At 39.0% G+C, this 144,179-nt stretch overlaps 1 protein-coding gene across 1 annotated transcript; it reads right to left on the bottom strand.

Moving 5' to 3' along the window:
- Window positions 1-40,059: 40,059 nt before the first annotated feature.
- LOC307177017 (uncharacterized protein) lies at window positions 40,060-128,756 on the bottom strand (the record flags this gene model as incomplete). The annotated part of the gene is made up of 7 exons (XM_079903701.1): window positions 40,060-42,812; window positions 49,631-49,730; window positions 51,376-51,511; window positions 118,256-118,346; window positions 124,929-125,243; window positions 125,341-125,530; window positions 128,652-128,756. The coding sequence occupies 7 exons, from the start codon at window positions 128,754-128,756 to the stop codon at window positions 42,610-42,612; spliced, it is 1,140 nt and encodes a 379-aa protein (XP_079759827.1). The 3' UTR covers window positions 40,060-42,609.
- Between the last annotated feature and the right edge of the window lie 15,423 nt (window positions 128,757-144,179).

Below are 144,179 nucleotides of genomic sequence, written 5' to 3'. Positions count from 1 at the left end.
CAATTCACATTCCCACCAACAGTGCAAGAGGGTTCCCTTTTCTCCACACCCTCTCCAGCATTTATGTTTGTAGATATTTTGACAATGGCCATTCTGACCAGGGTGGGGTGATACCTCACTGTAGTTTTGACTTGCATTTCTCTGATGATTAGTGATGTTGAGCATCCTTTCATGTGTTTGTTGGCAATCTGTATAACTTCTTTGGAGAAATGTTTGTTTAGGTCTTCTGCCCATTTTTGGATTCAGTTGTTTTTTTGATATTCAGCTACATGAGTTGCTTGTATATTTTGGAGATTAATCCTTTGTCAGTTGCTTCATTGGCATATATTTTCTCCCATTCTGAGGGTTGTCTTTTCATCTTGTTTATGGTTTCCTTTGCTGTTCAAAAGTTTGAAGTTTCATTAGGTCCCATTTGTTTAGTTTTGTTTTTATTTCCATTTCTCTAGGAGGTGGGTCAAAAAGGATCTTGCTGTGATTTATGTCATATAGTGTTCTTCCTATGTTTTCCTTTAAGAGTTTTATAGTGCCTGGCCTTACATTTATGTCTTTAATCCATTTAGAGTTTATTTTTGTGTATGGTGTTTGGGAGTGTTCTAATTTCATTCTTTTACATGTAGCTGTCCAGTTTTCCCAGCACCACTTATTGAAGAGGCTCTCTTTTCTCCATTGCATATTCTTGCCTCCTTTATCAAAGATAAGGTGATCATAGGTGCGTGGGTTTGTCTCAGGGCTTTCTATCTTGTTCCATTGATCTATATTTCTGTTTTTGTGCCAGTACCATACTGTCTTCATTACTGCAGCTTTGTAGTATAGTCTGAAGTCAGGAAGCCTGATTCCTCCAGCTCCATTTATCTTTCTCAAGATTGCTTTTGCTATTCGGGGTCTTTTGTGTTTCCATACAAATTGTGAATTTTTTGTTCTAGTTCTGTGAAGAATGCCACTGGTAGTTTCATAGGGATTGCATTGAATCTGTAGATTGCTTTGGATAGTATAGTCATTTTCACAATGTTGATTCTTCCAATCCAAGAACATGGTATATCTCTCCATCTGTTTGTATCATCTTTCTTTCATCAGTGTCTTATAGTTTTCTGCATACAGGTCCTTTGTCTCCTTAGGTAGCTTTATTCCTAGGTATTTTATTCTTTTTGTTGCAGTGGTAAATGGGAGTGTTTCCTTAATTTATCTCTCGATTTTTCATCATTAGTGTATAGGAATGCAAGAGATTTCTGTGCATTTATTTTATATCCTACTACTCTACCAAATTCATTGATTAGCTCTAGTAGTTTTCTGGTAGCATCTTTAGGATTCTCTGTGCATAGTATCATGTCATCTGCAAACAGTGACAGTTTTACTTCTTTTCCAATTTGGATTCCTTTTATTTCTTTTTTTTTCTCTGATTGCTGTGGCTAAAACTTCTAAAACTATGTTGAATAATAGTGGTGAGAGTGGGCAACCTTGTCTTGTTCCTGATCTTAGTGGAAATGGTTTCAGTTTTTCACCATTGAGAATGATGTTGGCTGTGGGTTTTTCATATTTGGCCTTTATTATTTTGAGGTAGGTTCCCTCTATGCCCACTTTATGGAGATTTTTTTTTTTTTTTTTTTTTTTTTTGCTGTACGTGGGCCTCTCACTGCTGTGGCCTCTCCCGTTGCAGAGCACAGCCTCTGGACAGGCAGGCTCAGCGGCCATGGCTCACGGGCCCAGCCGCTCTGTGGCATGTGGGATCTTCCCGGACCGGGGCACGAACCCGTGTCCCCTGCATCGGCAGGCAGACTCCCAATCACTGCGCCACCAGGAAAGCCCTATGGAGATTTTTTATCATAAATAGGTGTTGAATTTTGTCAAAACCTTTGTCTGCATCTACTGAGATGATCATGTGGTTTTTATCACTCAATTTAGTAACATGGTTTATCACATTGATTGATTTGCGTATATTGAAGAATCCTTGAATTCCTGGGATAAATCCCATGGGATCATGGTGTATGATACTTTTAATATGCCGTTGGATTCTGTTTGCTAGTATTTTGTTGAAGATTTTTGCATCTATGTTCATCAGTGATATTGGCCTGTAGTTTTCTTTTTTTGTAACATCCTTGTCTGGTTTTGGTATCAGGGTGATGGTGGCCTCATAGAATCAGTTTGGGAGTGTTATTCCCTCTGCTATATTTTGGAAGAGTTTGAGAAGGATAGGTGTTAACTCTTCTCTAATTATTTGGTAGAATTCATCTCTGCAGCCATCTGGTACTGAGATTTTGCTTGTTGGAAGATTTTAAATCACAGTTTCAATTTCAGTGCTTGTGATTTGTCTGTTTATATTTTCTATTTCTTCCTGGTTCAGTCTCAGAAGGTTGTGCTTTTTTTAAGAATTTGTCCACTTCTTCCAGGTTGTCCATTTTATTGGTGTATCGTTGCTTGTAGTAATCTCTCATGATCCTTTGTATTTCTGCAGTGTCATTTGTTACTTCTTCTTTTTCATTTCTAATTCTATTGATTTGGGTCCTCTTCCTTTTTCCTTGATGAGTCTGGCTAATGGTTTATCAATTTGTTTATCTTCTCAAACAACAAGCTTTTAGTTTTATTGATCTTTGCTATTGTTTCCTTCATTTCTTTTTCATTTATTTCTGATCTGATCTCTATGATTTCTTTCTTTCTGCTAACTTTGGGACTTTTTGTGTGTGTTCTTCTTTCTCTAATTGCTTTACATGTAAGGTTAGGTTGTTTACTTGAGATTTTTCTTGTTTCCTGAGGTAGGACTCTATTGCTATAAACTTTCCTCTTAGAACTGCTTTTGCTGCATCCCATAGGTTTTGGGTCATCGTGTTTTCATTGTCATTTGTTTCTAGGTATATTTTGATTTCCTCTTTGATATCTTCAGTGATCCCTTGGTTATTTAGTAGCGTATTGTTTAGCCTCCATGTGCTTGTATTTTTTACAGTTTTTCTACTGTAATTGATATATTGTCTTATAGGGTTGTGGTAGGAAAAACTACTTGATATGATTTCAATTCTCTTAAATTTAGCAACATTTGAGTTGTCACTCATGATATGGTCTATTCTGGAGAATGTTCCATGAGCACTTGAGAAGAAAGTGTGTTCTGTTGTTTTGGGATGGAATGTCCAATAAATATCAACTAAGTCTATCTTGTCTAATGTGTCCTTTAAAGCTTGTGTTTCCTTATTTATTTTCATTTTGGATGACCTGTTCATTGGTGAAAGTGGGGTGTTAAAGTCCCCAACTATTTTTGTGTTACTGTCAATTTCCTGTTTTATGGCTGTTAGTATGTGCCTTATGTATTGGATTGATCCCTTGATCATTATGTAGTGTCCTTCTTTGTCTCTTGTAATAGTCTTTATTTTAAAGTCTATTTTGTGTGATATGAGAATTGCTACTCCAGCTTTCTTTTGAATTCCATTTGCATGGAATATCTTTTTCCATCCCCTCACTTTCAGTCTGTATGTTTCCCTAGGTCTGAGGTGGGTCTCTTGTAGATAGCATATGTACAGGCCTTGTTTTTGTAACCCTTCAGCCAGTATACGTCTTTAGGTTGGAGCATGTAATCCATTTATTTGTTATTGTCAATATGTATGTTCCTATTACCCTTTTCTTAATTGTTTTGTTTTTGTTTTTGTGGGTCTTTACTTTTTCTAGTGTTTCCTGCCTAGAGAAGTTCCTTTAGCATTTGTTGTAAAGCTGGTTTGGTGTTGCTGAATTCTATTAACTTTTGCTTATCTGTAAAGATTTTTATTTCTCCATAGAATCTGAATGAGATCCTTGCTGCATAGAGTAATCTTGGTTGTAGGTTTTCCCCTTTCATCAATTTAAATATGTCCTGCCACTTCCTCCTGGTTTGCAGAGTTTGTGCTGAAAAATTTGTTGTTTCTGTTGAAAAATTTCTTTCTTTCTGCTGAAAATTTGTTGCTTTTCCCTTGCTGCTTTTAATATTTTTTCTTTGTATTTAAGTTTTGATAGTTTGATTAATATATGTCTTGCTGTGTTTCTCTTTGGTTTTATCCTGTATGGTACTCTCTGCTTCCTCGATTTAATTGACTATTTCCTTTCCCATGCTAGGGAAGTTTCGACTATAATTTCTTCAAAGTGTTTCTCAGACCCTTTCCTTTTCTCTCTTCTTCTTCTGGGACCCATATAATTCGGTCTGTTTAATGTTGTCCCAGAGGTCTCTGAGACTGTCCTCAATTCTTTTCATTCTTTTTTCTTTATCCTGCTCTGTGGCAGTTATTTCCACCATTTTATCTTCCAGCTCACTTTTCCATCTTCTGCCTCGGTTATTCTGTTATTGATTCCTTCTAGAGTATTTGTAATTTCAGTAACTGTGTTGATCATCAGTGTTTGTTTGCTCTTTAGTTCTTCTAGGTCCTCATTATATGTTTCTTGTATTTTCTCCCTTCTGTTTCCTGGATTTTGGATCACCTTTACTATCATTACTCTGAATTCTTTTCAGGTAGGTTGCCTATTTCATCTTCATTTATTTGGTCTTGTAGGTTTTTACCTTGCTCCTTCAACAACATATTTTTTTGTTCTGTTTTTTGGGGGGGCTGCTTTTGTATTCCTGTCTTACAGGTTGTTTGTCATGAGTCATCCAACACTGGAGTTTGTAGGCACTTGGATAGAGCTGGGTCTTGGTGCTGAGATGAGGACTTCCGGGAGGCCTCACTCCGATTGATATTCCCTGGGCTCTGGGGTTCTCTGGAAGCTTCATGGAACAGTCAAAAAAAAAAAAAAAAGGAAGAAAGAAAATAAGGAGCAGTACAATATCAAAGAATAAAAAACAAAATAAAATTAGAAAGATAAAAAATCTATTAGGATAAATAAAACTATAATTGAAACAACTGCAACAAGGTAAAATAAATACACAACAGAAAAAAGAAAAAAAAATTGGGGGGGGGAACAAGCCAAAAGGAAAAATCACTAACAAAATATAAAGAATAAAATAAAATTAGAAAAATAAAAGATTTATTATGAAAAATAAAAATATAAAAGAATCAACAATAATGAATCAACAAGGTAAAACATAATCCTAATCTGACAGAGCAAAAAGAAATAGAAGAAAATAAAAGAAAAACAGCCTTGGCTATGTGGGTGGAGTTTGGGGGGGGAACTTAGGCTGGGGCGGTGTTTAGGGTGGGTGGGTGACTTTTGAGTGTGGGGCGGGACCTACATGGGGCGATGTCCAAGTGTGGGACGGGGCCTAGGTGCGTGGGTGGGGGGTGACTTTCAAGTGCGGGGTGGGGCCTCTGCTTAGGACCTGAGCAGAAGGGGAGAGGCAGCACGTGGAAAGGAGGGCCTCTGGACTGTGGGCTTCCAGAGTTTGGAGATAGGACCCTGCGTGAGGGTGTGTGGGTGGGGTTCAGGCCAAGCTCATTGGAGGGGGTCTCTGAGTGTAGAGGTATGGCCCTGGGTGGGGATGTTGGGCGGGGCTTGGGCTCTGTGCTGCAGGAGGGAGGCTCCGAATGCAGAGGATTAGGCCTGGGAGCCCAACAGGCTTCCTGGTGCTTAAGTGTACAGGGAAAGCACCAGCCGTGTTCCCTTCCCTTCCTTCGTGCCCCTCCCCCATGGTCTCCCCCAGGGTCTCCCCCATCGCTGCTGGACCCCTATCTGTGAGTGGGTCTCGCTGGGTGTAGGAACTCCTCCCCTCCACCAGCCGCCCCGCAGGGGTGCCAGTCCCAGAGGTCTGGCCTTTACTTTTGATCACCCTTCCCTCCCTCCCACTCCCTCAGGACATGAGTGGCTGGAGGGGCCCAGGTGGTGGGCAGGGGAAACCTGGCCATGCTCCCTTTTGATCTTCTTCCCTCCCAGTGGTCCTCCAATTTCCCCCTTCTGGCATGGGATCCCTTCCCCTCCCCCAGCCACCCCTCAGGGGGGCCAGTCCTGACTCGCCTCCACTTCTCCTCCTCCCTCACTCCCCCCATGCCCCACATCCTACCCAGTCACTGGGGGTTCCTCCCATCCCCTTAGGTGTCCGTGGCCCCCACCATTGCCTGGTAGGTACCCTAGTTGTGAGGAGATGCAAATTTTGTGTCCTCCAAGTACACCATCTTGACTCCACCCTTCTCTCATATCTACTTGATCAATCTGTCCTGCATGAGAAAAAATCACAACTCCATAAAAATCAAAGTAACAGAAGAAGAAATTTATTAATATTGAATTAGAGTAAAATGGTTGAAACACCAGCTCCAGTTCCAGGGGTCAGGGATCACCAAGGCACGTGATGCTCTGGTGTTGAGGCCACGTGTGCATTTACTAGACAACCAACAGCTTTCAAGATCTTTCCGCACCGTTCATCCCTAAGTCTACCAACCAATTCCACTGCCCTTCGTGGGGCAAAAACTGTCTCTTCACATATTACATTTTTTTTTTTTTTTTTTTTTGCGGTACGCGGGCCTCTCACCGTTGCGGCCTCTCCCGTTGCGGAGCACAGGCTCTGGACGCGCAGGCTCAGCGGCCATGGCTCACGGGCCCAGCCACTCCGCGGCATGTGGTATCCTCCCAGACCGGGGCACGAACCCATGTCCCCTGCACCGACAGGTGGACTCTCAACCAATGCGCCACCAGGGAAGCCCACACATTACATTTTAAGGCACAAATTATTCATTATAAACTGGAAGCCACTTTAAGAAATCTATCAAAAGATAGATTTTATGGTTGAAAATATGTCTGTGAATTTATATTAGGTCTCCAAAGTAATCAAAAAGAAAGAGGATGTCAAGTGAGTTCTCAAAGAAACAATTTTTCTTGTCATTCAAATTTTCAAAATTCATGTGTGTGTTCTTCTGAGCCAGTAAAATAAGTAAAATGAATTCTCCTGTTCCATTTATGAAGTCTCTTCCTCAAATTTTGACATAATGAATTAATTTAATTCATCCTCAAGGCAATTTCAAGGTTTTCACTGTAAATTCCTTAAAGCAGAACTCAAATTTCATGGATTTCTATAAAACAAGGACTTTTTTTGGATCAAAATACTCCTAGAGCTATATACTAGTACAAAGCATTACACATTATTTGTTTATATACACTTTCTATACAGTGTCACTAAAGAACTTTGAAATCATGGTTTCCATATTTCCCATTTTATTTAATTTTTCCACACAGTTTCACTGTTTGTTTTTTCCCTGAGTGTGAATTTTACATAAATTTTATTGAAAAATTATTTTAAAAGGAATTTAGAAAGAATTCATTCATGCACTTCCCACTCCCAACTGTACAAAGAAAAAATTTTTCTCTTGATTTGATTCTAAGAAATGGCATGATAATCTTAAACTTTTCCTTTCAAATCCAGTCCTTGTGCAAATTCAAGCTCAATATATTTACAACATGAAGCAAGATACGAACTAACTTCACATTTTCAAAACAGATAATCTTTTCTGCATGGTTTTTTTCTCTGTAAGGATTTAGAGTTAGTACCCATGATCATTAAAAAATATATATATATTTGTGTGTATATATATATACAAATTTTGTATATATATACAAAAAATATATATATTTGTATGTTGTGTATATATATATATATATATATATATATGAAACTCAGCATTCTTATTCAAAAAAGTGTTCATACAAAAACCTGCCACTCAACTAGATGATAGTTTTGTAAGTCGCTTCTTTCTTTTTTTGACAACCTATTTATCCTACTATTTAAAATCCTTGAAGGAAGGCTTGCCATAAATGATAGTGTATTTCAAAGGTCATGTAACTTGTAATTTGTCATTCTTCATTTTGCAGGAAATGGTTCATGATGTAAACAACACATGAGCAATATATTAACATGTTTTGCTGTCTTTCGGCGTGAATAGATTTTTCTCTTAATTTTGATGACAGTCAAGGCAAACTATACATTGTTCTGGTCAACTATGGGTTGTAAAGAAGAAGATATGTATTAAATTGTATATGTTGTTATGCTTTGGTATCTCTAATTGCTGTGCCTTGTTTGTTTGGTAGAGGTAGACTCTAAACTTCTAGAAAGAAACATACTTTTGATTATTCATTCATTCATTCATTCTTTGAAATACTCATCAATTCTGTCAAAGTGCTTATATTAAATGCCTAATAAATTCAAGAAAGAAATGATTTAGGTAACAGATGATGAAAACTGTGGAATAGTTGCTACTTTTGTGAAACTCATGGAAAAGCAAGAGAAGCAAACAAGCAATCATGTGAATGTGAGTTTTTTTTTGTATGTGTGCTGTCAGGATGGCCTGCTTGCCAGACACTCCTCTATTACCCTGTTTGTGCTGCTGACAGAGGAGGATTCCCATGCCCATTATATATTTCTCACCTTAGTGCCTCATATGAAGTAGAGAGGGCAGATCCTTCTTTGCGGGCTATGGTCAGACATGTGACTCAAGCTTAACCAAATGCACATTCACCCTTTCTATGTGGCTTTTCAAAGTGGGACATTTGGCTCAAGAATTGGGAGAGTTTTGTTTTGTTGTGTCATTACTATCATGACAGCAGTAATTGCCCTGGTAGCTCTAGCATGGCACCTGTGATCTTGGCAGAGGGACTGCTGGTGACATCTTGAATAGTATAAAGCTGTTGCATGTCCTTACCCTTAATTTCTGCTTTCCAGCATCCATGGACATGTGCCTTGTTATAATTTCAGTATTGCTGTCTCTCATTGATTCTATGAGGCTTTAATTTATATCTACTCCTAATGTATCTCCCTCTCCCACCTGCCAAAACACAAACAAACAAACACACACAGCTAGGGTCAGAAAGAACAGCTCAAATGCCCTTCACAGCTTAAAATAAAACTTATTGAACAATAGTTTATGTCCCCAAAGAGTGAAATTAAGATAAAAAGAACAGAATTTCTGTCCATGTGGGTACAGCATAACAGTCAAATGCACTTTGATTTCATATTTTTTTGACCTATTTTGTCTTTCATTAAAACATGTAAAACACTCAGAGTAGGGCTTGGTGAGTAGTAATCATATGTCAGTATGAGCTATTTTATTATACAAAGGGGTGGAGCATAGAGGTTAAGAGCCCAGGTTATGATTCTACACTGACTTTATTCATAAACTAGCTCTTCCATTTACACATCTGTGTGACCTTGGGCAAGTTACTTGGAAAGGTTACTTAACATCTCTGTGCCTGAGTTTCTTCATAGGTGAAATAAGGCTCATAATAGTATCATTCAAGACTGAGATTGATAATCCCAGCAATATTTATAGAAAAGTCTTGTCATATATTAAGCTCTCATGGAGTGTTATCTGTTTCTAGCTTCATCTAATTTCATGTCCATTTTCACAATAAATCCACTGAAATTTAATAATTATGTTTTTTATATATATATATATATATATATATATATACTCTCTTCTTAATAATGAAAGGATTTATAGCTTTTCATGTTCTCTTTGAGTAAAGGTTTAGTATATTTTATATACTTTGTTATGTTTGGTTCTGTAAGTACTTAATTTCTAAATAGGCATTGTAATTTTGCTTTCTTTCAGAGTAATTAGAGCTATTTAAATGAGTTCTATAATTTCTTACTTGTTATTGTGTTATTAAGCTTATTAATTTCTCAAGTTATTGCACTGAGGCCAGAAACTGTGGGTTTTTTCTATTTTTAATAACTGATTAAAGTTTATTGCTTTGAGAACATAAATTTTGAACGTTTTTCAGATATTTGGGAGCTCTTTGCATGTCTATTTAGTCTAATTTTAAATTTCAGTATAAACCTATTAATTCAGACTTGTACTTATACTCTTCAAAATCGATATCATTTTTAAAGTTTTCTATGGACTTGCTTAAAATCATTTTGAGAGATGAGTCAAAGATTTCCACTTACATTATAAGACCAATATTAATCATCTTCTCATTATTCTAAAAGTGTTTGCTATTCATATTATTATATATTCTTTGTGGATCATGAATTTGTCCATTTTAATATTGATATTGCCCATCCTCTTTTTTTTTTGGTTATTGTTGGTATTTATTTGTTTGCTTTTATCAAGTAAAGAAGGGTCTCTTCACTATTTGCCAGTCAAAATCTCTTCAGAACAGACAAGCTGTACTGGAAAGGAATAAAACCCAGGGTCATAGGCTTATTCCAAGTTTCAGAGAATAGTCATGTTCTCTCCAAGTATTCTTTTCTTTAATTGAAGTATATTTGATTTACAATATTGTGTTAGTTTCAGGTGTACAGCAAAGTGATTCGGTTATACATTTGTATGAATAAATTAATATATATTCTTTTTTCTCAGTTCTTTTCCATTATAGGTTATTATATAATACTGAATATATTTCCCTATGCTAGACAGTAAATCCTTGTTGTTTATCTATTTTATATATGGTCTCTCCAAGTATTCATTTAAGCACATGCCTGGCAGCCATGCCCAGTCAGTCTCTCCTTGACCCAGATAGGAGTTTTCCAGATTGACATCACCAACAGGTTTGACTTTATTTATGGCTATGCATACTCAGTGAAAAATGAAAATGCAGTGCTGCTTATTCAAAAATTCTTCAGAATTTCAAGATGGCAACAATAGAGCATTAAACCAAGTGTGTAGTCCTTCTGTCTGGGTCTGAGTGGATGCACTAGGTGCATGCCCATAAATCTGGCTCTTCTTGTACCTTCTTTTTCAATGGTAATGTTTCCATCTCCTACTTCAGCCACTTTGGGAGAAACATGGGGGAAAAAACGGGAATTAATTTTTTTCTTGCAATCACTGATTTTCAATTTTAACATAGAATGGAATAAAATCCATGGAGCTAAAGACACAGTTGAAGTTCAACAGTCATAATAAACCACTAAGGTGTTATATACTTCTGATTTTATAGTGTATACAGGATTATTTTTTGTAACGCATCTCCAGATTAAGGAATTTAAATAATTTAATAGTCAAAATTATGTTTGGGATTTAAAGAATATATTTAAGAATGCATAAAATTTGCCTTTTATCCTTATCTGTAATTTTATTCTATTTTTACTCTCAATATTAACTTACAAGGTTTTTTCTTAGTTATATAATTTTTTACATTTTAGTAATGTGATATTCCTTATTGTTATTCATTTGAGTTTTATTCCAAAAACTCTGTTGTATTGATGACAATGATGGTGATTGATGATGGGGGGATAAAATGTACTTTATCCATGAATTATTTGTCTTAAGATTATCTATATGTAAACATCAATGACTCTAAGAGTTAGTTATGAAGTTCATAAATTAATCATTTACCGTTTACTCATTATGTTATTTTTGTTGATATAATTCTATTGATAAATGAATCTGTTGCAATTTCAAAGCTAGAAAAAATGTATTGCCACTTCTTCTCAATGTAAGTGTATTACTTAATTTTTAAATCCAAATGCATCATAATTCAAAGTTAATTGCAGAGACTTTTTGTTAAATTATCCCAACTTATCTTGCTCTTTGTATTTATAAGCTCTTTAATATTGCATGTATTCAAGATATCAAAGTAGCCTTAAAAACTTATTACAAATGATAGCTTTTTTACTTAGATTAATCTGCTACTATGATACAAAGGGTGTTTTATTAAATATTCATTTTCTTCTATCAGCACTGATACTAGTAATTTAAGTTTGGCTATAGAGTAATCAATTAAAGTAAAGCATGCTGTGTGAACACTAAACCTAACACATTAATTTAGTCTATTTTGACTACTCCTGCTGTCTTGCAAATCATTCCTATGGTTACAACACATTTATCAAAGTTTCTAATAGAAAAACATTCCATGATGGCAAGACCTATACTAAATAAATATAAGATTTATGGATAATAAAAATATTTAGATTTAATTTCGTAAATTAAGTGACATTTTCCTAATATCACAGAACACATACAATAAAAATGAGCTAAATACACTAAAATTTTGTTTAAATTATTGTGGAAAAATGACTGTGTAAGGTTAATCATAGAAGGTGTACAAATGATTATACAAGAAGAGCATAAAATTTAATTAACTCTGTGATAAATTAAGGATAGTGAACAGGCAAGTGACATCTTAGAGCTGGCATATAAGTGAAATTGTGTCCAAGTGTAACCTTGGTTGGAGCTTTTCATATTCCTAGTAAGCAGGTGTCATTATTTCAACAGAATAAAAGGACAAGAAACTTTACAATGTTGTCTGAACTTTGGAATCACTATTGCAAATCCTTAAAATGATAGCATAAATGTGACTTTGATAAATGTACTTGTAGGGAATTTAACTTTACCCTAAAGAGGTCTGGCCTTTGCCTTTGCTCTCAGGGAGATATATCCTTTGGAAGGTCATGCCTGACAGGAGCATCTTTGTATAGGGGTCTGACCACACCAGATTAAGGTAGGGGTTGACCAGGATAGAAAGACCAACAATGTGATACAGAGTAGGGCTTTGGGTCATACAATATCACTTGAAATGGAGACTGAGATCAACCAGGGGGCAAGTGGAACCCCAGTAGCGACTGAATACTGAAGCTGAATACTGGGGTGAGCTTCCCTGGTTCATAGTGCTGAAACCTTAGGGTACTGTCGCACAAGGATACCAGGAAAGCAACACCTCCTGATTCCACAGAGAGTCAATCAAGTCCAGGAAGCACAGAGAGTCCAATAGGATACTATCAGAGAAACACGCCAAGACACATATTAATCAAACTATCAAAAATTAAATACAAAGAAAATATATTAAAAGCAGGAAGGGAAAAGCAACAAATAAATACAAGGGAATCCCCAAAAGGTTAACAGCTGATCTTTCAGCAGAAACTCTGCAGGCCAGATGGGAATGGTATGACATTTAAAGTGATGAAAGGGAAAAACATACAACGAAGATTACTCTACCCAGCAAGGATCTCATTCAGATTTGATAGAGAAATTAAAACCTTTACAGACAACCAAAAGTTAAGAGAATTCAGCAACAACAAACCAGCTTTACAAAAAATGCGAAAGGAACTTCTCTAGGCAAGAAACACAAGAGAAGGAAAATACCTACAGTAACAAACCCCAAACAATTAAGAAACTGGTAATAGGAACATACATATCGATAACTACCTTAAATGTAAATGGTTTAGATGCTCCAACCAAAAGACTTAGACTGGCTGAATGTATACAAAAACAGGACCCATATATGCTGTCTACAAGAGACCCACTTCAGACTGAGGGACACATACAGACTGAAAGTGAGGGGATGGAAAAAGATATTCCATGCAAATGGAAATCAAAAGAAAGCTGGAGTAGCAATTCTCATATCAGACAAAATAGACTTTAAAATAAAGACTATTACAAGAGAGAAAGAAGGACACTACAAATGAGCAAGGGATGAATCTAACAGGAAGATATAAAAATTGTAAATATTTATGCACCCAACATAGGAGCACCTCAATACATAAGGCAAATGCAAACAGCCATAAAAGGGAAAATCGACAGTAACACAATAATAGTAGGGCACTTTAACACCCCACTTTTACAAATGGACAGATGATCCAAAATGAAAATAAATAATGAAGGAAACACAAGCCTTAAATGATACATTAGACAAGATGGACTTAATTGATATTTATAGGACATTCCATCCAGAAACCACAGAATACACTTTCTTCTCAAATGCTCATGGAACATTCTCCAGGATAGATTATATCTTGGGTCACAAATCAAGCATTTGTAAATTTAAGAAAATTGAAATCATATCAAGTATCTTTTCTAACCACAATGCTATGAGACTAGTATCAATTACAGGAAAAAAATCTATAAAAAATACAAACACATGGAGGCTAAACAATACACTACTAAATAACCAATAGATCACTGAAGAAATCAAAGAGGAAATCAAAAAATACCTAGAAACAAATGACAATGAAAACACGATGACCCAAAAACTATGGGATGTAGCAAAAGCAGCTCTAAGAGGGAAGTATATAGCGATACAATCCTACCACAAGAAAGAAGAAACATCTCAAATAAGAAACCTAACCTTACACCTAAAGAAATTAGACAAAGAACCAAAAAAACCCCAAAGTTAGCAGAAGGAAACAAATCATAAAGATCAAATCAGAAATAAATGAAAAAAAAATGAAGGAAACAATAGCAAAGATCAATAAAACAAAAAACTTGTTCTTTGTGAAGATAAAATTGATAAACAATAGCCAGACTCATGAAGAAAAAAAGGGAAAAGATTCAAAATATAGAATTAGAAATGAAAAAGGAGAAGTAACAACTGACACTGCAGAAATATAAAGGATCATGAGAGATTACTAGAAGCTACTCTATGCCAATAAAATGGACAACCTGGAAGAAATGGACAAATTCTTAGAAAAGCACAACCTTCCGAGACTGAACCAGGAAGAAATAGAAAATATAAACAGACCAATCACAAATACTGAAATTGAAACTGTGATTAAAAATCTTCCAACAAACAAAAGCCCAAGACCAGATGGCTTCAGAGGCGAATTCTATCAAACATTTAGAGAAGAATTGACACATGTCTTTCTCAAACTCTTCCAAAATATAGCAGAAGGAGGAACACTCCTAAACTCATTCTATGAGGCCACCATCACCCTGATACTAAAACCAGACAAAGATTTCACAAAAAAAGAAAACTACAGGCCGATACCACTAAGAAATTTAGATGCAAAAATCCTAAACAAAATACTAGCAATCAGAATCCAACAGCATATTAAAAGGATCATACAGCATGATCGAGTGGGGTGCAAGGATTCTTCAATATATGCAAATCAATCAACGTGATAAATCATATTAACAAAATGAAGGAGAAAAACCGTAGGATCATCTCAATAGATGCAGAAAAGCCTTTGACAAAATTCAACACCCATTTATGAAAAAAACCCTCCAGAAAGTAGGCATAGAGGGAACTTACCTCAACATAATAAAGGCCATATATGAAAAACCCACAGCCAACATCATTCTCAATGGTGAAAAACTGAAATCATTTCCACTAAGATCAGGAAAAAGACAAGGAAAAAGCCCACTCTCACCACTATTATTCAACATAGTTTTGGAAGTTTTAACCAGAGCAATCTAAGAAGAAAAAGAACTAAAAGGAATCCAAATTGGAAAAGAAGCAGTAAAACTGTCACTGTTTGCAGATGACATGACACTATACACAGAGAATCCTAAAGATGCTACCAGAAAACTACTAGAGCTAATCAATGAATTTGGTAAAGTAGCAGGATACAAAATTAATGCTCAGAAATCTCTTGCATTCCTATACACTAATGATATAAAATCTGAAAGTGAAATGAAGGAAACACTCCCATTTACCATTGCAACAAAAAGAATAAAATACCTAGGAAAAAACCTACCTAAGGAAACAAAAGAATTGTATGCAGAAAACTATAAGACACTGATGAAAGAAATTAAAGATGATACAAACTGTTGGAGAGATAAACCATGTTCTTAGATTGGAAGAATCAACATTGCGAAAACGACTCTACTACCGAAAGCAATCTACAGATTCAATGCAATCCCTATCAAACTACCAATGGTATTTTTCACAGAACTAGAACAAAAAATTTCACAATTTATATGGAAACACAAAAGACCCCAAATAGCCAAAGCAACCTTGAGAAAGAAAAATGGAGCTGGAGGAATCAGGCTCCCTTCTTCAGACTACACTCAAAGTTACAGTAGTCAAGACAGTATGGTACTGGCACAAAAACAGAAATCAAGATCAATGGAACAGGATAGAAAGCCCAGAGGTGACCCACGCACATATGGTCACCTTATTTCTGATAAAGGAGGCAAGGATATACAATGGAGAAAAGACAGCCTCTTCAATAAGTAGTGCTGGGAAAACTGGACAGCTACATGTAAAAGAATGAAATTAGAAAACTACCTTAACCCATACACAAAAATAAACTCAAAATGGATTAAAGACCTAAATGTAAGGCCAGACACTATAAAACCCTTAGAGGTAAACATAGGGAGAACAGGCTATGACATAAATCACAGCAAGATCCTTTTAGACCCACCTCCTAGAGTAATGGAAATAAAAAGAAAAATAAACAAATGGGATCTAATGAAACTTAAAATATTTTGCACAGCAAAAGAAACCATAAAGAAGATGAAAAGACAACCCTGAGAATGGGAGAAAATATGTGCAATTGAAGCAACTGACAAAGGAGTAATCTCCAAAATTTACAAGCAGCTCAATACCAATTAAACAAACAACCCAACCCCAAAATGGGCAGAAAGACCTAAAGAGACATTTCTCCAAAGAAAATATACAGATTTCCAATAAACATATGAAAGGATGCTCAACATCACTAATCATTAGAGAAATGCAAATCAAAACTACAATGAGGTATCACTTCACACTGGTCAGAATGGCCATCATCAAAAAATCTACAAACAACAAATGCTGGAGAGGGTGTGGAGAAAAGGGAACCCTCTTGCACTGTTGGTGGGAATGTAAATTGATACAGCCACTATGGGGAACAATATGGAGTTTCCTTAAAAAAGTAAAACTGGAACTACCATACGACCCAGCAATCCCACTACTGGGCATATACCCTGAGAAAACCATAATTCAGAAAGAGTCATGTACCACAATGTTCACTGCATCTCTATTTACAATAGCCAGGACATGGAAGCAACCTAAGTTGTCCATCGACAGATGAATGGATAAAGAAGATGTGGCACATATATACAATGGAATATTACTCAGCCATAAAAAGAAACAAAATTGAGTTATTTGTAGTGAGGTGGATGGACCTAGAGACTGTCATACAGAGTGAAGTAAGTCAGAAAGAGAAAAACAAATACCATATGCTAACACATTTATATGGAATCTAAAAAAAAATATGGTTCTGAAGAACTTAGGGGCAGGACAGGAATAAAGACGCAAACATAGATAATGGACTTGAGGACATGGGGAGGGGGAAAGGGTAAGCTGGGACGAAGTGAGAGTGGCATGGACATATATACACCACCAAATATAAAATAGATAGCTAGTGGGGAAAGCAGCTGCATAGCACAGGGACATCAGCTCGGTGCTTTGTGTCCACCTAGAGGGCTGGGATAGGGAGGGTGGGAAGGAGACTCAAGGAGGAGGAGATATGGGGATAAATGTATATGTATAGCTGATTCACTTTGTTATAAAGGAGAAACTAACACACCTTTGTAAGCAATTATACTCCAATAAAGATGTTAAAAAGAAAAAAACAAACAAACAAAAAAAAGAAACATTCTCACAGATACACCCAGAGTAATGTTTGACCAAATATCTGGCCACCCTGTGGCCCAGTCAAGTTGAGGCATAAAATAAACCATCACACCTTCCATAAAACTCATTTCTTTGAAAAACAATTAGCAGAACAGGAATGTTTTTGAAACCCATATACACTGGCAGAAATATATAATAAAAATTTATTCTAGTGACAAGACCAGTGATATTCTCAGGATGGAAGCTATTCAAAATAGTTAACTTGTTACCAGGTAGATAGTGAATCTCAAGAAATTATGTAATTTTGGAGCTTGGTTTTGGTCTCTTTTTCTTACAGGTTGGACATTTGGCAGTAGCAGTAGCTAGATTAGCCTTAGTTAGTGGGAATCCATGCTGTTGGTCTCTCTCTCTGCCATCATGACCACTCCATCCTCTAAACAGTGTCTCATGAAGGCCTTCATAGTACTATTTGAAGAGATTAACATGCTATCCTGAAAACAATGGATTCATGTGCTGCGCTCTGCAATGTTTAGATAGTCCGAGATCCCTTTGGACTACATTATAGCAGAGGAAAAGGAATTACAGCTCAACAGCAAAATTTGCAAGTGTTTATTACACATTTGAAGTGAGCAAAAACTCTCTCTGATCCTCTTTTCTTACTGAAATAGAAAAGAATGCATATGCCAAAACAATGTCCACATACCAGAACCTGAGGCTCTATCTGTTCTAACAAATTTACCACATCCATCATGGCAACTTCAATCAGGGCAACTACTGGGTTGAGCTTGCAGCGGTCTACAGTCACCTTCCAGGATTCATCTGGTTTTTGCAAGATCATTGCTAGGTAACTAAACTGGGGATGTGATAAGGACCACCATCCTTGCTTCTGTTAGAAACTCATAGCTGATATAAATCTCCTAAACTCTATATAATACAATTTTTATTTATATATTTTTACTTACTTTCTCATGACAGGAACAGTTTCAGAGGCTTCCATGTGGCTTTCCCTATTTTGGTAGTTATCTACAACCAAGGACCCAATCTGGAAGTTGTACTAACTTCCAAGTATGTTAATACCAATTAAACATTCAGGGTCCAGGGAAATGACCATCAGGTGGTCTATGTAAGTGATTTATTACCTGTCTCCCATATGCCCCCATACATATAGGAAGGCCACAATAATGTTTCAAAGTATTCATAGTTCAATATCACAGAAACCCCATAACCTATACCAACAGTGCTAAAAATATGAGTAATCCCCATCTCGCAATTTATAGTCAAGTGAGTAAATGGCCATAATTTTCTTGAGGAAAAATGCAGCAAATCATTGCTTTGTATACATGCTATGGTATTGCAATTGTTCCACTTGGAACCACTGGTTAGTGGGCTCTGATTCTGAACAATGGTCCCCAGCCTGAAACCTATGCAAGGAATCATGACATATTTATTAGAGTGGCTATCCTCAGACGCCAAATCACCAAACCTTGATTTCTTCTGCTGGTTCAAGCTGAGTATTGACTTTGTCAGACACCAATCTATTTTGCCCCTAGGGAGGTCATATTCTATTAACCATCCTTGTAAGTTCCTGTGTATCTGGTTCCCAGGGCTATTACTCCAACTTGCTAGTGATCACAACATATGTGGTTAAGTGCCACCTGGTTACTGACGGTTAACTGCTGCCACCTAGACTCTACTCTTTTTTTTTTTTTTTTTTGCGGTACGCGGGCCTCTCACTGTTGTGGCCTCTCCCGTTGCGGAGCACAGGCTCCGGACGCGCAGGCTCAGCGGCCATGGCTCACGGGCCCAGCCGCTCCGCGGAATGTGGGATCTTCCCGCACCGGGGCACGAACCCGTGTCCCCTGCATCGGCAGGCGGACTCTCAACCACCGCGCCACCAGGGAAGCCCTAGACTCTACTATTTTAAAGTCCACTCATGGACATTGTTTTCAGCTAGATAAATTCTGTAACAGTATTTTCTATCTCCAGCCCTAAAATGAAAAGTAGAGACACTACTGAATTTATTTATTTTTTTCCTGTACACGGGCCTCTCACTGTTGTGGCCTCTCCCGTTGCGGAGCACAGGATCTGGACGCACAGGCCCAGCGGCCATGGCTCACGGCCCCAGCTGCTCCTCGGCAAGTGGGATCCTCCCGGATCGGGGCACGAACCCGCGTCCCCTGCATCGGCAGGCGGACTCTCAACCACTGTGCCACCAGGGAAGCCCCTGAACTTTTTAATGATGCTGCTTCCTGTCTCACCAGGCCATTCATATGGCCTTGATAAATTTTGTGTCCTTGGGCCTTCCCAAGGAACATAACCATCATGCTTATCTTCTGACTGTACATATTACATCCATTCTAGCATGTCTACTTCTTCGAACTTTTTAATTTCTTTATCCATCACCTGACATTGCAGTTCATGCATTTCAGTTTTGCTCAGCTTGGCCACTGTGTGTACCATGCCATGTACTGGGAGCCACCTTATTAGTTTGTTCAATCTCCTGAGGTTCTTTCCAGGACACTAAATCCTTTATCTCCAAAGAATATTCTCAGGTAAATAAATTCTTCCCTTTCCAATTCTATGTTCTAGTCCCTTTGATAAAGAATCTTCTAATACAGTGCCACTCATACATCCCAGATGGCTACTGATACATGTCAGATAGATTTGCAGCATCTTTAAATTACAGTACTTTGTTTATGAAGCCAAGTGCATCCTCAGTTGCTTGATATTGTGACTTAAAACCTAGGTATAAGCCAAGTGGCCAGGAGGGAAAGTGAGGGCAGATCTTGAGTGGTATATCTGCTGCCTTTCAGGATTATTGAGATGACTGCTCTTAGCAAAAAGGAATGGAACACTTCTGCAGGCTTAGAAGGTTCAGAAGAGTCAGAGGAATCAAAAGAATCAAAATCTTCAGAAGCAATCATCCGCATGTCCAGATTCTGTGTGTTAAAGCTTCAGATTTTCCCAATGGGGGCAATGCCCTTGGTATAACAAATCTGCCAAGTTTAACCTCCTTTGAAGTTAGTCGCACAGACTAATAAATCTCAGGCCTCATGTTTGGCTTTCTCTGCATTCCTGCTGCAAAACGAGGGCTTCTTTGCCTCTACCAAGGAGTCCCTTTGGCTTTCACATCTCATTTTTAATTCATTCTTATTTTCTTTATCATTCTATTATCATTCTGTAGAGAAATTATAGCCCATAAGAGTGTGACAGAGAGGGGACTGGAATTATAGAAATTGAGGAAGGTATTAATGGTCTCCTTGCTCCTGGATGAATTCATGTCCATGTTCATAAGAGTGCACTCTCACTTGTGAATCCCATCATATCACTTCCTTTCCCAAATCTCTTCAGGATAAACCATATATATATATATATATAACAAGACTGTATTATCTATTCCCCACCAAAATAGTAAACTCATTTCCTGTTGCTCCCTTTTGTGGCATTTTAAATTCTCAAAAAATATGTAAATATAGAGAAGATCAATAATTATCAACATATGTCCAATCGTGTTTTGGCTCTGCCCAAAACACGATTACTTTAAGGTTACTTTAGGATTACTTCAGAGTTACTTTAACCCCTGAATAGTATAGATGAAAATCCTAAGCATAACATTTCATTGGGGAAAAAATAGCATAAGGACTAAAAAAATACAAAATACGACAAAAGCTTTTCCAGCTATCCACCCACAAATTTAACAATAAACCCTTAATATTAAAAAATCTAGTCAGTGTATATATCGGCATGATGTATAATTTATTTCCAAAGTTGTTTTATTGAAATCAGAATCCCAACATGGCTCAGAATATTGATAGCTTGATTATTCTCTTGTCTTTAAATCTATAGGTTGTCCCTCTCTCTTTTTTCCATGACGTTTATTCTTCCTTGTGGGTGGTCATTTGCCTTGTAGAGTTAACAAAATTTTGCATTTTTCTGTGTGTATTCCTGTTTTATTTTTAACATATTTCTCCGATTTTCATGTTTTTCTTTTTTAACAAATTAGTGATTGGGAACTACAGTTTTGATTCAGATTTGATTGGTAAGAGTTCTTCATAGTTGATGTGCTACACTTCTTATTTCTTCACATTAGGGAGCACATAATATCTGGTTGTCTCAAGTTTTATGTTCTTAAAATTAATCACTAGGTTCATTCACTTAAAATCCCCCTCGATGTGTTATGATTCTTAAACACTAATACATTTAGATGTACTGTTTTCTCTATGGTTTTGAGTGCCCACAGCATACTTTACTTATATAGCATTATAAGAATTATTTTAAAGAAATAAAGCAATTAACAAGGATTAATGTGCAAGAATGCTTTTATAGAATGTTTGGGGATAGAAACACATTTAATATCAAGTAATAAAGGCACAGATAAATTATGTGGTACTTGCATAAGATGGAATGTTTTGTAGGTATTAGCATGCTTTCAAAAAATATTTAATAACATGGAAAATGTTCTTCATGTAATGCTACATCAAAAAGTGCTGAAGACACAGATTGTTCCTTAAGAAAATACAAAAGCTTATCAAATGTAATTTCAAGAGCAAAGAAATAATATGTAATTTTAACTTCCTAGTGTTTCTGAGCGTCTGTAAATATACTAAATTTTAATTTAGGATAATGGATAATAAGAACCAATATTACTAAATATCAACAAACTGATTTGTAATTATACATGGCTGAATAAAGTTGTTTCTTTTGCCCTTTACTCAGTAATTTGGTGCCAACAACAAAAGTAAAAATTAATGAAAAATATTTTAAGTGCATCTTCAGTAAGAATAAAAAATATTTTTTTACCTCTCAAAAGAAGATTTTGTTAGCATAAGGAAATATGACCAAACTGAGGAAGAACCGTGAGATCGTAAGATTAACAATACAGATCTCAATAACACAAAACAAAGTTCTAAAATTAGGTGACCATCCTTGTGTTTCCTGAATTAAAGTCTGGGAAAAGGAGCAGGTTTCTTCAGGAGAATTAATGACTGCTAAGAAAACACATCGAAACCAAATTGTATGGATAAGGTTTTCTCGTATAGAATTGCTGGCATAGCAACCAAGTGAGGACAACTTGAAATCCCCATAAGAATGACAAATAAATTATGAAGAATCCAGAATATGTGCTATGAAGGTATTTTGAAAAAGTTATAAATCTATAAACAGACATGAAAAAGTCTCTAAATCTTACCATCAAATAGAAAGCAAAATCCAAAACAATACAGAATATTAGTCCAATGTTTATATTTCCATCAATTTGAACAGTTTACATTTAACAAATTTCATGAATTAAACATATAGACAAAACATTCATATTATTTTTATTTTAAATTTTGTTTTGTTGAACACTGGTTTGAGCATTTCATTGTATTTATCACATTTTTTACATTTGCTTTCCTGAATTTCTTCTTCCTGGCATTTATTCAATATAATATTTACCTTTATTTTTTAATGAAATCTCTTGCCCCTATATTGATTATTTTGCATTGCAGAAGTTATTTCTCTATTTTGAGATTTGTTTAAACTTTTTGAAGCTTTTGGTGTTTAACCAAATCATTATGTCTGCTTTTACAGCTCAGAGTTTATTATCTCCTGTATTATTTCAGTAATTTTATGCTCTATATATTTAAGTCCTTATTCCATCTGAATTTTATTTTGATTTGTATTTTAAAATCTATATAAGGAGACCAACCATCTGCTAACTAAAATGTACATATGTATTTTGCATTATCATATCATGATATTTGTGCCCTACAGAAATCTCTGGATAAAGCATACTACTGTAGTTGAGGGGACGGGCAGGGGGACAGCGTGTCCTTAAAGAGAATAACTTACCATCAAGAGAAGAGTAGGTCCTTTGAGAGAAAACAGAAACCTAACAGAAAATGTTAACTTGCTGGACAAGAGAAAACACATTTCAAGTTTCTCCTTAACCACTATTCTACCGAATGCCAAGCACTTGAGTGTATTCACTTTTGACAGTAGGGGATAGAGTGTATTAAATAATTTTGATACTCACTAGCTGATCCCATGAAGATGGGCTGCTGCTTCGGCTGCTTTGGAAAACCATAAATATCTATTTAAAACTCAGTTTGTGAACATCTGTGGTTAAGTTAATCAAATATTTTATCAACGTTTCTTCATGCATTCTCAGTTCCACGAGGTGAAAACGTGCTTCATTTCCCCCCCCCCCCAGTCCACCATTCACCAGAGGAAAGTTCTCCTTCGTTTGCAGCATTATGTTTTTATCAGATCAAATATTGGGCAATTATCAGCTTCATCTTGACTTGTGTCTTCAGAAATGTTGAAAGGAATCTGAAACTAGTAACTGATAAATAACTATGTCACTTTCTGGATTAAAAAAAATCTTGTAATTTGTAAAAGTGACTGTTTCATGAAGTTACAATTTTCTGTAGATTGGATTTTATTTTCCACCTTCTTTCACTTAACTCTTTTCTCATCACACCTAGTTTCTATTATTTTCTTCTGAATTCTGAGAAAAATTGAGTATGTATGTATGCCGAGTATGTATTTCATTGCATTGATTTTCTAAGGAATATAACTTGCTGCTTACTGCTATCACAATGATTTTAAATTTGATAATTCTGTTTTTAATCAGGAATAATAATTTCTTTATAATCTCTAGAATAATAAAGAGGCAATGATAGCTTTGAATCAGGTCAAAAATGGAGTGGTGGCTAGACTCTGGGTTTCTGGGGTTCTAGGTATGTCCCAACCACATCTGGGGCTTCCCATGTCTAGAGGTGCCTCAAGCAAGGAGGGCTTAGCTCACACTTGGAAGGCCCCTATTTACTTTGTCATGTTCCCCAGGGTGGGAGTCAGCTTGCTGAACGCCTTCCTGTTTGCACCAGAGAAAACATAAGAACCCAAGTTTTTGTCTATCCCCATCTCTGCGTCAGGTCCAAGCCCTTTTCCTAGAGATATGGTAACCATTCTTTATTCTATAACCCTCATTTGAAGCCACTTCTGACCTGCAATGAAGATGAATAAAGAAAACCTGGACCATTGTTCTACATCATGGACCACAGCTCAGATTTGGACTATTCTTGCACATGGACCAGTAAAATGTATAGGACCTTAAGCCCATGTTCGTTATTTGTATCAAATGATGACCAGTAGACTGATTTTGCATCACTTTTCTTGTAGCAGGAGATGAATTAAATAAATAACTTAGGTAAAAAAAGAAAAGGAGAGAAAAAAAGGTAAAGTTAAGAGGAAGACCATGTATCACTCCCTCTTTTCTTGTTGCCCTAGATTCCATCCTTCCAAGCAAGGAATCATAACATTTATATATATATATATATACACATACACACACACACACACACACACACACACATATATATAACATATACATGCACATATATATACACACGTTATTTATGTTTTGTGCAAATAAACTTTCTGCACACTACATAAAATACAAAAATCGATCAGTTACAATTAAAGTTCCCACTACTCAGCACTGTGCAAAGAGAAAATTGGAAATATCAGTTCGAGATTAGTTCTCACTTTGATGCAATGGTCTCAGCAGAGGTGGATCTAGAGGAAGTGTAAGGTGGCAGGTCTTCTATGATGAATGGCTTATTAGAGGAGAGTATGAATTGGTAATAAAAAACATGGGATTTCAGTTCACAATACTGATATAATTTGTGAGGTGAAAATAGCTAAGAATTTTTCAAAAATAATGACAGACACCAAACCATAGATCAAGGACTCAGAGGAGTCCAAGTGGGATAAATAATAAAAAAAACTTTCACCTGGCATGTTGTGTTCAAACTACAGAAAATCAAAGAAAAAATCTGGAAACACACACACAGAAAAACAACACCTTACCTATGAAGAAAGAAGTATAAGATTTATAGCAGACTTCTTGTCATCAACAATGCAAGCAAAAAGAGAGTGGAGAGAAATATTTAAAATGTTGAAATAAAGGAATCACCAAGCTAGAATTCTGTATTAAGGAAAATTGTTCCTCAAAAATGAAGGAGAAATAAACACTTTCTCAAATGAACAAAAATGAGGAATTTTTCACCAGTAGATCTGCCTTTCAAAAAATGTTTAAAGAAGTTTAATTTTTTTAAAGTTTAGAGAAAGAAAATGATGCAGGTTAGAAACTGAGATCTATGTAAAGAAATGAAGGGCATTAGAGAGGGAACACATAAAGGTAAAATAAACCCTTTTACTTTTCTTTTTCTTACTTGATTTAATATAAGTGTTCAAACTAACAACAGCAACAATATATTGGATGAGTATAGCTTATTGATAAGTGAAATGAGTGACATCAATGTTAGAAGGGATGAATACGAAATATTTTAAGGTACCTACACACTCATAAAATAATATAGACCTATTTAGAAGTGGACTTGTAAATACATGTTGTAAATACATGTTGCCATCCTTAGGGCAACCACTAAAATCATTTTTTAAAAAGAAGTATAACTGATTTGTTAAGAAATGAGAGAAAACAGAATCATATAAAATGCCTAATTAAACCAGATAAGGCAGAAAAGGGTAGAATATTAAAAAATAAGAAGTGCAATGAATAGAGAACAGTACAGAAAGGGGAGAGATTAATCCAACTACACTCATAATCACTTTAAATGTGAATGGATTAAATGCAACTATAAAAATTAAAAACAGAAAATGACAGAAGGGATAAAAAAAACAACTGACTATATGTTGTCTGCAAGAAACCCACTTTAAAAAGAAAGACATAGATTATAAGTAAAGTGATGAAGAAAACTATACCACACTAACACTAATGAAGGGAAAGCTGGAGTAGCTATATTAATGTCAGGCAAAGCAGACTTCAAACAAGGAAAATTATCAGGGATAGAGAGAGCATTACATAACGAAAAGGGGGTCAATTTTCTAAGAAGACTTAATCCTTAATGTGTATGTGCATAACAGCAAAGTACCAAAATAAGTGAGGCAAAAACAGATAGAATGGCAAGATGAAATAAACAGCTCTATTATTATAGTTGGAGACCTCAACAGACCTCTATCAGTAATTGACAGATTCTGCTTACAGAAAATCAGTGAGCATACAGTTGAACTGAACCACCATCATTATCAACTGTATCTCATTGACATTTATAAAGTACTTATCCAACAGCAGAAGATTACAGTCATCCCTTGGTACCTGAGGGGGATTGGTCCCAGGAGCCCCTGCATATACCAAAATCTGCTGATGCTCAAGTCCCTCATATAAAATGTAGTAGTAAAATGAATGGAAATTTCAATCCAAGTTGATTGAATCCACAGACGCGAAACCCAAGAATTTGAAGGGCTAATTAAAACCACAATAAATACATTAAACGTAAGATTTAATTTAGCTAAATAGACAATTATTATTTATTTATGACATACCCAATTTAACAGGACATAGAAAGTCTGAAGTATGAGTGACAAAGAATCTAAGGGGAGAATACTGATCAAAAAGAAATGGATTTAGTTATAATAATATTAGAAAAAGAAGTCAAAAATACTATCAGGGATTAAAAGATATTTACTATGATAAAATGTATGAATCATTAAGACCTAGTAACTCCAGCTTCTCAAGCTTCTATAAATATAGCAACTCAGTCTTCACAAGGGAAAATTGAAAATCCACAAACTGGGAAATGTTCTCACACTTCTTTCACTTAATGCTATGTCAAAAAATATTTATAGATATAGATAGGTAGATGACAGATAGATGAATGAATGGATGTGTGTGTGTGTGTGCACATGCATATGTGTATCTTATAAGAGTCTTGAATCAGCAACTGAATTATTGAATCTGACACTGACCTGGGGTAACATTCAGACACTTCAAAAACATCTAGATAAGTGGTCTGAGGTATCAATACCATCTATTAAACAGAAATGATACCCTCTCAAGTTGTTAGCATGAGAGATATGGAGGTCAGGTGATAAGCTGAGTTCTGACCCAAGCCCAACTCACAGTGTGCTCACTGGTTCATAATGAAATTTGTGGATATTTATCCCGTTCCTGATATATAAGTGGAAAAAACACAGTTAGTGATAGAACACCCCTTGTCTTGCTTTTCAAATTTGTGTAGGAAAGCCAAATGAAACTGAACTGAACTTGTCTCCCATTCCAACAAGCTTGAAATCAACAGCAATACTGCATTTCTGGAATTATTGAAGAGATGTGTATTACTGTCAAAGATATGACAAATGTAGTAGTTGTGATTCCTAGATATCCCCATTTAATTTGCTTACATGGCTTTAGCACAACAGTGATGGATCATGGCACATAAACATGGACTCTTGTATATTTAACAGGTGGTAGCCTGATTTTGAATTGAAACTGCTATGTCTACATATGATACCCTGACTAAAAAAGCTTATCATAGACATTACCATTGGAGATTTAGGTGTGCATCTATTGGTTTGGAAAATAATAAATAAGTAAATTTTCAATCTCCATTAAGTGTGTGTGTGTCTATGTGTGTGTGTTTATATGGTAAGGACCAAGGACGATAGTTCCACCTTCACGGTTTTATATAAGTATTATATCAACTCTCTTGCTTTCTACATAATACTGTATATAGGGCATTTATGATCTCAATAATCCATAGAAGATACCAGTAATTTGCTATATTGATTACATCAGAGTGCTCATTTAACCCCTTTGGGCCCCCACGGGAGTGGAGGAAGACTGGACAGAGAGGGAGAAGGGGCCATTGAAGGTACAGTATTTACTATGGGATTTAACTCCTCAAAGGCCTCCCAGTAGCTTCAGATCTGCTCAAGAATCCTTCATGTCCTGCTGGTTTGCAGCGAGTGGCTCACAGCTTCAAGGCCTCCTCTGCCAGATGGAGAACTATTTCAAACATCCTGCCTCTATTTTGTACTGTAGCAATGCAGACAGGAGACCTGACCCCATTTTCAGGTTCTAAAGAGAAATTCTAAGTACCTGAAAGACTGAGGAACATGGTGGCTTTTATTTAAGATGTGGAGATAGAGAGCACATACCTGGACTTGGGCCTGCAGCAGCACCAAATTGCACCAAGAGTTCCCTTTATTTTCTCTCGCATCTCTGTTTCTCCTTTTCTCTCTGCTGGATTAGCCACGGGGACTCCAAGTTCTTCATTGTGTGGTCCTGGTACCCAGATTCTCCTGGGAATTATAAAGCTATTCACCTTCTACATCGAGCACTTCTTATTTTTTCCCCAGCAACATAAGTCATCCTTAAGAGGGGTCAGGGTGCTAGCTCTTAAATATATTTTAGTCATCCCTTTGTACATTAAATTCTCTTTCTTGGAGACTGCTCCTGACATGGTGTTCACCGTGCTCTCAGCTGGCCTCCTGAAGTTCTGCCCTGCCTTCCCCACCAGGTACAGTTCAGGAGCTGCCTACCTCAGGGTGATAGGTTATCTTCTAGTTGCTTTATTCCTTTCCGTTTTACATTTAGAGAGTATAATTGGAATACATAAACTTCTCTGTGACCACAGCTTTATTTGCAACCCACAGGTTTTGTTATGGCATATTTTCATTATCATTCAATTAATAAAATTCTAATTCCCATTGCGACTTTATCTTTGACCTACATAATGATCAGAAGTATGTTTTTAATATCCAACTATTTGGTAAAATATTGGTTATACAGGTTTAAATTTCTTGCTTATTCAGAGCCTTGTTTTATAACCAGAATATAGTCAATTTTATAAATGTGCCATGTGCACCTAAAAATTTCTGCATAATATATATATTCCATCATTGTCGGTGCAGTGTTTTATGTAAATTTAGGCCAAAGTTTTTAATGATGGTATTCAGATCTTCTATAATCTGCTGATTTGTTGTTGTGGTTCTATGTTACTGATCTAGGTAATTTAGATTTTTCTACTTCTACTTAGATTTTTGGAATTTCCCTTCATATATTGCATTGAAGTTTAGACTTATAATATATTCCTTGTAAAGTAACAGTGGGTTTTATTATCCTGCCTTATCGCCAGTGATACTTTTTGCTTTCAAATCTATGTTAACATTAAAAAATCTTCTGCAATTTTACTTATTGTTGTTATGACATAATTTCTGAATCCTTTCATTTTCAATCTGACTCTTGTCTCTTGTAGGTGGCATAGAATTAGGTTTTTGGTTTGTTTCAATAATCCTTGTCCTTTAATTTCAGTATTTACAGTTAATGTATTTTCTTATAGACCGTTTACTCCTTGCTTACTATTTGTCCCACCTTGTTATGTTCCTTTAGCTCTTCTTTCTTCCTTTGAGATTTCTTCAAATTCCATTTTCCCTTGTATTAGCTTGTTATTTTTACATAAGTAGCAGTTACACATGTACCATGACTTATTAGCTCTTTTACTTCTTCTCAAGCAATGCTGAGATCTTAAATTTCTTTTACTACTTTTTCCTCTTCCTTTTGTTGTAATGCATTCTAATGTTTGATATATTTTATTATTACTCTTTTTTGCTGTTAGATTTTATTTAGGTTTATCCACTTATTTATCCTTTCTGTTATACATAATTCTTTATAAAGTCCTTATTTTCATCTGTGATAATCTTCCTTCTGCCTGCAGGTCTCCCTTTAGAATTTAATTCAGTCAGTTCTGATGAGAACATATTTTCTAAATTTTGTTTGTCTGCAAATTTCCTTATTTCATCTTTCCTTCCAAACAACATTTTCTCTGCCTCTAGAATTCCCAATGCGCAGTTCTTTTCTTTAGCACTTAAAAATGTTATTCCATTATTTTCTAGTATCCAGTCAGTTTCGCTGAGAAGTAAGCTGTAATCTCAATCCTACTGTTCCTTTGAGAGTAATCTCTCTCTTTTTCCTCGGGCTGCTTTTAAGATGTCATGTTTTTCTTTGCTGTTCATGAATTGTACTGTGGTGATCTTAGGTGTGGTTTTCTTTGTTCTTGTTGCTTTTTTTTAGTGCTTATTGAATTTAAGGCTCCATATATTCTTTTTAGTTTTAGAGAACTCTCAGCTGTTAATATTGTTTTCATCCCAATCTCTCTCTCCTTTTTTCTTTGGACTCCAGTTTACACATATGATAAAAATGTTTATTGTGGCCCATATGTCTCAAATGCGCTTTTGTGTACTTTTTATTCTTTTCGTTTCCCATGCTTTAGTCTTAATATTGTTACTACTCTATCTTCCAGTTCACTTACCTCTGTTTACCTGTGTCCAATCCACTACTGAGTTTTAAATTTCGTATAATTTTAAATTCTATCAGTTCAACTTCAATCAGTTTATAGTTTCTAGTTGTCAAGTTAAATTCTTCACCTTGTCATCTATTTTCTTGAACTTGATAATATTTACCAAAATATGTATGAACTTGAACGTTTAGGTCATCTATGATTCTGATTCTTTTTTGTTTTTTATTCTAATTCTCCTTTTCTTGGTAGTCTTGGTGGTTCTTCAGTGAATGCCAGACTTGGGATATGACAAGTTGTAGAGAATCTGAATGACATTACAGTTGTCCTTTGAACAACCTGGGTTTGAACTGCACAGATCCACTTATGCATGGATTTTTTTTCAATAAGTCATACAGTACGACACGATCTGTGGTTGGTTGAATCCTCAGATTCAGAACCACAGATAAGAAGGGCCGACCATAAAGTTATATGGGGATTTTTGACTGCACAGGGAGTCAGCGTCTCTAACCCCTACATTGTTCCAGGGTCAACTGTATTTTCTTGAGGAGAGAATTTCCTATTCTTAGGTAGGGAGCAGAGGGGAAGATCACCTCAGTCACTGGACCAACTTCATACTCATTTTCCTTCTTTATGAGGTTCAATGTAGATGTTGCATTAACCTTCCTAACACATAGACACACAGACACACACAGACACACACACACACACACACACACACACATATGTAGAGACTTCCAATGTCCTAATTCATATCATTAGTTTTCCATTGGGCCACAAATCTTTCATAGGTTCTGAACCCCAATTTTGTCTCTTCAGCATTATGAGCCAACTAAGTCTTTGCTTTGACTTCAGTTAGCTTTTGTTTGACTTCTTAGCATCTTGTCTTGTCTACCTATTATACATGGAAAATACTGCAAGGAAACACTGTTGCTGAATCCAGCTCCGTTCTCTGAATCTTTACTCTCTCTGTGATTTTGGTCCTTAAAATTCTAGCTGCCTTGTTATTTCTCAATTCCAACTCTGGTTTCCTTAGTCCTATGACACTGTCCTAAGATCTACTGGCTTTTCTACCTCTTAGGAGTCACATTTGGTTTCTCAGACTTTTGCTCTTCATCAGTAGTTTCTAAATGACTGGGCTAGAAACGCATGTGCAGAATATTGTTCTCACTTCAGTGAGTTTCTTTCTCTATTTTACTTTTCTAGGTCATGGCTACCTCAGTAGCTTTCTAACACTCACAGTCAAATGTTTCATATGATTTATCTGGCCTTTCTAGTTCTGGGGTAAACATTTTCATACCTTCCAATCCAATTTAAGTAATGTATTGTTTTTACAGTGCATTAGTGGAAATTAAATGGTAAATTCAGTCAGTCATTTCATACATCAAAAAGGAAAATCAGTCAACACAACTGTCTGACTGAAATGAATGAAGAAAACAATTCAAGGTAAACAACTGTCCCAGTAGACTTGTATAAATACAGTAGTGGTGTCATGTGCAGAATTAATCTTTCCTCACCCTTAACTGCAGAACACTCTGCCAGCCAATTCAGTCACTCAAATGATACTGAATTATAATATTCCAGTTTCATTTACTCTCAGTTACTGGTGACTGCCCTTCCTTCTCCTTCATCTGTCCATCAGTGGAGAATGTCAGAGCAGGAGAATAGTAATATTGGCATATTGTAATGCACTGTCTTGAATTCTACAGCTTCAAAATTCTTAGGCTAACCCAATGATCTTAAAGAGCCTGGTGCAGAAAGGATATGTGAATTAAATCCCAGACCACTGGCTGACCCTTCCAGCACTAACATCCCTTATTCCTGGTTCTAATATATCACAGAATACTCAAGAGGAAAGTTTTGAGTGGTCAGCAGAAATATGGCTCCAAAGCAGGCACATGGAAAAGAAATGTTGTCATCTGTGAACCACTTTAAAGTTGACTTTGTCTTTTACTCATAAACCAGATTCAGTGTGAATTCTGTTCTGCTATATGTTAGAGAATCTGTTGGAGGAGTGTGGGCAATTCTTTTGAATTTTTTACTATCTAACTTTTTGGTTTTTTAACATCTTTATTGGAGTATAATTGCTTTACAGTGCTGTGTTAGTTTCTGCTTATAACAAAGTGAATCAGCTATACATATACATATATCCCCATATCTCTTCCCTCTTGCGTCTCCCCCCCTCCCACCCTCCCTACCCCACCCCTCTAGGTGGTCACAGAGCATGGAGCTGATCTCCCTGTGCTATGTGGCTGCTTCCCACTAGTATCTATTTTACATTTGGTAGTGTATATATGTCCAAGTCACTCTGTCACTTCATCTCAGCTTACCCTTCCCCCTCCCCGTGTCCTCAAGTCCATTCTCTATGTCTGCGTCTTTATTCCTGTCCTGCCCCTAGGTTCTTCAGAATAATTTTTTTTTTTTAGATTCCATATATCTGCGATAGCGTACGGTATTTGTTTTTCTCTTTCTGACTTATTTCACTCTGTATGACAGTCTCTAGGCCCATCCACCTCACTGCAAATAACTCAATTTCATTTCTTTTTATGGCTGAGTAATATTCCATTGTATATATGTGCCACATCTTCTTCATCATTCATCTGTCGATGGACACTTAGGTTGCTTCCATGTCCTGGCGATTGTAAATAGTGCTGCAGTGAACATGGTGGTACATGTCTCTTTTCGAATTATGGTTTTTTTAGGGTATATGCCCAGTAGTGGGATTGCTGGGTCGTATGGTAGTTTTATTTTTAGTTTTTTAGGGAACCTCCATACTGTACTCCATAGTGGCTGTATCAATGTACATTCCCACCAACAGTGCAAGAGGGTTCCCTTTTCTCCACACCCTCTCCAGCACTTATTGTTTGTAGATTTTTTTAATGATGGCCATTCTGACTGGTCACACAAAAAACTTTGGCATGGTGTTCATCATCTAGCTAATCCTAACATGCAGACATTTATGAGAGTAAAGTCAGGTCTTTGCCAGAGTGGGTGGCGTATTTGGGCAACTGGGTCAAATCAAGAAGGGCAAATGTAGGCTGCCAGAGTAAATAAGGAGAGGAAAAACAAAAAGAGCGAGACATATCATTCATCAGTGATTTCCCCCCCAATATTCTTAGCCTCCACCTATCTCCATCTTACTGGTAACACAGGAAATAGACTGAAGAATCAGGTAAAAGGTCTCTACAGAAACTGAGGTAATATAGAAAATAAAAAAATAAAACATAAAATTGTAAATTTTCTTCCTAGGGATAATTGAGATGATACTTCAATAATAACATAAGATCAGGTGAAGTCTAAAGAAATTTTAGAAAACCCGGATAAAGTAAGAAAACATCTCTTCGCCAGCATCCGAATGTTAGAGAGACACCAAAACATGTGGGCCAAGTTCTGGAGAGAAGGGAAACACAGACGCAAGCTTGACATTTGGTGCAGCTTTTCTCCTTGGGGCATTTGCTGATTCAACTCATACAGCCTAGGAGCTGAAAAGCCAAGGAGTTCAAAAGACTCTAACCACAGAAGCCAAACGGCAAGAGCTCAAGCTAAAGGCAACAACTAATGGAATGACAAGCTACACGTATCCTTAGTCTCACAGGGCTGGGGGAATCATTACATTTAAAGCCTAACAAATACAAGGGTAGTTGGGAATAGGGAGAATCTAAACGTTCACATGGTAATCCCAAAGGGCAACACCCGTAGAGGAAGGACAAGACAGAAATAGAGCAACCTTCACACAGAGTGAAAAACGGCTTTGAATGAGCTCAAACTGAGAATGGACTAAGATTTCCAGTCCCTATAGTAACTGTCTGCCATGGGCAAAAGGAAATCTTTTCAAGAGAACGATAACAACATCCTGAATGTGGAGGTATCTTTATAGTTTCCTAAAATAAGTTAAGCCCAATTTTAATATAAAAATAATTGGACATACCAGGAAAAAGACTAAATGATCAAAAGATTAAAAAAAAAAAAGAAAGAAAGAAAGAAGGAAAAAAGAAAATATAAATAGACACAGGAGGACAAAAGTGAGTAGACCTTGGTTAAAAAACAAAACAACTATGATTAAACAAAGAAAATAGACGCACGGCAAATAAGCATATGAAAAGATGCTACACATTCCACGTCATCAGGGAATTTTAAATTAGAACAATAATGAGATACCACTACACACCTATTCAAATGTCTAAAATCCAAATACTGAAATACCAAAGTTGTTGACGATGCAGAATAACTGGAACTCTCATTTGTTGCTAGGAGGATACTTGGCAATTTCTTACAAAACTAAACATACTTTTACCATACAGTGATCTAGTAATCATGCTATTTGGTATTTACCCATAGGAACTGAAAAGTTACATCCACATAAAAACCTGTACGTGGATGTTTATAACAGCTTCTTTCATAATTGCCAAAACTTGAAATCAACCAAGATGTTTTTCAATAGGTGAATGGATAAACGAACTATGGTATATCGGTACAAAGGAATAGCGTTCAGCAATAAAGAGAAAAGGCTATGTAGCCATGAAAAGACATGGAAGAAGCTTAAATGCATATTGCTAAGTGAAAAAAAGCCAATCTGCAAAGGCTACATGCATATTATATGATTGCAGCTATATGAAATTTAGGAAAAGGCAAAAGTGTGGAGACAGTCAAAAGATCAGTGGTTGCCAGAGGTTGTGGGGAGGGAGAAAAGGATGGGTGAAGCCCCGAATTTTAAGGGCAGAGAAACTCCTGTGTATGGTTCTGTAATGGTGGATACAGGCTCTTGCACATTTGTCAAAAATCATATAATGTACAAAACAAAGAGTGAAGTCTAAAGTAAACCATGGACATTAGTTAGTAATAATGTGTCAATATTGGTTCATTAACTATAACAAATGTATTACGCTAATGTAAGATATTAATAATAGGGGAAACGGGGTAGAGAGGTAAGGAGGTATGAGAACTCTGTCCTTTCTGCTTAATTTTTCTGTAAACCAGAAACGGCTCCGAAATAGTCTGTTAATTTAAAAAACAAATCTAGACCTGCATACAAAACTTGCACGTAAATCCAACCACAGCAGCATTATTCATAAGAGCCCCAAAGTGGAAATACCCCAAGTGGCCATTTACTGTGAATGGGTAGATGAAACATAGTAATATCTACACCATGGAATACTATTCAGCCATAAAAAGAAATCAAGTACTGATGCATGCTACAACATGGATGAACCTTGAAAACATGCTAAGTAATTGTATGATTCCATTTGTATGCAATGTCCAGTCTAGACAAATCTGTAGAGACAAAGTATATTAGTGGCTGCCTAGGGTTTGGAGAAATGGGGGAGTGAGTGACCTATAATAGATTCTGTTTCTTTTGGGGGGTGGATGAAAGTTCTAAAATTGATTGTGGTGGTAGATGCATAACACATTAAATTGTACACTTGAAATAATATGGAAAGTAAATTATATCTCAATGAAACTATTATTTAAAATTATGATTAATGTATTAAAAAAAGGACAACATGTACAATTTAAGCAAAAATTGTCTGTGAAATGCAACCAAAAGAAACTTCTAGAATTGAAAATGCTGAAACTAAGCACTCAGAAGATCGGTTGAACAGTACTTTAGTCAAACAAAAGAAAGGATTACAAATGTCAATTAAAAAATAACTACACTAAAATGTGGAGGGAAAATGACGGAAAACAGAAATGAGTACTTAAGACATATAGAGTATATATAAAACACTGTGTCTAGCCAGCCCCAAGTCACACAGCCTAGGGAGGAGACACACAGCCTACCTGAATCATAAGGACTTCTCCAAAGGAAAAATGAGGTTCTGATGCCAGAAGTGGATGGAATGAATTGCAAAGAAAAAGAACAATGGTAAAGTATAATCTAGATATACATCGGTAAATACATAGGTTCCCTGGGGTTGTGATCTGGTACAAACACTAAAAAAAAAAAAGATAAGACTCATAGTAGAGGCTGCTAGATTCTGCTGAGGAAAATGTCCAGGGAGGGAAGAGTTGATTTATTTCATTATTTTTTTAGAGTCCACATATAAGTGACATCATGCACTATTTGTCTTTGTCTTATTTCACTTAGCATAGTGTCCTCCAGTTTTATCCATGTTGACTTAAATGATAGGATTTTCTTCTTTTTTAAGGTTGAATAATATTCCATCGTGTATATATATACCATATTTCCTTTATCCATTAATCTACTATGGACACTTAGGTTGTTTCCATACCTTGGCTCTTGTGAATAATGCTACAATGAACATGGGAGTACAGATATCTCTTCTAATAATGATGATGTTTCCTTTGGATATATACTCAGAAGTGGGAGTGAGGAAGAACTTATGACACAAATCGACCATGTGTAAAAGATGTTGTAGGAATGAAAAAGTCTGAACACCTAGGCAGAGTGTGGAGTATTTGGAAAGGTCATTGTTCAAGGTCATACATAGTTTAAAATTATGACATTTCAGTGAGCCTGTGTGCATGAAGGCTTGCTTATATTTTGGGATTTGAATATAGTGCAAAGAAGTGTTGCTAAATATTCGATCAACATCAAAAACAGGGTGGAAATGTTTTTTCTTTTATTATGAAACTGCAGGAAAGGCAAGCCTAGAATTCTAGGCCCACTAGAATCTTCCCTGATGATAGTGCTAATTTAGGAGAAGAAGAAGGATCCAAGGCCATAGAACAATTTTGAAAGCAAAATAAGACTGCTGAGTCTTCACCCAGTGTATGAGATTAAGTTTTAATGGCATATGATGAAGTGGCCATGACACAGCCGGCAGAGCTCGTTGAGTTGTTGAAAATGGCTCTTGAAGCTACAGGAAATGAACAGTAGACATAGAAAAAGAACAACGTAAATCCCAAAGAGTGGAAGGACAAAATTAATCAAGAGAAAAGTCAAAAATAGAGAAGAAAAGCAGTAAACTTGACAAATAAAACCAAAAGCTTGTTCTTTAGAAAGACCAATAAAATAAGCAATATTTGGCAAATATGATAGTGATGGGACTAGCTATAAAACAGAGTTTTTTTTTTTAATTACAAAAGAATACCATGGTAGCTTTATACCAACACATTTGAAAATCTGGACAAAATGGCTGATTATTGATTAGTTATGTGCAGCCATTATTTACTCCTGTTTTGAGTAGAGAATACAAGTAGCTTTATGAAAATAGAAAATATAATCAAAGATATACACCTTAGAAAGACATCAGTTATTTTCCAATGTATTAAAAAATTAGAAGAGTCCTAATACAAAAATCAGATATGGAAAATTTACCCAAAAGTAACTAGAAGCACATTTCTTTTAAGATCTTAAGTTCTACCTCATATTAGCAAATAGATTCCAGCAACGTATTTTTAAAAAGTCATTATGATCAAGAGGGATTTATCACCATAAAGCAGATTTTTTCCCTAATTGGGATTCGGGCAGATGAGCTATGGGACTTTTCAAATCTCCAAAAATAGTGACAAGAATAGTGACAGAAAAATAGGAGGCTGCAAGCAAAAACATTCAGGAAATGAGGAGAAATGAATGAGATTTAATAGATGATTATGACAGCCAGGATAGTACAGTTTGTTGGCACATACTTCATACAAGCTGAGGCTTTGGTTTTTTTTGTCGTTGTTTTGTTTTTGTTTTTTTAAATTAGGAGAAATGTCTTAGAAGCAGCACTGTGGGGGGGAAGAGAATGACAATCTAGTCTCTAAGCTCTACAACAGAGAGCTGTCCTTCTCTGAGGAGACAGTAAGGAAAGCTGTGTCATCAGGGGAAGTCAGGTTTTTTTTGTTGTTGTTTTGTTTTTTGCGGTACGCGGGCCTCTCACTGTTGTGGCCTCTCCCGTTGCGGAGCACAGGCTCCGGACACGCAGGCTCAGCGGCCATGGCTCACGGGCCCAGCCGCTCCGCGGCATGTGGGATCTTCCCGGACCAGGGCACGAACCCGTGTCCCCTGCATCGGCAGGCGGACTCTCAATCACTGCGCCACCAGGGAAGGCCGGAAATCAGTTTTTTATTCAAGTCAGAAGATAAAGGAAACATTAAAGGAAAATACTGAAGATTGGGAATTTTGGTAATGACAGACTATATATTCTAAAGGATACACAGAAACTATTTGGGGAGTGAAGGATTGGAAAGAGACGGGAGATTAGATCAGATCAAGAGATGTAAGAGGTTATGGGGATAAAAATTAGTATTTAAATATCTTGAATGCTTGGACTTTTGGTAGTTACAGAGTAAAATGGGAATAAAAGCATGATGAGATTAATCCTGCTGGTCTTCTGGGGGAAGGTAAGTGGTGAAAACAGAGATATGGAGACACGCTGACTGCACTGGTTATACACCATACTGGTGGGCTTTCAAAATGCTAAATGGAGGTGGGGTCCTGGCTAGGGAAGGGGAAGTCTATATCGACTTGGACAACAGAATTTGGGGGGGGTGGCGATTTATTAAATCCAAGAGAGTAAAATATATCAAAAAGAGTGGAGGTCGGGAATCAGACAATGTGAAGAAGTTGGGGAGAGAGGAGGAATTGATTGGGGGTGGGTTGTCCCTGAGTCATTACCTGGTGGTGAGCACTCCTTAAAAGACAGAGCTGGGGAGTAGAGGTTTACCTAATGCAGCGCTGGAATTAATTAGTTGAGGTAAAAAATGTTTAGGAACATAGGAGTCTATCACTCACAAGTGTGGAAAAAAATTTCATCTCCCAGTAGAGACACTGCATTTTACACTTGCCATAAGGAAGATGAGTGTTGATGGGGGTCTGTATGATCCTGGGCTGATGATCCATAACACATATAGTCATAAAGATAAATGGGTTCTAAGTGGATCTGGTGATAGATTCTATTCACACTTCTGGTACTTCTTATTAAAATGACAACAAACTCATTTCAGGGATATATGTTCTTTGCAGTTAAAGATGAAAACCAGGCCCCTTAATGAGCCCGTATAGGGTAATACATTGTCTAGTATTAGCATCATGCTATTGCCACTTTTCAGGAAGCACTGTTCGCTAGAGTCTTTTCGTAATTTTACAGATAATCATGAAGTGTAATGTAATCATGGGAAAGCATTTACAGGAAAACTTCATTTATTTGGCATGATTGGGAAATAAATGTTCCTACCTTATTATTTTAGATAACTCAAACATCCCCCTGGAGAATCCAAAATTGAAAGAAAAAAATCTGTTTTCAATGAACTTCTTTTACAATTTGTTGTTTCTTTAAATACGGTAAAAGAACATAATTTAATCCTTTCTTGACTACTTAGACTAAGCAGGCTAGAGTCATTATCTGAAAGCTAGGTAGCCAAGGCCAAGATATTTAACTTCTCCCAACTTTCCTTTTCTCTTCTATAAAGTCAATACCAATTTTATAGGGTCATTATGAGAATTTAATGAGATAATGCAAAGAGAGCTTAGCTCCATTTCTGTCACACAGAACACAATCAAGGGTACCTATGATTATCAGTAGCCTTATCAGATCAGCACCTTAATTAGTAACATCAAAATCTGCCTCCACTCCAATCAAATGATGGCATCAGATCATATGACCCTCGACAAAATGACCCTAGACTACTGAGGTTTTGAATTCCAGTTCCGTGTTTTTCAGTATCTTCACTCTTTGCTGCAGTGTGTGTGCCTATACACAACTGCATTAATTTTTCTCTTCAACCACTGGATTTTCTGTTTCTAATATATTCTGGTATAACAAACTTGATACCTGAATTTACTAGGACTGTGTAGACTAAGTATAAAATTAATTTTGAATGAGAGCCAGAGGGCCTCTGTCATAAGCAAAGTCATGGATATTAGTGTATGAAATTGGTGACATCCACGTTGGTTATTGAGAAACATTTCTTGAATTCATCTCAACTTTTCAAATATTTGTCAGGTATCTGTTATATAAAGTCTAGATCACTGTCATAGCCTTTTATTTCATGATCAAATGCATTAGAGCACTTAATATGTTCAAGATGTGCTGCTGTACTAGGTATTAGGAATGCAAAAGTGATGAGCTAGGCCCTACTTTTAATTAGGGAGGCAGACCAGAATCTTCGCCATTCTAATATCTTAAGATTGGTACGGAGGATCAGGCTTAAGTTATTTTACCTAGACCTGAGTTTTCTAGGGGAAATGATATTTAACTTGGTTAAGTAAGAGTCAGACAAATAAGTGAAGAGAAAGGCAGGGACATTGGAAGTGTAAACGTCCAGAGGTAATAAAGAACTTGGAAAAGTTGATGACCTGAATAAAGCTCACTGTAGACGAAACATAAAATGGAACCGGAGGATAATACTGAGTTGTAACGCTGAGTACGTACATTAAGTAGGGACACGGATATGCAGACTATGTAAACCATGGTAAAGATTTTGGGCTTTTTTCCAAGGATTATGAAGGGCTGTTTAAAGGTTTAATCTGTGAAGTGATACACTCAGGCTTATGCTGAGTATATCATGTTTCAAAGGTCATTTTATGTTAACCACAGATAATGGATGGAGAGTACAAGTCAAGGGATGGGGGACGGTGCGCATGCTGCCCAGTGGTGGGGGTGGGGGGAGACTGCAGTGACCCACACTAGAGCGTGGGCAGTACAAATGATAGGGATTTTCACGAGGGGAAAACGGTAGGACTTGAAGACCAATAGAATAAAGGGAATGAAAGAGAGGTAGGTGTCAAGACTGACTTTGTGTTGCCCAACTTCACAGATGGTGGTACAATTTACTGAACAAAGGAATACCGACAAGGGACCACACTTGAAAAAGAAGGTCGAGAACTGAGACTCAAAACTTGGCAAATTTGAGGTACCTTTGAAGTATATACTTATCCCCTGGGAAGGGACCAAAACGTGCCCATTACTGTGTGTATTCCAACCTCTTACGCTGTTCCATCAGTCAAAAGTCCTGATAGTATGTCCCAGCAAGGCCACTTCTAAATTTTTACCAAGAGGAAATGAAAGTATATCATCCACACAAAGACTTGTAGACAAATATTCCTAACAGATTTAGTTATAAAAGACAAGACTGGAAACAACCCAAATGCCCATCAGGGAGTGCAAAGTTAAACTGTGGTATATATCCTTGTAGTGGAACACTATTCAGCCATAAATAAGTAAGTGAATAAATGGAGTAAGCTATTGATACGTTCAACGACATGAATGAATCTCAAAATCATTATGCTGAGTAAAATAACTCAGACCAAGAAAAAAAAAAGCATAATGCCATTTTTATAAAATTCTAGAAAATGTAAACTAATATATAGTGAGTAAAGCATAGAGAGAAGAAAGAATTGCAAAGCTGCACAAGAAAACACTGGGAATTATAACATATTTGGTATTTTGATTGGGATGATGGGTTTGTGGGTCTACGCATCTATTAAAACTCACAGTATTTAGTATACTTTAAATATGAACAATGTATTGTGTGTAAATTGTACCTCAATAAAGTTATTAAAAAGTCAACCCCCTGATCATCTGCTTCCAACCAGGTGAGCTCTCATTCCCTGTTCTATGTCCCATCATAACAACCTGTTTGATAATTAGCAGCATACCTGTTTGCTCCTTCTCTCCCTGTGGATTTCCAGCTGGGCACCAAAAGAGATTAAGCCCCTTTTGTTCCATGTGTCTCTTACAAACCTAACACAGTGAATGAAAGGATGAAGCATTGGTAGTCTCACTCATGCTGGTAAATATCTGAGAATGAACACCTTTTCCTATCAAATCAGGTCCTACGAGGACAGGGCAATAGGGGATGGATCAATGGTGGATACTAGGAAAGGTGTCTGCTTACGGTGCTCTCATATGCAAGTGAGGGACAGGAGGGTAAACAGGAGAGGGAGTGAGATAGTTAGGAAACAACGCTTTAACTTGAGACACATGTAGAAACCAGTAAAGAAAAATCTACGTGGAGGTGGAACACAATATAAAAACTATCCCATTTAATTTATGCTACCTATGAGACACCAAAGAACAATGCTTACATTTCAGGAATGGTGTTGGAAGTGCAAATCGAGAGGGAGATTTTGTGCATATGTTAGATGCAGCCGTCAGGGAACAGCCATTCTGGAATGAAGCGATGTCACGTCACTTTGGGGTTTCACTGTCATTCAGCTTCACTCTGAGCTCACTGCCCTCGGGAAGCTAGCAGGTTAGACGCTTTAACTGAGAAGGGAAAGCTTTGAGTCCTGGGAGATATTCCTGTAGCTGAGAGTTTAATTTTAACTAAATGGAAACGGCTCATGAAATAAAAGCAAGATTGAGCCTTTATGGAACATTTTAGGATTGTACACGGCGGCAGTCCCAAGATGAAAAACCAGGGTCCAAAGGTCAACTTAAAAAGATGCCTGGGGCTTCCCTGGTGGCGCAGTGGTTGAGAGTCCGCCTGCCGATGCAGGGGACACGGGTTCGTGCCCTGGTCCGGGAAGATCCCACATGCTGCGGAGTGGCTGGGCCCGTGAGCCATGGCCGCTGAGCCTGCACGTCTGGAGCCTGGGCTCTGCAATGGGAGAGGCCACAACAGTGAGAGGCCCGCATACTGCAAAAAAATAAATAAATAAATAAAAAATAAATAAATAAAAATAAAAAGATGCCTGTAGGGTCACTTAAAGCATCTGAAATGACCTACCATGGAAAATAAAATCCTAATGGGCAAATCCTTGTGCTTTATCTATACATACAAATGGAAAGTTAGATAGTTATCTAGCTGTTTTTAGATATTCAGTTTTATGCAAACGATGTTATTCTTAATGGCATTTTTGTAAGGCCCTCATTGCATACCATTTTAATTAAATTTTTATTTATTTAGCCACTGTGTTCACTGCCACGGAGCTGTAAATTATAATTTAAGATATAATTATTTCCTGATTTCAAGGATTAGCCTCTCTCTGCGCTACTTAAATAATATGATAGAAATTCTGTGATTCAACACTCAACTGAAAGATAAGAACAGTGTTTCAAGGGGGTTGGAAGAAGAGAGATCTATGTAAGCAATATGGAACAAGTAACTTTGCAAAGCAGAGATGGGCTTTGAGGCTACTCTTGAAGGATTCTTGAACTGGGGAAGTGATATAAGATAGAGAAGGGCATCCACATAGGAGAACAGGAGGAGTACAAGAGAGATACCACAGAAAGCTCTCAGGTTTCCATCCTTGTTAAAAAAAAAAAAAAATCTTATGGTGTCTGAGTTTGTTCAAAGTCTAAGAAAAATATTAGCATAGGCAGGGCTTCTCTATAATGGTGTAATGATCGAACCTGAAATAGAAACCACCTCAGGACAGAGGGAGGGTCAAAAGGCGTCAATTTCTCATTGTCTCCCATCAACACCCACTGTACTACACATAGTTCATAGATTAAAATCTTTTTTGACTGTGGACCTCAGATTGGACTGCCTGCGAATATGGTGTTCCACAGCACAGGCTAGTTTTATCTGTTTCTGGATTTTAATGCTTATTTTAAACTTCTGTAGTGAGAGATACTCTAGCAGGGTACTAAATATCAAAATGGAATTTGTCTTTACTAATGGCTTTAAAGTTAATCTGGGTTAGGGATTATAAAATTATAGATATTAGTATTTCCCTACTGTGTGATGAAAGCAACCCATGCTATACCATGCATTTAAGAAATGTCACCACACAAATCCCAAGATGGTCTTCCTCCACAATTCCAATGGCCAAATCCTTCAGGAACAGAATGCCATCCTCTTCTGAAATAATAATGTTAGATATAGTACTATTTTTAGAGTTGCTTGAGGATTTGTTTTCTTGGTTTTTTTTTTTTTTTTTGCGTTACGTGGGCCTCTCACTGTCGTGGCCTCTCGCATTGCGGAGCACAGGCTCCGGACGCACAGGCTCAGCGGCCATGGCTCACGGGCCCAGCCGCTCCACGGCATGTGGGATCTTCCCGGACCGGGGCACGAACCCCTGTCCCCTGCATCGGCAGGCGGACTCTCAACCACTGCGCCACCAGGGAAACCCTGTTTTTTTTTTTTTTTTGATGTTAACTATAACAGGCCAAGTAGGAGGCATAACCAATATGAGAGGCAGATCAACTTGCCTAGGGCCACAGATACCGCAAATAAAAGAAAATAATTTTAACACGTATTTAATATTTTACAGGTTCTAGGCAATATTCTATGAACTTTCACAGACGTTAAAATCACCATAACAACTGTGTGAAGAGAATATTATTAGCCCAATTTTATGGATGAGGAGACCAAGGCTCAGTAAGATTAAAAGCAACAGAACACAGATATAAACTCAGGTCATCTGACCCCAATCCCAATATTCTGTGTAATCATCATGATTAAAGTAACATGTATTAGGTACTTGCTCTATGCCATCTTCTCTGCTAAGTGTTTTATATAAATCATCTCATTCCCAGCATAATGTCCCTAGAAAGGAATATCACTGGCTAACATTCACAGATTCAGAAACAGGTTGATCAAGGTCACACAGCTGATAAGTAACCCAGCTAGAACTTGAAATCTGAGTTTAGAACTAACACTCTTTATTAATATATTTTGCTGCCTCTTAAAGGATAGTGCAATCCTAAAAGTGAATTCAGTTACAGGTATTAGGACCTTATTCAGGCAATATCTATGTGATAAAGTGAGGGAGAAAGTCCATTCTCTTGGGGAATCAGACAGCAAGCACACATTGAAATCTCATTAGAAATTAGTTACAGGAAATAATACGTTTAAATGTTTCAGTATATCATCCTCCTCCACAAAAAGGACACTTCCATTTTCGCTTAATATCCTATCCTTAATTAGCAATGACAAGAGCCTCAATTATGGATTGCTTTCTATATGTGCCTAAAGCCATGCTTAGCAATTTATATAAAATATCTCATTTAATCCTCACAACCAGACTATTAAGTCTATGATTTCTTCCTGTGAATCAAGGGAACAGTATACAAAGCTCAAAGAACTCGAACAGGTGCTAACCTACCTAGTTAAGGGAAGCAGAGTAATTCTGGCCCACAAACACCTTGGAAGCTAATCATCTCTGCCTTTCACGTGGAAGCCACAGTTGTGAGATTATTCAGCAGTCACCTGGTGAGATGTAATGCATTTTATCTGATACGACTGTGGGAAATGTGCTATAAAAATAAACCCAGTGTGCCTTGCTTGTTGTGCCGAAGAAACCTCCCTGGACAGTGTGAGTGGATAAAATATTGAAGAAATATTGCTGCCCATGATTAGAGTTAGAGGGATGGAAAAAAATATATATATATTTTTGAAGCATATATTTGAGAAGGGGATAAACAGCCAGAGACTTCCTTACTTTTGTCCAGAGAATGTGAGCAATTCAGCAAAGAGCTCCTAGCCTTCGTCTGTGTAAAACTATTGCTAGACGTTAACTTGCCAGGGCTGCAGGACCCAGCACCTCCTGCATGTATACCCTGTCAATGGAATGTGAGCAAAGGTAATGAATGTCACTTCTGGGATGGAGTGATTAAGAGCAGAGCCTCTACACCCTTTTCTCCTCTGTCTTCCAACTACATTCCAAAGGCTTTGAGGCCCTAGGAAATAGAGTCAGGACACAGAAGAAGCCTGGGCTCCTAATTCACTTCATGGAGAAAAGATCTCAGCAAATAAAAAGTATCATGTTGGATTATGTCCTTAAAAGCACAAACTCTATTAGATAGATTTCCATCTTGGGCAGGTGAATACTCAAATACATAATAAGACTAAATAAAATATTTTTCTCCTGATATTCTGTTCATAAGACTATAATGATACTTGTCCACCTGTACAATAATTATGTGTTAACCTCTATGACTCCCCTCAAGACTGGGAGACCCTCCAAGGTAATGATAATGACTTTTTCACCTTTCCAGCTCAGCACCTAGATCAATACCAGGTATAGTATCCACAGTAACAAATATTTTGTGAATATATGAATGATGTGTAAATAGATGAATACAAGTATGAATAAATGAGTGAAGAGACTGGAGTATACAGAGAATAAAACAATTATTTTCATAACAAGACCACACAAATTACTTTCCATTTGACTTTAGAATGCATTTTGGAACTTATATTTAAATGTGGGTGTGTCCAAATCAATTCAAAATCATTCAAATAATAGAATTAAGTCAAACCATGAGAGGTTAAAAAAAAAGAAAAGAAAAAAGCTTGTCTCTTTTGTTCTTCATCCTCAAATTCTCTCCCTAAACCTTTCTGGCTTAGGCAAAGCACCAACCTAACTTGAATTGTCCTTTTTCATTCAAAGTGTGTTACCTTCCTGCTGAGTGTCTTAAGTAAAAGATAAAGAATAAATATGTTCTCAGCTCCTGTGAGGCTGCAGGTTTAGTCTAGGTAAAGAAAGGGTAAAATAGAGAAGTTTGCCATTTTTTATATGACTTTCAAAGTTCTTCAAGGCTGTTTTAAGTCACATACCTGAATCAGAGGGTACCAAGCAGTCTGCTTAGGTATACAGTTCTGAATCTAATGTTTGTAAGTGGGACATGAGATAATGATCCCCTCAACCCTTGGGGCTGCCTGGTACAGCCTGGGTTACCCAGAACCCTGCAACTATTCACATTCAGCCACAAATAGCCTCTCTAGGGTCTCCCAGGAAGGTTACCCGAGAGAGAGAGAGAGTCAGACAAAAGGTCAAAAGTGGTCTCGGATGGCAGACACAGTGAGAAACACCACACCCATGGGTCCATCAAAGTTCTCTCGCCATTCAACCAGTGGGCATCAGCTTGTGCAACAGCCAGCGGCGAGTATGCCAGTGCTGATGGTGAACAAGAGATTGCTAGGATTGCTACAAGAACTAATGATCCAGAGCAAAGATACAGCAGGTCAGGGGCGGGAGTCCCAGGAGACCTTGTCAGCGTGGGTTTAGGTGGTTACCCGCCCATCTCTGTCTTCATGTAAAGATGATATAACCGCCTAGTGGATGTGAAGGCTCTACCACAGTCTGTGCCTTCTACCATCATTATTGGGACATACCTTACAAAAGCAACCACCAACTTGGAACGAAATCAGTCTCATACACATCATCAGATGATACTGCAATGAGTTTTTGTGTGCCAAAGAAAGAAGAAACTAGATTCTTTGAAAAACACTGGCTTGAAAATTTTTGATCGTAAAAATGATTAAAATTTTCTTGTCTAATGTGACAATCAAAAATAGAGAGATGTTATTAAAACATTGATTAGAATTACAGTCACAACTTCAAGAGTAAGACCTGGTAAACAAAACAAAACAAACAAAAAAACCAAAAAACACTTATGTTTGTGGAAGCAACTACAAGTTTCTCAGTAAAAATCCTGAAAAGCATTACTTGAAAATTATGTAAATTAAGTATTTGATATCTTTCCCAATACTTCATACTTTATTATGGCTTGTTATTTTAAATTTTTATTTACATTAGTTGTTTTACTTTATCATTGTTTAATATAAAGGCTATACAATTTTTACCAAGCTCCATTTAGATCCCCTCTAGTTTATTCTAGTATAGCATACAAGTATCATTTAATAAGTGTGCCATGAAGTGAAAACAGTAAGCAGTAGTACCTACCTATATAAGCAGCATATTAATATTCACAACCAGACAATGTGTTCTAGAGTCGAAGGGGGCAGAACCCAGAAGATACCCTTAGCCTACTGATAAGGTAAATATTCAATTTAAGATGATATATTCCCTAGACCACACAAAAAATAGATACCAGTGTAATAATAAGATTTGAGGTCTGTAATTTTATCTAGCAATGTAGCCCTTAAGGCAGCAATCGCTGGTGTTTCATGAATTAATTGCCTACCCTGGAGCTTTTCAACATAGAATACAAATTAATCCCACACACCTTACTATTATAAAATTTACTTACATTTTTCATGACACATGCAGAATCTAAAGATTTATAAATATGGAGTAGATAATGCTTTCCATTTAAATTTGGCATCAAGCTATCGCTCTGAGCCCAAAATAACAATGCAGACAACGCTGGTTTAAAAAAAATCCCAGATTTACTTAATTTTGGCTGTTTGTTCCTTTGCCTAAGTGTTTGGTTTTTTCTTTTTTTTTTAATCTTACTCTCTAAAGCCAAGCCGAAGTTCTTTCTTCGAAGAATCAGATTTTTTGACTGATGGTGAAGCAGATGGATCACAAAATTAGGAGGTAGGACAACTGGATATTTCTGATTACAACTCTTTTACAGATTTGTTTGCTTGAGTATGGTTTTTTGCTTCTTATTTGAGCTAGAGTTTCCTCATCACTAGAATGAAGGTTTTCATTAAATATTTCTGAGTGTTCTTTTGAGCATCATGTGAATTTGTGATCCTGTCTAACTTGTTGCAGAAAAAATTTAAATGTATATAATCTCAGAAGTATTTATACTAGTTATAAATTCAAACAAAGTAGGGATTTTAAACGCTGAATCATCCTGATTTTATGCCATGCTGCCACTAATAAACAAACAGCAAGTTCCCTGATAGTGATTCTCTATTATGGGATATTGATATATTTTGGGATTTGGAGGTTGGATTGACCTCCCCCTGTTTACAAGACACAACTTTCTGATTTGCCACCTGCTATGTCTCCTATTCATCTTTTTGTAAGACTTTTTAAACATTAAGCAAAACCCTCATGGTACAGAATTTCCCACAAGTGGCCCACATTTGAACAGTAGGATTCAACTGAGACTTGAAGATGGGCCACACGCAGCACACCCTGCTGACATGTTCCTCTACCCACGTCCCTCCTTTTCTCACTGCCTGGTAATTGAAGTGTATTTTTGTCAGTGGTGTCAAAGCCTGTCTCCTAGGCTGTCTTATTATTTTTAAATCCCCGACAAGTCCACCACAGTGATCCAGCAGCTCCTTGCACTTTATAGGTGCTCAAGATCTATTGGCCAAGCCAACACGTCTCTCTCAGTTTCTCTAGACTTGCAGGTCCTTAACTGCAGACCCTAGGGTGACTGGGAGACACAGCAGCTGGCCTGGAAGAAACTGTGCATAAACCACAGATTTTTACTTATGCAGCTTTGTGCGTTAATTCTGGATAAGCACATGATAGAATGTCATATGTGTGAACTTTATTTTTCAGGTGTAGTGATGGTGGGAAAGAGGCTGGTAATAGCTATTGTAGACCACACTGCATTACAAAAAATCTGATAAATCCAAGCAATTCAATTCAAAATGGTCAATTAAGGGGAAAAATGCAGTCATTTAACTTGATAATTCTACATGATACATTAAGTCTCTCACAGACTCCACCACAATGAAAGCGAAAAGAGTTGAACGAAGGTAGAGGAAGATTTTCTTTAAGGTCCACTACTTGATTTCTTTTAGCTCCTAAATATGTGGGAAGCAGTAATGCATGGTGTTCAGGCCATTGTACTCACCTGATCTTGGAGTTGGGCAGTGTAATTTGTGCACTGGCTGAACAGATGGATAACTGATCATAGGCAAATTCTTAACTTTTCTCTTCCTCAGTGTCTTCATCTGTAAAATGGGGATATTATTGGTACTTACTTCTTAAGAGCTTTGTGAGGATTAACTACACTAATCCATGGACAAGAGACACGTTGTCTACATAACAGGTGCCCAATAAGTTACAGTGATTGTGTTGTGTTGTTGATAATGCCCATGACAACAATGATGGCATGTGTCTATTTTTATCATTATAGTGTGATTACACGTCATATATGTTGTATCTCCTTGTTCTGAGATTAACATAGCCTCTTTTAGAAACCACCAAAAGGCTCAACAGTATTGGTGAGAAACATCTGTGAGCAACAAACATTCAGACACAAACATTCAATTAAGACGACCGCTTCCAGAAGCAGTCTCTGAAGCATGTCTGATCTAGAAGGGATGCCCCCATGCACTTCCTGCTGGGAGAGAATCTTCTATTGTTGCCAGTCAGGATCATTCCCTGTTGGTTTAAATTAACCTGAAAGATCCTCAGCAGTTTAGGTATGTTTAGCTCAACATCGCAGATTGTTTATACCTGTGACGCAGGCACGTCAAAAAAAACCACCACTGAGCCACTGGCTTAGGGTTTCCAGCTGAAGCTACAGCAGTTCTTTTCTGTAAGCACAGGAAATCAGCCAAGCTCAGTTTGCTTAAGACATTCAGGTAAACCGTTTGCTTTGTCAGAGCACTCTCTCCCAGGAACGACCAAGATATTCTGTATCATTTACTTCTTTCCCATTTGCCATTCTTTTCATGAGGTGGATTCCCCAATCGTAAACACAAAGAAAGTGTTTAATCAGAAGCAGCCAGAAGTGATTGGTGATAACTGGGATTTAATGGCTCAATCTCAAATCTAGGTTCAGTTGTGTTTCACCAGAGATTTTTCAGATTCTTGCTATGAGAGTTTGGCAGAAGACAATAAAAATCATGATTTCCTCACTTTTTTCTGATGTTTTGCTATGGCACTAAATAATATGTTCAGTATTCCGCTGGATATATATAAAGCACTTTACGTGGTGTGTTCATCATTTGCCTCTGACTAAAATGTCCAAATGACTGAGAACTAATGAAAATCATTATGGATAGGAGCAAAGGATGTGTACCAAGATGTTCACTAAAGCATTGTCTACAATTGTGAAAATGAAAACATATATTATAAACTGTATAACAATAGGCATGAAGTATTTACTACTACATGGACTACTATGAAACCATTAAAATAATGATGTAGAAACAAAAAAATGTGAAAAATGGGTTTTAAAATAAAACAATAACACACTAATATTAGATTATTTAGTTATTATTCTGGGTCCAACCAGAAGAAAAACAAACAGTAATCTGAGCATGGAAAGTGTAATGAAAAAACTATTAATTATGAAAGAGGATTAGAGTAAGGAAGGAATGGCCAGCGACAAGTAAAGAGAATGCCACAACACACAGTTAGCAGAAATAAGGAGAGCCGCTAACCCTCCAGTTGAAAAGAAGACCTCCTCCCTGCCCACAGGACTGAGGTCCAGACCCGGTTGAAAAGAGCATGACTGTGGCTCACTGGATGGTAAAGAAGCTGCTGTGGTGTCTCATGGTGGAACTTTCTGGAAATATGCCCTCTGTAAGTTGCTGGAAATCCACATTCTAGGGTTCCAGTAAAACTATGCACGGGGAGATTTCTCACCTGAGGCGCTACTCCAAAACTGCTTGATAGAAGATGCCGACGGAAGCTGTCGTCCACTGCTCTCTCTGCGCACTGCTGAAGCCGGCTACCGGAGAAGTTGTGAGCCCCGGGAGCAGGGCTGACGACGCCCTCGGAGCTGCAGGAGTGAGTGGGTGCTGAAGACGCCACCAAGAGCCTTCCCAGCAAGCACCGGGGCATCACGAAGCAACACCTTCCTCAGGTGCCATCAATTAGGAAAGCCTAACATCACACGAGCTGGCCAAGGAAAAACTATTTAAAGGACCCATAGCACTTTTCACAGAGCAAGTAACAAAAGAGTGAATTTCGAGCTGCGAGGCGGTAACCAATGTTACCTTAAGAAAAATTAAATTAAAACGGAGTTTTGTTTGTTTTTTTTTTTCCGGTACACGGGCCTCTCACTGTTGTGGCCTCTCCCGTTGCGGAGCACAGGCTCCGGACGCGCAGGCTCAGCGGCCATGGCTCGCGGGACCAGCCGCTCCGCGGCATGTGGGATCTTCCCGGACCGGGGCACCAATCCGCGTCCCCTGCATCGGCAGGCGGACTCTCAACCACTGCGCCACCAGGGAAGCCCTAAAAAGGAGTTTTTATCACATAATCGGTGAAATGCAAATTCAAGCAATAAGATGCCATTTTTGACTAAAACACAAACTGACACAAAGAGTATAATATTAAAACGTTAACAATGGCTCTCTTTGGGTGGGAAATTACCAGTGAATTTCTCAGTTTTCTTGGAGCATTGCCATATTCCTACAATATAAATGTACATAGATTTCCAATGCACAAAAATAAAATACAATTATCAACTCAGCTACCCAATAAACTTAATATTCACTCAATAACTTTTACTCTATTTAATTACAGCATAAAATGTAAGAACAAATGCAATATGGATGCTGCATATTAAAGGGACTCGATCAGTCTTACTCATTTTGTGGAATCAAGGAAAGGACCATTCAAGCGTTTCCATGAGTTTCTCTTCCATTCTACCTAAAACTCCCTCTTGCTGGAGGAATTCTGTCCATCAAATTCTAGTTATCCAAACCAACACATTTAATATATCTTACAGGGGTATTAGTGCTTTGTGTGTGTGGGGGGGAGGGGTGGTGGGTACAGGTGAAATAAGTTTAGGAAATGATCAATGTACCAAAGGGGAACAGGTTTACATATTATTGTTTCTATCTGTACATACCACACAGGTTTGTACAGAACTGCAATAGTGTTTGGATCTAGCTAGAGCCTGGATATGATTCTGCTTTACCAACCCAACAAGGAACTTCTCTGCACATGACTGAATCAAGGTGAATGAACATGTTTGGGGGAAGTTTTAAAGGCCTACACAAAGCACTACAGCTCTGTCAAGTGATGTAATATAATTATAAAAGTTCTTTAAAAAAAATTTACTGTTGCCTTTCAGTCTACCTTCCTGTATTTTACTACACTCTACCTTATTTTAAATGTGATTTAAGGAAATGTTTTGCTCCATACTTTCTTAGTCTATCCCTCCCTTTCTTCCTCTCTGCCTTAGAATAAGGCAGAGAATAAATATATAAAGAATAAATATATAATCGAGCCAAAAAAACCCCCCTCCAGCTTATTTGTACAAAAAAGCTTCAACTAGCAACCTAAGTGTCCATCGACGGATGAATGGATAAAGGTGTGGCACATATATGCAATGGAATATTACTCAGCCATAAAAAGAAATGAAATTGTGTTATTTGTAGTGAGGTGGATGGACCTAGAGTCTGTCATACAGAGTGAAGTAAGTCAGAAAGAGAAAAACAAATACTGTATGCTAACACATATATATGGAATCTAAAAAAAAAAAAAAGGCTCTGAAGAACCTAGGGGCAGGACAGGAATAAAGACGCAGATGTAGAGAATGGACTTGAGGACACGGGGAGGGGGAAGGGTAAGCTGGGACGTAGTGAGAGAGTGGCATGGACATATATACACTACCAAATGTAAAATAGATAGCTAGTGGGAAGCAGCTGCATAGCACAGGGAGATCAGCTCGGTGCTTTGTGACCACTTAGAGGGGTGGGATAGGGAGGGTGGGAGGGAGGAAGACGCAAGAGGGAGGAGATATGGGGATATATGTATGTGTATAGCTGATTCACTTTGTTATAAAGCAGAAACTAACACACCATTGTAAAGCAATTATACTCCAATAAAGGTGTTAAAAAAAATAAAAATAAGCTTTAAAAAAAGCTTCAACTACAAAGGGACATGTTACCGCCTGCTACCATCAATATAATACCTAACAATTTATCATTGACGCTGTAAGAAAGTTAGTGGTGTACCTAAAACCATCTTTTATTTTAAATATCCCTTGTTGTGCTAGTAATGATTTTCCTTTATTATCCCCAAGTCATATATTTAAACCTAAAGAGACAAACCCAATTTCACTTCTCTAAATTATTCTACTGTAACCACATGTACCCTAACTGTAGGAGATGCTTGAGCCATTTTCTACTTAAAATTCTGAAAGACTCGTGCTCACATAATCCCCACTGACACTTTTGCAAATGACCAAAAATTTCATCAAGGTCACTGGATCAGAACAATTAGTGGGTACATCAAGTAAAAAGCAATATAAAGGGTTAACACTAAGAATACCTTGAGGGAAAAGCCTAATTGTGTGCCTCTGTAGGTAAGACATCCATATTTCTTTTAAAATGCTTTTAGGGCAATACTACAGATGCATGTTAATATACCCTGCTTGATTTAAAAAAAACTTTAATGGTGGAACATATCAAATTCAAATCGCACAAGTTGCAGCGCTTGATTTTTCTTAAAAGGCCCATTTTTACACCTTACTCTTCAATCTTGACATCACTTTTAGAATGCGTCCCCAACACCTGCCCCCTGATCCAGGCAGTCTGTGTTTCTTTTATCACATTGCATCATAATCATTTACTTAATCAACTTTCTGCTTCACTACAATATGAGTTCTGTGAAGCCAGGATCCATGTTTCATTAAGTTTGAATCTCCAAAGTTTAGTGGATTTGCTGTTTCAACAAATATTTATTAAATGTCTACTCTTTCCCAGATGTGTGTGCCGGGTATAAATAAGGTGGCTTGTCAAAAAGAGAGATGCGGTTCTTGGGCTCATGGAATTTAGGGTTCAGTGAGGGAAACAGTAAATTAACAAGAAAACATTCTAACAAATAATTACAAATTCACACAAGTTCTATAGTATAAAAGAGAAAGACGTTGCGACACATATTAACCTGGGGGAACTTCTCGGGATAAACAGGACAAGGCCACCCTTGGAGGCCACTTGGAAGTATGTGAGGCTCAACATAAGGGAATAGAGTGTGTGAAGTTTCTGAGTCCAGGAGAATTCAGCAGGAATAAATGGAGGAGTGAAGAAATAAATGATTTGGAAATGAACACTGTGGCAACATGATGGAAAGTTGAAACATTACCTGTGTCTCTAAGAAGCTTATAAACAGCAAGGAAATTGAGCCTGAGAATCCCCATCCTTTCCGTCCTGCAAGTCACTCAACCTATTTCTATTCTTTTTTCTTTTAACCAAGGCAGACATTGCTAATCAATCACGGCATTCTTCCCCTCTAAGGCTGGACAGAGCTTAAATTTGTTTCTTAATTCAGTGCTTCTGCCAACCATTACCACTCATTCAAAATGGGCACTCAAGATGATACCCTTTTGCCCTTCCTGATGTAAGCGGTTAATACCATTTTTACCTAATTAATAAACATTTGATATTGGCTTGAGGGGGACAAGAGGTAGCAAACTGAGCTAATATATATAAAGCAGTGAAGGTTGTAAATCTATAAGCAGCCTGGCTCATTACAGGTGCTGAACTGATAGGAGTGATTATAATGATGCTGGGAAAATATGGGGCATCCAGTAATTGATGGGAGCTAGCATTTGAGGCTACTCCTGAGGGTGAGAGAAATTACCAAGTGGGAAGCACTGAGTCACTGAAGTCACTCTTTCATAATGTCATAGTTTTTAGCTAACATAACGTCATATGTTAGCTTGGGACAGCCAAGCTAACATTTTCTCAAAAATACAGAGAAAAGAATATCTTTACACTCAAGCAAAAAAAAAAAAAAAAAAAAAGATCATCATCAGAAAGGATATATGCAGTTGGAAACTAGCATCTTGACCTAGTCCTAGTACATTTAGAAATGAAACCTCATCAGCTTTACTGACTTCACCACTTAGCCCATGTACCAGAACTTCAGCAAGCCAGAGTTAGCCAGTCTAAAACATTCAGTTTTCCCCCACCTGCACTGAGTGAACCATGCATCTTAGGTATAAAATGATAGCATTTATTTATAATTTAGTAAGAGCTAAACCCAGAAGTACTCTAACATATTATTAAGATTGAAAATTTCTTAGAAACCAAAGAAATACAGAGGTTTAGTTCTTATGATGATATTAATTGGAAATACGTTGCATCTACTACATGTTGAGAATCTCCTTGGATATGAATTGATGCACTGAGACCCAGCCATAGGATATAGCTACCCAATCCACTGCCTACTTGTAAGTTCTTCTGAATAAGATTTTATTATATATTGTTTCACTTTAGAACTGCCTATGTTGGGCAGAGTAGTTTTCCTGAGTTATAGTAATAGTTACCACTTTGAGTGTCTGTTTTATGTCAGTGCCGTGCTAGGCCTTTTATATATATTATTTATAATGCATTCAATAACCCAGTAAAGACTGACCTGATTTCTACCTCACAGACAAGGCAACTGCAGTTCAGAGAATTTAAGGAACTTGTTCAATTTATGTAACTAAATCAATGATAGGGATGGGATCTGGATGCAGTTCTGTCTCACTCCAGAGCTCATGTCATTTTCACTACCCTTTGTTTGCACGTTAGCTCTATCTCATTCCACAGCCACACAGAGATTAGGGAAAATTAGAGGACCACCCCAGACACCACATTTGTAAGGGCCTGCCTTTAGGAAGGGGGAAAGCGGGCTAGCTTGTGGGGGAGAGAGTTGTTCCCATCTGATGCTAGGGCTTGTATAGCCTCCATCAGCCCCGGAATCTCTCTGACAGCACCTGAGCAATGTATGTGATCAGCACTTTCCACCTTCCTTATGGTTACATATGCTGATTAATTTTTCCTGGTATAGATGCTCATTTTTAACAAGTCACTCGTTGTAAACAGGGCCAGGTGTAGGGCCCATTTCCTGCTCCACCCACTTTATTGAAGCCAAATACTCCATCTATATCCTTCCCGAGTTGTATCTCACAGTTATAGACAATAGGCACTGTGAGTCTTAAGCATGAATAGATTGACATAAAAGCATTCTCTCTTCACTAAAAGGAAAAAAAAAAAGTACACTTACTGGGTGATAATATGGCAGGAAGTCTGCTATATATCTTTATAAACAGGGTACCGAGGTATAATTATTCCACTTTAGCTCACAGATGCTTTCACTCGTTTCCTGATTTTGGTTTTGTTTTGTGCGGCTCACGACAGACCAATCCATTTTTGCAGAGATCGGGCCCTGCAGCTCAGGGCCGACTCTCATAGATACTCTGAATCAAGTACAGAGATGAGCAGCTGGGAAGATGGGGGAGGCGGTCAGGGAGGCAGGGAGACCTGAACAGATGAGTAACGGGGACCAGGAAGGAGGACAGAGGCTCCATACATGATTAAACATGAATATGGGCCCTCTTGCCAACCAGATGCATCATCTTTATGCAACTGGAATGACCCCTTTTCCCACACCTCCCTACGCTACACAGAATGCTTTGACTGACTTTTACTGACAGCTCAGCATGTGCTATAACAGCAGTAGCACACCGAGTAGAACAGGTTGACAGTGTGGCAGATACCGCCATCCCTTTCCAATGTTTGTAGGCTTTCTGAGCAGGCCGTGGGCGTCCTGTGCACCTCACTCCTCTTCTAGCAGAGGCCAAGCGATGCAGACATTAACTATGCACCTAAATGAGACTCCTAATGAGACAGAGCAGGACCCTATGATCCTTTCCCCTAACCATGTCCTCTGCCTGCTTTTTGTCTGTGGAAAAACTTTAGCCCAAAATTAAGTTTAATCAGAGAAGTGAGAAAATGCAGAAGCAAAAAATAAAAGCAGTCAAACAGGACAAAACAATAATAATTTATCAGTAAGCAAAGTTAAGGACCTTTAGTTCCTCCTCAATGGCTATAGATAATATTCTGAGCCATATCCTGTGAGCTGTGTGAAACCCCACTAGGTGAAGAAGTTAAGTACATGATGACCAGACTGTAGGCATGACATAAGCTGCCACAATTCACAATTCTGAGAACTGGCCTCAAAGAAATGAGAACGAACCGACCCTGGAACTGAAGACTAACTGTACTTAAAACAATCAAGATGACACTGGTCAGACCACCGATGACCAATTTCAAGATGACGGTCAGAGCTGACTGTGCTGTTTCTGCGTGTAGCCCCCCTCCCTCCGTCTACAAAAGCTCTTGCCCCCTCATTGGGTGGGTGCGGGGAGTTGGCCTTCGGACAGGCGTCCTCCCTCCCACACCCCCTGGTCGCCGGCACCCAAAACAAAGTAAACTTTCCTTTCCACCAACCTTGCCTCTTTACTTGCTTTTGAGCGGCGAGCAGCTAGACCCCACCTCCGGTTACACTAACAGGAAAGGCAAAGAGAAAAAATCATTTAAAAACATGATGTAGAGAACACAGATGTAGAGAACAAATGTATGGACACCAAGGGGGGAAAGTGGCGAGGGGAGGGTGGTGGTGGGATGAATTGGGAGATTGGGATTGACATATATACACTAATATGTATAAAATGGATAACTAATGAGAACCTGCTGCATAAAATAATAAACAAAATTAAATTTAAAAAAAACATAAGTGGCATTTTATGCACCCCCCTTCAAATACGGGGGAACCTAATCATTGTGAATGATAAACCAGTTTGTGAAAAACCCACTGCTTATTAGAACAGCACGCTCCATGTAAAAAGAAATTTTCTAATGGTAAATATAGCAGAAGGCTACAATTACAACCTTTCAATGATTGCAATCCACAGAAAAGCCATTTAGTGATAAATTGGAGAGCAAGAGGAGATTATCACCTGTTTAAGCTTCCACTGATTCTATCAAGTTGTTTGCCTGGCAGTATCTAGGCTATGATGGAAAAGCTGAGAAAAACTCATTTTTCCCCTATCTAAATATTATTAATTGCAAGCATTCATTTTCAAAGATTTGTGGCTCTTTGGGAGAAAAGGATCTGCTAGACAACTACTAATTATACTTAATAATAAATAATACTTATCATTTACATAATTATTTTCATATTTAAATCCTTTCACAGATTTTGTTTCCTCATATGGAATATCAGTGCAACTTGACTGCATATAATGTTATGATATTTCTGTGAAACCAGCCCCAAGTAGTAAGCTTTCATAAGAAAATTGGGGCCTTAATCTTATCTATATTAACAAGTGTTAACAAATCATTAGAATTTCCTTTTTCAGCACCTGAAGAGGTGGGCAGTATTGAACAACTATCTGAGGAACACTGAACTGACTTTTTGGCAAAACACCCAGTTAACGCCAAAACTGTGCAAAAATATTTAGAAGAGGCAGAGACATGAGGCAACAAGATCAATGAGAGACGTATTAAATTAAAAGAAATGCCTATCTCTCTCTCTATCTGCCTACCTATCTATCAACAGGGTGAAAACAAAAGAGCAAAACAAATGAAATCAATATACTTAATATAGTTGTGAATGTCAAGGTCTGAATATAGATTTTTTAAAAATTGTCTGCACGAGTTGGATATTTGACCTAGTGAGTACATGTGTAGAAATTTATTCTAAGGATTTCACAGAAATCTAGGTACCATGGCATTAACTGGAATACTATTTGTAAAAAAGAAAAACTTGGAAATAATTTGTTTCCAACAATAGGGTATTGTTTAAATAAGTGATATCATATGTTGAAATATTAAATAATTTTTAAATTTTCTAAATGAGGAATATTAGATCATGTGGGAAATTGTCCTGATAACATTAGGTGAAAAGGTACTAGAAATAAAAATTATATAAACAGTATAGCTTATCCTTATTAAATAATGTATGTATAAAATATATGTAAATATATATGTTTATATAAATATATATGCATATATAACTGGGAAAGTGCAAAAATGGAAAAGATAATATTTATCTCAGAGTTCTGCAAGTGTATTTATATTTTTCCTTTACATTTTTCTGTATTTTATAATTTTTCTACCATAAAATATTAATTTAATTACTATGTATTTTTGAACAACTCTATTTTTTAAAATTGTTTTTACATATAGAGTGGTCACATGTTTGCTTAACAGAGTGCAAGTGAAAAATAAAGGCTGTTTTTGTGGTTCTCATGATGTGTAAAAGACTAAAACAAGTTCTGAGACCTCGAAGTCTACTTTGGCCACACAATTCCACATTTAGTCTGGGAGCTCATCATAAGACTATCAAGCAACTGGGTGAAAAAGATATTTGCTGCAACACTATTTATAATAGGAGAAACAAGGAACCAACATTAAGGTCTACCGAAAGGGGATTTATGAAATGAATGGTGGTATACAACCACTGCCTAGAGCTACAGCTATTAAAATGATCATGTTCCGGGAACACAAATTCACCCAGGAGGGGCTGTTCTTGCAGGCTGTTTGCATCAAACAGGAAACGCTGACGATGAAGCTCTCGTTGGAGAACACCTCCCAGGGCATCAGATGTACCTGCGCTTCAACTTCCCCCACATCCAGGTAAGGCTGCACACCAAGTATCACCAGACTGTCCACTTTTCAGGAGAAGCTGCAACATGCCTAGGCTTTTCGGATGTTGTGCAGGCCCGGGGGTGGGGCTGGGGGGTGGGAAATAAAATGTCTACGGGCTGAATTTAACTAGTCAGCCAAGAGTTTGCAAACTTTGATGCAGAATTAAATTTATAACTATGTAATAATGTCCAATGCTTACATTAAATTTTAAAACGGGTTTAAAACATTATGTTTTTATTTACGTTAAACTGTGTATATATTAGTATGTTTGCGTGATGTTCACACAAATGAACATACACACAATATAGGGAGATAAAAAGCAGAGATGAATGGATCTGAAAGTACTTTTCTTTGGGTAATGGGTTATTTTGAATGACTTCAGGGGGTTTTTTCCATACTACTCTATATCTATATTCTATTATATAAAATATTGTATATTTATACTATTCTGTATTTTTATTTTGGAAACAAACACATGCAGATTTTATGATATAAGAATTAGACAATTATACTTAATAGAAATATAGATTTCCTTTTTTGCATATGTTGTCTCATTCTGTCTCAAAAGGACCATGTCAGAAGCACTAGATCCAGTTCTGAGCATTGCCTTTTTGGGAGTATTTTAGAAAACAAAAGCAAGTACAAACATCAACAAACAAGATGGGGAAGGGCCTAGACATACTTTCACAGGATTTTTAGGAAAAAACATTAGATGTTTTCCTGAAGAAAAGTAGACTTCAGTTGTGTGATAATGGACTACAAAGATGTGAAGTGCAAACATGGGTATCTGAAACTCAAATGTTTTTCTCTGTAGTTCCATCAGGTCAAGCTAAGACCAATGGGTGACATGCTTCAGGAAGGCAACTATAAGGAAGTACTTTGTAGAAATTATAGCTGTTCGTATGCTGGATGACTTAACTCACCAAGTAGAGCATTCAAGATACGAGGAGTGCTCAAACAGAGGCCAGATTACCAGTACTTTTATAGCATGAATTCTTACATTGGATGAGGTGATAAAACAGATGACGTCAACTTCTAAAATCGAGATCATATTTCCCTTTGAGTCCTAACACTATGATAATATAATCTCAGTTATGGTATAAAGCAGGTAACTGATTTGAGAAGGGTACTGAGTTTGAGGACATATTGACTGATTCATTCCACAGATACTTTACTAAGGGACTATGCTAAGGGCCTGGGATCCCATGAAACAAAATGCCAGCAGAAGTGAATCTCTTTAATGAAGCAAAGTATGTGGAAGACAAATCATTAAATGCTTACTTACAGTAAAGCATGCAATGTATCCTGAAATAGGATATATAAATGACTGTATGTCCAGGGCTTGCCCCAAGAGCAAGTCTTCTCTAAATGGATTCTTTTCTTTTCTCTTTCTTTACCTTGTCTTCCCCACTTATACCTCTACTCTCTGCTTCAGTGAAAGATATTTCTCCTTTCCACTTCTAGCTGAAAAAAAAACAAGTCTCAGGTGTCAATTTACTATGTAACTGTGGGTCCCTCTCTGTATTACAAAACAAGACTCAGGGGACAGTGAGTCCTGATATCATGACCTCCAAAAGGGTCACAAGGGATCTCTGAAAATTTCAATCGTTTTAGAGTCTTTTCTACATCTTTTCCAATGATTCAGGTATGGAGGTTTCTATAACTGGGGCCTAGAATTCCTTCTACTGAGTGGCGAGTCGATGTGGTTTTAGTGCTTATATCCTATAAGTTCTTTTAATTAGTGTCTTATAGCCTCCCAAAGTGTTTATATATATATATATGACTGGCCACCATTTAAAATGAAAAAAATAATTTACATTGCTACTTATCCTCATTGAGTTGCCCATTTAAGAAACAGAACTGCACTGTCAGGGCATCCACTTTTGTAATACCTTAGCCATAGTATTTTAACATATATAGTAGTTCTCAATATTCACAGTGTATTGGAAGCACCATATTAGTCAGGGTACTCCAGAGAAACAGAACCAATAGGAGATATATAATAAATATAATGTAATATATGTAACTGCTTTAACATATGTAATTGATATTAAACATATTAAATATATTGTATATTAAATATAAGCTGGAAACTAGGAAATCCAGGGGTGTAGTTTTCGGAACTGACGTAAGCCACAGTCAGAGGGCAGGGGATCAGATCAAACACTCAGGCAGAGAGAGCAAATTCTCCTTTCCTCTGACTTTTTATTCTTTTGGGGCCCTCAAGAGATTGGATGAGGCCCACCTACACTGGAGAGGGGAATCTGCTTTACTCCATCTACCAATTCAAACGCTAATCTCATCTGGGAACACCCTCACAGACCCACCCAGAAATAATGTTTAGCAAAACATCTGTGTATCTCAGGATATAGTTGAGAGTTGACACTTAAAATTAACCATTACATTCTGCAAACCTTAAAATATACCAATGCCTCAGTCCAACCCCCAGAAATTCATATTTAATTGGTATAAATTACAGGCTGGGCTTTAAGAGTATCAAAAGCTCCCCAGGAGATTTCAATGAATCACCAAAAGTTAAGAACCATTAACATCATAGAACATTACTTTCTTGATGAGAAATCAAAATGCTTCTCACTTTTAGCGTTGATGCCCTGGGAGAGATATTATCTACCTCTGTAAGGTGCCTTCAGAGTATCCCACTGTACCCCATGTAGTCAGTATTTTCAAACAGGCCACTGCAAACATGTGCCTCCAAGTCTGGTCAAAGTCAATCGAAATATTTTTCCCCAATATGGTAGTAGATGGGTAGAATTTCTTTTATGATCACCACGTTGTATGGTAGGCATAATTATTCCCATGTAGAGGGTGAACTGAGATTCAGAGAAAAATAGGGGTGCATATTGCCACAAAGCTAGCAAATGTAAAAAATTAGGAAAAGGTCAAGTTTTCTGATCCGAGTTAAATAAGTAGTAGGTATCATTATTTTATTTATTCCACAGATACTACTGTCAGGGGTGAGTAGAAAAAAAGCAAATGAATAAAAATGTAGTCAGCCTATGAACGGGAAGATTAGCTAGCATCCTTCACACAAAAGACCTGATATGTATTCGGCCACTAGAGAGGTTTAGTCAGCTGTATTTACAGTCCCATAAATGGAAAGAAGCATCATGACAAAAGGAAATGTACTATGTACATTTACACATGTACTATGAATCCAGGAAAAAACACATCAAATTAAATAAATAATTCACGGGCAGAGCAAAGATTACAGAGTTGGCTCTGATAACAAAGTATCTAAAATAAATGGTGATGTGTTTCTCCAACCACACAGGCTGCCAGTCCAGGTGCAAAGGAAAATAAATAAAACTATTATAGATCTAGTAAGAGTTAAACAGACAATAAAAACCAACAATGGAGATGAATTTTAAGTTGGTGATTCTTTGAACAATCTTCAAAAGATTTCATTTGCTCTGTTAACGCAATGTCAAGTCCATTTTAGAAATAAAAGAACATTTTTCTGCTTGCTAGAGTTTAGACATAAATCCTCAAACTGCATTAAATCAAGATGCTTCTAGAATCATAGCGCTAAAGATCATCAAGGATTATTAAAGAACTATAGTCACTCCCTCATTTTACAGGTGAGAAAACCAAGCTGGTAAATGACTGTGTGATGGGCTTACAGTCCACATGATTCCCATCAGTGGCCAAAACAAGATTAGAATGCAGGTCTCCCATTTCCTCTTCACTTAATTATTCATCATTCTTTAGTCATTTTGAGCACAACTAGTGCACTGCTGTTTGAAACCTGACCTTTCCAATGGCAGTCAAAATGCCATACTTTAATAGTGCTTCCATTGTCTTTGACCAGAATATTAAATAACTGGCAATCATGTTCTGAGCTTCTTTCCAGATGAATTATATGTTAAGCTCTATTTCAATATTGATTTGTAATATACTTTAAAGCATGTTGATCTTCCTCTGGTCTCTTCTTACAGTTCTGAGCTACATGAATGCTAGAGTTCCTACAATTTGTGATTTTCTGAATGGCCATCTTTATTATGTCCACCAACCCAACAATAGTCACTGCTTGTTGCTAGACAGAAAAAAAAAAGTTAATAAATTTACAAGTGAAGTCCTGTGTTCGTTTTTTTTAAATGAAAAACAGAAACCTATTTGATTTAGAATCTAAACCCTAGAAGCATACACAGGGCTTAAAGAAATGTATGATTCTTCTATGGAATATTGGAGAATTCTTGTTTAATCAATGGAAGCACATCATTAGTTTACTCAGGTCCCTAAAAAGGTGGAGGACCTCACTTAAAAGAAACAAGTGACTATCTTAGTTAATGTAAATAGAAATGCATTTCCAGCTTATTTATGGTTGTTCATTTCTATACCATACAGTGGTCTGTTTCTCAGGACATCAGTATAAAAGGCAAATTGATAGGTGAGAAGGATAAGTGGTATAATAAAAAAGTTAAAAGCATGGGCTACATGACATGGACAAGTTACTCAGCCTTTCTAATCTTCCATATGCACATCTATAAAACAGGGAATAAAACATATTACAAAGAGATATGCTTCTCCTCCCACCATGCTTCGGCCTTCACATGTTTGGGAGGCATAGGAGATCCAGTGCCTTTCCCCTCCATCCTATTCTTGGAAGAGGAATTGTTAATGTTATTGGTCAGTAACCAGAACATCTATGGAGCAATGGGTAGAATTATTACATTTGAAAGTGACAAACGTGTCACATGGTTCTGTCCCAGTAGCTCAGCTTATGATTCACAGAATAAGGCATGTTAGCTTAAGCTTGTCCCATGACCTAGTCATCTGTGATTTGGGGGCAAGAGAAAGAGAGAAGGAAAGCCTCAATTAGAATTCCAAAATGAAGTAACAGCGGCTAGCTCACTAGTAATAAATAATACTTTGGTCTTTTCTGATTATCGTTTCTTGTGTATGGATCCCTTGGCAGGAAACTTAACCACCCACTTCAGAGGTCTGTTATGAAGTCCGATATGGTATAAAAAGTGCACAGTACAGTGCCTCATATGCAATAAGCTGTCAAAGAATATTATCTAGATGACCTTGGATTTGCACTTAAATGTTTGTTATTAAGTCAGTTTGCATGGGACCTAGTATCCAGAGCCTCAGGATAAAGTAGATTCATGTGAGTTAATAAATGAAAAGCTCTCTGAAATTCTAGATGGCAGGTCATGCTAACTCAGGTAAGTGGAAGCTGGTGGCTGGGCGTTCCCTCAGGACACGTGTTTTGATGGAATGAGGACTCAGGGTGTAGAAACCAGCTTGGCAGTGGATGGTAAACCATTGCCCAGCACATGCTGCCTCCTGTTAAGCAGAAGGCTCTCATGCAAATTGCTTTCTGAATCATTAGCTGTCGGCAACCCTCATCTCTCCTCCTGCAGCTGTTCTTTCTGATTCTGCCTGCAAACTTTTCATATTGGGCAGGCTCCCAAGCCAAACAAGTTGCCCCTCTGCAGGCTTTGCTCCTGGGGGCGAGAAGTGAACCTCACAGATAAGTCAAAGTAAGGATGCACCATGGACTAATACACACTGAAGGAACAGACTCCTGCAAGCTAAGGTGATGAATGCCTTTGAAAGTAATTTTCATGCGGCTTTCTATGAGAATGTCAGCCAGGCTCCAGAAGTTATATGCTGCAATTTAAAAATTATCTGCCTCTGTAGACTTCTAAAGCTTCTATCAGCTAAGAAGTATCTTTTTTAAAAAAGAAAATATTTTTATACAATTTTAAAGACTACTTTCCATTTATTACAAAATATTGGCTATATTCCCCCTGTTGTATAATACATCCTGGAGCCTACTTTACACCAAATAGTTTGTACTTCCCACTTCCCAATTCCAACTCTTAAATTGCCTTTCCCCCCTCCCCCACTGGCAATTACTAGTTTGTTCTCTATATCTGTGAGTCTGCTTCTTTTATGTTATATTCACCAGTTTGTTTTATTTCTTAGATTCCACATATAAGCGATATCATACAGTATTTATCTTTCTCTGTCTGACTTCTCTTAGAATAATGCCCTCCAAGTCCATCCATGTTGCTGCAAATGGCAAAATTAATTTCATTCTTTTTTATGGCTGAGTAGTATTTATATATATGTATGCAAATATATAAATTTAAATTTTATATATATATATATATATATATATATATATATATATATATAAAATCTTCTTTATCCATTGATCTGTTGATGGACACTCAGGTTGTTTCCACGTCTTGGCAATCGTAAATAACGCCTCTATGATGCTGCGAACATTGGGGTGCATGTATCTTTTTGAATTATAGTTTTGTCTGGATATATGCCCAGGAGTGGGATTGCTGGATCATATGGTAATTCTATTTTTAGCTTTTGAGGAACCTCCGTACTGTTTTCCACAGTGGCTGTACCAATTTATTACATTCCCACCAGAGGAATGTGTGGGAAATCTCTGTACCTTGTGCTCAATTTTACTGTGAACCTAAAACTTAATTAATTAATTCCCAGCAGCATTAGCAAATAAGACCATGCATTTTTTTAAAAATCTTTTTTTAAGGCATAGTAAATATTTGCTGAATAAAATGAGAAACTCTATCTCGATTGGGTGGGTTAAATCAGCAGAAACTAAGCTTCACCTGTGATTTGTAGCAGCTGAACTGGTTGAGAAATTCAAAGCAGAACAGGCACAAGTCCTCTCTGAACAAGGTAAGGTACCAGAAAAGGAAGGATGGATGTTGTAGGCAAATCATAACACTCTATCATGGCTAAATATAATATCAGGAATTAAATAACTTGAAATCATATAAAAATTTCCTTTACTCGTATGCCCCTTCCCACATAAAGTGGAAGGTGAGCACAAATGTAAATCAAGCAGGCAGAGGCTCCCACTATCTTATATATGAAATCAAAATTTTTAAGTGTTTTCTTCAGAATCCCTTTTGCCTGGGTGCAGAAGAAAACGTAGCTGATCCGTGCACCCAAAGGTAAAATGAAAAATAGTAAAAGAAAGTTTTTCTACATTTTTTAATTTAAAATCTGAAATACATTTCTTTAACACTCTTCTTATTTATACCCATGTACCTTAAAAACCAAAATTAAAATTAAATTGTATTAGAGCAGAGGAGCAAAAATTTCCAGCCAATCCAAAGGTTAAGTGGTGCCTGATACACTGTTTGAATAAAGTTACGAATCCATATCCAGACTCAGCTAGAAAATTAAAGCGTGCTGTGATCACTCGGTACGAAGAGGGGTCATGGCAGTTGATTTTATTTATACACACTTTCATACATAATAATTTATCAAATTTGTCCTATGCCACTTTCCATGCTTATTTAATCCTCATTTAATCTCTACCAAATGAATACTGTGAAACATGTTTAATCATTATTCCCACTTCCAAGATGTGGAAACTGAGGCAGGAAGTATGGTACATCAAAATTCAGAAATTTTGTCACTCCAAATATCTCCAGGTCTAGCTCTTTAACCTGTATAATAGTCTTTTTCTCTTTTCCTTGCCGTGTGAACCTTTCATCTTCTCCCACTGTCAAATTCAAGTGTTAACTCTAACCTCTCTTGACCTCCGCTATCCACTGAAGGATGCCTTCTGGCTTCCTAGAAAAGCTTCACCATTCTTAGCAGAGTACTTGAGATCTAGCAGGTGCTTTGTTAAGTGAATGAGTTAATAAACATATAAGAGAGCATTCAAATTGCCATTTAAGGGATGGAGAAACAGGCTCTGAAAGATTAAGTAACTTCCTTCATGTAAGGGGTCAAGCTGGAATTCAGATTCTGAAGCCCAAGTGATCATCCTCAGAATAATCTAAGTTATCTTCATTGGGATAGAATATGCTCAGTCTATATCCCTCACCAGACTCTAAGGAACAAGAAGGCAGTACTAGGTACCTAATGCACTTCATTTTGGGTAAATTTTTCATTTATGCAAAAATACGTGTGTAAAGATAGACTAAAGCCTTAAGCTTTCCCTGCTGGATTCCCTGATCAACTGTGAGTACTCCTGTGATGAAAACTCGCCTAACGCACTGAATGACCTTGACCAAGCAGCTTTCCTTTACAGCCTCCATTTTCTTTTCTGTAAAAATACTGTTGACAGGACATGTTCCACCTGCCTCATAGAAATGCGTTTATAAAGCACTTTGGAAAGCATGAAGCTTTCTTTTCTTTTTTTTTTTTTCGGTACGTGGGCCTCTCACTGTTGTGGCCTCTCCTGTTGCGGAGCACAGGCTCCGGATGCGCAGGCTCAGCAGCCATGGCTCACGGGCCCAGCTGCTCCACGGCATGTGGGATCTTCCCGGACCAGGGTACGACCCTGTGTCCCCTGCATCGGCAGGCGGACTCTCAACCACTGCACCACCAGGGAAGCCCAAGCATGAAGCTTTCTTCAAAAGCAAGCAAGTATTTTAAATGTCATTATTATAGGACTCCTTAAAAGGAGCCTTTTTATGGTGAAAAGAAACCTTAGCTTATCAATTGTGCAACTCAACCACAGAAAATTTAAGGCAGAACATGCATGACACAATAATAATTCCAAATAAATCCTTCTAATAGTTAAGTAAAGAGAAGTCAAAATTCTTCTCTGGACTATTTTGATTTCATACAAAGGGCATCCCTTTAGAAGTTATGGAAGTTCAGATACAGAGCCTCAAACTCTAGATTGCAATGCGACATTTGTTTCTGAACTTCTGCTGCCAGTCTTGCTAACAGTTCACTTGCAATGTAATATATTACTGCATTTCATTTCTAGGCAAGAACATTATTTACTCACAGGAGAAATACTTTCCTGAGGAAAGACTGTCTTTGGAAACTTTCAAGGACATTTGAGAAATGCTTCAGCCCAAGCCACAAAATTATGAGCATGCTTTTGTGCCTCTCTGTTCCCAGGGCACCATTTCTAAAAATCTTTCATTTAAGTTTATTGCAAGCATCCATCTTCCCTTTCCAGAAAAAATAGCAATTAACACAACTTCATTGATTTCCAGTTTTCCTAGGTGTCATTTCATAATGCATATATTGTAAGCAGTTCACATCATCATTTTCATCGCTTTCAACATTTTCCATGTTGTCTCCCTACCTGAACTGTGACTTTTTGTATGGAAAGTTTTATTTATCACTTGCATCTTACTTTGAATAAATCTGAAATCAACATTCAGTATTATTTAATTATTTTTATTTTCTTCAGTATGTTTCTAACTTAGCAAACTATGGGTAAAAATGCCATGTAACAACAATATGTAATATTTACATAGAGCCCATGTAGTGAACATAGTCCTAAACTCTTACCAAATCCTCACCAGACCCTATAAAGTAGGTACTATTAACCTTGTTATTTGATAGATGAGAAAACTGATGCATAAACTGGTTAAGTAACCTGTCTGAGGTCAGATAGCTAGTGATTACTTTCCCCATCACCGCCATTGTTTAGTTAATGCGTCCTTCCCATCTCAGTTCAAATGGCACTGACACAAAAAAGCCTTTCTTTGACCTCCTGAAAATACTGGGTCTCGTTGCTTTTACAGCATCATATGTTTATTATTCATTTCACATATTTGTGTGATTAATTATATTTGAACGTATTTTTCCTAAGGGTAACTCTAGTCCAGCTGTGCTTTCCAAATTATGAAATCCGGGACTACGTGGGCTATGTCTGCTTTGCTTATTACTGTAGTTTCAGTATCTGGTGCATGGTAAGTATTCAGGAAATGTGCCGGATGGATGAATACAGGACTTTGTAAGAACAAATAAATAAATTTGGTTGATCATAACATAAACAACAGTGCCGTGTTAAAATTTTTCTCTGGGTCTATACACAAACTCTTCTCAGACAGGGTTCCTGTTTGCTGTCTACACCACCAGTTGGAAGAGAAAAAAGCCAATCAAGGTCTGACTGTCATTATGTGTACAGGCTGAAGCTGATGCATTAGGTTGAGAGACAGGGTGATTAAGGAATAATTTTACTTCTGGCTGAACTATATATAGAACCAAGTCTTACGTAATAAAAAAAAATCTACTTTTAATATGTTTGTGTGAAGAATGAAATAGGAGCATCAAGCCCATTAATTGTGATATTTAATTATATCGTCCCATTTCCACATTCATTTCCATGAATTTGGATGCCTTTAGGTCAAGCTAACCCAAGCATTTACACCACCATGATAAATAGTGAAATATCAATGGATACACAGAAAGAAACTTTCCCAAATTTAGCAGAGAACACATTAGCATGAACTTGTAAATTTAACATTCAAGTTCATTGGCGCGCAGAGAACCAAGTGACTTTTGTTAAAGTAGGAAACTTTATGACTATGCGAGGAGATGAACATTGAGAAAGTGCTCCCTATTTTAAAACCAGGACATTAGAAATATTTTAATGAATTTATTTTTTGCATATCTGCCATCTAGGTAACAGTAAAACTCAACATTTATACATCAGATTTTTAAAACATTGTGCATATATACTGTATACTGCTACAGAATATAAGTTGCCCCAAAATCTCCAAGATACAATCTGGGATCAAACAAACAAACAGAATGACAAGAAAAACCAACTGTAATATTTTGACACCTCTTAATTATTAAATAATTATGTTTAGAGAAATAGAAGTTTAAAAATTGTGCTCTGAAGAGTATTTAAAATATGAATGAACCTTCAAGATGGCAGAGGAGTAAGACGTGGAGATCACCTTCCTCTCCACAAATACATCAGAAATACATCTACATGTGGAACAACTACAGAACACCTACTGAACACTGGCAGAAGACCTCAGACTTCCCAAAAGGCAAGAAACTCCCCACGTACTTGGGTAGGGCAAAAGAAAAAAGAAAACACAGAGACAAAAGAATAGGGATGGGACCTGCACCTTTGGGAGGGAGCTGTGAAGGAGGAAAAGTTTCCACACACTATGAAGCCCCTTCACTGGTAGAGACAGGGAGCAGTGGGTGGGGGGAAGCTTTGGAGACACGGAGGAGAGCACAGCAACAGGGGCGCGAAAGGCAAAGTGGAGAGCATCCCGCACAGATCGGTGCAGCCTCAGAGGCTTCTCTGCTCACCTGCCAGGGCAGGTGGGGGCTGGGAGCTGAGGCTCGGGCTTCAGAGGTGAGATCCCAGGTAGAGGACTGGGGTTGGCTGCGTGAACACAGCCTGAAGGAGGCTAGTGTGCCACAGCTAGCTGGGAGGGAGTCCAGGAAAATGTCTGGATCTGCCTAAGAGGCAAGACACCACTGTTTCAGGGTGCACAAGGAGAGGGGATTAATAAAGCACTGCCGAAACGAGCTCCAGAGATGGGCGCGAGCCGCGGCTATCAGCGCGGACCCCAGAAACAGGCATAAGATGCTAAGGCTGCTGCTGCAGCCACCAAGAATCCTGTGTGAAAGCACAAGCCACTGTCCACACTTCCCCTCCCGGGAGCTTTTGCAGTCCGCCATTGCCAGGGTCCCGAATTCCAGGGACAACTTCCGCGGGAGAACGCACGGCGCGCCTCAGGCTGGTGCAACATCACGCTGGCCTCTGCTGCGGCAGGCTCGCCCCGCACTCCGTACCTCACCCTCCCCCCGGCCTGAGTGAGCCAGAGCCCCCGAAGCGGCTGCTCCTTTAACCCTGTACTGTCTGGGTGAAGAAAAGACGCCCTCAGGTGACCTACACGCAGAGGCGGGGCCAAATCCAAAGCTGAGCCCCAGGAGCTGTGCGAACAAAGAAGAAAAAGGGAAATCTATCCCAGCAGTGGAATACCTGAATAGACAATGAATCATCCCAAAATTGAGGCGGTGGACTTTCTGTGATTTTGTCTGTATAGCTTTGCTTATACCATTTGTCCTATGGTTCTGTCTGTACATCTTTTGTTTCTTTGCTTTTTAGTATAGTTTATAGGGCTTGTTATCATTGGTGGATTTCTGTTTTGGTTTGGTTGCTCTCTTCTTTCTTTCTTTCTTTTTTTAAATTACTTTTTATTTTTTTTTTAATTTTTAATATTTTTATAACTTTATTTTATTTATTTTTTACTTTCTTTCTTTTTTTCTCCCTTTTGTTCTGAGCTGTGTGGCTGACAGGGTCTGGGTGCTCGAAGGGTGTCAGGCCTGTGCCTCTGAGGCAGGAGAGCCAAGTTCAGGACATTGGTCCACGAGAGACCCCCCCGCCCGGCACCACGTAATATCAGAAGGTGAAAGCTCTCCCAGAGATCTCCATCTAAACGCTAACACCCAGCTCCACTCAACGACCAGCAAGCTACAGTGCTGGAAACCCTATGCCAAACAACTAGCAAGAGAGGAACATAACCCCACCCATTAGCACACAGGCTGCCTAAAATCATAATAAGGTCACAGACACCCCAAAACACACCACAGGATGCGGTCCTGCCCACCTGAAAGACAAGATGCAGCCTCATCCACCAGAACACAGGCACCACTCCCATCCACCAGGAAGCCTACACAACCCACTGAACCTACCTTAGCCATTGGGGGCAGACACCAAAAACAGCAGGAACTACGAACCTGCAGCCTGCAAAAAGGAGACCCCAAACACAGTAAGTTAAGCAAAATGAGAATACAGAGAAATACACAGCAGATGAAGGAACAAGGAAAAAAACCACCAGACCAAACAAATGAGGAGGAAATAGGCAGTCCACCTGAAAAAGAACTCAGAGTAATCATAGTAAACATGAGCCAAAAGCTTGGAAATAGAATGGAGAAAATACAATAAACGTTTAACAAGGACCTAGAAGAACTAAGGAGCAAACAAACAATGATGAAGAACACGATAAATGAAATTAAAAATTCTCTGTAAGGAATCAACAGCAGAATAACTGAGGCAGAAGAACAGAAAAGTGACCTGGAAGATAAAATAGTAGAAATAACTACTGCAGAGAAGAATAAAGAAAAAAGAATAAAAAGAATTGAGGACAGTCTCAGAGACCTCTGGGACAACATTAAACACACCAACATTCGAATTATAGGGGTCGCAGAAGAAGAAGAGAAAAAGAAAGGGACTGAGAAAATATTTGAGGAGAATACAGTTGGAAACTTCCCTTATATAGGAAAGGAAATAGGCAATCAAGTCCAGGAAGCGCAGACAGTGCCATACAGGAAATATCCAAGGAGAAACATGCCAAGACACATATTAATCAAACTATCAAAACTTAAATACAAAGAAAAAATATTAAGAGCAGCAAGGGAAAACAACAAATAACATACAAGGGAATCCCCATAAGGTTCACAACTGACCTTTCAGCAGAAACTCTGCAAGCCAGATGGGAGTGGCAAGACACATTCAAAGTGATGAAAGGGAAAAACCTACAACCAAGATAATTCTACCCAGCAAGGATCTCATTCAGATTTGACGGAGAAATTAAAACCTTTACAGACAAGCCAAGGCTAAGAGAATTCAGCACCACAAAACCAGCTTTACTACAAATGCTAAAGGAAATTCTCTAGATAGGAAACACAAGAGAAGGAAAAAACCTCCAATAACAAACCCAAAAGAATTAAGAAAATGGAAATAGGAACATACATATCAATAACTACCTTAATGTGAATGAATTAAATGCTCCAACCAAAGGACACAGACTGGCTGAATGGACACAAAAACAAGACCCCTATATATGCTGTCTACAAAGGAACCACTTCAGACACATACTAGGGACACATACAGACTGAAAGTGAGGGGATGGAAAAAGATATTCCATGCAAATGGATATCAAAAGAAAGCTGGAATAGCAATTCTCATATCAGACAAAATAGACTTTAAAATAAAGACTGTTACAAGAGACAAAGAAGGACACTACATAATCATCAAGGGATCGATCCAAGAAGAAGATATAACAATTGTAAATATTTACGCACCTAAAATAGGAGCACCTCAATACATAAGGCAAATGCTAACAGCCATAGAAGGGGAAATCAACAGTAACACGATCATAGGAGGGGACTTTAACATCCCACTTTCACCAAAGGACAGATCATCCAAAATGAAAATAAATAAGGAAACACAAGCTTTAAATGACACATTAAACAAGATGGACTTAATTGATATTTATAGAACATTCCATCCATAAAGAACAGAATATGCTTTCTTCTCAAGTGCTCATGGAACATTCTCCAGGATAGATCATATATTGACTTGTCACAAGTCAAGCCCTGGTAAATGTAAGAAAATTAAAATCGTATCAAGTACCTATTCTGACCATAATGCTACAAGACTAGATATCAATTACAGGAAAAGATCTGTAAAAAATACAAACACATGGAGGCTAAACAATATGTTACTAAATTACCAAGAGATCACTGAAGAAATCAAAAAATACCTAGAAACGAATGACAATGAAAACACGATGACGCAAAACCTACGGGATGCTGCAAAAGCAGTTGTAAGAGGGCAGTTTATAGCAATACAAGCCTACCTCAAGAAGGAAGAAACAACTCAAATAAACAATCTAACCTTACACTTAAAGCAAATAGGGAAAGAAGAACAAAAAAAACCCCCAAAGTTAGCAGAAGGAAAGAAATCATAAAAATCAGATCAGAAATAAATGAAAAACAAATGAAGGAAACGAGAGCAAAAATCAATAAAACTAAAAGCTGGTTCTTTGAGAAGATAAACAAAATTGATAAACCATTAGCCAGACTCATTAAGAAAAAAAGGAAGAAGACTCAAATCAATAGAATTAGAAATGAAAAAGGAGAAGTAACAACAGACACTGCAGAAATACAATGGATCATGAGAGATCACTACAAGCAACTCTATGCCAACAAAATGGACAACCTGGAAGAAACACACAAATTCTTAGAAATGCACAACCTTCTGAGACTGAACCAGGAAGAAATAGAAAATATGAACAGACCAATCTCAAGCACTGAAATTGAGACTGTGATCAAAAATCTTCCAACAAACAAAAGCCCAGGACCAGATGGTTTCACAGGCGAGTTCCAGCAAACATTTAGAGAAGAGCTAACACCTATCCTTCTCAAACTCTTCCAAAATATAGCAGAGGGAGAAACATTCCCAAACTCATTCTACGAGGCCACCATCACCCTGATACCAAAACCAGACAAAGATGTCACAAAGAAAGAAAACTACAGACCAATATCACTGATGAACATAGATGCAAAAATCCTCAACAAAATACTAGCAAACAGAATCCAACAGCACATTAAAAGGATCCTACACCATGATCAAGTGGGGTTTATCCCAGGAATGAAAGCATTCTTCAATATATGCAAATCAATCAATGTGATAAACCATATTAACAAATAGAAGGAGAAAAACTATATGATCATCTCAATAGATGCAGGAAAAGCTTTCCACAAAATTCAACACCCATTTACGATAAAAACCCTCCAGAAAGTAGGCATAGAGGGAACTTGCCTCAACATAATAAAGGCCATGTATGACAAACCCACAGCCAACACCGTTTTCAATGGTGAAAAACTGAAACCATTTCCTCTAAGATGAGGAACAAGACAAGGTTGTTCACTCTCACCACTATTATTCAACATAGTTTTGGAAGTTCTAGCCACAGAAATCAGAGAAGAAAAAGAAATAAAAGGAATCCGAATTGGAAAAGAAGAAGTAAAGCTGTCACTGTTTGCAGATGACATGATACTATACATAGAGAATCCTAAAGATGCTACCAGAACACTACTAGAGCTAATAAATGAATTTGGTTATATAACAGGATACAAAATAAATGAACAGAAATCTCTTGCATTCCTATATACTAATAATGAAAAATCTGAAACACAAATTAAGGAAACACTCCCATTTACCACTGCAACAAAAAGAATAAAATACCTAGGAATAAACCTACCTAAGGAGACAAAAGACCTTTATGCAGAAAACGGTAAGACACTGAGGAAAGAAATTAAACATGATACAAACAGATGGAGAGATATACCATGTTCTTGGATTGGAAGAATCAACATTGTGAAAATGACAATACTACCCACAGCAATCTACAGATTCAATGCAATACCTATCCAACTACCAACGGCATTTTTCACAGAATTAGAACAAAAAATTTCACAATTTGTATGGAAACACAAAAGACCCTGAATACCAAAAGCAATCTTCAGAAAGAAAAACAGAGCTAGAGGAATTACGCTCCCAGGCCTCAGACGATATTATAAAGGTACAGTAACCAAGACAGTATGGTACTGGCACAAAGACAGAAATATACATCAATGGAACAGGATAGAAAGCCCAGAGAGAAACCCATGCACATATGGTCACCTTATTTTTCATAAAGGAGGCAAGAATATACAATGGAGAAAAGACAGCCTCTTCAATAATGGTGCTGGGAAAACTGGACAGCTACATTTAAAAGAATGAAATTAGAACACTCCCTAACACCATACACAAAAATAAGCTCAAAATGCATTAAAGACCTAAATGTAAGACCAGACGCTATAAAACTCTTAAGAGGAAAACATAGGCAGAATACTCTATGACATAAATCACAGCAAGATCCTTTTTGACCCACCTCCTAGAGAAACGGAAATAAACACAAAACTAAACAAATGGGACCTAATGAAACTTCAAAGCTTTTGCACAGCAAAGGAAACCATAAACAAGATGAAAAGACAATCCTGAGAATGGGAGAAAATATTTGCAAATGAAGAAACTGACAAAGGATTAATCTCAAAATATACAAGCAGCTCATGCAGCTCAACATCAAAAAAACAAACAAGCCAATCCCAAAATGGGCAGAAGCCCTAAACAGACATTTCTCCAAAGAAAATATACAGATTGACAACAAACCCATGAAAGGATGTTCAACATCACTAATCATTAGAGAAATGCAAATCAAAAGTGCAATGAGGTATCACCTCACACCGGTCAGAATGGCCATCATCAAAAAAATCTACAAACAATAAATGCTGGAGAGGGTGTGGAGAAAAGGGAACACTCTTGTACTGTTGGTGGGAATGTAAATTGATACAGTCACTATGGAGAACCGTATGTCGGGTCCTTAAAAAACTAAAAATAGAACTACCATACGACCCAGCAATCCCACTGCTGGGCATATACCCTGAGAAAATCATCATTCAAAAAGAGACATGTACCAGAATGTTCTTTGAAGCTCTATTTACAATAGCCAGGACATGGAAGCATCCTAAGTGTCCAGTGACAGATGAATGGATAATGAAGATGTGGCACATATATACAATGGAATATTACTCAGCTGTAAAGAGAAACGAAATTGGGTTATTCATAGTGAGGTGGATTGACCTAGAGTCTGTCATACAAAGTGAAGTAAGTCAGAAAGAGAAAAACAAATCCCATATGCTAACACATATATATGGAATCTAAAAAAAAAAAGAAAGAAAGAAAGAAAAAATGGTTCTGAAGAACCTAGGGGCAGGACAGGAATAAATACGCAGACATAGCGAATGGACTTGAGGACATAGGAAGGGGGAAGGGTAAGCTGGGACAAAGAGAGAGTGGCATGGACATATATACACTACCAAATGTAAAATAGACAGCTAGTGGGAAGTAGCCACATAGCACAGAGAGATCAGCTCAGTGCTTGGTGACCACCTAGAGGGGTGGGATAGGGAGGGTGGGAGGGAGATGCAAGAGGGAGGAGATGTGGGGATATATGTATATGTATAGCTGATTCACTTTGTTATAAAGCAGAAAGTAACACACCATTGTAAAGCAATTATACTCCAATAAAGATATTTTAAAATAATAATAATAAATAAATAAATAAAATGTGAATGACTGTTTTACATGTGATTCATCACAAAATCATAAAAGTGCAATTCTCCATTGTATATGTTTACAAATATATTCATGATGCTGACTAAGGTCCTCATATGACTGTGGCTTTGGTCTTGAAACATGCAGAAATTTTTTCTTGAATTTCTATCAAACACAACTACCCAGCTGCCATTAACAAGTGATGTGCAAAGTCAGAGAGGGTCAACGCTTGTAGGTTTTGGGAAAATTTTCTCCGTTCTGTGAAGTGTCGAAGTCATTTATTGAACACCCACTAAGTGTAAAACAGGGCAGGACACTAAAATACTGAAAAAATGGACAACATATACTTTAAGTCTTCAAAGAGGTGATATTGACATTAAAATATGTGAGAAAATAACCAACAAAATGAAGAGTGCTATACTATCATTTTAGATAACAAATATGTGAGTTAAAATACATTTCTATGTGATCAAATATAAGCTGTTATTATTAAGGATTGACAACTATATTTGTATTGAGGAGAACTGTATTGAAGCAGCCTATGAACTTATTAATGGTTTACTGATTGATTGACTTATAGATCTTGGAAAGCAAAAATTTTCTTAAGGTCAAGTTGTAAAGGTAGGAAAGTAAAGACCATGTAGGATTTAAGATTGTGAAGAAGTTGAAAGACTTCCTAGGCAGATGAAATAGGGATATATTGGAATATAAGGAAAAGAACTTGCACTCCAGATAAGTGAATGCAGTTGGGTGAATGGATTATTTGCTGTATGAAAGAAGTGGGGAGAACTACTGGAAGTGGATTTTGGTGGATTAGAGTATGAGTATCTTGAATGCCAAGCTAGGGGATTGAGAGTCCACCTGGCAGGCTGTTTCTGAAGGATGGCATGCCCAGGAAGCCAGGGCTGAGTAGTTCATTGCTAGTCATAGTCAGGGACTCAATCATTCAGCCTGGTTGTCTAATTTTTCTACTGCAGGAAATTCATATGAAGAAAGGTTGGGTGGAAGACTGTGATGGGCTGAAGACCACTTATCCTTACCCTTACTACTAAAATCACTAAAATGCTAAACCTTCAATGGAACAGCCTTCTGGCTTGACTAGGAACACTACTTCACAAATAAAGGATGAAACCAAAAGGTTTATCAAACTCAGACCTAGAAGTGGGGAGAATGGTGGGAAGGCTGCAAATAGTCAATCATTTAATACTGAATGGAGAATGAAGGACTCTAGAACTAACCTTTGGAGAAAAGAAAGAACAGAAAAGATAAGATTTGGAACACTCATTATTATTCCTGTTTTCATATAACAGGGTTTCTTGTCATCCAACTATTCGTTATCTACATCCTAATTTTAAGGTGTCTATAGATTCCAGCCCTTCTAAGTCAGCAAACTGCTCATCCTGTTTCAGAAAATTACTCACTGATGGATTCATAACATAAACATAATACCGTATAATAGAAATAAAATTCAAATCAACTTTAAAGTGAAATTCTGAATTTTAAAGATATAATATCATGAAGCCATTGTAAATAATACCAGAGATCTGCTGGGTTAAACATACAAAGCCACTGATAAATGAGGATGTGTAGTTAACAATTTAAAACAGAGATACAATAGAAGTAAAAGAAAAAACAATTGAGTATCAAATAATTAAGAGAAGGCCTTGGAAAACTGTTGAATTTTTACCAGAATTAGCCTGTTTGAGCTGCTAACATTGAACATGCAGTGAAGGACAGTTTACTGTCCCATAAACCAGTTTTGCTGAAATAATCACTCGAAACAGAATGTAATTCTTTTTTTTAACTGTAGCACTTGTGCTTAATTAAAATTTAACCTAAATTTTACTGGCTATAAGAGAAAATATACTGGATTCGTTTATATAATAACATATTTTGACATAAATTTCAAATGAAAATTATTTTCAAATGTATTTTCAATTACTCTTCAGTCACTATTTACAGATGATTTTAAGTATATCGATTTTTTTTTTTCATGTACAAATCATCCTTGAAAAATAAGGATTCTTTTACTTGAGTAGGACTTATCTTAATCCAGAGATCAGATCTAGGTCCAATAGACAAAATTTTAAAACTTAAAATTTTCTAATAGTAAAAGGCACTTAAAAAGTTAAAACCTCCTAACAGACCAGCATTCCGACTATAGAATCAGCTGATTTATGGGTAGTGAGCATTTTGTTATCAAAATACTCATCCACAGCTGAGTGAGCCTATAGCATGGATACATGGTAGATTTCTGTACCAGAAATTGGATGAGCTTGTGTGTGGATCTCCTTCCAAATGCTAAGATTTCAAGGGCTTAACTGAGACCAGAACAGCATTTTCCAAAGTTGCTAGAAACAAAGAGTCCTTTAAAATGTTCCACTGACAAAGGGTTGTAGAGCCAAATAAAGTTTAAAAACACTTCAGACCAAACTCTACTTAACAGTGAAATTCACAGAGCACATTATAGCTCATTCCACATCTCAAAAGTCCTCCAGTCACGAAACATGTTTAAATTTACTGAACCCAGGATTTCTCAAGTTTATTTTACTACAAAATCCTTTTTCTCACTTTTTTTTCTTTTTTGTTGACTTCACATTCACTAATGTCCCATGGGAGCATAGGTGATATTCAAAATATTTAACAAACTTCAAGTGAAGGCACTAAACAATCAGAAGGCTGTCTGACTAATTAGACTGACCATAAAACTAGTGTTCTTTGGATCACTATTTAGAGGAAAAATCTGGTTTAAAACTGAGATCTTAATTGATAATCTAATGCCATCAATCTGCAAAGTTGCCTTAATTAGTAGGGTTTTTTTTTTCTTTTTTTTGGTTACAGTTGCTGGACTTAAAATGTAGCTGATATAATGTAAATCATTTCAAAAAGGTCAAATGTATGATGTCACATGTTCTCTAGCATCAAATCCATTTCACTAAGTCTAAAATAATCTCTTTCAAGAGACGCAATATTTTTTTAACCCTGGAAGGTTCGGTTCCAACCTTAAAATAACTTAAAGACACTTTTCAAAACTAAACTAAAAATTGAAGAAAATAAATAATAAGTAGAAAAAGGCAAGAGCTAAAGTAAGAGACATTTTCACTGGCCATTAAAAAAATGCTCTTCTTAAATCTGATTTTTAAAAATTAATAAAAAAGACTGGCAATTAACTTATTTTCCCTGGTGACTACTGCCTGTTTGGGGTAATACAAACATTTACCTAGATAACTGTGATTTAGAAGTAGTAAGCATTATATTTTTGGTCTCTGTCCCAGTTTCTGCCACAGTTTCTAAAACCCTTGGGATTTCCTAACTGATGAGATGATAATGGTGTCTTTTGTTACGTTAACAAGGTGATCTTTGGAAAGCACCTAAGGATGGGAGCGGGCAGCCTGTGGAGCCAACCTTGTGATTAGAGGTTGGAACTTTCAGTCCCACCTCCTTGACCTCAGGGCAGGGAAGAGCCACTCAAGATTGAGCTCAATCGCCCATGGTCAATGAGTCATTCAGTCACGCCTGTGTACTGAAGCCTCCATAAACCCCCAACGACAGGGTTCAGGGAGCTTCCCAGTTGGTGAGCACATGGAGATTTGGGGAGAGTGGGCTTCCATGCTTTCTCCCCATACCTCGTCCTATACATGTTTTCTCTCTGGCTGTTGCTGAGTTTTATCATTTTATAATACACCGGTTAATCTAGTTAATAGAATATTTCTGTGAGTTCTATGAGTCACTTGAGCAAATTAATTAAAGCTAAGAAGGGGGTCGTTGGAACCTCTGATCTGTGGTACAAGGGTCAGAAGCACAGGTGACAACATATACTTGGTGACTGGCACCTGAAGTGTGTGTGTGCATTCCTGCTGGACTGAGCCCTTAACATGTGAGATCTGATGCTATAGTGCCAGAATTGAGTTGAATTATAGGACACCCAGCCGTTTGAGCACTGCTACGCTCTCTCATTGGAAATGGGGTGCTCAGGACCACTTAATGCTTTCCAGGCTCTGGCGTCTGTGAATTCATGACAACAGTAACCTCTGAAACATACACGTGTCCCTTTGCCACAAAAAACTTCTGACAGACACAAAAGAAATTAATAAAAGTTGCTAAGAAAGGGGGTAAGGGACCTAACGTTGGTTGGATGAGGGGGAAAAATATTCCAGAAGGAATTACTACTACTATTTATCTTTTGATAGTATGTGATTTTTAAATATGTGATCTCATTAGATTTTCCAAATACAAATAAACAAGATAATTATCATTTTTTTAAAAAAAGGCTGAAGAAAACGTAGTTTTATATACTTCAGAAAAAAGAAAATTGAGGGAGGATTTGATTATAGTGTTCAGTAGGCCAAGAAATGTGAATAAAGAAAGAATTACTATAAAGGGGCCAGAAAAATGATTTAGGAGACAAGACTTTAGGAGACACTTTCTGATAAGCATAGCAGTAACTCTTCCCATTTCCTTTGTTTTTGGCCACGAATGGTTAAAGGCTGCTGTGAGAGGGCTACAAGGGGACTAGTGTCCACATCAAGTGGATAGCTTAGATCCTGATACCAACTACTGGAAATTATCCAGGGCCCAGGAAAGAAGTACTGGTAAGCTGCAGTTGCCAGCACGGTGCTTGGTAGATGTAAATATTTGTGGGTCTGCTAAATTAACGGTAAGACTATAATTCATAATATCTTGCACACAAACTAGATTGGTAAGTTTTCAGTGGATGACTTTATTACCATTCAGAACTCAGTCAGATGGAACAGTACTCCTCAATGATTGAGAAATCAATCTTCCTCAAACTTCATGTATCACCATCTGCAAACATTGCTCTCTCTCACAGATTACCTGCCTTCAGCTATGGATGAGACAGTGAGATGCATTTCATTCTCCTCTTCCTGGACACACAGAACAATGACCTTTTCTAACCTCCCTTGGAGCCAGGCAGAGGTCAAGTTTTTGCATTCTTGTTGAAAGGGTATGGGTCTACCACTTTCAGGCCTGGCCAGGAGATACTATGCATGATTGCCCATGTTCCCTTCTGCTGTAGTTTAGGTAGTCATGCATTTAAGACAACACCTCAAGGTGGAGGGGGCATGGGTTCCTGATTCACTACTTGAAAGCAATCTGCTAAGAAGGAACCACCTAATTCACACTGGTCTCTGACAAGAGAAATAAACATTTATTAAGTTAAGACACTTGGCTTTCAGGAGTGTTTGTTAGACTACCTAGCATCAATTACCTTGAGTAATTCATTGCTAAACTGGTAATAACCACGGACTAGTGATGAGTCTACTTAATTCCAATCCTCTCCATTTCTCATTGCTGATTTACTCTATACTCACCAGAAATTATTTTTCATAGGACTTCTTGATGACCATGTCAGTCTAGAATTACCCATAGTACCTCTATGTCTATCTCTTCCTCCAATTCAACTTCCCAGTAGGGGACCTGGCATTACCCCTCTGTGTAGATACAACCATGGAGGATCAGGTCCTAATGAGATCGTATCTAGAAGGGCCCTGTTCTGCAAGGTTTATGGTTTATTTTCCTATACCTTGGTTTCATATGTTGGTTTAAAATAAAAAGTGACATGATTTTTGAAGGTTGAAGCTGAGTGGCTGAACCAAATTTCTATAATCAAGTTAACATATATTTTCCCCCTGAGTCTGTACTAGGTCATTTCTTAAAAATTATTTTTTCTATCCTATGAATCTATATGTTTACATAAGCATTAGCTATTATTCCCAACATCTATGTTACGGATGGAAAATAGGATGCTTCTCGCGTCCCAACTCAAATCAAACAGTAAAGCATTGTTTACATTATACAAGGTTTACATTGCACAGGACTGTTTATATTCTATAAGCATCCTGAGGTCATGTCTAGACCCAATGGGAAAAAATGTCATAATAGATTAGTAAGGACTGTAATGAAGATGGAAGGGGAAAGTGGTGGCATATGTGCTAGGCATTTATTTCCCCAACTGAGGTCATTTCCTTGTCATGTACAGTGAAAGATCACAATGTTACTGTAGTTGCTCATGTGCTGCAATCCACTGCCCACCCATCCACCCATCTAACATTTCTGAGGACTTAATCTGTGCCAAGGACTCTACTCTCTGCCTGAAAGGCAAGTGAAAAATACAACCCAGGTCTTTCCTGAAGGAGCACATAAAGGAAGACTGATCTCTGAATAGTAAGTGACACAAGATAATGGCTGAATGGGTGGTTTCTTTTATCGTGCACTTGCAGGATAGAAAGCTGAGAGAAAAATAGCTCCAAAGAGTTGGACAGTTATATTATCATTGATTTTCGAGTGACCACCAATTAAAGGGCATGTTTAGCAGCTAGAAATGAGGACCTCATTAGATGACTACAAGAGCCAGACACTTTCAAAACGTTCCCCTAAACTCTCAGTTCCATTTTCATTTCATGAAGACACAGCTTGGGAAGTCGGAGGTCACGCTCTTGTATGTCCACAACAGGGATGATTTAAGGCACCGGTAAGCTCCTGCTGAGCTGCCACCTAAGGTCATATGACTGTGAATCATGGCCAGATATAATGACTTGGGCAACATTCTTTCCTGCAAATATGTACAAGATGGATGATGAATAGTATTGAAGTATAATATATGGTGCTGATCATGAATTTAAATTCCCTCAGAAATGGAGGAGAAACAATTAGCAAAGGGCATTCTTGACTTCGTTGAGCAGCAATGCCCTTCTGACTCCTGAGACACTCATTTTCAGCAGTCAGGCCACAAGATGTGTCTTCAATTTCTGCAAAATCTAGTTCTAGCTAGATTTTGGGAACTAATGGGAACATGATCTTAATGGATGTCTCATGTTTCTCATGCAGTGTGGCTGTGGAAGTTTAGGGGATGGAGTCAATAAAAAAGACAGGTCCTTTTTTACAGCATTCTTTGTATCTGTTCAACCTTGTCACTACCATAGTGTCCTACTAAAAGGACGTTTCAGGGATTGTGTGAGGCCTGGTACAGTGTGTTTTTATAGTGAGAGTGGGTCAGCGGATGGAGAATCACATGAGAGAAAACAAGAGGATGAGGTGCTTATTCCTGGCTCCGGCTTCACCTCAGAGAATGACCTTGGCAGAAGCACTTAACCTCACTTTGAATCTTTGAACCTCAGTTTTCTCATCTGTGAAATGAGGAAAGAACATCTGCCCCTTTGCTCCCTCTCAGGATTGTTGGAGGATTAAACAGATCAGGGCTATAACCTGAACTACGCTGAACCCATGAGGAAAAAAATTAGACATCACTTAACTATATAATATTCTTTTTAATCATTACTAATTTCCAAAGGTAAAGAAAACCTTGTTAAAAAAAAATATGTAAGCTGATTGTTTTTCTGGAAACAAAATAAAGGCTCAACTAGCAACCCTGCATTAAAAAAGAGAACCTGAAATTCACATTCCAAATCTACTTCGAGACAGAAAGACCCCCAAATTCCTTCCACTTTCCTAAGATTTTTCCACTATAATTTTTTTTCATTATTGTCTTCTTCATAAAATGTTCGTTATATTTTGGGGTTTTGCTATTGCATAGTTTAGCATATATAAGGAAATCGTCTTTCCAATTCACAAATAAAAAAGGGAGTACAGGAGAGAAGAAGGAAGAGAGGGAAGGAGGAAGGAATAAACAGAGAACAAACCCACGTGGCTAAAAGAAACTGACCTGAGAAGACAAAACAATTCATAATTTAAAATACTATATAATACAAATGAAGTTAAAGATGTGTTTGCCCAGAAGAGGACTGACTTGAAGTAAACTGATATGATTTTCTGGATAACACCCTGTATTTCCCTGCTTTAGTGAAACAGCCAGTCATAGAAGAGCTCTATCTACAGGGAAATTATGAAAGAAACAATCTTCATTTCTCCGTGATTCTTTAAAACCAAATTGGACTTTATTCCTTCTTATTTCTCTCTCAAACTCCACTCCTCGACATAGAAAATAGCATTCTGGAATGACTTAGAATTAGAGATCAGTCAATATTTCATGATTTTAAGGTTCTTCATTAGGAACAATGTGAATTCGGGCCCAATAATCCTAATCCTAGCCTTTTCTTTAGTTCTATAGTTCTATTAGGCCATGTTGTTAGAGCACTGTTTACACTTATTGCCAATAGTCTCTGGATTGGAGGTCAAACTGTTACTTACCTTCTTCAGCATACCCTTCAATGATTAAATGCCCCCAAGGACTTTTAAGAATCATTTTCATCTTGTAAATATTTTTTAATTGACATCTTAACTTTATAGTTGCTTCCCCTGTGAGGGAAAGAGACTAGGGCGATGGAGGGTTTTTGCTTCTTACTTTGTATTTTTTCAAGGACTTATTACTTTTTAAATTAAAATCAAGGAACCAGCACAAGAATGCTAGTAAGGTATAAGTGAGATGTAATGCTTGGTGTGCATAAGGGTTCAATAGTCCACTGTGAGAGTGCAGCCTTTTGAACAACCTCAGCGATAAGTGGGAACCACTTGTCCAAGACTATTTTATTTAAGATGCAATACTCATTTCTATCCCCTTCAATACATTTTAAGTACTCCAAGCTAGAATAATGGGGCTAGAGGTGCAAGAAGAATATTATACCAAACAGGGGCAATATAAAAAAACATTACAATCAAATTTTCCTTATTAAAAATATAAGTCAAAAACCTAAATACAATATTATTCCACAGAGTTTTAAGGTATATTAAAAACACTGTGATAGGATGTTTCAAAAATTATGGTACAATCCCCTTCTGACACCCTCATTCCTGAGTCACCACTTCAGCAGGACCGGGCTTTGGCATACTCAACCCACATGATGAGACAATAGCAAAAGAGCTTGATGGCTCAGTTGCCAAGGACTAGCCCACTAGGTTCTGAAGGCAAGTAGACCAGGTGCTCCCACTGTCCATGCCAACCACCAAACCTGTGAGCGAGGCTGTCTCAGACAAGCTCTCACTCAGCTGATCCATCAGTTGACTAAAACTGCATGAAGGAGCCCAGATAAAACCAAAAGTAAAACACTACCCAGATGAATCCAGTCCCAAATTGCCAAGTAATTGCTATTTTAAGCCACTAAGTTTTTTGTTGTTGTTGTTTTGTTTTTTATATCTTTATTGGAGTATAATTTCTTTACAATGGTGTGTTAGTTTCTGCTTTATAACAAAGTGAATCAGTTATACATATACATATGTTCCCACATCTCTTCCCTCTTGTGTCTCCCTCCCTCCCACCCTCCCTATCCCACCCCTCTAGGTGGTCACAAAGCACCAAGCTGATCTCCCTAAGCCACTAAGTTTTGAGGTGGTTTGTAATACAGCAAAAGCTAATCTATACTATAATACGATTTGGTCAAGTGGGTTTATCCTTGAGAATGCAAGGTTGGTTCAGTATCAGCCAGTCAAATCATGTGATTCACTGTATTAGTTACATAGAAGAAGAAAATCATATCATCATTCTTTTTAGATAGAAGAGATAAAAAGCATCCCATGAGGTTCAAAATCTATTGGGTAGGGTAAATTTTATAAAACTAGATCCAAATAATAACTATCTTTCCTTGATAAAGGCTATATACCAAAAATACATGGCACATGTATACACTAACAAAAATTATTATACTACTAATTTTTTTTAAAAATTAGCATTTCCTTTAAGGAGAGAATTGAGATAAAGTTTTCTAACATTACTGGTCTATTGGAACTGACCTTTTTGGAGCTGTGTATTGAGAGAAATAGAGAGAGAGAGAAGGTTTAGAAGAATATAGATAAAAATGTCATATTTATAGATTGTTTTGATTATGTATTTCATTGGAAACACAGGAAAATCAATAAGCTATTAAATCTAAGAAAAGAGCTCAACATAGGGGCTGGAAAAAAATTAATACACCAAAATCAATTGTGTTCCTCCATAGCATCAATATCTAGATACAATACAAGATGAATTTACCATAGTAACAAAACCTATAGAGAGTATGGGGTTTCACCTAATAAATTATGCAGAAAATCTTCATAATGAAAACTTTATTAGAGGACACATGAGTAAAAGAAATTTATATCACAGGTATGGATGAGATGACTTACTATAATAATATAAATGTCCTTATATTAATCTATAAAATTAAATGCAACTGTAATAAAAGGCCAAGCTCTTTTTTTTTTTTTGAGGGACAGCATAAAAAAGTGATTCTAAAATGTATCTGGGGGACTTCCCTGGTGGCGCAGTGGTTGAGAATCCGCCTGCCAATGGAGGGAACACGGGTTCAATCCCTGGTCCAGGAAGATCCCACATGCCACGGAGCAACTAAGCTGGTGCGCCACAACTGCTGAGCCTGCACTCTAGAGCCCACGAGCCACAACTACTGAAGCCCACGAGCCTGGAGCCTGTGCTCCACAACAAAGGAAGCCACTGCAATGAGAAGCCTGTGCACCACAACAAAGAGTAGCCTCCTGCCCCACCCCTCGCTGCAACTAGACAAAGCTCACACGCAGCAATAAAGACCCAATGCAGCCAAAAAAAAAAAGGAAAAAAAAAAAGAGCACATTGCTCTATCTCCTATAAAAAAATTAAAATAAAATAAAGTAAAATAAAATGTACCTGGAAGAATAAAGTTCTCCATACAGCTAAGGTAGTTTTGAAAAATAAGCTCAAAATGGAGAATGTGCCCTATACATTAAGATATATTGGGAAGTTATGATAGATAAGAACTGTGTGATGCCCTTGGAAGAAACAGCAAACAAGAAAACAAATCAAACAGGTGGCCTAGAAATAGAGCTGTATACAGATAGAAAGTTGGCACATGAAAGAGATGGAATCATAGTCCAATGGAGGAAGTTGAATTACAGCTTTTGGGGAAACAGTCTCATTTTCAAAAGAGATATGAGACTGGATCTTAACCTAGTGATATCACTTATGTTGTACCCAGTCCTATATAGCTCACCTAATCTTCACAAAAAAATCCACAAGGCATAAACTATTATCCTCATTTTACAGGTGGAAAAACTGAGGTATGAGAGATAAAATGACTAGCCTAAGAAGTACATGGTGGAGCTGGAACTTAAACCCCACAGAAATCATTCTATTAACCATTACGTTATATAATTCCACCTAATGTACAAAACTAAAATACAATAGTTTTAATATTTAAATGTGAAAAATAAAATCTAGAGAGAGTAAAAGAAATTGCAAGGGAATATATTTGTGATTTCAGGGTAAGAGATGAAATAGATCTTTGAAAAATAAAGACGCATACATTGTATGAAGCAAAGGTGATGAATTTAATTATATTAAAATTATAAATTTATTAATATAAAAAATCTGATTTAAAAAAATGGGCAGAAGAGCTGAATAGACATTTTTCCAAAGAAAACATACAGATGGCCAACAGGCATATGAAAAGATGCTCAACTTCACTAGCCATCAGGGAAATGCAAATCAAAACAACAATGAGAGATCACCTCACACATGTCAGAATGGCTATGATAAAAAAGAACAAAACTAACTAGCCTTGGCGAGGATGTGGAGAAAAGGGAACCCTGGTACACTGTTGGTGGGGATGTTAACTGATGTAGCCACTAGAGGGGTGGGGTAGGGAGGGTGCAAGGGAGACACAAGAGGAAGAAGATATGGGGACATATGTATATGTATAGCTGACTCACTTTGTTATAAAGCAGAAACTAACACACCATTGTAAAGCAACTATACTCCAATAAAGATGTTAATAAAAACAAAAACAGGGGCTTCCACGGTGGCGCAGTGGTTGAGAGTCCGCCTGCCGATGCAGGGGACACGGGTTCGTGCCCCGCTCCGGGAGAATCCCACATACCGCGGAGCGGCTGGGCCCGTGAGCCATGGCCGCTGGGCCTGCGCGCCCGGAGCCTGTGCTCCGCAGTGGGAGGGGCCACAACAGTGAGAGGCCCGCGTACCACAAAAAAAAAAAACACAAAAAAACAAAAACAGAACAACCATATAATCCAGTAATTCCACTCCTGGGTACATATCTGAAGAATACAAAAACACTGATTTGAAAAGATGCATGCACCCACATCCAGTGTTTATAACAGCATTGTTTACAATAGCCAAGATATGGAAGCAACCTAAGTGTCCATCAACAGATGAATGAACAAAGAATACGTGCCATATATACACAATGGAACACTGCTCAGCCATAAAAAATGATTAAATTGTGCCATTTGCAACAACATAGATGGACCTGGAGGGTATTATGCTTAGTGAAATAAGTCAGACAAAGACAAATACTGTAATGATATCACTTATAAGTAGAATCTAAAAAATAAGACAAATGAATGAATACAACAAAACAGAAACAGATTCACAGATATAGAAAACAATCTAGTGGTTACCAGTGGGGAGAGGGAAGCAAGCGGGGCAAGATACAGACTGGGAATTAGGAAGTGCAGACAACTATGTATAAAATAAACGAGATACAAGGATATATTGCAGGGCATGGGGAATATAGCCAATATTTTATAATAACTTTCAATGGAGCATAATCTATAAAAATATTGAATCACCATGTTGTACACCTGAAATTAACATAATATTGTAAATCAATTATACTTTAATAAAAAATTAGAATTTTATGTACAATAAAGGATACCAAAGTCAGACTGAAAAACAGTTGATGGGTAGAGGACATATACATTATCTAAAACCCAATAAAGGACTCAACATCTGAATACAAAAACTTCTACATCTCTAAAGACACAGAATACTCAATAGAAAAATGAGCGAAGGTCATGATAGGCAATTCATAGAATGGAAAACATGAATAGCAAGAAAGTATATGAAGACCTAACTTTTCTAGAATCAGAGCAATGCAGAATTAAAACACCTTACTTCCTATGAATCCACACATGCCAAATTTCCAGAAGTTAAAATGCAAATTATGCTGTGGAGCAACTACGCCTGCGCACCACAACTACTGAGCCTGCGCTCTAGAGCCTGGGAGCCACAACTACTGAGCCCGCGTGCCTAGAGCCTGTGCTCCGCAACAAGAGAAGCGACTGCAATGAGAAGCCTGCGCACCGCAACGAAGAGTAGACCCCTCTCGCTGCAACTAGAGAGAGCCTGAGTGTAGCAACGAAGACCCAATGCAGCCAAAAATAAATTAATTAATTAATTTTTTAAAATGCAGGTTAACAGCGTGTGGTGACAAAGGATATGGCAAGAGAGAAATTCCAAGTATTGCTGGTGAGGGGAAAATGGTACAGCTATTCTGGGGAGGAATCTGTGAAATAAGGCATATATATGACTTCTACCTCAGCCATTCCACGGCTGCACTGTTACTCTGCACTGTTACTCAAGGGGACATGTGGAAAGAGTGTATTAATGCTTTATAGTGGACATAAAGTGTTGAAAATAGCCTAAGTATGTATCACCAGGGTAATGGATAAGCAAAACATGGTATTAACATATGGTGGAATATTAGACAGTGGCCAGAAGCAATCATTTCTATGGAGCAACACAGACAAATTTTAAAACAATAATTTTGTGTAGAAAAAAATAAAAGAATAGGATGTGATTTTTAGTCGATACTACTTTTGCAAAAATTAGAAAATACAAAACAATTCGGTATTTCAAATATATACACATGTTTAAAATAACTATGAAAGGTGAGTTGGGAAATTACATATTAAATGGCCCAAATGGTGCTATATAGGGGAAAATAAAGGAAATAAATCTGGCAGAGGAACGTCGGGGCCAAAACCAATCTTAAAAGTATTAGAAAATAGAGTGACCGTACACACTGATGATAGAGTAACGTGAACTGAGGCATATGGTCCCTTTTGAGTAAATGCCTTAAATACAAACTAAAAAAATAATGTCATGAGATTTACAAGCACTATAAAAATATTTAGCATTATTGCAGTAGATAGTAGAAATATATAACCTTTCAACTTAAATAAAAACAAGACTGATGAAATATCATCTTTGTTCCCATGTCATCCATGCTAAGGAAGAAATAATAAATCAGCTTTTAAGATAGAATTTTTTACAATGAGATAAAAAAACAAACAAAAAGAAACCCTAACTGTTTATCCCATGAAGGGAGAAAAAAACAATTTGAAAAGTCAGAGTAGAACTCTCTGAGGATACTATTTAACATCAATTTTTTTAAAACAGAATTTTAAGAAGCTGGTTTTGAATTGTTTATAGAGTTTCTAATTAGCATGCTGAGGAAATACAGGGTCCATCTTAATCCAGAAGCAAGTAAAAAGTTCTGACTCTTAAAATTCTAGGCTCTAGAGTAGGTGCGTGCTGGTGTGCTGGTGTGTATGTGTGTGTGTGTGCACATTTGCTGTGTGTTTTCAATAAACTCAAGAGTACATAAGGGTGTATGTTATTACATTGTAACACTTCTTGAGCAAGTCTAACTGAAGGTCAGTAGCAAACAAGTAGATGCCGCTTGGGTGGCCCCCCACACTCTCAGGTAATGCGCAGATCTGGCTTGGCAATCATGTTCTGCTTTTAGATATAATGCATTTTTATGTTCTTGTTAGCATTGAAAGACTAACTTGAATATTTTGCAACTGATGAAATGGACAACAGAGCAGTAACCTAGAGTTTACAAGTATTTGGGGCAGTAAAACTTTAGTTATAGATTTAACTTGGATTTTAGTCCTAATTTAACTTGGACTTTCTACAACGCATTTTTTTTCTATAAACTGGAGGTATATACCACCATAATCCTAAAAAACCTGTGACTTTGGGCTTCAGGGGTCTAAGCCTTCTCTCTAAGTGACTGAAAGGTACAACTGGATATTAGACCTGTCCAAAAATTGTCCTTTTCTGTCCTCATATACAAGGGTTCAGCTTGATTTTCGGATAGCTGTCATTAAAAAAAAAAAAAAAAAATGTGCAAAGAGCTAATGCCTTTTGCTACAAGACAAAACAATTTCTCCTGGACATGCAGTAATAGGAGGCAATGCCATGTGTTGGAAGCATGCACATATTTTATGATAGATATTAATCTGGAGGTTAACAGCTAGGTGCTCTGGTTGAAGTAGTTTATTTCAAACATACATATAATGTTAACCCACTTTGTAACAAAGCCTTCAACATTTCATATGCAAATTCGTTTTTCTTTCTAGTTTAAGCCCAAGGAAATCCCTATAAGTCTTGTCTCCAAAGAGAAAATATAAAGAATTCGTAAGATTAAAGAGTTCTTATCAATTGTATAAAAAAACTAGAAACGTACTAACTAGACAAAAATGTAGACGTCTAAGAGAACGTCCAACAAATAGAAAAGTAGAGGACTGCACTGAGATTGCAATCCTGAGAAAAATACATTATTTCTAAATGAAAAAGTAAAAGGAGATAGTATAAGTTAAAGCCAGAAGAAAAATTTTAAACCTACAAAAATACGAGTCAATACAAAGTTAAAAACCCATTAATTTTACTATATACCCAAAAGATTCGCAAAAGATCTCATGAATATCACAAATTAAAATAAAACAAAAGCCAGAAATATTGTTTTCCCCAAACTGTACTACCACCTGCTTATTGCTTCAGTGGTAAGAAGAAAAATTATCTTCAAATAGTTAAATTGTATACCTACTTATATTTTAACTCTTAGGTGGATCTTGTTATATAATATATATGATCTCTAAAGAAAACTTGTTGATTGTTTATTTTGGCATCTGTTAGGAAATTCCTATTTAATTAGATAAATCTCCTTAGATAACTCTTAAATAAAAATAGATGCAAATATAGTATGTTTCATATCATTCATTTTAGACCTCCAGGAGTTGGAAAAGCTCAACCTGGAGAAGAAACTAGTTTTATTGAGGGAAGAAACTACTTTCCAGTTTAGAAGAGGAGGGATTATCCCATTTCTGTAGAGGAAGCAATCAGGAAGATACAAAAAGAATGATCCTTGCCTAGCGCTAAGGCCAGAACTACTGTGAATATTGTACCAGATCTTGTAAAAACAGCCACTGTGCTGGCACTCACAGGCCCGGGTCATGGTGTGTTCAACAATAAAACTTTGTTCCAAAGGATGGAACTCCTTTGGGCCAAAAAGCTTTCACCTGCATTATTCCATTAACCTCACTGTTTTGTTATGGGAAATGCGTTTATTTTTTGAAATGACATTGAAATATATCCTTAAAAGAACACTTTAGGTCTCAGCAAGATTCTCTTCTCTTTCAGCCAACACATTACCTTTTAGAAATCAACAGTCTACTTCTTTCTTTAAATCATCACATTTCAAAGCTGTAGCAGCTAATAAATGTTAACATAATTTTTCCAAAACTGCAATCTCCCTAAATTTCTATGCTGTCTTCTTTACCCTGTCTTTTCAAGGTAAAGGTATCTTTCCAGTTTTCTTAGCATTATCAGGATTATGGATTTTGTTCATTGTTAAAGTTCGTTATTTATGGACATAAGTTAATGTAAATGCAAAAATATCTTGTATTATTCACAAGCTGGCTGACTTAAATCACTCGCTCTTAAAGCAACTTTACTGCTCTCCAATCTGTTCAAATGCACGGAAATATTAATTCAGGATGATGTGGCTTTTCTGCGATGCTTTCTTTTCAGGCTGCAGTCTACATGACAGTGTTATATTTTATCCTTGCTGCTGTTGTTGTTCAATCTATAAAATCTCTCTTGAAGACCCCCAAAACAGCTTGTAATTTACTTTTACTTTTGGTGATTCACTGTTTTCAAATTGCCATCTCTGACCATATCCCCCTTCCAGGGGAATTTATGCAGACTCTTTTTTTTTTTCTTCTACATACTGATTTACGCTAACCTGAGCAATTTACCACTTCTACATCCATGTAGTAGCTCAAATAAAATGAGTTCCTGTGTTAATCCCACAGTAAACCTCGGTAATTCTCACATCACAGGAGTTGTAAACGTTTGTTAACAGAAAAAGAATGTTTTTCCCAAAATAGCTACATAACTCTTAAGACTACTCAAATTCCTAAATAATCCTTTTTACAAGACCCCCGCCAACTTTATTTTGATACATTAAACATGTGAAGCCTATTTTAAAAGGTATTTAACAGTGACTTCATCAAAACAGCTTCCTAGTTGTTCTCATAATGTCTTTTTTCTAAAGTTTTCAAACTGTTTTTAAGCCAACTTGAATAGTGATGAATGTGAGCCGCTATCAAAACGCTTAAGAAGCATTCTGCCAGACAAGATGGGCAAAAATGTTCTAGATCTGCTCAATCTGACATTAGAGGTCATGCAACGTGAAAAAATGAAATAACTATTTCCAACACTCATTGAGCCCTTCATTTTAAAAATAACTTCAGGGCTATTTCCACACTCTACATTTAATAATACAATTTTTTAAAAAGGATGTTAGGCTCGGTGAAATCAGAAACTGATCTGCCACTTAAAGCTGGTGAGTCTATTCTTAATGGGCTTCTGGTAGCTTTGGGATACTGACGATAGCAGTTTGATTTAAGAACTTCACTAAAAAGAATGACATCCGAAAAGGACTGCTGGGGAAGACAGGGAAGAGAAGACCGGAGTCTCCTGAGAAGAAAAAGAGAAACGATTTAAATAAAGTCGCTAAGGAGGAAGGAGGTGGTGAGACGATAGACAGAAGAGCGAGAAAGAAGATTTAACGAAGAAGTGAAATGGAGCGCAGAGGAAGGCAGAAGCTAATGAGGAAACAAATGGGAAAAGGTAGTGTTTTCAAACGGGCATGCACCAGGAAGGGACGAGTTACCGCCTGGAGTAGCCCCAGTGCTTTCAGGTGAAAGAGATGCTCGCAGAGAACAGGGACAAGCAGTTTACTTCCAGGCTTTGGAGCAAACTAAAATTCCCTGCCCCGAGCCTCTCCCAGCCTCGGCCGAGCGCGGAGGCGGCGGCTGGGGAAGGGGCCTAGCCAGGAGCCAGGCCCGGCGTCCCGCTCCTCTGGGCTCCACGGCCAAGGGAAAGAGGCAAGGATTAAGCGGGGAGAGGTCCCGGCCGCAGCTCGGCGGCACCCCGAAAACGGTCCGGGGCCTCGGCGGTGCCCGCGAGCCGTTCCCCCTGCGGCGGGGCGCCCAGTGGCCTTACCTGGGGCGAGGGAGGGAGGCGAGGTCTAGGGCGTCCGCTCGCGCCCGCCGCAGAACCCCTCTGCTGCACTCAGCCCAGGCTTCCAAAGGAGGCGCGACCCTGGCTCGGCCGCCGCTTCCCCCTCGGGGTCTTGGCCACCGCCTCCGCCGCCTCCGGGGCTGTTTACACCGTTGGGCCCCGCACGCCGCCGCCGCTGCCGCCTTCTCTCCACCCTAGCGCCGTTGCCGATTCGGCCGCCGCCACCTCCTCCGCCGCAGCCTCGTCTCTCTGGAGCATCTTCCAGCCACCGAACCCTGAGAAACAGAGACTCCAGCCGCGCCGGCAGGAAACTCCCCCGCAACTGCTAGGGGGACGAAGCGGTCAGAACACCGGCGGCTTTTCCGCCATTGAGCAGCAGCCGCTCCGCTCCTTCTGCCTATGCAGACTCTTAACCCATAATTGCGTTACTCTTTACCTCTATTTCTGGGTTCTTAAATTAACTGTTACATCAGTGTTCTTCATTACTCAAATTATTTTTTCTTAGGAACTTTTCCTGGAAGTAAGTTCATGCTATTTTTGACAAGCAAACATTTGACTTCCGAAAGAATTCTTACAGAAATGGGTTTATATCCCAAATGCACCACCAAAAATCTTTGTGACCTTGCATAAACGTCCCTTACCATTTCAGGTGCTATCTTTGCTTGACTCCAAAGTGAACTGATTAAAACTATGAGCATCTAGCTGTTATGTACTTTTGTCTCAGTTTGGTCAATGAAACTCTCAAAAATCCATCAGATTTTCATTATTTTTATCATTAGCCTGTTTGTATAAAATAAGTTACCATTTATGGAGCCAGTGTTCTCCTTTATTCCGGCATCCAATCATTGTAAATATTTCTCATGGACACATTCTTAGAAGGCCTATGAATAACCTGGCCTCTTACTGATTCTCCCTTTTGGAGTCTTCCTAGCCAGACTTCCCCAATAACTTTCAGAGAGAGTTTTCCCCCTTTCCGGGTCTTCTTTTTGACTTCTATACGCCATAGAACTTTGAAAAGTCATCACACCAATACTAATATTACCACATACCCTCCAAAAAGCTCCAAGCTGTTTATGCCTATTCATTAAGTTAATACTTTATCAAAACTTGTCCAATTGAGTAGTTTTAGCACAGATATTTTACACATTTTAGCACAGACATGCTCTGTTTAAGGCTGACAGATCCATTAGGAATTAACTTTCTGGTACATTTTCCCTCTGACATTTTCCTCACAACTGCGTTTCCTCATAACTGAGCCATCAGTTATCTCTTGCCTATAGAAAGGCAGATAAGAGAAAAGAAAGCTAAGTGAGAAAAGATATGTAAATGGACTAGCACAATATTGGACACATAATAAGTATTCAATAAATGATAGCAAGTATTCTTACCCTTATCCTCACATTAGTTGATATGTATTAAAAACTGATTACTGGACTCAACTCTTACTTCCATTTCTCATTAGATCCTCACAGAAACCTTGGAGGAAGCGAGGTTTTATCCCCATTTTACAGGTTGGGAGACTGCAGCCTAGAGGGCTTAAGTACCTTAACTGAAGTCATATAGTCAAGAAATAAGCCTATATTTGTCACAATCACTTGCCCATGCTTTGACGTGACACCACCACCCATCATTTACCCAGCTTCACCAAGGTACTACTAAATTTTTTACTCTTATTCTCCTCTCTTTGCTTCATACTACCATTGCCACCAACCCAGTCAAATTCACTTTTAATTTTCCAATGTTAGTGAAGGGAGTAGAAGGTGGAAATTGAGGTTAAAGGAGGAAACTTTAATGTTATTCAAGGATGACTTCATCTTAACTTCCAGCCTTCGTCTACCCATTCTCTGCTCCAGTCACACGCAGAGTATTTGCTATCTCTTCCGTAAGTCTTGACTTTTCTTGTCTTTATGCCACTTTTCTTTTCTCCATTTGCAATGAATCTCCCTTTCCCTTGGTTCTTCACCATTTCTTACTCCATACTCTCCATTAAAATTCAAATCTACCTTTAAAGCCCAACTCATATACCAGTTCTGTCCTGCAGTCTCCTGGATCTGCCAAGTCAGAACTAACCACTTGCTCCTCCGTGCTCCTGCAATGGCAATGATGTTAGAAGGGCGAGTGATTTTACAGCTCGCTCACCACCTGCGGGAAATATGTCCTATTTGCCCTTCCACATCCTTTCTCCACCCAACTCTATATGGATGGCTTGCATGGCCTATCTTAGTAAGTGTCCTTGCTCTGGCTTCTGTTTGGCTCACCAATGAAGAGTACCAATAGAAGATTGTAGGGAACGAAGGAGGGGAGTGAAGTTAGGGTATTAATTCTTGCCAAATTGTTGGGAGTTGGCTGCATCCCCCAGCTAACATATAGTGCTTCTCTGTGGGGCGTCACAGCATCTTTGGGGAGGACTCTCTCTCCAGCAAGCCTTCCTTTCTCTTTCATCTCCTATAAAGTAGCCACACTTTTACTGAACCCAGGGCACTACACTATCTCTTGATTCTCTACATTGGGCTCAATTTATCCTTATTGATGTACCCCTGATTTCCTGCTGAGACCCTGTCTGATGAACTTCGTAATATGCTCTTCTAAGCTGTTAATTTTACAAACCACATTATTACACTTATTAGAAGAATGTCTTCAGGATGTGTCAGTAAGCTCTGATTGGTGATCATGGTAAACAGCTAGAATTTATGGAACATAAAGCATGCATTGGTTACTCTCTTGAGTACACCGTGTGCATTATTCTAATTAATTTAAATCACTATTAGCTAAGCAAGGCACACAGATGCTAAGAGGTTCCCAGAAGTAACTTGCTCATGGTCACTCCAGTGTCTCAGTAGTGTTTAGGACTCAGATCTGTCCAAAACCTAAACCTTAAGTTCTAGGTCTAAGCAGTGGGTCTCAAACTTGAGTATGCATCAGCATCACCAAGAGACCTTGCTGAAACAGGTAGTGGGCCCCACCCCCAGAGTGTCCGAGTCTGTAGGTCTGGAGCAGGGCCCAAGACTTTCACTTCTAAAAATTCCTACGTGCAGCTGATGTGCTGGTCTGGGTTACCAGACTTTGAGAACCACTAGTCCAGGCATTTTAGGTCCAGAATTTCAGGTGTTAGAATAATTTTCTGGTGATAAATGTCGAAAAAAAAGCACTGCATTTTCCTTTTGTAAGGAGGTAATAAATTCAATCTTAAAGAGTCAATAATGGGGCTAAGTATTTAAGAAAGAAGAGTTATTCTCCAGGAAGATGGGAGGAGATGGACATTCTAAGGACAGGAATGCCCTTTCAGGAAACTTGCAAAGGGAACAGAAAAATAACATAGTAAGATTCTGCTATCCAGTGTTCACAGAACATGAGTGGGATACTCTTGACTGTAAAATGGGAAGCCAACTTTTGCTCACCATATACATACCTTATTCAGTACAAATGTTTATTAAGAATCTCCAAAAGCTAGACACTAGGCATCAGGGCTACACTGATAGAGCAGATAAAGTGCCTGGCCTCAGGGAGCTTGTGCTTCAGATGATGTACATCAGCTAGATAGACTGAATGATGGATACTATATTGGGTTCACACTTCGTCTCAAGAAAAAAATATATCCATAGACGTGATCCAGGAGTCAAATGGCAAAAGACCTAGCCTCAAAGTGAGTGTTAATTTCATTAAATGGTAGGTAAAAATTATTTTATATGCCGAGATAGGCTCTGCTTAAAAGACACACTATTCCTCCAAACGTATTATACAAGCCAGCTTATGAACCTGTGACTTTTTCTAGGAGAAATGTTGCCTTCTTTCCCAAGAAGGGAGCGGTAGGGGTCGGGGTGGAAATAGTTTCATCATCAGAGGCACAGTCTCACTACTACTGCTCAGCTCCAATTCGCAACCTTCTGAATGGTTTCCAGACTAAGTCATTTAGCAAAGTGATGAAGAAAAAATGGCCCATTAATCTTATGATGCGTGTTATAACTTAACTCTGGGTTTAGCATAGGAAAAATATTATTTGCATTGATTAGAAATATGCTTTATGGCTGCATATATTATTCACTCTGAACATTCTAAAATTATTAGCTGGGTTGACATGATGAACTGCACAGGAGTACTTCTAGATGACATCTCAATGTCATCTGTTACTCACATCATATAGGTCTAGGAATCAATATGTGTTTTACTCAATATGAGATCTTATTCCAAACACCAAAATATGCCTGTTTTTATTCGATGGTTATCATCATGAAACTACCAGCTAAACATCATTTAGAAAATTCAAAGCAAGTAAATTACTGTATTAACTGTCCAACTATGATTATGACTTTCCTCCACTTAGAGCTGAACCTAATATAATGATCTGGTCAGTCTGACTAGGAGGATTTATTCATTAATTTACTCAAATGTTCTGAGGTATATTTTGAAGGACTTAAATTATGGTCTGCTTTGTAGGATCCAACAGTAAGGGTGCAGGTTTATCTCTGTGACCTTGCCCAAGTGACTTAGCATCTCTGAGCCTCACTTTCCTAATCTGTAAAATGGAAACAATAATAGAACCCAAGTTGTAAAGCTGAAGGAAAAAAAAGTAATATGGTAATGTATTTTGGCACAAAAGAGCAGTTACGCTGATGGTCATTATTTGTGAATACTGTTGCTAAGATTATTGAAAACCTGTTGTGTGTTAGGTGCTGTTCAAGGACTAGAATTTTAAGACTGTTCTTCACCTTTATCCCAGTTTTACCTGCAAAGTTCTGCCATGCACTGGAAAAACATACTGGTATTTCTAGGGAAGGGGACCACTCAGGTGACATTTTTGTTTCACCAGGTATATAAAGTATACAAAGGTTATAGTGTATCTTTTAAGTCCTTTGGGCGTCTAGTTACCTTTCACTAGAGTGATTCTAGTAGATCCTGATAGATACCTGAGACAAGGTCAGGTCAGTGATGTTGGTACCTTTTCTGGCTTAAGAGCATAGGGCAGAAACACAGGAAGAGAGGTCTTCCTTTTCCACTCCTGTTACTAAGAACCCTCTCGAATAATGACAATCTGAAACAGATCACTACATCGTTGCATGTTGTAGAATCAAAGCAGTGTACAAAGCAAAGAGCACTGGCCTCCATTATACTTGCATTTCACTCGAGATTCACTTTTCTAGACCGTGGAGAAAGCAGATGTTCCAACACTTTCCAGGTACTGGAATATTACAAGCTGGCAATCTCCACCACTGCATGTTTGATCACACTATTCCCTGCAAATGGAATGCTGTTCCATCAAGGTCAGATTGACCAGTGCAAATACCCGCTTTTATCGTACGGTCAGAACCAAATTAACTTACTGAAATTCTGCCCAGCTCAGGGTCTACCTTCTCTGTGAAACCTCCTGTGAGATCCCAAGTTACAAACAACTCTTATCTTCTTCAGAAGACATTGTATACTATATAAATAGTAATTTACATATAAATATATGTATATGTGTGTGTATTTCTTTGTTACATTAAGTTATAACTCCTGTGGTTTCTCTTCTTAACTAAACTGGACCCCCTTATCATCACAGTGGCCATGTACATCATTGTATCCTCCAAAAAATCCAGATAATAATATCATGGATTCAGTATATAGTTGTTTAATAGAAAACAATTAACTAACCACTGCAGAATACTAGTGTCTCTCAAGGTGTGTTCAGTGGATCATAAATCCTATGAGACAGTCCATGAAGGAAAAGATTTCAAATAAATTTGGGATCTGTTGTCCACTACATCTCCTTATCAGAGACTCATAATTCACAAGACTCGTAAAAAGCTCTGTAGCAAAGAAACTGTTGACTTAGTTTGACCCAGTATTTCTCTTACAAGAGTATCAGTTCTGGAGGTCAAGGACATTTTCCACCTCTAATACAACATCTCTACTGCCTAGTAGAGTGCCTGGCACTTAGTAGACACCTAATAAATATTTGAATAAGTTTCAACATACATTCCCCTTTTAAGCTATAGAAGAAAAACACAGTATATAGTAGATTTTGATTTACTTGGGGAGAATAATAATATGAATAGATAAATTTACACAAATCATTTTGAAGTATATATATTTGATAATACTTTTTTCCACAAATCTACACAATTGCACATTTAGTGGTGATAGTAAACGAACTACATTTGCTTCTGAAAACTTGCTAAGAAGGATGGCTACTAAAAACTACAACTTGAACCCAAAACAATTGATTTAGTTCATTGGTCCCCACTCCTTAGCAGTTTTAATATAGAAGAAAATAGACGCATATATTTCTTTTCTGCCATAATATGACATCATATAAGGAATGTGATTTTATTAGCTAGAAATAAGATTTGCTTTTGTTATTTTAGTACATTTGATCACATAAGAATAATTCTAGATTTTTTCCCCTCCTGTGACTCTCATAGCATCCCCATCTAAAATAGACTTTGGAGATTTAGATCAAATGTCATATCAATTGTCCTAGACTGCTTACTATGTGCTTTCACTATAGATTTTAATGTCAATAGAGAAAGGAGAAGGAAAAGTCAGAGGGAAATGAAACAGGTGTATGCAACACCCCTCTCTACTACCGACATTTCTCAGAAATCTGGGGGAAGTTGCATCTATAAGTGGAAAGTTTTTCACCATGGAACTCACGGTGGTTGAACTTCTCATGAAGAATTTTTTTTTCCACTACTGAAGAAAAATATGTTTGATTTTACCATAACTGAGGTTTGCCCTCAAGACTACTGTTTACCTAATGGAAGGGACTCCTATGCATGGAGGAAAAAGTGCACCATTTGAAGGAAAAGCTAAAGGAGTGGTATTCAGGTAGCTCCTCATTCCACCAATGAAAACATACACATAGATTTTCCACTTTACACCTCATTTTCCACCTTATTTTCATGATTTTGAAATGAATATGTAGGGTCTGATGAGTTTGTCAATAGTCTATAATTATTAGTGTTATTAAAATAGAATACAAATGATAAGCCATACGTAAAAATGCTGTGTGAATAAACTGCTATACCCCAAATAATACAAATGAGTGAATGGCAGTAAATGCTAAGAGGGATTAACAACATAAAGGATATTAAAAAAATGATGACCGTATTTCATATTTATGTGTCTTTTTCTCTCTCACTCTTTTTTTTTTTTGCGGTCCGCGGGCCTCTCACTGTTGTGGCCTCTCCCGTTGCGGAGCACAGGCTCCGGACGCGCAAGCTCAGTGGCCATGGCTCACGGGCCCAGCCGCTCCGCGGCATGTGGGATCTTCCCGGACCGGGGCACGAACCCGCGTCCCCTGCATCGGCAGGCAGAACACTCAACCACTGCGCCACCAGGGAAGCCCTTCTCTCTCACTCTTACTCAACTCCTAAATAACTAAGAGAATATGCTCACAAATGGTAAGCATGTTTTGGATGTTCGATGTGTGTTTGTGGGAAAGAACAAAAAAAAAACTGCCTCAATTAGGTCAAATATCATACAAGAGATGAATGAGATTAGAGATGGGATTGGGATTTGTGTTAGTTACTCAATAGCTAACCAATCACAGATATGACAGTGTAGTGCAATATGCAAATATACTTTAAACAACTTCTCTTAAGTTATCTACTGTCTGTAAAGACAATCACACTCAACTGCTCTGCACTTAACCCCAGAGCTTCTGAGTTAGAATCTGTTAGAAACAGGTACACGTTTCATTGCTTTGGCAACATTTACATGGCTCTGCATCAGGCAATACAACTGCTAAGATCACACGCTGGGAATTCAGGAAAGGCTAGTGTCCAGTTCTGGTCGTTCTACCACCCAACTGTGATCTAGGGTAAATTCCTGATGAAAAAAAAAAAGAAAAAGAAAAACCCTGAAGATGCTGAAACAGTATTTCCTACTTCACAGGGTCGTCATGGGGATAAAAGGTCATTAGGATAAAGTGCCTCTCACCCAGGAAACACTGATAAATGCTACTGATGCTACCATCATCATCATCATGACTGATCAAGAACATATTGCCACATGGAAATTCAACATTCCCTGGGCCATTCACAACTTTCCTTTAAAGGACTCATATTCTATGTGGGGTCTTAACACCTTCAAGTAACAGAAAATACAAGTCTTTACGCCTTTTTTTCTGTAGCTAATTTTGGCATCTTTCACCTCTGTCCACTTAAGTGTTGGTTTAGCATATTCTTGTCACACAAAGAAGCTACTTCCCAAAGAGAGGAACAATGTGTCAAGTGACAAAGACATTGAGTGAAGTCTTTCACATCCTAGATTGTCCACGGTACAGCTCAGCTGGTCTCTGGGTTGGAAGGCCTGGGTCTACTTTGCTCGTCTGTTACAGGGGAAGGGACATGGTCCTTAGCATGTGGTCTGTGAAACAGAGGCAGCTGCGGGTAGAATTATAACACAAGCAGAACTGGCTTCAATTCTTCCTTCTTAGGTCTTTTTCTTCTTGTTCAGCTGTTCAAGGAACTTGCCTGCCCTCTGTCCCTGCCAGGACGATGTTACATCTGCCTGGATAAGTAGGTCACCATTGTATATCAGGAAAGGTCTTATTTGTAATCATCAGGAACCAGATACGGCTAATTTGAGCAGAAAAGGAAACTTTTGGAAGTTTATGGTTAGGTCTCAGTAACCAGAAGCAGACTAAACAACCGAAAGCCAAGGCTATGCTATTGCAATTATAGGATCAGGCCAAAGTGATGTTATAAGTCCTAGTTGGCCTTGCTACCAAGCAGGAACAGGAAACAGGAGGTTGACCCAGCACTGCTGGCCTTGCTTCTTTACATCATTTATTTGTAATTCAAAATCCAAGAGAGGGGTGCAGTTGGCCAACCTGAGGTCGCCCGACTGTTTTCCATCTGTAAGGGAGACTGAGCATGTGAGTAAACAGTGTATCTGACATGTTCAGCTTGTATAACGAGAGGAAGGCTCTGTTTCTCACCAAGACCCACAAAGTGGAAAATTCCCCAAAGAGAAAGGAATTTCAGATCAGATGCTTGGAAAGTTAAAAACAACAACAACAAACAAATGCAGATGTGGAATTAAAGACATGGAGTCATTAAGAACCTATATGTGGAGTGATTCAGACCTGAGTTCACATCTGGAGCAAGCTACTCAATCTTGCTGAGCTTCAATTTTCTTTAAAGGAAACAACGTGGAAGATGATATCCACATGTAACCTGTGGTACACATGAAGGAGGGTAGTACAGTATATGATGCCTGGCACATCCTATGCATTTTCTAAAACTACTAGTAGTACTATTATTATTGTTACTTATTATACAATTTATTGTAGAAATTAACAGGGAGAGTATTAATGTTAATACAGTGCTAAGTGTCACATTTATGATCTCAACTAATTATTTGTTGATTCAACAAACATTCCACATATCAGAAAATAACCTGTTAGTATATATATATATATATATATATATATATTTTTTTTTTTTTTTACAGAAGAAAAGAAACCCTGAGGCTTAGAAAGTGTAAACAATGTACCAAAAGTCACTCATTTAAGAGGTAATGGAATATTATTCAGCCTTAAAAAAAATGAAGGAGATCCTTTCATTTGTGACAATATAGATGAAACAGGAGTGCATTATGCTGATGAAATAAGCCAGACAGGATAAATACGAATGATATCATTTATATAGGGAATCTAAAAAGAAGAAAAGCCACACTCATAGAAACAGAGTAGAAAACTGGTTGCCAGGGGCTGGGGTGTGGGTGGGGAAAAGGGGGGAAGACTGGTAAAAGGGTACAAACTTTCAGCTGCAGGATGAATAAGGTCTGAGGATCTACTGCATAACATAGTTACTACAGTCAATAATACTGTATTGTATAACTAACATTTTCTGACAGAATAGAACTTAAGTGTTCTCACCAAAAAAAGAAAAAAAGGAAAAAGGTGTCATGAGCTGTTAGATGTATTAATTAACGTGATGGGAAGGATCCTTTTACAACAGATATGTATATCAAATCATCATGATATACTCTTTGACTATCTTACAATTTTGTCAATTATACCTCAATAAAACAGAAAAAAAAGAGGTAATAAAGATGAGACTCCAATCCAGGATTATCCAGCTCAAAAAATTACACTCTTAACCATTACAATATAGTATCCATCCATATGTTGTAACTGTAAAATGCTTAACACAAAGGAAACGTTAAATAAATGGTATTTATTCTAACTCTAATGCTTACTAGATATTAGTTATGTGGTATGCTTTACATCTAACTACAAGGGTATACGGTGCAAATTCTTGCTACAGAACATAAAAGCCCCTGTGGTACCCTGTAGGATAAACACAGTACCTGTAAATCTCTCATCTCTCAACCCAGAGTCTCCTCAAGTTGGAGGTCTTTACCCCCTTTATAATGTGGGAATAATGCCTTTCCCACATTTGCACTGGGCATGAAAATCCATACTTCCAGGTGTATACTGAACCTCCACTTAGCTCCTCGTCACCTTGGAATCACCAAAGATCATTTATTCCATTAATATAAATGATGTAGGGATAGAAGTACAGAATATACAGAGAGTGTTGGAGGAATCCAAACAACAAGTCCTCCACTCTCAAAACAAATTTTAGAGTTCCAAAAGTAAAGAGCAATGTTTGGAAATAAAACTAAAAATGAAACTAACATCTACAATTAGCCAAGTATTTATTATGGGCCAGGCTACTTACTAGGCACTTGATAAACATTACAGCTCATCTTCCTGCAGTCCTTCAAAGTATATAATATTGTTTCTATTTCATAGAGAAGAAAATTGTATCTAAGCAGGTTAGTGATTAGCCCAAGACCACAGGGCTAGGCTGTAAGAAAAGAAGGCCAAGTTTCAGTGGTCAAAATGGTGATGGATGTTATAACTAGAAGATTACGGCTAATCAAATAAAAATATTCAAAACGGTCCTAATGTATTATTAGGATTTCTTTAGAATAACTTGGGTGCCTTAGTGAATACAGTAGTGGTAGGCACTACAGTCTCTTTAGTTTGCTAATCATACAAATCTACTTTAACATTCTTGGTGACAAGGAGCTAACTACCGATAAGACAGCTTCTTCAGTTTTGGGGCTACTCCAGGGTGAAATGCCGGAACGTCTTACTGCCTGCAATGTTACCCAGTTCTACCAGGGGGAATAAAGCAGAACAAGTAGCCACTGTTCTTGACAAATGGATACAGTTTCAGTTTTTCAAAATATGAGTGTCAGATTCATTCATTGTATCAGATAGATCTGTCAAATGGCTTTGCCCATTTACTAATGGATGGCACACTGCAGACACACGTTGGGTCAAAGGACTCAATGTCACCTCATTGATACTGTCATCAATATAATTTGTATTGGCATTTTGTCTCACCCTGACTTTAAGGACTATGTGAGGAGATCCAAGTCTCCAGACCATGGACTGATCACCTCTGCTTGACACAGTATTCTCTGCTCATTTCCAGAGGGGACCAAGGATGAGCTCTTGTACTTCTGAGTCTATTCACCCTACCTGGCAACACATACTACCTGGGCTGATTGGATCAAGCAGGAGCCCCAGAGTTTAAATTTCCAGCTGCATTGGAGGAAACAGAGGCTATGCCCCAATCCCATAACCCCTCACTTCTTACTGCTAGCCTATCCTAGGCTGTTCTTGCTGATAGGAGTACTTCATGCTAAAAATTAATTTTGCTTACCTGATGGCAGTCACACAACCTCAAATGCCATTTTTATAAATAAGGCAACCACCAATGGAGTGTGATTTAGGGTTTTTTCTTCTGTAGACCCTGCCTACCCTATAAAATCTCCCATTACTGCATCATGGAGACTATAATCCCTTTCCGAGGGAATAGATTCTTTCCAACCATAAGATGAAATAAGAACTTACATTTCTGTACTGCCCAAAAGGAAATAAATTGATTACAAAATGCAGGAGAATGACTGATTTTCCACATTTGTTGTGTTCATTAAAGGGTTTTTGAATAGACTTGACAGTATTAAAGAAGTTCAACACACACAAAATAAAAATTAATAAATGAAGAGAAAAAATTGCATTTACAACAAACAAAATAAACACATAGATATATAAAAGGTTGTTATACATCGATGAAAAATGGATGTCATAAAGTCACAAACTGAAAAGTATTAACAGCCAATAAAGATACGAAAATATGTTCAACCTTGCTATTATTAATCAAAGAAATACAAATAAAATAATTCAGGTGCCATATTTTACTGACTAGAATGACAAAGTTTTAAAAATCTTGATAATACTGGTATTGATATTGATAATACCGGTACTGATGAGTGTGTGTAAGAAACCACACTGGATGTTAAATTCTTGGTAGAAATAAAAAGCACGGTAACCTTTCTGGAAGACAATATGTCAGTATGTACCAGAACTGACAACCAGCCGTTCAAGTTCTAGAAGTCCATTCTAAGGAAATAAACAAATGCTCAAAGACATATGAACAAGGATGCTTGTCTCATTGTTTAGCAAAGCAAAACAGGAATAATCTAAATGTTGAACAGTAGGGACTGGTTAAATAAATAATAGAATGCTGTTCAACCATTAAAAATGATGCTGCAGATTTTTATTAGGTGATGAGTAATCATACTTATATTACTAAATAAAAATGTTATAGAACTGTTTTGTAGTTTGATATAATAATTAAAGGTATTTTATACTTGCATTGTATTTATATGCACCCCATCACAAAAAAGTTTCAAAAGATACCCTCAAAAATGTTACAGAGATGATTTATCAGAAATGGGATTTTGAGTTATTTTTCCTTTTTTCTTTAAATCCTTTCAATTTTGGAGTTTCTGCAATGAGCCTGTATTATTTTTACAATTAAAAATATTTAAATTTACAACAAAAGGATCTAAATTCCTCCACTTTTCCATTTATTTTCCACCCTGGCTCAGGGTATTTGTGTAAAAAAAAAAAAATCAGCTTATTTTCTCTTTTGTATCAATCTAAATTTACTTTTCATAAGTTAACTATTTTAGTCTGAAAAAGCTTCACACAGGAAAATTGTTAAGGTCTGAGTATTCTATTACCTTTAAAAGCACTGGAAACTTTGAAATTCTTTCTTTCAGAATTTTCATATAATACTGAAAGGCGAGGGGGAGATAGCAAAATGAAGGGAAATAGATAGTAGTAGTCAACTTCAATTAAGAAAAAGCAACAAGAGGCAGTTTGTACTCTTTTGGTACGGCAGAAGCCCCATGTGTCAACTCATGCTAAAAAATGTATATATACACACACACATATATATGTTTGTGTGTATTATATGTATATGTGACACACACACATAATTAATCCACAGTCTTAGGCTAATCACTCATTGTGGCAGAAACAACGAGCTGTTGACTACACTTTAATTAGCTCCTCCAGCCTGTAGAGGCATCACTAGGACCAAGATAGGAACAACATTCTCCATCTCCGCTTGCATCTGGGTATGGTTCTATCCCAAAGAACGTGACCAGAGGTGACCTGAAGAGTTTATGTCTGAAGGAGAACGAGTTGATAATTGTAGCTTGCAGCTTCCTCACTCCTTTCCTTTTTAGGACAAACGTAGAGCCACTTGATGAAGGTGGTGGGTCCCTGAATAACTGAGCAGAAAACTGACCCTCAGACCACCAAAGTCCATACTACACTCCTGAGTGAGTGAGAAATGAACTGTCCATGTGTTGCTCCACTGAGGTTTAAGGTTTATTATTTAGTGTTTAACTAACGCATTTTTTCTTTAAACCTCAGTTGCCTTCTCTGTAAAATAAAAGTCTTTGAAAAGGATCCACTGGAAGTTTTTTCCATTGCTTATGTTTTTATCTTAGTTTTTAATTCTCAGAAACATTGCGTGCATTTTATCTTTTAAGTTAGTAAGTCTACTTTTTTTCCCACAAAGACGGGTTCTTCAAGTTATGGAGAAGTCATAGCAGACTGTTGCTTCAGTTTAAGATACGCATTCACATATGAGATGAGAAGGGTGAGGACCCAGAGAAACGCCTTTGACAGAGGGGAGTGAGAGCATACTGAAGAATGTTTAGTAATAAAGAATTCAGATGGGAGAAACGGATGGGTTACATCTAACAGATTTGCTCAAAGGAATTCTGGAAAGGCAAATATGTGAAAATGTATAGCAAAGACATGAAATGCCTTTTGGTCCCTAAATGGATTTCATTTCAAAGACGTGCATATTGCAAATACATGTACCATAACACTTCTCTGTCCACTTCTAGAATTTTCTAAAGCCTGACAGAACATCTGCAGAGAGAGGATGTCATTCCAAGATAATCGACTGCGAGTTACTAAATTAAGATAAAAATGTCCTTAACCTTGAACAGTTTTTCAAGAGATTTTAGAAGAAAGGAGCCCTCCAGGGGGTTGTATAACTATATAATTGTACCCTTTCTAAAAGGCTATTTACAGATACATAATGTTTCCCCTCCATTCTTTAAAGTAAAATATAGGATAAAAAAATAGTTCGGGGGTAATATTTGTTTGGAACAGCAGGCACTGCTAATCAGTACCACTCTCTCCTTATTCCTTACTATCAGAGCCCTGGTTTAGGAGACCCCATTATCCTTAAGGCTAAGGTGGCCAGTTTAAAATCCGAGCTGATGAGATCTAAGTGCAAGTCTGCTGACCATCTGTGGTAAAAAATTTGCTCTCTGAGTTAGACACTGCCTTTTTTTTCTTACTTAATTTCTTTTTTTTTTCCTTTTCTTTCTTCCTGCCCAAATTGTTGGAACACTATTGGAGATTCTGGGGTCACTTTGAAGCTATGTGGACGTGCTAGAGATGTGGAAGCTGGAAGAGCGAAGCAACCCAGTCCCCTGGTGATGCCCTTCAGCAGCTGGACTAACGCTAGAGGGACTATCTCCAAACTTCCTGCTACCCGTGGAAAGTAAGGTAAATCACTCATTCACTTTCTGTTACCTACTAACTGATCCAGAACTCTAACCTCAGGGTTCTAGAACCCTTCTCAGTATCCCATAGTCATACTCATGTTCCGGACTCCTGATCATCAGACTTGCTTATAGCAGATGTATGGGGAGGGCGGGCTCTTCTGGAAGCCCTCATACTTCCTCCCCTACCCCCACCACACACAAATAATGATCTTTATGTCCACTCATCCTTCTATCTACACTCAGAGGCCAGGGCTCCCAGGAAGGCTTCACTGACAACCCTTTACTCCTCTCTACATGCAGAAAGGGTAGAGGTGTGGGCTCTGGAATCAGACTTCCTAGACCTGAATTCTTAATCTGTTACTTACCAGTTTAGGACGTGGGCAAAGTAGTTACCTTCTCTGGACACCCCTGTAAAAGAGGAACACTAAGTAGCACCTATGTACCTTACTGAAAGGATTAAATGAGCAAATGCAGGTAAAGTTCTTGTAATTTTTTCTTGGGTCAATCAATTCTAGCTGCTATTGTTACCTTTGACTAATTTAGGGCAGAGTCCCTTTGCCCTCCTTTGGTTCTCTGGGCCCGTCTCATTCACAACACACACAACCGCATACTGCAGAGTTTTGAAAGGTGGTTCTCAAAATGTGGTCCCTGGGCCAGCAATATCAGCCACACCTGGGAACTGGTTAGAACTCTGGCACTGGAGCCCAGCAATCTGTGTTTTAACAATATTCTCAGGCAAATCTGATGCACACCAAAGGTTGACGACAACTGAGAACATCTGTCTCAGACTCTCCTGGAGGCATTCACCAAAAATAGTGTTACAGGACCTTACACCTGACCAGCTGGAGAAGGGGTCTAGTAATTGCCCTGGTTATCATGCTTGTCATGATTTTTCAGCACATAAATGTTTGAGAATCACTGCCATTTTGAATGTGTGTTTCACTTGTCTGTTTTTCCAGTGGACTTTACTTCCTTACAAGGAAGGTTTGTGAAGATTTGTTGCTGTTGTTTGCATTATTAGTTTTATTATGCTAATTCTAGAATCTCTGGTGCATAGTGCAATCTCAGGCAGGAAGTAGTGGCCCATTAAAACAGGTATCCCAAAAGTCTTAGTAGAACTTCAAGATTAATTCCTTCAGGAAGAGGTAAAATTGTCATTAGATGCAGATGATATGATAGTATATATAGAAAACCCTAAAGACTCTACATGAAAACTACTACAACTGATAAACGAATTCAGCAAGGTAGCAGAATACAAGATTAACATACAGAAATTGGTTGCATTTCTTTATACCAACAATGAAATATCGGAAAGGGAATGTAAAAAAACAATGCCTTTTAAAATCACAACCCCAAAAATAAAATACTTAGGAATAAACCTCACCAAGAAGGCAAAAGACTTATACGCTGAGAACTGTAAGACATTAATAAAGGAAAGTGAAGATGATTCAAAGAAATGGAAAGACATCTCATGTTCTTGGGTTGGAGGAATTAATATTGTTAAAATGCTCATACTACCCAAAGCAATCTACAGATTTGATGCGATCCCTATCAAATTATCCATGACATTTTTCACGCAATTAGAACAAATAATCCTAAAATTCATACAGAACCATAAAAGACCCAGAATTGCCAAAGCAATCCTGAAGAAAAAGAACAACGTTGGAGGCATAGCCACCCCAGACTCAGACAGTACTCCAAAGTCACATAATCCAAACAGCATGGTATTGGCACAAAAACAGACATATGGATCAATGGAACAGAATACAGAGCCCAGAAATAAACCCACACACCTCAGTTAACCTTTGACAATTAATCTTTGACAAAGGAGGCAAGAATATATAATGGGAAAGAGACAGGCTCTTCCGCAAGTGGTGTTGGTAAAGTTGGACAGCCTTATATAAACCAGTGAAGTTAGAACACATCCTGTCACCATACACCAAAATAAACTCAAAATGTCTTAAAGACTTAAACATAAGACATGACACCATAAAACGTCTAGAAGAGAACAGAGGCAAAATATTCTCTGACATAAATCATACCAATGTTTTCTTAGGTCAGTCTCTCAAGACAATAGAAATAAAAATGAAAATAAACAAAGGGGACCGAATCAAACTTACAAGCTTTTGCACAGCAAAAGAAACCATAAACAAAATGAAGACAACCTACAGAATGGGAGAAAATATTTGCAAATGATGCGACCAGCAAGGGCTTAATTTCCAAAATATACAAACAGCTCATACAACTTGATGACAATAAAAGCAAACAACCCAATCAAAAAAATAGGCAGAAGACTTAAAGAGACATTTCTCCAAAGAAGAAATACAGATGGCCAATAGGCACATGAAAAGATGCTCAACACTGCCAATTATTAAAGAAATGCAGATCAAAACTACCATGAGGTACCACCTCACACCAGTCAGAATGGCCATCATTAAAAAGTCTACAAATAACATATGCTGGAGAGGGTGTGGAGAAAAGGGAACCCTCCTACAACACTGTTGGTGGGAATGTAAGTTGGTGCAGCCACTGTGGAAAACAGTATGGAGGTTCCTCAGAAAACTAAAAATAGACCTACCATATGATCCAGCAATCCCACTCCTGGGCATATATCCAGACCAAACTATAATTCAAAAAGACACATTCACCCTGATCTTCACAGCAGCAATATTCACAATAGCCAAGACATGGAAACAACCTAAATGTCCATCAACAGATGAATGGATAAAGACGAGGTGGTACATATATACAATGAAATACTACTCAGCCATAAAAAAAGAATGAAATAATGCCATTTGCAGCAGCAACATGGATGCAACTAGAGATTATCATACTAAGCAAAGTAAGTCAGAAAGAGAAAGACAAATACCATGATACCACTTATATGTGGAATCTAAAATATGACACAAATGAACCTATCTATGAAACAGAAACAGAATCAGAGACATAGAGAATAGACTGGTGGCTGCCAAGGGGGAAGCAGGTGGGAGAGGGATGAACTGGGAGTTTGGGATTAGCAGATGCAAACTGGTATATATAGATTGGCTAAACAACAAGGTCCTACTATATAGCACAGGGAACTACATTCAATATCCTGTGATAAACCATAATGGAAAAGAATATGAAAAAGAATGTATATACATATGTATAACAGAGTCACTTTGCTGTACAGCAGTAATTAACACAACGCTGTAAACCAAGTATACTTCAATAAAAAATAAGTTAATTAAATTTTTAAAAAGATTACTTCCTTCAGAAGAACAAGTACTACATATTCACAAAAAAAGCACCCTTTGAAAGTTTAAATTTTTGAATTTCTTTGCCACTTCCTTAGTTTTGATCATCTTGGACAATATATTTTTAATATTGACTTTTAAAAAGAATTGTGTTTCAGTGTTTGCTATCCCTTAGAGAGACAGAAACAGATAAGTACAACTAAATACTTATTTTTCAAAAGTCTCAAAAGTATAAGGGAAATGAAAGTAATTATATCTTCAAATGATTTTGGGGTATGTTTCTAATTTCATACTTCTGATGCGATTAAAGATTAAAACTGTATTAAGACATTGAGACATGCCGCATTGGTATTAAATGAATTTAATTTTGTGTAAAGTGGTAGAAATATTTTCTTCAGCAAACATACCTGCAGATATAAAATCACAACCATAAATCTACAAAAAAGCAAGCTATTGAATGAAATCTGATTGGTTATTTCCCTGCAGTATGGATCTGCTAATAATTTAATTTACTACTTGCTAACAGAAGCCAAAATTTAAATATACATATATATATGTGTGTCTGTATATATATATCTTCAATTTTAAATCATTCATATATATGAACAAGGATACATACACATATATAACAATTGTTCATATATATATATACACAATTTAAATTAAAGAAAGTACATCCGGTGGCCTATTTTTTCCCCCCGATTTCTAAAGAACACCATATTCTATTCTAGGCAGTGGAATGTCAATCCACCTTAAGGGTTGTTCAATGAGCATATCTGAGAAACCACTGGTTTAGCCAATGATGTACTTATTGAGGGAGGCCCTAGTGCCACTGTCAAGAGCTTATCCACAGGAGAGATAAGAAGGTACTTGTTTGGTTTGTGAAAAGGAGTAGTGAGGAATGGCAGGTAGCTGCAGGTTGATGACACGTGATGTCCATATATATATAGAACCAACACACCCATAATTGCACCCATTTTCCATACCCAAATCCAAAGCCTTTATATCATTAATCCCAGGCAAAAATGGTAAGATTCATGTGTGTTACTATCCCACGGCTTCAAGATGCCTATAAACTCATATGAGTATGTCTTAGTTTTATCAGTGGAGGACAAACCAGGCTTCTATCACCAAGCCCCATTCCATAACAGGCAAACCAGTCCAAGACTTCTCTGAGTGTTGCAGGAGAGTCTATGTAAGGGGCGCTCACTCCACTGTGATGCCTAAAATGCCTTTGCACAGAGCAAACATTCAATACATGCTGAGTGAATGAATGAGTGAGCTGGTGTCATAAAACAGGCTTATTTCAGGGAAATTCCATTCAACAGGCTGGCATTCCTTCCTACCCATCTTAACTGTTAAGCTTGCCATCAGACAAAAATTTAATTATAAAACGTTAGAGCTGAGGAAATTTTAGAAACTATCTACTCTCCAGAGGTATACAACTTTAATTTAGTGGTAAAAATCACTAGGAGTGATTTAGGAGTCTATCAGACCTGAGTCCAAATTCCACATCTACCATATTTTCGTGAGCAAATAACTACTTCTGAGGCTCTGTTCCATGTATGCATTATGGGATATCATAATAATACATACATTAATTGTATGACTATCAGGGGATGAAATGACACAATCCATTTGCCATGGTCGGCTAAGTAATTTGCACCAAGTAAGCACTCAAGACATTAGCCAATATTAATAGCGGAGAGATGAAAACAAAACTCTGGGACTGATGCCTACCCTAGTGGCCCCAGTGGTCATAATGACTTTCTTCCATTCAGCCTGCTCTCTTCTCACTACGACTAAGGAAGAGAAGATGAACACATTAGGAATAACAATTTGAAAATGGTTTTATACTCCCTGAATGAATGGAATTATAATAAAATGATTCATGAGTTCTGCAGAAATATGATGAGACTTTAGATCTTTATGTTAGTTCTCTACAAAACCAATTTATGGCCCTAAGATGTACCTTCCCACCCAGCCCCATCCTTACCAGGATCAAATATCATTGCAAATGGAAAAGTCAACAACACATAATCAACAAGCTAAGTTACAAGCCAGTGAAGTCTCGGAGGTTTGATAGAGAAAATTCAGATTTATCATTATATGTAAAAATAAGATGATATGAAGAAGTCAATCTAAAAAGTATTACCTGGAGATCTATAATCTCTACAATAGTGCTATAAAAAGTAAAGAGCTAGAAATCTATTTAGATGGTTTTCCTTATAAGAAAGCACTTTCTGTATAACTTTTAATGTACTATTGATGAGAACAATTCAACAAAATTCAAATAAATACCTGCAGATGTCCTACAAGAAGAAAAGAACAGAGTTAGATGTGACAGGGGATAACTGGACTTCAGGATGAGTAAGACCCTATACTTGACCTCAATAAATTAACGTGAAATACAGTGGATGAGTCATGCACAGAATGTCAGAATTCTAAAAGGCCAAGCTAAGTACCAAAAGGAACATGTGGGGACTCTTAAGAAGGAAATAAAATATTGGTTAGTTGATTCCGAAAAGGCAGAAGGGAGTAGGTTCCCTTTGGCTGCTCTTTGCAGAGATCACTTCCTTTCCCCCCTAGTCCTGAGGCTAGGGTGGCATGGGCAATAGAGGAATGTGGGGACTGAGAATCATTTCTACTCTCACCAGAGTGGCTGGAAGCAGATTTTCTTACCAGGATGTAGTAGTATGCTAATATTTAAGGGTTCTTGAGGTCAGAGAGAAGGGTTTGAATACTCCGGCTCCATCTCTTGCTGTGGGTCAAGTTTCTTACCTTTCCAACACCTCGGCGTCTTTATCTGAAAATTGGGGATGATGATAATGTCTCCCACCTGAGTGTGAGAACTATATGCTATAGTGCATACGCAGGGCTAAATTTGGTGCCTGGCAAACAGAAAGTGCTCAGTACGGCAGGCCAGTGTAGTGACAATAAAGGCAAAGATGACGGGGGTAGTGCCGGTGTTGCTTCTGCCCCCAGAACAGGCTCTGACTGGGAGAGAGTTAAAGCACCTTTGGGTTCATGGGGGTTTATATATAAGCAACGGTTGATCAATGTGAGCTGGTTGTCCAAATGATTATGTGCAATCTAAGAAAAAAATGGGCCTCGGATCTGCTCAGCTACTTAATAATATTAGCAGCGGTAGTAGTCAAAGAAGCTAAATTTTATTAAGTGTTTATATGCCAAACAACGTGCTGAACGTTTTAAAAGGATTTACTCACTTATTACAACGAGGCTATACGCTAGGTCCTGATAACGTTATTCGTCTCTTTCAGATGTTGACTGAGCCTCAGACGGGTTACAAAAGCACCTAAGATCCCGTTGTCAGTACATGATGGAAATGAGTTCAAATCCAGCCTGTCTGACTTGTTCTTAATCACTAAGGTATGAAATTAAGCATGTTGCCCTTTGCCTGATTCTCCTTCTGAGGGCTGAATATTTCACTTAGCTCTCTGAGTGCAGAAGAGAGAAAATTCTCTCTCCTTGACCCAACTTGGCATCAATATCCAACTCCCCTTCTCAAAATGGGTTGCTTCAACGAGCAGCAATGAATGCCGGGTCGTGGACCAGTCACCTTGATGACTAAGAGTCAGACACTAGGGAAAGAAAATGCTCTGTGACAAACCTACCCTTGTACAGAAACAAGACAGAAATGGGGGGACAGGGCAGAAGATAATGGAATAAGGCATAGGAAAAATAGCACCTGGCATCGTGATAGTAATAATAATAATAGTAGTAGTAGTAGTAATAGTAATAATAATAGACTTTACTATGCTCTAGGCATTGTATTAAGTGCTTGGTGTAAGTGACTTCATTTTAACATTGAAAACAAGTCTATGGGGATGAAATATTATTAACATCATTTTATAGGCAGGAGTATTGAGGTTCAGGTAATCAGGTAAATTGCCCAAGCTCATATGGTTAGCAAGTGGAAAGCAGAGATTTGAACCAGCACCTACACTCCTAACCATTATGCTATAACCATTATGCTGAAGACATAAGAATTCCAATGGTCTTTCCCCATAACCCACTCCTGCACTCCAGACTTAAATAGTCCAAGATCAAGAGAGAGCAAGCTTGGAGTTGCCACTCTTCAGTGAGTGTCAATCATTTCAAAACAGTGTATTTGCTAACAAGATGCAGGTCCTGTGATAATCTTCTCAACCAGGTATCAAGAAACAGGAAGCAAAGATTCAAGTAACAGTACGTTCCTACTTACGAGGAAGGTGGGACAGCATAGTTGACACTGGGCTTAACTGTTCTGGAAAACGTGGTCCCAGTAGGCATACACGCTGGTACATTTTCCCCACCTACCAAATACAAAAGAAGTATTTCATTTCCATGTTGCTCTTCAAAGTTCCACCTCATTCGTGCCTGTCATTCATCCTGTGGCCTCTTCCTGTCTCCATTTCTGTACAGAAAGGTGCTGAGTCTCTGCTCTCGGATACGAAAAGGGTGTGTTAGGAGAGGGAGCCATGGTACCTCAATGTCTTTTTTTTTTTCATCTTAATTCTATTATGCCAACTCCACTGAACTTAATTAGAGTGAATACAGAATTACACAATTACCCTCTGTTCTATTCTTCAGATGTTATATTTTGATAAAATTTACGACATGCTGCTCTCCCCTTGAACACCAGATGAACACTAGAAATGGATGTGTGTTGACATAAACTCTGTTATAATTACAATTAAAGTATAGCTTACATAATGATAGTGTTAACATAAAATTATAGATGTGTAGAGACAACGTGGTCATGCATTTTTTAGTATAAGTACATGCTTAGACCGGTATCTGTTAGCGGAATGAAGATGGAAGAGAATTTTGGTTAAGCCACAAAGGCTGTTTAAGGACTTGCAGATAGCTAAGGGGAACTCAAAGACCAGTAAGATAATATTTCCCCTGCCATGTTTTCGATTGCAAAGTGAAGGGAAGATGTGAAAGTAAGTACCCCTATGGAAATTACAAGACAAGTACATTTTTTTCCTTGAATACCTGGGTAAATGCTTAAATTCTAATGTATATCAGTGATGCAAATTTTCAACTGAGTTTGATAAATCATAAAATAATAATTATACATATATGTATATAAAACTGCATGGAACTAGACAGTTCAGAATTACTCCTAATTAAAGAGGTACCCTATGACAACTAACTTAAACCTTACAAAATATGGTTCCAAGTACCCTATCAGAGTGAAAAGTAGGAGACTGAAAGGTTTATTGTAAATGTTTGTAGTCATGGTGTCTTAACTAAAACTACTGTGTCACAAATACTACTAAAATAATTGTGACATTTTATTCACTTTTACTGCAAACAACAAAACAAACTATAGGTATTTTTTCATTTCAGGTAATTATTTTAGCTAACAGTTATTAAATGTTTTGAGAAGACAGAGTGCTAATTGCATTACTTCATTTTATCTTTAAAATAGCGCTTCCATGTAATTATTCTTAATATCTCCATTGTATTAAAGTGTATCTCTAGTTTAGACCTTTCTTCAGAACTGCAGACTTGTGTATCCAACTGTGTACTCAGCATCTCTACTTGGACGTCACGAAAACATCTCAAATCTTATACCTCCAAAACTGGTCTTTAATCCCCCAAAACATGCTCTACCCCAAACTTTTTCCATCTTAGGTGACAGTAACCACACCTTTCCAGTTCCCCAAGCCCTAAATCTCGAATTCACCCTTGACCCCCTCTTCCTTTCCATTCTTGCATTCAATCTACCACGAAATGCTGTCACAACCTTCCCAATGTGCCACTTCTGAGAATTACCAGCCGCTAGCAGCCTGGTGCAGGCCACCAACATAGACCCCGAGGATCCTGTAGTCGCCTCCCGAGATTCTCCCTGACTCCACTCTCTCCCCACATCCTCAAGGCCACAGATAGAGTTGTGCTTTTCAAACAAGAGACAGTTCATGCCACACCTCGGCTAAAATCCTGCCCCTGGCTGCCTACATTTAGAGTAAAAGACACAATGCATGTGATGGCCTCCCAGGACTTACCCAATCCATCCCATCACATATCCGACCTCCAGCCCTCCTGCTGTCTCTTCCTCCCCACTGACTAAGTCAGCCAGGGTGGCCTCCTTGATATTCCTCCAAGCTGCCCGGCATATTTCTGCCTTAGAGTTTTGGCAGAAAACTCTGGCAGAGATGGAGGATTCTGGTTATTCTTGCTCCCAGGGAGTGGTCTCCCCATCATACATTCTGACAACTCCCTCACTTCAAGTCTTTGCTCAAATGTCAACTTATAAAATCCACCCTGACTACCCTATTTAAAATCAGAACCTACCTGTACACTCCTCCAGCACTCCCAACCCAAGCCTCTTCAGTGAGCTTCACATCCTTTTCCTTATCCCGTAGCGTCCATCAACTTGTGACAAAGCATAGAATTTATTTATAACATCCGTTTCCACACGAGAGTGTAAGGAGGGAGAAAGCGTGCAAGAAGGAGCAAGCAGGCAAAGGCTCTTGTCTGATTTATTCATTGATACGTCCAAGCATAGAGAACAGGAAGATCCTTGATAAATAGTCCTGAAAAAGATACAGATGAGGAAACTAGTAGTAAAGCTCAGAAAGTTTAAGTAACTTCCTCAAGGTTCTAGAGCTAGAAGAGGGTCACAGTAGAATTCACACTTGGGGATGTCTAACTTCAAATCTCTTAGCCTCTCTGCTATCTTTTTTTTCTTCTTTGCGGTACGCGGGCCTCTCACTGTTGCAGCCTCTCCCGTTGCGGAGCACAGGCTCCGGATGCGCAGGCTCAGCAGCCATGGCCCACAGGCCCAGCCGCTCCGCAGCATGTGGGATCTTCCCGGATCGGGTCACGAACTCTCAACCACTGCGCCACCAGGGAAGCCCCTCTCTGCTATCTTAAGTCCATGCAATTCAGGATTTGTTTTAATCAGGGCCATGGAAATTCTCACTCCACTGAATAGGATCACCAAAGTGTTCTCTGTCTAGATTTATATATATATTTTCCATTTAAACAAAGGAAACAGAAGAGGGCAATTCATCATGGGTTATTGCGGTAGTTTTACAGCAATTTTAGCAATAATGACATTTAAGTAATAGTGATATTTAATGATAGCATAATAATAATAAAATAATAGCTCTTAAATGTATTGAAGACGAATCGCATGCTAAACTCGGTGCTAAAATATTTCCATGTATATTTTGTGCAAAATCCTTATGAATATTCTATCAGATGAGCTTTATGTGTAACTCCACCAGGCATACTTCTCTTATTCCGCTTTCAAAGATAAGGAAATTGATGAGAAGTGTGGTAACCATTTAATCAAGATGAGACTGGTAATAAGTTGTGAGTATGAATTTAAATTCAGGTCTAACTCCAGAATTTGATTCTCAATCCATACATGAAAATTCTGATAATTCCTTTGATAAGGGTATGGTCTATGTTCTCTCCTGGAAAACATCCCCCATTATGTCTGCCTGTGCTCATACCTTCAGAACACAGTCAAGTTTGAAACATGATAAAAATGTTTAAATAGTGTGCTTTAATAAATGGAAATATCTTCATCTAAACAATAACACAAAAAGGCAGGCTGAGCCCTTTGAAGTGGCTTCGTTGCTATCTTCCATCCAGAACAAGAGAAGGAATCAACAGCTGCAGAGTAAAGAAAGCATGAAACCCAGAGATGGAGGATTCTGTAAATGACCAATTACAAGACTATTAAGCCACACTTTCATAGCAAGAGGCAAAATATTCCATTAAACTGAAAATTCTTCTACCCCTCACTCCAAGGCCCACACAAACATTAATGTTGCATTTATTAGGATGTATTTCCTGTGCTCTATCAACTTGACTTTCAGCAACTGTATTAATACAGTCCTTTGCTTTGCACATATATCTGAATGATGGATTCCATTACTGGAGTTTTGTAGAAAGAGTGGAGTGAATGAAGTAAAGTTTGGGAAGAGCCATCATAATCCATAATGATGGGCACTGAATCAGGACAAGAAGAAACCTCTCTTCTCATTTATTTGAATGAAAATTCTACTATATATTTATTGCCTCTGTACAGGGCCATCTGTTGAATAGTGGAAAACAAGCATCTTTCATTTGGAGGTAGGATTTGTGTGCTCAAGTTTCTATGGGCCTGCAGAATTAATCTTGTTTGAGAAATGAAATAAAATGTAATTTCTTACTGTAAGTAGATGTGGTTAAGCAACTGGCAACTTTGATGTCTTTAAATCACTGCAGTTTCAGGGTAGGCAAATCTATAATTATTTCAAGCACTTCTTTATTGGTGCAACAATTGAGCAGTGTACATAGTGGTCAACAACCTGGGCATTGTCAGACGACTCCAAGTTTGAATCTAGACTTTGCCACTCACCAGCTATGTGACTTTCAGCTATGAGAATCACTTTCTTCAGCTTTACAGTGTGGATTATTATATGCCCTTTGCAGAACTACTGTAAGAACTAAATGTATATGGGCACAGTGGCTCATAGTAAGGGCTCAAATTAGTACTGTGGTCCCTACTAGTAGCATTGAAAAGAAATTAAAACTTCTATTCTCATAAAGTGGGATATGTGTCCCTTTTCATTGTAATTTCATATCATTTTACTTTTGACCTTATAATTTAATAGCTCGATCCAAGAAACATTTAGCAGTAAATATAATTGAAAGAAGATTACCTGTCAAACATGAAATACTGTAGCATCAAGTGTGCTGGCACAATACTCTTCTCAGATAATTAACCTGTAAAAATATGTTATTGTCTTCTTTTTAATTAAGCACACTGAACATATATATTTACTGTGCCAATTGGCGAAAGGTCCATTAATTAATCAGTCTAACTATATGCTGCATAAACGTCTTCTAAACATAATCGTATATGTATTTTATTTGTTGGGAAAATGTGTTTGAGATTGTTCTTTTCTGCCTATTTAAAGTAAAAGAGGGTGAGAAGTAGAGTTAGGCTTAATGTACTTTGTACTCCATTATGCCATGAAAATGCTTCTGTGCCCTGGAGACAACAACAAAAGATTTGCTTTAATGACAAGAATCAAGTATGTTCTAAAGCTTCCACGTAGGCGGCATATAGGTTGCAGTTTGTATCAGAAGTCTTTGCTCTCTCTCTCAACTGCGTCTAGATGGGAAAGATGTGGTCACAAATGCTTCAAGGTGACATAGTAAATGTTGGAAAAGAGGGGGGTAGGAGGCAGAGTTTTGAATATCTCAAACCTGAGCTAGAAGGATTTTATTTAAAGAAAATAGCGGATATTATTTTTCACTTAAGGAATGCCACTCAGCAAACCTGACATTAATGTAGGAAATTAGCTCTTTTAGCTACGATGCTTTCAAATGCACATGGCTGAAAACAAATTCAAAATAGTCAAAGGAAATTTAAAAACAAAAACCAAACAACGACAACAACCACAACAAACAAGTACTAGAAATTCAGGGATGCAGCCATATTCAGATACAGTTGGATCTGGAAGTTCCAGAGTATCAGCAGGGTTCCAGCTCTCTCTCCATCGCCCAGCCTTGCTTACCTCTGCAAGACTTTATTTTACAGAAAGTCTCTTCTTGTGCTGGATGGTAACTGGGAGTCCCAGAGTCATATCTCCCCAGCTTAGAAATTCCAGAGAGAAAAGACAATTCTTCCATGTTTCTCTGAGAGAAAACTCCTGGGGAGGAGTCTGATAGACTTAGCCGAGGTCAGATGCCTACCCATGAGCCAATCACCTGCTTTACTGGAGTTCAGTCCCTGGGCGACTCATCCCCGGGGCCCGTGAGGAGGCAGGATGGCATTATCTGGCAGTTCTCCAAGAAAAGCCTGCTGTCTTTGTAAGATGAAAGGGGAGAGGACATGGATAATGAAACCTGTATCTGCTTCTGTAAAATCCACAGAATCTTACTCCCTGCCCTGTGTCGATGACCATGCAGTAAGCTGACCCAGGAGGTCATTTTTCCCACAACAGTCTTTATATATATGACTAAGGAACACACTGGTAAAAGAATATGGGAGAAAGTCTGAGTATGACAAGTCAGCTAGACTGATATTAACTAAAAAAGCTGTGTGAAAATATCCTTAAAAAGTTGCCCCCAACTCACTCAAAGTCCAAAGTTGGAGCTGGAAATACAATGTCATGGAGTTTGGATAAGAACAGGTTTTCTCCAAACTGAACTATGACACAGAGATTAGAGGCTTCTAGAAACTATACTTTTTCAAAGAAAAAACATCACATGAGAAAAATGAGGCCTAGAAAAATTAAATGACTTAAAGTAACATAGCTAATTAATGGCAGGACTGAGACTACAGTATACTTTGTGTAGTTGGCTATGGTCTTTTTTGTTTGCTTTTGTTATCACTTCAAAACGAGACAAACTTAAAGAAAGGAAACACAACCAAGGCTCAGTGGTTGGAGAAGAGATGGATGTGAACGCCCACTTGTTTCTTACGTATAAAGTTACCCCTCGCAGTGTTTTGGAGGAGAAAACGCTGGCTCTTCCCAACGTTGGTTACATACACAAAGATTCCAAAGACAAGACAAGTGCTTTGCAAACAAAGTAACTAGAACCAGCTCAGGCTTCCCCGCGCCGGGTCCTACGTTCCACGGTCAGAACCACCAACTGTATCCCCCCCCGGGTAACAAAGTGATTCAGAAAAGCTAGCGTCTTCAGAGAAGGGAGAAAACTTAGCCGGGAAGAGAGTCAGGAGAAAACTTGCTCAGCTTCTTGCTGGGGTCTGAAACGATCCCAACAGAGTCCTTAAACCCCTCAGGTTTCCCCAATCAAGCACCCTCGCCTCCAACCTGGGCCACCCCAGATCTGACTATCAGAGGAAAGAAGTCTGCGGACGCACGGAGAGCTGACCACCCCACGAGAAGGACCTACGCGCGGCCGCACCCACTCACCCGCCGCTCCCCGGGAGACTGGAGACCAGCGCGGGGTCCAGGTCCTGGGCGTGGCAGACTCGTCCCTCTCCGGGCCCAGCTCCAGCTCACCTCGGCGCCGCCCGCCTGGGCGCCGCCATCTTGACCGGAAAGGGGGCCTCGCGCCGGAGGCCCCTGAGCGGGCGCCCTGAGCGGAGCCGGAGCGCCGGGGAACCCCAGGTCGGCGCCCTACGTCCCCCGCGCGCTCGCGCCCCGTCCACGAGCGACGAGAGTCCCGCACGCAGCGCCGTACCCAGGCTTCCGCGGAACCGACGCCCCGCGCAGCCCGCACCACGGCTCAGGCGGCGCCGAGGGCGGCCCGGGCGGAAGAGCGGGCGCGGGGCACGCGCTCGGTAACCTGGCAACGCGGAGCAACCCGGCGTCTCCGGCGAACCCCAGCCCTCCACCACGAGGAAGCACGGACCCCCGCACCCGCCGCCCAGCCCGCGCCGCCCCTCGGTCGTTCCGCCCGCCGCTGCCCGCTGGCTATGGTCTTTTAAATCCATGACACAACGTCTGTATGTAACAAATCTGTTAAACCCTAAATGTTTATGATATTCAAGTAATCCATTATCTGAATTATTCTTGAAGATAAAACATCCAAAGACTTCTTAATTGTATGGGTATACATACATAAAATACACGTGGAGGTAACTTCAAATATAGTGTGTGCCTGTCTCTAATTCCTTCCCTCTCCGCTCTTGTAAAAAAATGCCCCTTTAAAAATTGCCCACTCACCATCTGTTAGGTAAATTTGCTGAAACACAGTAAATGTGGAGACAGAAATTGTTATAGAGACTATTCCAAATGGCACCGACACCTGTATTTATGAAATTTTTAAAAGGGTAAGTTAGAGTTGATTTAAAAAAAAAAAAATCCCACTATAGTAACACCACATCATCCTAGGTGCCCAGTTCTATCCAATTACATAAGATGGAGAAAGAGAGAGAGAGAGAGAGAGAAACAGAGAGAGAGAGGAGAAAGAGAAAGAAGAAAGGAAGAAAACCAAGTACTTATGTATAAAATGTTGCTCCCAAAGCTTGAGATTATACTCAAGCATCAATGAACAGAAGGAAAACACTTACAAATTTACAAATGTATTTCATTTATGGTATGAGGGACACAGGTTTAGATTTGCAACACGCTCCCACAAGGGTCAAATTGACCACTTTTTTCTATCTAGTTGCTCTTGAGAGAACAAAACAATTGAAACAGATGCCATTCAATTCCAAGTCTATAGCTTAGACCATGTCACTGCACATGAAATACTGTTCATTCAGAGTCAGCACCTAGCAAGAGTAATTTATACTCTCAGAGTGTTTGCTCTCAAGTCAATAGCAGAGAAGCCTTGACTAAAAACGTTCCCATTAATTGCCATTGTAATATATCTTACTTATAGCCCATGAAACAGTGGTCAGGGGAGATTTAGTCTTTGGACACCATATTATATAATCTCTCCACTTTAAGCCATCCCCCACTCGGCGATTATTTTTTAAATATGTTACTCGTAGTCAATATTAATTTACATTTAATCTTTCTTAGCATTAGGAGAGTATTATTTTGTACAGGCTCAGAAACAAATCTCCCGAAATTCCTCCCTGATGCTCCCTTCAGGCTGAAAATGCATTGCAGGGTGGCTGCAGTGACTTACTTCTAGTTGGCAGAGCCCTGGCCACACACTAATTTCATTAGCCTCAAACTCCTGGATTTGAAAGATCCACTGAATATGATTCCTGTCCTCTGACATGTCACTTACTAACCAATTCAGTGTGCATACAGAGGAGAGAAAGGACTTGCTCAGCTCTGGCCCACCGGCAGGCAGATGAGAATTCCCAGTCAGAGACACTGTTTACATCTGAGTGGTCATTCTTGCCCAGGTCCTCATTTTCAGGAAGGAACTTCAATCCAGGCTTTGCTGGCAGCTGCAGCATTTGTTACATCCATTACTAGCTCCTTGTTCCTTCTTGCCCCCCAGTGCTTAGCATCCCCCATTTCAGTCACTAAGTCTTCCTTCCCCCAGCCTAGAAGCTTACCTCACCATAAATTTTTATCTCAAATGATAGGTTTGGCACATTCCCCACAGCAACCCACAGGGACTGGGGAAAAGAAAACTCAGATCTCTGGAGAGCTAAGAATTCAAGCATTTAGAGGAGTTTCTTTTATACAGGACAGTCTTCATTGAGCTGAACCCTGCAATCCCAGAGAAGATTCACCTACCCATTCTTTTCTTCTTTCCCTAAAGTGACTGTGTCTTTGAACAATGGGTCTGTGTTCCACTATTCTCTCTATTCATTTTTCAGGTTTACAGAGGCTGGGAAACTGGGGACTGGACTTACATGCCAGGAGCTTCTAAGATCACACGCAAAAATAAGGCTACGGGAAGAGATTGTTGGAATCTATCTCTGTATATTTGAACATGGGCAGTGGTTAACCAGGATGCTCACACCAAGCTTATATCCAGCTTGCAGCACAAGCTACAAGTTGGTGCATCCCTCCTACTACCAGCCTCTTCTCAATAAATGCAGGTGAAAACTGGGGGCTCTTTTCCCTCAGCTGTTCAATCCAACATGAATAGCTGCAATTTGCAAATTAGAGGAAAATGACAGTGTTTTCTCTGAATGGTTTTGGTCCCAACCCACACTGCTAATGTTGGCATTCAGTTCCTTTCCTTCCCAGCCCAGGGAACGGGGGAACTAAGCATAAGGCAAGCGTTCTCTTTTCTTGCAAGTGCCTCAGATCCACACACCAGAGAAGGAATCAGCTCCCCCTGGAATCTTTTTCAGCAAACACAATCCTTCAGCCTAGTCGGCAAGCTCTCTCTTGACTTTAAGATTTCACTCTTTTTTCGACAGGCAGGCCCATCTGCAGTACTGCCCAAGCTCCAAGTGAAGGCACCAAAATAATTTTAAAAATGTCAAACAGCAAATGTGCCTTCAACCCCCAGAGCTCCAGTAAAACTACTGTGAGTTGCCCCTGTGGTTCTCAGGTGACCTCTGGCCTCATCCTCCCTGCAGCGCTGCCTCCTCAGGTTCTCTAGTTTAAGCACAGAGGTAAAGGAAGTGCTTCTGGGTTTTGCTTACAACAACCCAGGCTCTTCCTGAAAGCATTACCTCAAAGTGAAGGCTGCCCAGAAGCACTTTTGGCCTTGCAAACATCTAGAGGTCTCCATGGTGGCATACTCAAGAGGTGCTAGAGATGCTCAGAGGCTCAGAGGGGCCATACCAGGCTGCAGCTTTAGACAGGCACCCCTCCTTCTGGCACAAACACAAACTTCATACTCCTGGGTGCTGATGTAGTGACAGCTTGAATCACAAGGAGTCCCCTCCAGAAACCCAACATGCTTCAGGAAAGACACTTGAGAGGGAGCCAACTTTTTAGCTACGGGGAGCATAAGGGTCAGCCAGAACATCTGGAGAAGGGACTAACTGAGCTTGGGTCCTACCAGGCAGGGAGAGAGCTATGCATTAGGAAAGGATCACTTCAAGACAGAGATGAACAAAAAACTTGGATATAGGGGTAGAGAAGGAAAAGAGAGGCAGAAATTGAAAGGGAGAACATAAAAACAGAGAGACAAAAAAAAAAAAAAAACAGCAGGGAGAAAGGACACAAGGAGACACACAGGAAGAAAGACAGAGAAACAAGAGAATCCATAGTCACGCAGACCCTGAAACTCAATTTCTTCATCCAGAAGCCATCCATCTATACCCAGGGCGGCACAGGAGCCGTGGGGCCGAGGCTGCGGGAGCCGGCGGTGAGAGAGCACTGCAGCACCGCCCACGGCTCAGCTGGCCCGATCCGCCGTCCTCGCATCTTCCGCCGTTGCCCGCCTGCACCCGGAGCTAGAGGACCGCCCGGCCTTGCTCAGCGCACCCTACTGCCTCCCTCCAGGCGCCTTCTTGTCTGGCTCTGAGAATCGTCCTCAAAACCCAGGACTGGGGTTGGGGGCTGCGTTAGGGAGGTCGTGGGAAAGGATGGGCACAGGGTGGGTGCAGAGAAAGCGATTGTGCTTCGCAGTTAGCATGAGCTCACCTCTGGGCTGTGAGCTGGCAGGAGTAGAAAGCTGATCGCCCGGCTCCTGCCAGTGGCCAGATCGCAAAGGCAGTTTAGACGGTGCAAACAACTGCCCAGAACAAATCACCTGGGGGCACGTCTGCGGGTGGCTTCTCCTCGCTTGAGGACAGTCCCCACGCCTTCCGCCCCATGCCCTCGCAGAGACAGGTTACAGGTCGGGAAATCCAACCCGAGCGAAATGGGCAATTCACGTCCAAATGTAGGTGAAGACCTAGCCTTCGGTTTAAGAACTGCCTCCCTAAGCTCTTCTCGAAATTTTCCAAGGCAGCTGCAGCTTGTCGGGCGGCTTGGGGCAGGGAAGCTGGGGAGTTGAGAAGTGCCTAGTTTCTAGGCGTCTTCTCATCTTTCCTATTCCTTGCGCCTAGGTGGCTCTCACAGGAGCCCGGCACTTTTACAAGCCTGTTTTGGAACCATATTTCACTCGAATGCAAACCCATTTAAATCATCGCCTTGTTTTTCGGAGACTGTTTCTTCTAAATGGGGCCATAAATCCAGAATGTCAAGCCGGATGGAGTGGAGCGCGGACAGGGGAGAGATGGAAGGGAAATGAATCAAGCAGGGAAAGTACCTCCTCGGGTGAGGTGGGAGGGATTCGGCAGGATCTCCAGGGTGGAAATGAGCGAAGGCTGACCAGACCCCGCACCCCTGGAGTCCAAGCCAGCCTTCAGGATAAAGAGCGCGGGGAGCTACGGCGCGCTCTGCCCCGGAGGGAGCGCCCCCCTACCTGGAAAAGCCTCAGGATGTTGGCTACCATGATGGAGACCGAACTCCCCGAAGCCCCAATCACTCCAACTACTTTCTCGGGCTTGACGAAACCCGGAGGCTCGCCGTTGGTGCAGCGCACTTCGGAGGTGTCCTTCTGGATGAGCGCCTGGACGAAAGTGAGCGACTGTTCGCGCGCATAAGTGTCCCTGGAACGAGTGTCCAGGATCCGCGCTCCCAGCGTCACGTTGGGCAGCAGGTTGGGATCGCTGTTGATCTGGTCCAGGGCGTGGAGCATCGCTTCCAGCCTGTGGATCCCGTTCTCCCTCTTGATGTCGCCGCAGGGCACTCCGCTGGGACCCTTCGCGTGCACCGGGAACAGCCCCCCGAGGGTGACGTCCCCCTCGATCCGAATGGAGTGCGGGGCGTACATCTCCTGGCCGCGCGCCGCCGCCGCCAGCGCGCACAGAAGCACCTCCAGCACGCAGCAGGGAAACTTCATCAAAGTCAGGGCGCGGAGCAGCTTCCCCAGCTGGACCGTGCTGCTCCCGCGGCTGCGGCGGTGGCGGCGGCACTGGAGGGGACGGTGGCGGGCCCGCGGGAGTCCTGGCCCCTTGGGGTGAGCTCCTCCGGTGAAGCCCAGGGTCTCCTGCGGGCGAGGAGGGTAGGGGCGCCCGGGGAAGGGCAGCCGGCGAGGGTGGGGGGTCCCGCGGCGCCTGCCAGCTTGGGGCGCCGTGCGCTCTCGGGTTCCCCGGCCAGCGCGCCGCGCTCGAGCTCGCGCTCGGTGGCTTGCAGCTCGAGCTCTCCAACAGCCCAGCACTGGGGAGAGAGCGAGGATGGCTATCGCTTTAAATGCGCGTTCGGCTCCCTCTCCTCCTCCGCCCACTCCCTCCCACCCTCGCTTGCTCTCAGGCTCTCCCCACCCTTCCCAGCGCCCACCCTCCCCACGGTTTTGCAACATCACGCAGGGAGGGGCTGCGTGCTGAGGTAAGGGGGGAGGGAATGGGTGGGCGGCTGTGGGGCGGGGGGAGTACCTCCGATTGGGAGTTTCGAGGTCCCCAGGGAATCTGGGGATTGCAGGTCGCAGGCGAAGGCTGAGCTCCTGCTTCGGTCTCACTGTAGAAGCCGCTCGCTCGCCCGCCTGCACCCACACGCACATTCTAGGCACAGGGTGGCATCAGCTCCGGACAGGGCGGTTCTAGCTGGGGCTGACTGCTTCCAACGCTGAGGTCCGGAGCCGGGGCTGTCAGCGCCGGGAGAATGCGAGGTAGTCGAAGGTGATGCCGCCAAGCATGAAGGGTAGTAGGGAGCCCCCAGTCTCTACTGCTAATTCGTCTGTGCCAGTTTTTCCTAAGAAAAACACACATACACACAGGAGCCTGATTTATGACCTAAAGAACCTTTACGCAGAGACTTCTCCGGGGCCAGGCACTGGGCTAGCCTGTAGGGAAAGACGCCAACAAGAAATGCTGGGAATGGAAATGCATCTTTGGTCTTCAGGGGTTACTGTGGCCGGAGCCGGATGAAGTAACCCTGGTCTCCAGTAAATCTGTGGCGGATTCGCTCCTTTTCTTCCTTTCATCGCAAGAGATGGAACAACTGAGAAGTCTGCAGAGCGCACTTTCTTCTCTGGCGCTGACAGGTGTAAGGCTCCCTCCTACCCATTTCCAGAGATGCTTTTGGGCTGATGTCAGGTTTCCTCGGGCAGGAAATAGCAAGAAAGAGGTGACAGTAGGAGGAGCAGACAGAAATCTCCCCATCGATCCAGTGATCCAGTGATCCATTCTTTTTTTTTTTTTTTTTTTCTGGCTGAAGATTTGGGGGATTTGGGGAGTGGAATCAGGATGCCAGAGCAGGTAGTAGTGCAGTTAGGAAGCTGTTTTTCAAAGGTGTCCCATCCTGCAGGTCCAGCCCAAACTTGGCCCAGCAACAAGTGGCCCTAGTTCCTACACAAGGAAGGGCAATGTATCTGCCCTTGGTGCCCACGTGTACTGCTTATGGTGGTCTCTACTCTTGCTGAGCCTTTCCGTTGGAGGGCAGCGAAACTGTCTTATACAGAATTGAGGGCGCAGAGAAAACCAAAACAAGACTATACTTTCTGTTGTAATGTTAGTGTATTAAAGAAAAATGTCCTTGCACATAAACAAAACAACACACACACACACACACACACACACACCTAAAAAGTCAGAAGTTGGGAAGTTGGTTGTCTCTTCCACCAACCACCTGTATGACCTTGGCACTTCTGTTCCTGTGCCTGAGTTTTACTTTGCCCATCTGTAAAATGATGAAATTGAATTGAATGTTTTACAGGTTAACTTTTAACTTTCAAATCCTCTGTTGAAATAGGCCATGCACCTTTGGCCATGGTGTTGTTTTTAGACCAATATCCTTTGTTGCTTTATGTGTAGGGCACCCGTTTTTTGATACCCAAACAACACTCCAAACATTTCCTGGTACAGAGGATATTTTTTTTCTTGTTGACCACCCATTTATCGTCCTTCTAGGGAGAGTCCAGTCCATCATTTTCTTTTCAGACATGCCCCTCCTCCAGGTTTCAATACTTAAGGTTTGAGGAGGAAAAAAACCTTCTGGCTACAGTGTTCAAGGAAAGGAATAGAGGCTAACAAGAGCTATGCAGGGCTAATCCCTGGAGTTCTGCTGGAGTAACGAGGGTGATGACATAGGGTTACCACTGTCCAATAGACAATCCGTGCCGGAGTTAAAAGAAAAAGGAGCCTCCTTCCTCTAAATGCTTTATGTATATCTTTTGGACAATGTTACACTATTTGATTTGGTAAAAACATACCATTTTACTGCCATCTTCAAGAAAAGTGATGTAAAAACTATGAGAAGCTACCCCTGTGTACAATGTGATCATCCATCACTCATAGATGTGATGCCCTGCTATATAAGTGCACACCTTGTGCAACCTTATGCTGTGATGCGCCCGCCCCTTCCAGCCAGCCCTGGAGCTGCGAGCGTATAAGCCCGCAGCTGTGCCAGAAGCTCCCACATAAACAGGGAAATATTTGAATCCCATAATGAGAGATACCAGAGAGGAGAAAAGGCAGAGAGAAGAAGGGGTGGGGAAGAGAGAAAGGGACCTGGTTAAAACATGTGAACTCCTGGATCCACATGTGCCTGAAAGATTGCCTCTTTTTTTTCAATTATATAGTATTTTATTTCTGTTGTTTGAAGTCAAAATATCCTCTTATAACTCACCTATTCTGCTATTCAATACATTGGATCAAAAAGGCTGGAACAAGTGAAATAGATATCCTGTTAAGGCAGCATTAGCTAATTTGGAAAGGGGGAAAGAAGCAAAGCAATAGAAAGGCATCCTTGGGAACACAAATACTGTGATCCTAGTATTTAGGCATCAGTACCTCAGGCTATATTTGATAGAGACTGTATCCTTATTTAGTTTTTAATTTAAGGCTATTTAGTAGGCACTTGGTGCCAAAAAATATATTTGAAGAGCTGTGTTACAAGTAATAACACTTGATTTTTTACCTGCCCATGTGAGGATCTATGTTCCCCTCTTCCATTTCCAGGTCACAGCTTGCAACTGCTCAACAAATAGTTCTTGGCTGACTGTTGAATGTTGCCTTGTTCTGTGTTCTCTCTTTGCTCTACTCATTCTCCCCAAACATCTGGCAGCAATCATTATCTTCTTTTTGTTGCAGTCATCTGTGTGCATGTTTTATTTCCCTTGCTAAGCTGGAAGATCCTTGAGGGTAAGGGGCTAGGTATTGTAAGGGGCTAGGTATTATTTTATCTTTTTACCTCGGACAATGTTCAGAATGGTGTTTGTACCTAAGAAGCACTCATGTGTTGAATGAATCAGAATTGGTTAGCCATTCCCCACTGTCTTTATCTCACAATAACAGAAACATAAAGTGGGCAGAGCAGAAACGACGGCAAATAAATTGTCCTCTCAGTCACAGAATGCAGTTTCTAGAACTTAAAGAATAATTAGTAGATTTTGAAATAATTTTGTTTTACAAAAATTTCATAAGATTGAAATACTCTAACCTTAAAGCTCTCGATCAACTCTAAAGGAGGGCTTTAATTGGCTCTTCCTGAGTCAAGTGTTTATTCCTGGGCCGATAACTGGGGCCATTGTCATAATAGAAAGTGTGATTTGTTACCAGAGAAAGAGGAAAGTGACTCTGGGCTTGCAAGATATTTATATCTTCAGCCAGAGTGCATAGGATCTGGAACTTAATTGGTGACGCAGTTTTGTTTGAGATTATATGAATGAAAAATCTTTGTGTAAGGGTGATTAATCTAAAACTTGGCCAGTCATTGTCCTAGTGTCATATTAAATTGCAGGAGAATCTAGTTTTAGGCACAAAGATCATAAATATAAAATGTGTTCCCAGGCTTGGTTCTGTGTAGTCAGTAATCTATACTCACCCAGTCATTAATAAAAATGAAAGTTAAGGACTCAGTCCTAACTTATATGCTTAGCATTGTATTTTGCTAACAATCTCAGTTTTATTTTCTTTGTTCTCCCCTGCCCGTCATCTTCTGCAGAAAATAATGTCTCCACTTTCAATTCCCTGTCTATTTAAATCCGATTTGTAATTTATGAAGTTGTCCTCCTTAAGGGCTGCTGCTTCTGCCACAGTAATGTACTCTGGCCATTATTAGACTCTTCCATCTTTCATGTAGGTCTCCATCCATAGGTTTTGTTTTCATAGCTTTTTTTTTTTTTGGCGGTACGCGGGCCTCTCACTGTTGTGGCCTCTCCCGACGCGGAGCACAGGCTCCGGACGCGCAGGCTCAGTGGCCATGGCTCACGGGCCCAGCTGCTCCGCGGCATGTGGCATCTTCCCGGACTGGGGCACGAACCCGTATCCCCTGCATCGGCAGGGGGACTTTCAACCACTGCGCCACCAGGGAAGCACTATACTTATGATTTTATATTTGCTTATTCACTTTTGTCTCCCCCCTCAGCTCAAGAGAGACTATATTCATCTGTGTTAATCACTGCTGTATTTCCTGAAAATGCCTATAAATCATACTGAAGAATGGTGCCTGAAATTTGGTAAGGGATCAATCAATTTTCTTCGCTGGATGAAGAAATGTGTTCATAAATTAATGAACAGATCTTCGGGGCTTCTGACTTGAGGACTAATGGGAAGAGGATGGCAAATGTTTGGGACAGGGTACTGCAAGAAGTAGTATTTGGAGTACTCTGATAGCTATCCTAACAGATAAGATTGTGTTCATTTAAGTAGTTTTAATGAGAGAGCTGGGAACTAGGGACACACAGCATTAAGGTTTTTATAATGCATTCTGTAGAGTTCTTTTTAAGTCTGTACAAATATCATTGAAAATATATGCATACATATACACCTCTGTTACTTTACTTAGTGCTTTACAAGATCCCCTCAAGGAAGGGGTAGTAGCAACTCTCAGTATCCTTCCTTTATGATGAGCTTAATTTATTCAAAGTTACATCATAATTTATTTGTAACTGTGAAACTAGACTTAGTTATTGAATAGACCGTCCCTAGAAACGTATGACATTAATAAAACCAACAAAAATTTGTTCAGTTTCCAATGACAGACACACTACAGACTCAATTATGGGCCATCCAGTTTAATGAAGGGAAGAAGTGATTTAACAAATATAGAGCAAACAGAATATGAAGTTTTATCCTCCATTAATATTAGTAACGGATAGTGTGGGCTCCAATGCCTTCAAGATAGCTTGAGACCATCATCTCTGTGTCATGGGCAGGGGGATGTTCAGCCAGGATGTCTTTCACTGTCACTGAGAAAAATTTCCATAATATATAATGATACCTACTGAAACTGATATGGGGCATTCGGGTAATAAGGAATCCGTTAGCATATTTTTCCGGAGGCCTTGACTACAAAATGAAGACAGTAGATTTGGACACTTTCAGCCATGAAGAAGTTGTTTGGATATTCATCTTTATGCCTAATGAAATAAGCTTATTTCATCTCTGCAGCTTCCCATATACCATTTTCCCACCTCTGTTTTATGTTTGGAAAGACTTTTAGAAATTGAAAGTCAAGTTAAAAAGTGAGTGACAACTTAAATGATATATGGAATATTTTGCTGACTTACAAGAGCATGCAGAATTAAGTATGACCCAGTTCAAATGTTTATTTTAACGTGTATGTTGAGGTGGAGTTTTCAAGGTGCCAGAAAATGAGAATTCACCTTCCAGTGTGTGTTACCAGCTCTGTTCATTGCACAGAATCATCTTCATAAAACATACTGTTTTCTATGTACCTGGTATATATCTCAATTAGTTTGAAGAATTTCTCAGGTACCTCTTAATATGTAATGCTCCAATTCCAATCTTGCCATGTCCTGTACCAGTGACACAGCACACAGGAGTTTTACTTCTCTGGGTTGTTCAGAACCCAATGAAAGAACAATGGAATGGGATCAAAGAGATCAGGGTTCTTGTCCCAGATTTACCATAAAATAATTGTGTCCTCTTGGGAAAATTATAGTCATTCTAGGTCCCTTTTCTTTACTTTGACAGAGCTGCACTAGATGACCCCAAGTAATATAGCACTCTTTCAGTAGTAGCTTAGATGTTATTGGTATTCTGAAACAAATGAAGACAATGACACATGGAGCTGTGCAACATCGCCGTAACTCTGTTGTCTTAGAGTTGCCTCCATTTTACAGATGATAAGATGACTGTGCATAGAAGTAGATGTTTGGAACCAGCGGTTCCAAAGTAAGTGGAGGTAAACCTCAAATTTCGTTCCTTCCTGAAGCTCACTTAGCCAAAACATAGGCTTCTGAATATTAAGCTGTAAAGCATATTATCAGTACATTTTAAAAGAAGCTATTCTTCTAGGATTTCCAATTAATAGCAGGAGGTTTTGAAATTCTTAAAAGATCATCTAATTTTGTGAGATTTACAGCTCTATTTTCCTGTCAAGCAAGTTGTATTAGTGCCAGACAGTCATCTGAGCTTCTGGATGCTTCTCCGAACCTCTTGAAGTTTTCTTCTTGCTATCTGAAATGCATGCCAGATAAGCCTTTTTCTAGAGCGTATGTACAGACTTGTGTATTTTTATATAGGAAAACGATGCAGTGAGTCAAGTCGTGGATTAAGCTCTCATTCTCAGAGTGGTATTGAGCTCCTGGTGAAATATAATCATCATTTCCTCAGAATCGAAAAGCAGTTATCTCAGGTGTATAACCCCATTAACTATTTATACATTTACGTATGATACATGTATTTATTGTACCTACGAGGTGTGTTCTCTTTGGGAAGTACAAAGCTCTTAGAGACATAGGTTGTTCATTTTTTTGTTTTCCCACAAGTACTGTGACCCTTTGAGCAGGAAGGTCTATATTTTACTAACATCTAGAACCAGCAGTTAACACGGTGTCTAAGACGTAGTCAATAATTATGAAATAGATAAATGAACACATTTTTATGTAAGGACCAGGACATGGACAAATAGAAATTTTTCATTTTCAGTCACAAAGCAACAACAGACAAAGCAACAACAGACATAAAAATGATACAGACAACAAGTGCTACGGTCATTCAAAGAAGGCATAGAATAGATAGAAGGATCTCCTCTATGGCACAGGGAACTATACTCAATATTTTGTAATAACATCTGTATGGGGCTCCTGCTCCACACCAGGCCCTATGACAGGTGCTTACATACTTTCCCTCTCCCCCATCCTATGGGGAAAGTACCTCTGCTATAGATTTAACATTTGCCTCCCCCATTAATAACTTCTTTAAACCTTATTCACATTGCATCAAAGGGATGCTTTGATGCACTGCTGAGGTCTTCTCAGCAAAGCTCACGGGAATTTGGTATATGAGGATCCACACTAGCGATCCATTTCATCGGTGTCAATCTTTCTGGACAGTTTGGGTGGAAAGGACAATTCCTGAAGGTGCGATACCTTCACCGCATGTACTAGCATTGGGTGTTGCTTGTGTGTGTGTCACTGACTTCAGCCTTGCTGTAGCAATAATAGCTAAGATACTGTAGAGCTGAGAGGCTATTTAAGTATATATAGATATATACATAAGATAAAAGCACCTAACTTTTTTCTACCTATTGCTTACTTTCCACAGCGGTGTACACACCACACTTTAGGAAACAGTGATGTAGTCCAATTTGTCTTCTCATTTGAAGATGAGAAATGAAGGTCTGGAGACCTTTCATTGCTCAAGGTCATTCGAGTGTTTAAGGGCAGGATGCTGGGGTTCCTGACTTCCAGGGAACCTAACTTTTCTCTGAAATTATACTGCTCCTTAATCTCTTAGCAGTACATAAAACAAATATTGGTGACCTCGTGACATGCCAGCCCTTGGGTGAAATGGAGATCTGTGACTGGCTCTCAAACTTTTAAGAAATGGGAGTCTAGGGAAAAAAACCCAAAACAGTCATGCAAAGACTCACTGGGCTAGAAGGGGAGCCCGTGGTCGTCTAGCTCAGTGCTGGGCTGAACGCTGGATCGTCCAAGGAGGGTCTTGGAGGCCTCTCTGCAGGCCAAGTAGTCAAGGCATAAGGGGGAATCAGGCAGGTTTGCTTCTGTTTCTTCATGTTATTTTCATGTAAGATAGCACTGAAAACTTCAAAAGTAACACTGGAAATGTGCTGTGCTTGTCCATTTTCATCTTATAGGTAATGACATGAAGGCTCAAAGGGGGATCGTGTTTTTCTAGTTGATAACAGACAGCATTCCTCATCCAGCATTCCTATAGCTTAAAAAAGCAATAGAGGCAAGTGGGTCCATGAACGTGGGTTTTGTGGTCACGCAGATTTGAACTTGCTTCCCAGCAGGGCTTGAATGGAGTTTTTCTCTCCAAATTAGGCAAATTGCTTCTCCAAGGCTCAGTGTTGTTGGTCAGTGTTGTTATAGGGGAGTGAGGTAAAAGCATTTTCTTCACCATATCCTGCCCCAGACATGTTATCTGAAAGGAAGGAAGGAAAAATGGGAGGGATATATGGAGAAAGAGGGAGGAAACTAAGGTGGCAGAGAACATTCCTAAAAGTCCTCCATGTTACTTCTGCTGTGCTTCCACATGCTCCTTGGGCCCTCGCTTGCCAACAGAAATGTTGATTAAGCACTCTGGTCCTTATGTACTTTCTGCATTGGGAACACTTATAGTTAGGTTTCAGGGCTCTGAACTCCCCAAACTGGGGAACTTGTCATTAAAACGTCCTTTTAAAAAGCACAAGTGTCCCAAAGTTTAATGGCATTAGATTTTGGCAATGATTTCTTGAATATGACACCAAAGGCACAGGCAACAAAAGGAAAATAGAGAAATTGGACTTCATGAAAAATTTTAAAACTCTGTGCATCAAGACCCTATCAACAGAGGAAAAGGGCAATCAGAATGAGAGGAGATGTTTGGAAATCACATATCTGATAAGGGATTAATATCTAGAGTGTACAGAGAACTCCTAAAACTCAACCACAAAGCAAACAACCTGGTTAAAAAATGGGCAAAGGACTTGATTAGACATTTCTGCTAAGAAGATACATAAATGGCCCATAAACACCTCAAAAGATGCTCAGCATCACTGATCATTAGGAAAATACAAGTCAAGACTACAGTGAGACACCACCTTACACACCTTAGGGTGGCTACTATGAAAACAAAAAATAACAAGGGCTGATGAGGATGTAGGATATTGGAACCCTGTGCACTACTGGTGAGAATGTAAAACGGTACAGCCATTGTGCAAAATATCATGGTGGCTCCTCAAAATTAAAAGTAGGATTACCATATGGTCCAGTTCCACTTCCTGGGTATATACCCAACATAACTGAAAGCAGGTTTTCCAAGATACTTTGTATACCTATGTTCATAGCAGCATTGTTCACAATAACTAAACTGTGGAAGCAACCCAACTGCCCACTGACAGATGAATAGATAAGCAAAACGGGGTGTATACACAACAGAATATTATTCAGCCTTAAAGAGGAAGTTCTGACACAGGCTACAACGTGGATGAATCTTGAGGACATGATGCTAACCTACCAGTCACAGAAAGACAAATGCTCTCGATTCCACTTGTATGAGGCACCTAGAGTGGTCAAGTTCGTACAGACAGAAAGTCGAATGGTGGGTGCCAGGGGCTGGGGGTAGCAGTTGCTGGAGGGCAGAGAGTTCCAGTTTTTCCAGAAGAAAAGAGTTCTGGAGATTGGCTGCCGCCCAACGTGAATCTCCTGAACGTTTCTAAACTCTACACTCATAAGTGATACGATGATACAATTTTATGTGCATTTCACTACAATTAAAAACCAAACATGGACTTCCCTGGTGGCGCAGTGTTTAAGAAATTGCCTGCCAATGCAGGAGACACGGGTTCGAGCCCTGGTCCGGGAAGATCCCACATGCCGCGGAACAACTAAGCCTGTGCGCCACAACTACTGAGCCTGCGAGCCACAGCTACTAAAGCCCGTGTGCCACAACTACTGAAGTGCATGCACCTAGAGCCCGTGCTCCGCAACAAGAGAAGCCACCACAGTGAGAAGCCCACACACCGCAACGAGGAGTAGCCCCCGCTTGCCGCAACTAGAGAAAGCCCGCGCACAGCAACAAAGACCCAACGCAGCCAAAAATAAATAAATAAATAAATTTTAAAATTTATTTAAAAAACTATTTAAAAAATAAAACACCAAACACAAGTGGCCCTCGGAGACACAGTAAATATTTTTGTCATTCACAGTTTAGAGCTGCCTCATTGTCAGGGTGCTAGTCTTCAGTCAACTTGCTGATAACTGGTAAGGAGGGGATGGGAACTTCCATGAAAGAGCTTCTGAAGCTAAGTAGCCTGGTCCATTTCCTAATGTCTTCAACGAATATCTGAGTGCTTGCTGGAGCCAGTCACTGTACTTGGTCCTCGAGATAGACAGCTGTGAAAAAATTATACGGAGAGCCTTGCAATCTGGGAGTGAGAGGTGGGGTAGGGAAGGACCCGTAAATGAAAGCATGGAAGTTTTTAGCATGTTACCAGATGATGCAGGTTACGGGAACAATAAAGCATCAAAGGGAAAGAGGGCTACCCTAATTAGAAGGGGACATGTGGACAGACCGGAGAGAGCAGCCCCTGTAGACACAGAGAGAAAGAACATTCTAGGCAGAGAGAATAGTAAGTGCAGGATGCTATGGGGAGGGAGCTGCTAGGAACAGCCAGGGACAGCGTGCCAGTGTGTCTGGAAGGGCTTGAGGGAAGGGGAGGGACGGTGTGTGTGTGTGCGTGTGGTGTGTGTTGTGTGTGTGTGTGAGAGAGAGAGACAGAGAGAGAGAGAGAGACAGAGAGAGACAGAGAGAGATAGGGATGGGGAGGGGAGAGAGGGAGAAGACTGCTTTTATTCGAATCCAGATGGGAGCCTCTGAAGGGTTTTGAGCTCCGAGTGACACGATGTGACTTGGGACTTACCAGGATCACCGTGACCGCTGTACCTAGAACAGATTGAATGGGAGGGGGCAAAGCAGAAAAAGGCATTTGGAGAGGGTGCACAGAAGGGGAGAGCAGGGCTGGTGGGACCTGAGGGGAGAGGTTTTCTGTCTCTTGTAGGGTGCCAGCTAGGGTTTAGTCTGGGTGTGGCCGCCCCGCTCCCCGTCTGCAGCACTCTGCCCTCCTCACCTCCTGTAAACGGAGGCTAAGTGCATCCTTGAGGCTCTCCCAGAGAGTTGATGGCCTGCCTGGGACAGTCCTGAGTCACAGCCCCTTGGCTGTAACCAGCTCCAGGGATGCTCCTGTCCTGAGCATTGACCTCCCTCAGGGGGAGTCCTCATTCTCCGGGAGGAAATGGATATCTCACTGCTGCGGGCTCTTAACTCCTGTAAAGTTGCAGGACAAATGACTTCGCTGAACATGCTTCATGCAGGGAAGAATGGGTAATCTCAGAGAAGGGAATAAAACTTCTCAAAACTCCGAACCAGGGGATTGCAGAGAAGCTCGCTGTCTTCTCTCTTGGCTGTGTGTGTGTGAATCGGAGAAGGAGAAGGCGGGCACCGACTTGGGTCTCGGTTCGCCCCCGCGGACCATCCTTCCAGGGCAAGTTTTTCTTAGTGTCACTCGATTTCCTGAAGTGGGAGAATGAATACCCAGTGTAGAAAAGGGGGAATAAAAGTGTGTTAATTAGCATGAAATATGGTCATCTGATGACTTGTCCATTATGTATTTGAGGAAGCGAAGATTCTGAAGACCTTCACCTACTCAAGGAGAGGAAGTTGCCTCTGTCTACACCAGGACCTCTTACTTTTGCTACTGGTGACATTTTGTGTCCGATAATTCTTTGCTGTAGGCTGTCCTGGGCATTGTGGGATACTCCTACAGTATCCCTGGCCTCCGCCCAGCGGACGCCAGCAGTCCTTCCCCAGCTGTGACAGCAGAAATGGCTCCTGAACTTGTCAATTGTCCGGGGGGTGGGGAGCTGGGGGGAGGGGGGCAGAGTTGTTCTGGGTTGAGAGCCCCTGACCCAGGCTCAGCAGGCACATGGGTGAAGTCAGGACTGTGTATGTCATGTCCTCTCTGGCTAACAATAATCGATGGAGTTAAAACTAATAGTGGCTTCTGCTTGGTCACTGGGACAGCAGAGCATTCACTGTTCTGCCTTGAGAGAACAATTTTCCTGTGTTTTAACTAATAAGGCCCTTGTGATGGCTGGATTCTGGGCACCTCAACTAATAAGCGTGCCTATAAGGCAAAGAAACCAAAACCAACGTCCTCCCTGATTGCTAGGGAGGGGGCATGTTTTCTTTCCTCTCCCTCTCCTGGATCCATGCAGTAATTAGCCAAAGTAAAATGAATATTAGCTCATGCTTAATTGCCTTTACAGTGTACTCGCCAGCACTGATGCAATAGTGCTAAAGCAATGTTTTTTAATAAATTTTTTAAAATTTATTTTTATTTTTGGCTACCTTAAGTCTTTGTTCCTGCGCGTGGGCTTTCTCTAGTTGTGGTGAGCAGGGGCTACTCTTCGTTGTGGTTCACGGGCTTCTCACTGGGTGGCTTCTCTTGTTGCAGAGCACGGGCTTTGGCGCGTGGGCTTCAGTAGTTGTGGCACGCAGGCTCCGTAGTTGTGGCACACGGGCTTAGTTGCTCCACGGCATGTGGGATCTTCCTGGACCAGGGCTCGAACCCGTGTTCCCTGCACTGGCAGGAGGATTCTTAACCACTGCGCCACCAGGGAAGTCCCTAAAGCAATTATTTTTTTAACTTTATGGCTTTAAATAATCCTTGGCTCTGAAATTCCCTGTACCCCTCAGCTACGTAACCACAGGCCCCTCTGCCCTAAATCCTTTTCTTACACTTTGTAGCTTTTTAAGCAAGGCCCCTCTTTAGGAAGACATAATCCCTTCTCTGTAGAAAACATGAAAGACCTGAACAAATCAAGATTTCTCCATGGAGAATTCAGCTAGTCCTGTGCTTAGCTCCAAACAAGGAAATCCATCTCTACACCAAGCACGCCATTACCCGGACTAATGTCTGACTTGAATAACAAGCAAATTATTGTGCTTTTAATTGTACCCTGCTCAGTCACAAAGCCCGTGTGAGAGAGGAATGTGCCCAGCTTCTCCAGGAGAAACAGGTCAGGCCTCTAATCCTCCTTTTCTGTCACCTTCCCCTCCCCCTTTCCAATCCTTTCTCTTCTCAGCAGAGCAGAGGGAACAAAAAGAGACAGCTAAATTATGTTTAAAATGGAAGAGTCTAAAAGAAAAATGGCGGTCAGTACTGACTTGGGAGAGGATGCATTATCTATCCACAGCCTCTGCAGTGTGGGCTGAGGACAATCAGTGTTCTCACCAGCTTGCTGGAGGGCGATATCTGCGAGCCTAAACCAGGCTTTCTCAGCCTCAGCACGACTGCTGGGTGGGGTTGGATGCTTCTTTGCTGTGGGCCTGTCCTGTGATGGAAGGACTTTTAGCCTCCCCTAAGCTGTGACCATCCAAAGTGTCCCAAGACACTTTCAAATGTCTCCTGGGTGCAAAATTGCCCCTGGTTGAGAACCAGGGCACCAAGCCCTTCCATATTGGGATGTACTTGCTCCTTCTCCCATTCTCTCCCCCACCCATACACAAAACGCAAAAAAATCATGGTTCCTGTGTTAAAACTGGGGAGATCAACGTGCTCTTCGTGTAGGTAGAATGAGCGGAAAGGAAAAAGACACTGACTTGTGTGTAGTCAGGGGACAGAGTGGGAACCCCCTCAATGCCAAGACTGAAAAGAGTCTTAGGATGTGGGTGTGTTTCTGGCTCCCTCTGGGAAGTGGCAATGCCCCTGGTTGAACATGCCAACTTTCGAACGCCTCTACCCTGTGCACTTTGGAATCGGGCTTGCTGTGGGTGAGATGAGGATTGATGGCGAGGCTGCAGAGATGAAGACGCCTGTGCAGGTGCTGACTGTCTCCTCCCACACTACTTGGGACAGGGGAGAACAACCCAGCTTCAGAGAAATACC

This window comes from Stenella coeruleoalba (assembly GCF_951394435.1).
Source record: "Stenella coeruleoalba genome assembly, chromosome: 1".
Lineage (NCBI taxonomy): Eukaryota > Metazoa > Chordata > Mammalia > Artiodactyla > Delphinidae > Stenella > Stenella coeruleoalba.
Note: the sequence above shows the minus strand (reverse complement) of the source record. Positions and strands in the feature narration are given on the sequence as shown.